The 127,293-nt window shown below is 37.3% G+C and overlaps 7 protein-coding genes, 3 long non-coding RNA genes, 1 other non-coding gene and 1 pseudogene across 23 annotated transcripts; 6 read left to right on the top strand and 6 right to left on the bottom strand.

Moving 5' to 3' along the window:
- Positions 1–23,747: 23,747 nt before the first annotated feature.
- Positions 23,748–28,502, top strand: LOC139193978 (putative disease resistance RPP13-like protein 1). Of its 5 annotated transcripts, none has more exons than XM_070817939.1 (3): positions 23,748–23,984; positions 24,094–27,444; positions 28,134–28,502. In XM_070817939.1, the coding sequence occupies exon 2, from the start codon at positions 24,103–24,105 to the stop codon at positions 27,430–27,432; it is 3,330 nt and encodes a 1,109-aa protein (XP_070674040.1). In that variant the 5' UTR covers positions 23,748–23,984; positions 24,094–24,102; the 3' UTR covers positions 27,433–27,444; positions 28,134–28,502. The 5 variants fall into 5 exon arrangements, with proteins under 5 accessions (XP_070674040.1, XP_070674036.1, XP_070674039.1 ...); XM_070817935.1 differs by having other exon boundaries at positions 28,021–28,502; XM_070817938.1 differs by having other exon boundaries at positions 27,996–28,134.
- A 5,195-nt stretch (positions 28,503–33,697) lies between these two features.
- Positions 33,698–34,503, bottom strand: LOC139193980 (uncharacterized). The gene is made up of 3 exons (XR_011578573.1): positions 34,275–34,503; positions 33,947–34,073; positions 33,698–33,835 (listed from the first exon to the last, which is right to left on the bottom strand). It is a non-coding gene; the product is annotated as an uncharacterized lncRNA (long non-coding RNA).
- A 60-nt stretch (positions 34,504–34,563) lies between these two features.
- Positions 34,564–35,365, bottom strand: LOC139193981 (uncharacterized). The gene is made up of 2 exons (XR_011578574.1): positions 35,223–35,365; positions 34,564–34,624 (listed from the first exon to the last, which is right to left on the bottom strand). It is a non-coding gene; the product is annotated as an uncharacterized lncRNA (long non-coding RNA).
- A 270-nt stretch (positions 35,366–35,635) lies between these two features.
- On the top strand, positions 35,636–36,672 carry LOC103421467 (uncharacterized). The gene is made up of 2 exons (XR_003770494.2): positions 35,636–35,745; positions 36,318–36,672. It is a non-coding gene; the product is annotated as an uncharacterized lncRNA (long non-coding RNA).
- Positions 36,673–36,703: 31 nt separating this feature from the next.
- Positions 36,704–38,309, bottom strand: LOC108175010 (F-box protein At2g26160-like). Its single transcript, XM_017336740.3, has 2 exons — positions 38,161–38,309; positions 36,704–37,906 (listed from the first exon to the last, which is right to left on the bottom strand). The coding sequence occupies exons 1-2, from the start codon at positions 38,168–38,170 to the stop codon at positions 36,822–36,824; spliced, it is 1,095 nt and encodes a 364-aa protein (XP_017192229.3). The 5' UTR covers positions 38,171–38,309; the 3' UTR covers positions 36,704–36,821.
- A 1,296-nt stretch (positions 38,310–39,605) lies between these two features.
- Positions 39,606–46,710, top strand: LOC103418637 (eukaryotic peptide chain release factor GTP-binding subunit-like). 4 transcript variants are annotated; one of them, XM_070817947.1, is made up of 14 exons: positions 39,606–39,707; positions 43,238–43,306; positions 43,411–43,471; positions 43,556–43,669; positions 44,181–44,226; positions 44,426–44,494; positions 44,727–44,804; positions 44,892–45,061; positions 45,134–45,198; positions 45,435–45,582; positions 45,676–45,790; positions 45,876–45,997; positions 46,098–46,258; positions 46,347–46,710. In XM_070817947.1, exons 3-14 carry the CDS (start codon positions 43,425–43,427, stop codon positions 46,526–46,528), a joined length of 1,317 nt encoding a protein of 438 aa, XP_070674048.1. In that variant the 5' UTR covers positions 39,606–39,707; positions 43,238–43,306; positions 43,411–43,424; the 3' UTR covers positions 46,529–46,710. The 4 variants fall into 4 exon arrangements, with proteins under 4 accessions (XP_070674048.1, XP_070674047.1, XP_028952566.2 ...); XM_070817946.1 differs by lacking the exon at positions 39,606–39,707 and adding an exon at positions 42,528–42,663; XM_029096733.2 differs by lacking the exon at positions 39,606–39,707 and having other exon boundaries at positions 43,166–43,306; positions 43,411–43,470; positions 43,559–43,669.
- Positions 46,694–53,838, top strand: LOC103418596 (uncharacterized; annotated as a pseudogene).
- On the top strand, positions 51,916–52,052 carry LOC114823825 (small nucleolar RNA snoR137). The gene has a single exon (XR_003771772.2). It is a non-coding gene; the product is annotated as a small nucleolar RNA snoR137 (small nucleolar RNA).
- A 16-nt stretch (positions 53,839–53,854) lies between the features above and the next one.
- Positions 53,855–56,607, bottom strand: LOC103413137 (F-box protein SKIP23-like). Of its 2 annotated transcripts, XM_008351631.4 has the most exons (3): positions 56,499–56,607; positions 55,343–56,250; positions 53,855–55,115 (listed from the first exon to the last, which is right to left on the bottom strand). In XM_008351631.4, the coding sequence occupies exons 2-3, from the start codon at positions 55,350–55,352 to the stop codon at positions 54,034–54,036; spliced, it is 1,092 nt and encodes a 363-aa protein (XP_008349853.3). In that variant the 5' UTR covers positions 55,353–56,250; positions 56,499–56,607; the 3' UTR covers positions 53,855–54,033. The 2 variants fall into 2 exon arrangements, with proteins under 2 accessions (XP_008349853.3, XP_028952574.2); XM_029096741.2 differs by lacking the exon at positions 56,499–56,607 and having other exon boundaries at positions 55,339–55,443.
- Positions 56,608–59,925: 3,318 nt separating this feature from the next.
- LOC103427021 (nuclear transcription factor Y subunit A-4-like) lies at positions 59,926–65,316 on the top strand. The gene is made up of 7 exons (XM_017330024.3): positions 59,926–60,086; positions 61,640–61,890; positions 62,391–62,506; positions 62,681–62,752; positions 63,496–63,660; positions 64,367–64,791; positions 64,889–65,316. Exons 2-6 carry the CDS (start codon positions 61,653–61,655, stop codon positions 64,775–64,777), a joined length of 1,002 nt encoding a protein of 333 aa, XP_017185513.3. The 5' UTR covers positions 59,926–60,086; positions 61,640–61,652; the 3' UTR covers positions 64,778–64,791; positions 64,889–65,316.
- Positions 65,317–67,565: 2,249 nt separating this feature from the next.
- On the bottom strand, positions 67,566–73,451 carry LOC103427020 (carotenoid 9,10(9',10')-cleavage dioxygenase 1-like). Of its 3 annotated transcripts, none has more exons than XR_003770484.2 (14): positions 73,102–73,451; positions 72,949–73,019; positions 72,847–72,861; positions 72,111–72,222; positions 71,924–72,023; positions 71,385–71,447; positions 70,894–71,004; positions 70,629–70,813; positions 70,229–70,367; positions 68,947–69,052; positions 68,770–68,871; positions 68,421–68,672; positions 68,100–68,313; positions 67,566–67,855 (listed from the first exon to the last, which is right to left on the bottom strand). XR_003770484.2 is itself a non-coding variant. In XM_008365095.4 (14 exons), the coding sequence occupies exons 1-14, from the start codon at positions 73,336–73,338 to the stop codon at positions 67,826–67,828; spliced, it is 1,635 nt and encodes a 544-aa protein (XP_008363317.3). In that variant the 5' UTR covers positions 73,339–73,451; the 3' UTR covers positions 67,566–67,825. The 3 variants fall into 3 exon arrangements, 2 of the variants coding, with proteins under 2 accessions (XP_008363317.3, XP_028952547.2); XM_008365095.4 differs by having other exon boundaries at positions 68,100–68,211; XM_029096714.2 differs by having other exon boundaries at positions 68,100–68,211; positions 72,388–72,861; positions 73,102–73,383.
- Positions 73,452–79,294: 5,843 nt separating this feature from the next.
- LOC103413126 (carotenoid 9,10(9',10')-cleavage dioxygenase 1-like) lies at positions 79,295–85,055 on the bottom strand. 3 transcript variants are annotated; one of them, XM_070817945.1, is made up of 13 exons: positions 84,696–85,041; positions 84,536–84,606; positions 84,434–84,448; positions 83,709–83,834; positions 83,522–83,621; positions 83,031–83,093; positions 82,550–82,660; positions 82,285–82,469; positions 81,881–82,019; positions 80,273–80,378; positions 80,096–80,197; positions 79,747–79,998; positions 79,295–79,541 (listed from the first exon to the last, which is right to left on the bottom strand). In XM_070817945.1, the coding sequence occupies exons 4-13, from the start codon at positions 83,817–83,819 to the stop codon at positions 79,307–79,309; spliced, it is 1,404 nt and encodes a 467-aa protein (XP_070674046.1). In that variant the 5' UTR covers positions 83,820–83,834; positions 84,434–84,448; positions 84,536–84,606; positions 84,696–85,041; the 3' UTR covers positions 79,295–79,306. The 3 variants fall into 3 exon arrangements, with proteins under 3 accessions (XP_070674046.1, XP_070674045.1, XP_070674044.1); XM_070817944.1 differs by having other exon boundaries at positions 83,709–83,820; XM_070817943.1 differs by lacking the exon at positions 84,434–84,448 and having other exon boundaries at positions 83,709–83,822; positions 84,528–84,606; positions 84,696–85,055.
- Between the last annotated feature and the right edge of the window lie 42,238 nt (positions 85,056–127,293).

Below are 127,293 nucleotides of genomic sequence, written 5' to 3'. Positions count from 1 at the left end.
GATAGATCCTAGGTAGCGAAAACGGTCGCTTTTTGTGATCTTCGCTAGATTGCTCCGGTCATTAGTGTGGATAAGTATATAAATGGATAGAGATAGGAAAGCAAACACAAGATGTACGTGGTTCACCCAGATTGGCTACGTCCACGGAATAGAAGAGTTCTCATTAATTGTGAAGGGTTTACACAAGTGAATAGAAGGTTCAAGCTCTCCTTTAGTGAGTACAAGTGAATGATTTAGTACAAATGACATTAGGAAATATTGTGGGAGAATGATCTCGTAATCACGAAACTTCTAAGTATCGGAGTGTGGTGTCGTCTTGACTTGCCTTATCTGTCTCATAGGTAGATGTGGCATCTTCTCTGGAAGTACTCTTCCTCCATCCAGGGGTGGTATCTTTAACTGGTGGAGATGCACAAGGTAATGTATCAATTTCACTTGAAGCTTACTTGTAGTCTCAGGCTTGGTCAAGCGCGATACAAACCATGTAGTAGGAGTCCCCCAAGTCGCCGAGCTAGGGGGTCTGCTGAAAGAGGTGACAGACAAGGTAAGCAATCAGAGCTCCGACTGATTGTTCACCTTCTCCCCATCTTGCAGCAGCATGAAGGATAAAGAGAAGAAAAATGAGAAGAGATGATATGAGATACTTTTGCTTTTGAAGAAGTAACTTTCCACAGGCTTATTCTTGAACTGAGCTGGAGGGTTTTCTGGTTTCCTCCAGAGTATAAGGCCGACTGAAGAATTTGAGGGTCAAAACAAGTCCATCAAATCTAGAGTACGTTCCACCCTGCTGATATGGGATACTTTTGCTTTTGACAGAGTAATGGGTGTATCGGCACGTGTGCTGTTACGCTTGTCTCCACATGCTTCCTTGTATCCTTCGCACTTGCCCTATCTGTTCCTCAAGCAGATGCGGAATCTTCCCTGGAAACATAAGATGTTGAAGATGAGTACTCGAGAGCAATGCCAGGTAAGTAATCAGGTAAGGGGTTCCAGGCAGTCAGTTCCTAGCTGGAAGCTTGATCCAAGTGCTGACTGATTGCTCTCTTTCTCCTTGTCTTGCAGGTAAAAACAAGGCCAAAGGAAAAGACAGGGAAAAAGCATGATATGGGATACTCTTGCTTTTAACCCTGATGATATGAGATATTCTTGCTCTAGTATAGCTTGTTTGCAGAGGTATTATCGGGGGGAAAGAAAGCTGAATATTTCGAAAGGCTTCGTTGGGAGTGCCCTCTCAGATATGATGAAAGGTTGAGCATTTTTGCAGGTCTGCCTGTCCGTTGGGGATGGAGGTCGACATATATAGGAGTCTCCCTAACAACAAGTAGTAATGCTATTCCTTTACCCTGCTTGGTCATAGCACGGTAGTGGGAGCTGCCAGTTTCACATGTTTTAACTCTGTCAGAGCACTTTGAAAAAGTGGTCCGTGGTATCTGGCTCTCGAGATTCGGAGAACGATGCCTTTTCGATTTTTGAGAAAGCAATCATGCTGGGGGTCTGGCTCTCGAGATTCGTAGAGCAGTGTCTCTTCGATTTTTGAGGAAGTAATCATGTTGGGAGTCTGGCTCTCGAGATTCGGAGGGCGGTGCCTCTTCGATTTTGGAGCAAGCAATCCTGTTGGGAGTGTTGTCTCGAATGTGAGTAAAGGTTGGGCATGTTTGCTAGTCTACCTTGCCACGAAGCACAAAGGTTGACACACAGAGACTTTCCAATTATCCAGCAATGGTACTGTTCCTTTACCCTCTCTTCGCTTTTGAGAAAGTAGTCATGTTGGGAGTCTGGCTCTCGAGATTCGGAGGACGGTGCCTCTTCGATTTTGGAGCAAGCAATCTTGTTGGGAGTGTTTTCTCGAAAGTGAGTAAAGGTTGGGCATGTTTGCTAGTCTACCTTGCCACGAAGCACAGAGGTTGACACACAGGGACTTTCCAATTATCCAGCAGTGGTACTGTTCCTTTACCCTTGTGGGTAATAATATGGTAGCTAGACCTTCAAAATTTATGTGTCTAAACTTTGTTAGTGCTGTTTCTTTGCTATTCTTTTACCTTTCTTGGTCAGAGCGATGTAGTGGGAGCTGCAAGCTTCACGTGCTCAACTTTGGCAGAGAACTTTGGCAAAGTTATCTGTGGTACCCATGAGCTATTGTTGCGTGTGGGAAGTGGGTGATTGAACAGTAAGATTCATGTGCTTTCTACTTCACCAGAAGTCTTCGACAGAATGCCCATAATTTCTGCAAAGCTGAGTGTGCGTGTGACAGGTGCTGACAAGGCTAGAAAAGTAGGTGCCTCTTCGATTTCTGAGATCGGCCCTCGTGGTCTCTGAGCAGCCCAGCTTTTGAGAAAGCGAGCGCCTCTTCGATTGATTCGGAGAACGATGCCTCATCGATTTTTGAGAAAGCAATCATGCTGGAGGTCTGGCTCTCGAGGATTCGGGGAGCAGTGTCTCTTCGATTTTTGAGAAAGTAATCACGTTGGGAGTCTGGCTCTCGAGATTCGGAGGGCGGTGCCTCTTCGATTTTGGAGCAAGCAATCTTGTTGGAAGTGTTTTCTCGAATGTGAGTAAAGGTTGGGCATGTTTGCTAGTCTACCTTGCCACGAAGCACAGAGGTTGACACACAGGGACTTTCCAATTATCCAGCAATGGTACTGTTCCTTTACCCTCTCTTCGATTTTTAAGAAAGTAGTCATGTTGGGAGTCTGGCTCTCGAGATTCGGAGGACGGTGCCTCTTCGATTTTGGAGCAAGCAATCTTATTGGGAGTGTTTTCTCGAATGTGAGTAAAGGTTGGGCATGTTTGCTAGTCTACCTTGCCACGAAGCACAGAGGTTGACACACAGGGACTTTCCAATTATCCAGCAATAGTACTGTTCCTTTACCCTTGTGGGTAATAATATGGTAGCTAGACCTTCAAAATTTATGGGTCTAAACTTTGTTAGTGCTGTTTCTTTGCTATTCTTTTACCCTTCTTGGTCAGAGCGATGTAGTGGGAGCTGCAAGCTTCACGTGCTCAACTTTGGCAGAGAACTTTGGCAAAGTTATCTGTGGTACCCATGAGCTATTGTTGCGTGTGGGAAGTGGGTGATTGAACAGTAAGATTCATGTGTTTTCTACTTCCCCAGAAGTCTTCGACAGAATGCCCATAATTTCTGCAAAGCTGAGTGTGCGTGTGACGGGTGCTGACAAGGCTGAAAAAGTAGGTGCCTCTTCGATTTCTGAGATCGGCCCTCGTGGTCTCTGGCGAGCCCAGCTTTTGAGAAAGCGAGCGCCTCTTCGATTTCTGAGATCGGCCTTCGTGGTCTTTGAGAAGCCCAACTTTTGAGAAAGCAAACGCCTCTTCGATTTCTGAGATCAACCCTCGTGATCTCTAAGCAGCCCAGCTTTTGAGAAAGCAAACGCCTCTTCGATTTCTGAGCAGGCGCCTCTTCGATTTCCGAAGCTCCGTCGAGTGCAGATTTTTATAGAGGCTGACATTAAGTTCCAAAGCACACTTGAATCTCCACCAGTAGAAGCTTCATTCTTGCACTTCTAAGATCTTGATTTGTCCGACCTCTTCTCTCTTCAACACCTTTGAAAATGTCTGGCCCCTCCGACCGTCGTTTTGACTTGAACCTTGTTGAAGAGGCAGTCCCGCCTTCTCCAGACAACATATGGCGCCCATCCTTCGTCTCCCCTACTGGTCCTCTTACCGTTGGGGATTCCGTGATGAAGAATGATATGACCGCTGCGGTGGTGGCCAGGAACCTTCTCACTCCCAAAGATAACAGACTACTTTCCAAACGGTCTGATGAGTTAGCTGTTAAGGATTCGTTGGCTCTCAGTGTTCAGTGTGCAGGTTCTGTGTCTAATATGGCCCAACGCCTATTTGCTCGAACCCGCCAAGTTGAATCCTTGGCGGCTGAAGTGATGAGTCTCAAACAGGAGATTAGAGGGCTCAAGCATGAGAATAAACAGTTGCACCGACTCGCACATGACTATGCTACAAACATGAAGAGGAAGCTTGACCAGATGAAGGAAACTGATGGTCAGGTTTTACTTGATCATCAGAGATTTGTGGGTTTGTTCCAAAGGCATTTATTGCCTTCGTCTTCTGGGGCTGTACCGCGTAATGAAGCTCCGAATGATCAACCTCTGATGCCTCCTCCTTCTAGGGTTCTGTCCAGTACTGAGGCTCCAAATGATCCCCCTCCGGTGCCTTCTCTTTCTGGGGCTCTACCGACTGCTGAGACTTCTCCTAAGCAACCTTTGTGAAGGCTCCGTCTTGTGTGTTTATTTTGACTCATGTATATGTACATATTTGTAGCTGATCGGGGATATCAATAAATAAGCTTTCCTTCATTTCAACGTATTGTGTTAAATACACCAAAGCCTTCTTTGCTAAGTTCTTTGAATTTTCTTTTGTTGAAGCTTGTATGTTGAAGCTTTCTGAGTGGAGCATGTAGGTTGGGGTAGTGTTCCCTTAATTTCCCGAGTGAGGAAAACTTCTCGATTGGAGACTTGGAAAATCCAAGTCACTGAGTGGGATCGGCTATATGAATCTTAGAACGCCATTGTGCTCGATCCTGTGTCATGTCCTCCGTTAGATCCAAGTACTCTAAGTCTTTTCTTAGAGTCTCTTCCAAAGTTTTCCTAGGTCTTCCTCTACCCCTTCGGCCCTGAACCTCTGTCCCATAGTCGCATCTTCTAATCGGAGCGTCAGTAGGCCTTCTTTGCACATGTCCAAACCACCGTAACCGATTTTCTCTCATCTTTCCTTCAATTTCGGCTACTCCTACTTTACCCCGGATATCCTCATTCCTAATCTTATCCTTTCTCGTGTGCCCACACATCCAACGAAGCATCCTCATCTCCGCTACACCCATTTTGTGTACGTGTTGATGTTTCACCGCCCAACATTCTGTGCCATACAGCATCGCCGGCCTTATTGCCGTCCTATAAAATTTTCCCTTGAGCTTCAATGGCATACGGCGGTCACACAACACACCGGATGCACTCTTCCACTTCATCCATCCAGCTTGTATTCTATGGTTGAGATCTCCATCTAATTCTCCGTTCTTTTGCAAGATAGATCCTAGGTAACGAAAACGGTCGCTTTTTGGTATTTCTTGATCTCCGATCCTCACCCCTAACTCGTTTTGGCCTCCATTTGCACTGAACTTGCACTCCATATATTCTATCTTTGATCGGCTTAGGCGAAGACCTTTAGATTCCAACACTTCTCTCCAAAGGTTAAGCTTTGCATTTACCCCTTCCTGAGTTTCATCTATCAACACTATATCGTCTGCGAAAAGCATACACCAAGGAATATCATCTTGAATATGTCCTGTTAACTCATCCATTACCAACGCAAAAAGGTAAGGACTTAAGGATGAGCCTTGATGTAATCCTACAGTTATGGGGAAGCTTTCGGTTTGTCCTTCATGAGTTCTTACGGCAGTCTTTGCTCCTTCATACATATCCTTTATAGCTTGGATATATGCTACTCGTACTCCTTTCTTCTCTAAAATCCTCCAAAGAATGTCTCTTGGGACCCTATCATACGCTTTTTCCAAATCTATAAAGACCATGTGTAAATCCTTTTTCCCATCTCTATATCTTTCCATCAATCTTCGTAAGAGATAGATTGCCTCCATGGTTGAGCGCCCTGGCATGAACCCGAATTGGTTGTCCGAAACCCGTGTCTCTTGCCTCAATCTATGCTCAATGACTCTCTCCCAGAGCTTCATTGTATGACTCATTAGCTTAATACCCCTATAGTTCATGCAATTTTGTACGTCGCCCTTGTTCTTGTAGATAGGCACCAAAGTGCTCGTTCGCCACTCATTTGGCATCTTCTTCGTTTTCAAAATCCTATTGAAAAGGTCAGTGAGCCATGTTATACCTGTCTCTCCCAAAAGTTTCCACACTTCGATTGGTATATTGTCTGGGCCTATTGCTTTTTTATGCTTCATCTTCTTCAAAGCTACAACCACTTCTTCCTTCCGGATTCGACGATAAAAAGAGTAGTTTCTACACTCTTCTGAGTTACTCAACTCCCCTAAAGAATCGCTCATTTCATGTCCTTCATTGAAAAGATTATGAAAATAACCTCTCCATCTGTCTTTAACCGCGTTCTCTGTAGCAAGAACATTTCCATCCTCATCCTTGATGCACCTCACTTGGTTTAGATCCCTTGTCTTCTTTTCCCTTGCTCTAGATAGTTTATAGATATCCAACTCTCCTTCTTTGGTATCTAGTCGTTTATACATATCGTCGTAGGCCGCTAACTTAGCTTCTCTGACAGCTTTTTTCGCCTCTTGCTTCGCTTTTCTATACTTTTCACCCTTTTCATCGGTCCTCTCCTTGTATAAGGCTTTACAACATTCCTTCTTAGCATTCACCTTTGTTTGTACCTCCTCATTCCACCACCAAGATTCCTTTTGGTGTGGGGCAAAGCCCTTGGACTCTCCTAATACCTCTTTTGCTACTTTTCGGATACAACTAGCCATAGAATCCCACATTTGGCTAGCTTCCCCCTCTCTATCCCACACACATTGGGTGATTACCTTCTCTTTGAAAATGACTTGTTTTTCTTCTTTTAGATTCCACCATCTAGTCCTTGGGCACTTCCAAGTCTTGTTCTTTTGTCTTACTCTTTTGATATGTACATCCATCACCAACAAGCGATGTTGATTAGCCACGCTCTCTCCTGGTATAACTTTGCAATCCTTACAAGTTATACGATCCCCTTTCCTCATTAGAAGAAAATCTATTTGTGTTTTTGACGACCCACTCTTGTAGGTGATCACATGTTCTTCTCTCTTCTTAAAGAAGGTGTTGGCTAAGAAGAGATCATATAAAGGTCGTACCCAGTGCACAAGGCTCCCGCTTTACGCAGGGTCTGGGAGAGGTGAATGTCGGCTAGCCTTACCCCCATTTATGGAGAGGCTGCTCCCAAAACCATGGCCACCATGAAAACCTCCATAGTTGCCTGTCTCCCTGCCCACGTGTCCATTTAAATCTCCTCCTATAAATAACTTCTCCGTCTGAGCAATTCCTTGCACCAAGTCTCCAAGATCTTCCCAAAATTTCTCCTTCGAACTCGTATCCAACCCTACTTGAGGTGCGTACGCACTAATCACATTGATAAGTTCTTGTCCTATTACAATCTTGATTGCCATGATTCTATCTCCTACCCTCTTGACATCTACAACATCTTGTACCAAGGTCTTGTCCACGATGATGCCAACACCGTTTCTCGTTCTATTTGTGCCCGAATACCAAAGTTTAAACCCTGAGTTTTCTAGATCCTTTGCCTTACTACCAACCCACTTAGTTTCTTGTAGGCACATAATATTTATCCTTCTCCTCACCATAACTTCCACTATTTCCATAGATTTTCCCGTTAAGGTTCCTATATTCCACGTTCCTAAACGCATTTTGCTCTCTTGAACTCTACCCTTCTGTCCTAGCTTCTTCACCCTCCCCCGTCTAATAGGATCAAAGTACTTCTTTTGTGTGTCCCGGGTAAAATTGATAGGAGCATATGCTCCCAAACAACTTTGAGTGGAGTCGTTCGAAAAGAAGTTTCTATGGCCCCCTTGCTCATTTAACACTGCATCCGGGTGCCGATGGAGATGCAGCGACCCTTGCTCACTTATCACTGTGCTCAGGCCACACAGCGCGCCACTTACGGGTGACGCCCTAGCTTTAGCGCGATTTTGTTCTGGATTCATTTTCATAAGGATTCGACGTGATCATGGAGTGCCGGCTGTCGACTACCTGACGCCCTCCCCCTCCTCCTTTATCCGGGCTTGGGACCGGCCATGTAAGACATAGGCGGAGTTCATTGTTCCCTAATCAAGCGGAAAAAATCTTACGTAAAGTTTACCTGTCAAGACTTCAAAAAGAGCATTGTTCCCAGCCAAATTTGTCCGCTTGATCAAGGAACAATGTTCTGTTTGAAGTCTTGGATGTAAAGAAACAATGTTCTGTTTGAAGTCTTGGATGTAAGTGATTGGGGTTGTTGATCTAGTCGTTGGGAAGGTGTCAATTGGGGTGGGGGGGGGGGGCGCTTGATTGATAATTTGTTTTCCTATTGTGACAACGAGTGTTTGTGGTTTGACTAAGGCAAATGCTGGGTTGAAAAGCGCTTGGTCTTGAAGCAGTACTTGAACGATGTGCTAATCCGTGTTATCTTCAATCATAAGACTGATTTTGAACATGCGCAAGAGAAAGATATTTTTGTTTTAGAAAATCATTACTGCTAATACCAATCTTGTGAGCAATCTAGCAAAATGCAGTAGAAATACATAATGGAGGGCATGCATGAATAATAGACAGTAAGTTACAAATGACTTTACATTAACAGACTAAGCAGAATGAAAAGCGTTTATTTGAAAGTTTAAGTTAATGAAACATGCAATAACAAAATTTACAATCGTTTGTTTTCTCTTAATTGATGTTTTAATCCTAAATATACAGAATGATATTGCTGCTACAATTTTTGTTTTCTCTTAATTTATGTTTTTTGTCTATGTGATTACAACTTTTTATATTCATATCTTGTGTTCTTATAGTTTTTTAATATGATTCAGTTTCTTTATGATTATAATTTTTATTTCGATTTCTTATTTTCTCATAGTTTTTTAATTATGTTTCTGTAATTCATTTTCTTTGTGACTTCTGTTTTTATTTAATTATCATGTTTTGAATAGTTTCTAATTTATTTTTATATTAACCCTAGTTTCTACCATCTTTAATGAAGAAGATATCAATGCATGTTTGGCTCGCAACTTTTGGAGTTCTATTAAGGAATTTTTTGTTTCTTATGATAAATCACATAGAACAATAATTTTTCTTATATATTATCGTTCGGTTGAGAGATCTGATTATGGAAAAATTGTTGTTAAGAATTTGTGAGTAAAAATACTTTGTTTTTTTTTATGGTTTGGTATAATTTTTTGACGTGTTTTGGTGTTGTATTAATTTTTTTTTTGTGGGATTCCTCCTCAACATGTAAAGACCTTGAGTTTTATGTTGCCGAGTTGCTTAGAGATCGTGTTTTACACTTTGTTACTTTGAAAAGGGAGAAAGATGTGGATGAATTATGTTATGCTTTTGACTTGATTTTATTGATGGAAAATCTTGATGTTGTTAATGAATTTTGTAGGGTTAAGGGTAATTTGAGGTTTTCAAAACTTGATCTCTCTAGCCATAGGGTGAATAAACATGTAGTCTATGTTGTGAATGACTTATATGCTGCTTATTCACAAGCATCGACTACATGTTTATTCATCCTATGGTTAGAGAGATTAAGTTTTGAAAATCTCAAATTACCCTTAATCATACAAAATTCATCAACAACATCAAGATTTCTATCGATAAAATCAGTCAAAATCAGAATATAATTCATCCATATCCTTCTTCCCTTTCAGAGTAAGGAAATGCAAAACACAATCTACAGTCAATTCAACAACATACAAACTCAAGGTTTGAGGAGGAATACTACACACACAAAAATACAACAACAAAACACATGTAAAAAAATTATATCAAAACATGAAAAAACATATAATAAAAAACAAAATACTTTTACTCGTAAATTCTTAACAACAATTTTCTCATAATCAGATCTCTAAGGCGGACGACGATGATATATAAGAAAAGTTATTGTTCCATGTGATTCATCATATAAGAAGAAAAAAAATTCTTATAAGAACTAAAAAAGCTGCGGGCTAAACTTGATTTTTCTTTATTAGAGATGGTAGAAACTAAGTTAACATAGAAATAAATTAGAAACTTAAAAACATGATAATTAATAAAATAAAAACTGATGAATCACAGAAACATAATTAAAAAACTATGAGAAAACAGAACATCGAAATAAACATTATAATAACAACGAAACTGAATTACAATAAAACATAAATTTAAAACTATAGGAACACAAAATATAAAAATAAAAAAATTGTAATCACAGAGAGATATATAAGAGAAAATTACTCATAGAATCAGTCACAGAGGTGACCTAGCATCTCCACCCATGACAACACCAGAAGGAAGAAGCACTGCGCTAGTCCCGTCTGCAACCTTCTCTCCCACTTTAACATCCAGTATGACGAGAACAATCTACATTTAATAAACAACGAAAATTAATAAATATTCAAATTAGGAAAAGAAACTGAAAAGAAGAATGAACAGATTAAATAAATTAATTCCCATAAAAAATAAGAATCAACAGAAAATGAACAGATTAAATTGTAGATTGATAAGAAAGAAAAATTTTTTAAAAAAAATTATGTGTACCTAGATTTCTAAAGTTAACAGAATTCAAACAATTTGCACACTTGAAAATCTTCTGGGCAACGATTGCGGAGTTGATAGATCTACAAACTTGAGGAAATATAAAATAATCAGACCTGAGAAAGAAATAAAGCACATGAAATTCTCCAGATCTGCGAGTTAGCAAACTTAAATTCTCGGCCGGGCAGCGGGCGTGACGGACGTTCTCTCGGAGGCGCGCTGCGGATTCTCCCTTGAGGGATGTCTATATCGACTTTCTCTCTGACTGCAAATACTCGGATGGCTTTGGTTTTATAGCAAAACGGCAAGTACGACTGTGAAACCTAACCTAACCCTCGTTGTATCCCCAGCGTTGAAAGTAAAAGCAACGAAATTAATCCTACGGCTCTGCGTGTTTTCAGCCCACGCGTTTTCTGTGGCCTCTCTCAGTATGCGACACGTGTCCATCCACTCAACCAAAGTTAACAGCGTCAACTCCCTGTTATCTCCGAATTGGACCTTCATTTGTCATTCCCAACCCTAGCCGCTGCCATCTCCATCCTCAGACCGCCGCAACTCAAAACCATCCCACCAGTACCATATCCCAAATTCCGGCGAATATAAAGCTTGGAAAACCCTCTGCACTAAAAAAAGGACTATTCTACTAAATCCTCTCCCAAATTCCGACGAAACCGCTGGCGAACACGAGTGCGATTTCGAAGCCTTCACCTCCCTTTTATTTTTACTTTCTCCATGGTTTCTTCTTTGAACGCTCGAATGTTTGCAGCTGCAATCGATTTCTACAAGGATTTGCAGCAATACCCTCACCATTTTCAGGTGGGTCAGCGCCGCGATGCCTGATTCAAGAAGTTCAAGTTCGGAACGGCGCTCTCACTGAATCAATTCCATCGATTTTGTTCCAAATTTATCCACATTAAACTTATCCACATTAAACTTATCATCAAACTTGTCATCAAACTTATCCACATTAACCCCAGAGATGTCAATCTTAGTTGAAGTTTCAATCACGTAAGACTGGTTCACACGTCTTAGAGGAAACACGGTTAATTTTGAACGGTCCTGTAATGACAACAACAGTCCGAAACACTTCAATATAGTGACACAAGGCACGGAGGATATATAGGGAAAAAAAGGGAAAGTGCAGATCTCTTCTTTCTAATCCACCAAATTTAGAGATTCGGACCATTGAAATTTGATCCAATAACTACAAACAGGAACCCATTTTAAAAATTATAATAACTTTAACCGTTAAATTAAATTTCAATAACTTAGATTTCCGAACCTGCTGGATTAGGAATAAAAGAACCGGAGACGATCCCTTTCCGGAAAAAAAGAATACTCGGTAGAAACGACGCTTCCCAATCACCAACAAGCACAGCCCAAGTGGCTATCTTAAAGTTACGCTCAAACACTCTAACAAAATTAATCACTTCAATCACACAACGTAAATAATGACCTGTTTCCATGTGCTAAATAGCCACCGCTCCATCAAACTGCAACAACTACAAGTTCATGACCACGTTTTCCTTTGTAATATATTTGTATTTAATATTAGTAATACAGATTAAACCGCAGAACAATTGAAATCAACCAGCAGAACAATTGACACGAGGAATAAGAACTAAGAAATCAACCAAGCCAATTCGGTAATGAAGAACTGAAACAGATGAAACAACGTGTAAAGAGAACAAGAACTTACCAGTGACCAAAAGCAAGCCAGATGAAAGCTGCTTCAGAAACACAACCCTCTTCCCCATGAAGCTCCCGGCAAGAATGATCCACACGGTACCAGGAGTAATGCTAGCCCTACACGATATCAAGAAAGAAAATACCTAAACATTATTAGAGATCCAGAGAAGAAAACACATAAAAGGTTACAACAACTCAAAAACTTATATGAGATTATACAAAACCACATTTCCATTTTGCAGTTTGTGCATGTTAGGTCAGGAAAAAAAAAACAAACAAAGTGATCCAATTATTACTCTCCATGTTGTAACTTCTACTCTATATATCTTCACTTTATCCTCGTGATTGAAATGGAGTGTTGAAAATCATAAATAGAACACCAATACGACAATGTTAGACCGCATACTGTTGAATATTTAAAATATATATATATATAATAATATATTATAATATATTATATATATATGAGGATGTTTGACGGGAACTTGGGTCATTGACCCAACAATTATATCTTTTCGAAAAGTATCGCAGCTTTTTGCTAATAGAGATACCCAATGGTTGCTAAATGTTTTACAACATATGTGACCTTTGGGTAATTGGTGTTTTGTATCAAATATGTTCATTGGACATACTGTTGTAATGTGTTGTATCCCATGGTGAAAAGACATACTCAAATCAAATGATGTGTCTAACGGGTGCAATTCTCTCTATATATATGGATAACATTAGTAGAAGAGAATTCATTAATTTCAGAAATTTGTTATATACACAATTTCTTTGTTCTCTCTTGTCTCTCTTGTCTCTCCATCACATTCATACAATTTCTTTCTAGTTATTTCTAAGGGAATATAATTCGGTTTTGCTAATCGAATATATAATTCGGTTGGTGCATAAATGTCATGAATGCCCAACTTGCTTAGTGAGTTGTGAAATATTGTACTTGTGATTGCTTTAGTGAGCATGTCTGCTAATTGATATTCAGATTTAACGAATGGAACTTCAATAAGTCTTGCCTCAATTTTTTCTTTAATAAAATGTCTATCCACCTCCACATGTTTGGTTCGATCATGTTGAACCAGATTGTGAGCAATGTCAATTGCAGCCTTGTTGTCACAATGTAGACGCATAGCATACTTGGGCCTAAATCCCAAATCTCTAAGTAAATTCTTCACCCAAAGCAGTTCACATACTCCATGTGTCATGCTCTGATATTCTGCTTCAGCACTTGATCTAGCAACAACCTTTTGTTTCTTACTACACCAAGAGACTAGATTTCTTCCAACAATAACAAAGTATCCTGATGTTGTTCGTCTGTTAGTTACATTACCAGCCCAATCAACATCAGTGTAGCCTTTAACGTCTAGATGATCATGTTTTGAAAACATTAATCTTTTCCCAGGAGATAACTTTAAATACCTCAAGATACGATTTACAGCATCCATGTGTGTTTCACTTGGTGCATGCATAAACTGGCTTACCATGATGACTGCATATGCTATATCTGGTCTAGTATGTGCAAGATATATTAGCTTACCAACAATTTGTTGATATCTCTCTTTGTTAGTAGGTATCTGATCAGGAAATTCACCAAGTTTGTGATTCAGCTCAATTGGGGTATCTGCTGGTTTGCATGCTAACATCCCAGTTTCCGTCAAAATATCAAAAACATATTTCCGTTGTGATAGAAATATTCCTTGTTGTGAGTGGGCCACCTCAATGCCCAAGAAATACTTTAAGGCACCGAGATCTTTCATCTCAAATTCATTTGCTAGATACTTTTGCAATGCTGCCTTCTCTTCTGGATCATTTCCTGTAACCACCATGTCATCCATATATACAATAAGAGCAGTGATTTTACCTTTCTTATGCTTTAAGAAAAGAGTATGATTTGAGTTGCTTTGCTTGTATCCGAAAAATTTCATCGATTTGGTAAATCTCCCAAACGAAGCTCTCGGTGATTGCTTTAAACCATACAACAACTTTTTTAGTTTACAAACGTTGTTGGTCTGATTGAGATCCAGCTTGCATCCTGGGGGAAGCTCCATATAAACTTCTTCTTCTAAATCTCCATGCAGGAAAGCATTTTTGACATCGAATTGTTGCAAAGGCCAGTCAAGGTTTGCTGCTAGGGATAAAAGTACACGAATGGTGCTTATCTTAGCTACAGGGGCAAAAGTCTCTCCGTAGTCAATGCTATATGTCTGCGTGTAGCCTTTTGCCACTAATCTTGCTTTGTATCGCTCAATAGTGCCATCTGCATTGAATTTTACTGTGTATATCCACCTGCAACCAACTGATTTCTTCCCCTTGGGTAGGTTAGTTAACTCCCAAGTGGAATTTTTCTGAAGTGCCTCCATTTTTTCATTCATTGCACAAGTCCACCTAAGATCTTTCATAGCATCCTCTATACTACAAGGAATAGATACAGTGGATAATTGATTTACAAATGACTCACATAATGTAGATAGCCTATGGAGGGACACATGGTTAGCAATTGGGTATTTAACCTTGGCTCTAGGATCAAGATCATATAACTGTTTAGGAATCCCTCGAGATTTTCGAGGGGGAAATTGATAATTAGTGGACTCAATTTGACTTGACCCAAGTACGATCTCAATATAATTAGATTGATCAGTTACCTGTTGATTGTGTTCAGGGGCTGATTGATCATGTGGTACTGTCGAAGAAGGCAATCCCAAGCCATCTTGACTTAACGTTGTTGGATGTACTTCTGTGTCTGATGTTGGAGTCGATGATTCTGTTTCTGCATGTATTGTTTGATTACAGTCGTCTGCTGACTTATCAACATTTATCTTAGTTTCCGAAATTTCTGCAACAATTTTAATGTTGCTAATGTCTTGGGTATCCTTTTCAAACATACTATTCTCATCCTAAAGGGGATACTCAATGTCTCCCTTTGAAAAATATGTTTCTCCTTCTTGAAACTGGACATCTGCAGTGATGTATAGAGTTTGGGTAGGAGGATGAAAACATTTGTATCCTTTTTTTGTATCAGAATAACCCAAGAATACACACCGGAGGGCACATGGATCAAACTTCCCCCGTTGATGTGGATAAACCTGTACATAAGCCACAGACCCAAAGACACGTGGTTCTAAGTTTGGGATAGATGGAATGGTGAGAAGATGGTTAAGTGTTTGGAATGGTGTTTGATATTGGAGACACTGCTACAATACAAGCTATCCCCGACGGAGCTAAAACCGACAAGAAATCCAATTTTTGTCGGCAATTTGGCAAAACTCCGACATAAAACAATGTAATGTTGGATCGGAATAGCGACACTAATGCTCGCGTCACAAAAGGGTTTCATTGTCGGTTTGTATGCTTAATCCGCCACTACTCAGCGTCGGTTAAAAGCGACACTGAAGCTGACGTCGATTTAAAGCGACGTATAATTCAACCTAGTGTCAGTTCAAAGCGACGTAAACTAATAAAATCAACTATATAATATCCAACCTAGTGTCAGTTTTATCCGACATCATGATAAAATAAACTATTAGAATATCCTTAAACCGATGTCCGATAACAATTAAATAAATAAAATATTCAAACTAGTGATGCTCTTAACCGACACTACCTTTGTTAATAATAATAAAAAAATTTGAGAATCTGCACTCGTTTCCAATTAATTGTAACTAAAAAAAATTATATAACCAAAATAATAAATTTAAGTATAGGCCAAATCAAACATTAATAAAAATAATTAACAAGAAAAATAGTGCCAAAATATACGAATATTTTTTATCTAACATTCCACAAAATATACAAAAACTCATCCATACAAATAGTGCCAAAATTTACAATCCGTACAAATTCTTTCCGCACTCTTACAAAAGATTTGGTTCCAGTAGTATGGTTCATTGTTTTCATTTGCCTATTAATCTTTTTTTTTTCAGCAACCTCCTGGAAAAAAAAAACATAAATTTTTTAGACAAATTTAAAGTGATAATGAAATAAATCATAACGATTACCTTTGTTTTTTCTCTATTCCAGTAAGCCACCAATGCAACCCACTGTGCAGGATTCACTTCGCAAGGAGGGTGGATGCGCACCTCCGCTGCTCTGTTAGTATAAAACTTTTTTTTTTAACTTATTCCTAAACTCTTTGTGCGCATGCTCCGCAACCTTAAGTGTCATATGGCGGATCATAGGCATTTTTACTATATCTGCATCTTCAAAAAAATATTTCCCTACATCCATAAAAAAAAACGAAGCTAACCAATTATTATTACTATCATTGACTTGTTCTTCTATTTTCAAGTAAAAATAAAAATATCTATACCTTTATTCTATTCCAGAAAACTTCCTTATCTTCTTCCTTAATCTTATGCCAATCACTCACCAACAAGAGATTTCTATGGTCTCTAACCTCCCTTGCTACATATTTTGCAAAAGCACTAGAATTGTCACTAATACATTTTCCGGAAGAATCAAACGAACAAAGTTGTTTCGTCCATTTGGGAATTGAGGATCCGCACCTCCGTTGAGATGTTCCTTATTAATAAAAAAAACAATTAAAAACAAGGAAAGTAATGTAAATTTTCAGTTTAAGCATAATACAAGTTTAAACACAAAACAAAAACTGATTTTAATAATAATTCAAAAAAGTACTGGCTTCGAACTCCTCATCTTCCAAATGATGTTCGTTAGAACGTTGATCTCACTAGAATTATCCATAGCACAAGTTAGTGGAAGGAGCAGGAGTATGGCAGAAATGGGGGAAAGAGTAAGGTTGAAATGGGAGAAGGAGAGGGAGTAAACGAGACAGAAATGGAAGGACGTATGTAATGGGAAAGAAGGGGGTTTGAATATGGATTAAAACTTAGCGTCGAAATATGAACACGTTACGTCGGTCAAAATCGACACTATCTTTGACAAACTGACATATTTGTCAGTAGCGTCGGAATAATTGAACGTTGCGTCAGAATAATTGTCAATAGCGTCGGAATAATTGTCAGTAGCGTCGGAATAATTGAACTTTGCGTCGGTTGAAACCGACACTATCTCTGACACGACCTACATACACGCAACCTGACACACTTTTGACTAAAAGATCGTGGCGTTGAAATAGGGACATCTTTGCGTCGAAATAAGAAAAGGTTGCGTCGGTTAAAACCGACGCAAGGTCCGACACACGTCGGAAAATTCATTTCAAACATTTCAAACACGCAAGGTCTGACACACTAAAATATTTCAAACATTTCAAACATTCATTCCCGTCTAAAACATTTCAAACATTCATTCCCGTCTAAAACATTTCAAACATTCATTCCCGCCTAAAATATTTCAAGTTATCTCATATATTATTTTAATAAATAATATTTAATACATAATAAAAAACAATAATATAATTTTATGATAAAATATCATCACACATGAATTGAAACATAGTCTAATTGATATTTAAAATACATAAAATAATTAATATATGGAAAATTAGTATCCGGTCCCTAATTCTTACTATTCATTGACTAAGACCTTATTAGTTCTCAAATTTTGATTCAAGTCCCTATCATTAATGTGATAATGAATTTACATGTTTATTATATAATTTTTAATATAAAAATTAGTAATTAATTTAGGGTTTAATACTCACACCTCTATTAAACTTCTAATTAATTTTCAATTCAAACATTTCCAAAATAATAAAAAATTAAATTAAATTAAGTTTGTACCTATTAGTTTTTTTTTTATATATATAAAAAGATTCTCAATTTTTTTTAATCTTAAATGTACCCATTCATATAATTTTTCAATTTTTTTAATCTTAAATGTACCCATTCTCAAATATATCAATTTGTTATATGTAAAATGTACCCTTTTTTAATATAAAATCCATTCAAATTTTTTAATCCATGTTTAAACTTATATGGGTACATTCTTTTTCGTTGATTTGATAATGTATCCATGTTTTGGTACAATAACTTTTTTTGTTAATTTTGGTTAATGTACCCATACATATATGTATACACACACACACACACACACACACACACACACAATATAATAGAGAGTATAATTTATATTTTATTATTTTTAATCCCATAAATTATGGGTGTTATTTAAAATCTTATTAATATAAACAATTACAAATTTCAATTTTTAATTTTTAATTTAAAAATATAGTAACTTACATTATTATATTAATGTTAGGGACCTCAATCAAAAACTAAAAACTAACAAGGTTTCAATCAAAGAATATTGATAGCTAGAGACCGCATCCAAAGTGTCCCTTAATATATTTAGTCCCTGTCATTATTTGTTAGCTCGTTGTCGGCATTTGCATGAGTAACGAACTCGGTAGGCATCGGTAACGATTCATGAAAAGAAGTCTCTTCCACACCAACCCTTTTATGGAAAATCACGATTTAACGGTTATTTTAACTCCGATTTTGATGATTTTTTTACAGCTACACTCCTTGACCATATATGAATACAATGAATGAATTCAATCTTCAATTTAAAATATTTACACTAGTGGATACCACAAAATCTTATGTTATATTTAATGAAAGTATAAATAAATTCCAAGTGTTAGTGAATCTATCGTTTTGATGGGATACGCATTCTACAAAACTAATTTCAACGATCCAGCCATCAAACTTGTTTATATATGCTTCGAGATCACATACGCCAAAAATGGCAAAAAATAAACATTCAGAGATCAAGTAACGGGACAAAATTTTTCAACGGTTATCAACGAAAAATCACGATTTAACGGTGATTTTAACTCCGATTTTGATGATTTTTTACAGCTACACTCCTTGATCCTATATGAATACAATGAATGAACTCAATCTTCAATTTAAAATATTTACACTAGTGGATATCACAAAATCTTATGTTATACTTAATGAAAGTATAAATAAACTCTAATTATTAATTTAACATAATATATTCTCATATTACTAAATATTATAAGTTCATGTTATATTTAATATTGTTAATTTAACATAAATGCTTATAAATATTATTCATTTCTATTTTCTCATAACAATTCAAGTGACAAAATTAATTAATTAGACTAAATATTTATTAATTTAACAAAAATAGTAGAAATTTATCTAAGTACTTAAATTAGAATTTTTAAATAAATAACTTGTGTATCATACAATTTAAAAATTAAAGAATTTAGTGATAAAAACCTGAATTATGGAAGAATTCCGTGGATCAATTCTTTATGTACTCAACTAGCTCAAATAAATTCCCTACAAAAATAAATTGTAAATAAAAATTAAACATAAGAGGAGAAAATAAAAATATTACAAGTAAGAAAAACTTACTGTTGTGAAGAAGGAACAAATGAAGTTGGAAGAACAAATAAGAAAGGTGCAAGAGAGAACACACGGGGAGGGTTTGTAAATGGGAAGAACGAATAAGAAAAACGCAAGAGAGGAAGAAGAATACACAAAGGAGAGTTTCTCATCAATATGTCGCTTAAAACCGACATTGGGTTTCAAAATATTTAAAAAAACTAAAATATATGTCCCTAAGAACTGACGTAGGCTTTAAAATATTTTAAAAACAATAATTAGTGTCGGCTAGAAGCGACACCAATATTTTATGTCCCTTAAAAGCGACACTGTATTATTTAAAGCGACACTAGTATTTAAAAATTATTAAAATGTATGTCGGTTTTAAGCGACATTAAATGTTTACGTCGGTTTAAAAGCGACATTAAATGTTTATGACGCTTATAAGTGACAGTAAATCCGACGTCATGTTCAATAAGTGTCGCAATTGTCTAGTCTGACACTATATTATATTAAACCGACACCACCTACTAACATTATAAGGCCCTTTTGTAGTAGTGAGAGTATTGGATGGTGTTCGATTTATGGGATATGTTGCATAACACAGTGCCTCCCCCCAAAACTTATGATGCATGTTGGCACCATATAAAGATGCACAAACGACTTCTAAGCGATGTTGATTCTTCCTCTCTCCTACACCGTTTTGTTGCAGTGTATAGGCACATGTGGTTTGATGAACAATACCATGCTCTTGAAAATAGTTATGCAAAGCATGATTGACATATTCTCCTCCATTATCAGACTTGAGTGTCTGAATTTTCTTGTCAAACTGAGTTGCAACATATTGATGAAAAATATTGAACTTGGTAGGAACTTCACTCTTGTGCTTCATTGGAAACACCCAGGTCATTCTAGTACAGTCATGTATAAATGTCACAAACCATCTAAATCCAGAAGTGGTAAGAATTCTGGCAGGACCCCAAACGTCAGAATGAACGACCATGAATGGCACATAACTTTTATTTAATCTTAATGGATAGGAAACACGATGACTTTTGGCCAAAATACAAATTTCACAATGGAAATCGGATTCTTTGAATTGGGGAAAACGTTTAGGGAATAAAAGTTTAAGATAACCAAATGAGGGATGTCCTAATCGCCTGTGCCATAACCAAATTTTCTTCACTCGGGTTGATTCGTCTCTGCTTACATGATGCACTTGACTCAATCTATTGTTGCATTCTTTCGTTAAGTCTAAATAATATAGTTTGCCCTTTCTAGTACCACAACCAATCACAGCCCTGGTGATTGCAGTAGGTTTAGTTCCTCTTGGGATTTTCAGCTCGCCACTTGTTATACAGTGGGTCTGTGATTGCAGGCTGCTTGGTATCATCGGAAAGATGCCCATGTTTTTCTCGACCAGCAATTTTCATCTCTATGACTTGATGCCATAGAGAATAGTTGTTCTCATCAAGTTTAATTCCTGCAGAGAAATTGGAATTATCATTTTGAATGGTGACCACTTGTGTGGTGGAGTTTGATTCATCTGGTGTGAAGGATTGAATTGGTGGGTCTGATACTTCATCATCACTAGCCATTGTATAGGCTTAAGATCAGTGAAGTTGAAATAAAAATAAAACTGATATGATGATTAAGATATGATATGGCGGAAGCTTTTTTCTGTTTTTGAGGTTCAAGAGTCAGTCATGATCAACTGCTCTGATACCATCTCAGAAATTGTAATATACTTCATTATTATTTGTTTACAAGAGGGAAGTCCTCTCTTATAAAGGGCCAAAACTACACAACTAGTCTTAGCAAGTGGACAAGCCAAATGATGATTACATGAGGAAAACACCGTAGAGGAAAATAAGGAGAAAAAGAAAGTAAAGCAAAGTAATGATGGCTAGCTATAAAGTAAGTGATGATGGCTAGCTATAAAGTAAAGTAATGATGGCTAGCTAGAGGAATAATTACAAGTCTATTGTCTATACCAATAATGTCTAGTAGCTATTGTTGATTTGTTGACATAGGCTTCTTGACATCGTTGACAGAGGCTTCTTAACATCGTCGGCGAGGGGAAACGCCACCGTTAATGGCCTTGATAGCCCAAAGTCATCGCTTGTGGTACATCATGGACCTCGAGTATTTGCCAATCCCTCTAATCAGATCTAGGTTTCTGACCACCACTGTAATGTTCAGCTCCAACACCATCGCTAACATACGGAGGTGAAGGTGAAGGTTCTCTCTCTTCTATTAGTCGCTCGCCGTCTACGAAAGGCTCGGCCACAAAACACACTGGGGAAGAAGGTTGGGGTGGAGAATTTATCAAATTACTTTAGTCTAAAATAGGGATTTCAATTGCCCCCATGCGCGACCTGAGATTGAAAGGAATATTCTGTCGCTGAGATGGAATATTTCATTAAAAACTGACGGAAAGCTGACATCATTACTTGGTGGTGTTAGGGAATCTTCTAGAGAGTTACCAGCATATCCTTCTTCTCCTCCCTTAATTTGGTCATTGGCGTTGCCATCGTCCACCGTACAGCACTAACACCATCCTTTGCCGTTCACAGTTTGCCCCCATCACAGTCGCCGAAAACTGCGTACCCGTTTAACCGTAATCGTATACCTATTTTCTAATTACCGATTTACCGTTTATTACCCATTTACCATGTTTTCTACCCATCTACACGTTTTTAACCCATCCATACGTAAATAGAACTAAAATGTTCATTAGCTGCCATTGTGGACCAAGCTTATATAGAGAAAGCAATGTATGGAAAACACCTGAAAATTGTTCTTCTTCCTCTGTCAAAGCTTCTGGTAGTATTACGTTCCGTTCAAATTCATCAATGCTCAATGTGAAAACCTTTTGGGCATCACCTATCCAAAACCCAAGTAGAGATAGAGGTATGACGGATTAGGACATGCTCGATGGGTCTATTACCTGCGATCATGATTGCTTCGGTTCAACAGGCTTTGAGCTTTAAATGTTGTAAAGTATCAGAGCCTTAATCCATACAAGTTATAACTAGCAAAAATTGATCAAAAAACAAAGATGTTGAAAATTTCCAAATTCCCATTACCACAAAGTTTACAACATTAAACTTTCGAATACTCTAATGCTTTAGTTCGTTCAATCACAAAGTCTCATCAATTTCGTTGTCACCGAAAAAGGCCTACAAAAAAATGTAAACCGAATTACTATCCCAATTAATTTAGGGTTTTAAGGTTTTTTTTTTAAATATTTATTTATTTAGTTTACATATATTAAAATAAATGGTTGAATAGCCACCTATTTATAACTACGGGTAATATCCATAACGGTCCATTTAAATTTCACATGTAGATGGTTATGCACATAACCGTTTATCTGTTTAAATGGTTACCCATAATCATAACTATAAATTTTAAATGAGCAGTTAACTACGATTATCCATATCCATGTGTATTTTGCTTATTCCTAAATGTGAGACTTGGGGGGGAGAGAAAAGTGAAATGAGGGAGAGGTGAGGCCGAGAGAAACGAGAGGGGAGAGTTCCAGAAAATAGGGAGGGCCCCACGTGTCAAACACACCAAGCCTAAAAATATACAAACAACATGTGCCAATATGGGATAGAAACCCGTAGTCTAAGAAAATGGTGAGGGGTTACAAAGCGAATTTAAAGAGAGAATTTAAAAAAAAATTATTAATTTCAATCATGCTCCCAAATATAGAAAGAAAGTAAAGGGCTTCTAGCGACTCTGTACAATTAATGATATAATAAATATATGAAGCTAATAGAATTAAAGTTCATATACCCCCAAAAGTTAATTTCAAAATAACTTCGTTTTCTCTCAGGATTGAAATCATTGATGTTATAACTTACAATATATTCATATTTCAAACAAAATAAAAGTGAAAATTTCTCTATAAATTAAATTGTCCCAACATAATTTGTCTTAATCTCATTTCTTTCTCGCCTATGTGAATATGAAGCTAAGTTTTTTTTTCAAAGTGTAGAAAGAAAATAGTGTAGGTATTGTGAAATGCGATATAAATGTCACACATGTGTTTCGTAAGAAAGCTAATAAAAGTGGACTTCGGTGTGTTTTGTGTAAGAAATGTGGACTTTGGTGTAATACCACACATGGGTTTGTGGAAGAAAGGTAACCAAAGTGGATTTTGATGAGCATTGTATGAAAATGTCATATGGAGGTAAAATATTTTCTTGTATGTAAGAAGTTGTCTGATTAAATTCCTATAAATAGAGGCATGTTTGTAACTTCATTACAACACACCAAATCAAAAGTTAAAAGCAATAATACTACTATGATACTATCCCCCTTCTCTCTTTATCTATGTCCTTTATATAATACATTGCAACCGTTCTGCTTCTAACTCTGGCAAATGTTATCTCTATCACTTTTGCATATTTATAACGTAGGGTGGTTGGTGTTTGTCTTCTTTTAGTCGTCGGATTTTGTTTGTCCTATATGAAGCTCAGCCACCTTAACAGTGTTCCACGCCATTGACTAAATCACTCACACAGAAAAAAAAGTCTCCTAGAATTAAGTATCTCCAAATCTTAATCTTAGTATCAATAACAAGACGGATGTTCAACTCAAGGTTTAAGAACAAGAAATTTTCTTGTATTTTTTCCCAAACTTGTACACGAAGGCCCTATTTTGCGTGTGTTCGTAGTTCCTCCTCGAGACGGTTGTAAGAACAAGATGGTTGTTTGACTCAAGGTTTTTCCTCTAGGTATAATCCCTAATTCTCGAGTATTTATATATGTTGCATGTTCATATATTACGAACACTTAATCGAACTATGGCAATACCATCTCTGAACTCTCAATTCCATTTGCAAGGAAGAAATCATGGCTTTGGAGGTGGTAGGTGGAGCTGTTATGTCCGCTTTCCTTCAGGCGGTATTCGAAAAGATGGCTTCTCCGGAGGTCAGGGAGTTCATCAGAGGAAAGAAACTGACGCAGGGATTACTGAACAAGTTAGAGATCATGTTATTGTCCGTTAATGTTGTTCTTGATGATGCTGAGGAGATGCAGATAAGTAATTCAGCTGTGAAGCACTGGCTTGAGAAGCTTAAAGAGTCAGTCTATGATGCTGATGACCTTTTGGACGAGATCAAAACAGAAGCGTTAAGCCGCAAGCTGGAAGTTGAAGCTGCTGGCAGTAGCACAAGTCAGGTACATGAACGCATCTCTTCCTCGCATGGTGCTTTTGACAAATCGGTACTCCCTAAGATACATGAAGTTGTTGATAGACTAAACATCATCTCACAGCAAAAAGATGTCCTTAATTTGAAAGCACATTCCAGCAACAAAACGTCACACACACTACCTTCAACTTCTTTGGTAGAAGAATCCGGTGTGTATGGACGGAATGAGGACAAGGAAGCTGTCGTTAAATTATTATTGACGGATGATGTGAATGACAATAAAACAAATGTTATTCCTGTTGTTGGCATGGGTGGGATCGGGAAGACCACCCTTGCTCAGCTCATATACAACGACGATAGAGCGAAACAACATTTTGATATTCAAGCATGGGTGTGTGTCTCGGAAGACTTTGATGTGGTTAGTGTAACACAGAAAATTTATAGGTCGTTCACTTCAAGAACTTGTGATATGAATGACCTAAATCAGCTTCAAGTTGAACTCAAGGAAGCTTTGAAAGGAAAGAAGTTCCTTCTTGTCCTTGATGATGTTTGGAACGAAAATTATATTCACTGGGATCTGTTAAGGTGCCCTTTTGAGTCTGGTGGACATGGAAGTAAAATCATTGTGACTACACGCAATGGAGGTGTTGCATCTGTAATGGGTACTCTTCCAATTTACTGTCTAATGCCATTATCCGAGGATGATTGTTGGTTGTTATTCGTAAAACATGTGTTCAAAAATGGAGGAGTGAGTGGACACACAATTCATGAAGTAATTGGAAGACAAATCGTCAGAAAGTGTAAAGGTCTTCCTTTAGCTGCGAAATCACTTGCAGGCCTTTTACGATCTAAGTTAAATGTGGAGGACTGGGAAAAGATATTGAAGAGTGACTTATGGGATAAGTCAAATAAAGAGAGTAACATTCTGCCAGCACTATGGTTGAGCTACCATTATCTTTCTCCACATCTCAAACGTTGTTTTGCATATTCTTCGATATTCCCCAAAGATTATGAATTCAAGAAATCAGAATTGGTACTTTTGTGGATGGCAGAGGATCTCTTACAACCTGAAGTGAATGAAAGGGCAGAAGAAGTTGGAGAGGAATACTTCGATGATCTAATCTCAAGGTCATTTTTTCAACATGTATCAACTGAAGATGGGGAGTCGTTTTTCACCATGCATGACCTAATCAATGATTTAGCAAAGTTTGTATCCGGAGACTTTTGTGTTAGGCTGGAGAAGAATGTCTCGGTGAACATTGTGAGCAAGGCCCGTCACTTGTCATATATGAAAACACATGATCCTGGTTTTGAAAAATTTGACGCCAAACATTTGCGTACCTTCCTACCATTATCATTATCATATGATTCTTTTTCAGTGATGGGCAAGGTACTATATGATTTATTGCCAACCCTACAATGTTTGAGAGCGCTCAGTTTATCAGGATATGATGTCACAGAGTTGCCTAATTCAGTTGGCAACTTAAAACATCTCAGGTACTTGAACTTGTCAAATACCTTAATCGAAATGTTACCTGATACATTGTGTTCTTTGTATAACTTACAGACGTTGTTGCTGTCACATTGTCAAGCTCTTGTTCAGTTGCCAAGCAACTTGAGAAAACTAATCAAATTGCGCCATCTTGATATCAGAGATACAAAGTTAAGAAAGATGCCACCGCAGATGGACAAATTGAAAGATCTGCAAACATTAAGTGATTTTTTCTTGGACAAAGATACTGGACATAACATTGTAGAGTTAAAAGAGCTTCCGAATTTGCATGGAAAACTTTGTATTTCAGGGCTTCATAATGTTGCGCAGGTTGGGGATGTCATGAATGCAAATATCAAGGACAAGAAGCATCTGAATGAACTAGTTTTAAAATGGGGAGCTGATAGTAACAATTCACAGAAGGATAGAGAAATGCTTGGCAACCTCCAACCTCACACAAATGTTAAAAAGCTAACTATCGACTCTTATGGAGGTACAAGTTTTCCGAGTTGGTTAGCAGAACTAGTTTTTCTTAGACTTGTGAATTGTCGATACTGTTTCATGTTGCCACCACTACCCTCCCTCAAGGAACTTTTTATTGAAGGGTTAAATGGTGTGGTGTCGCTGGGCCCTGAGTTTTATGGTGATGATACAAGTGGAACGAAGCCATTTAGTTCTCTACAAATTTTGGAATTCTGCAATATGCAGGAGTGGCATGAGTGGTCATATAACGAAGAAGGTAAAGAAGCTTTTCCTAAACTTTGCCAGCTTCGTCTGTTGGAATGTCCTAAGCTAACCCGGATATTACCTTTGGACTACTTTCCAAAGCTGGAAACACTCGAAATGCGCTCAGCTAACGTGGAATTCCTTACTATTTCACAAGAATCAGAACTCTTATCCATCAGCAAACTGGATATATATTTTTGTCCAAATTTTGTATGTTTTTCCAATGGAGTTCTGCATGCACCACACTTGACCAAGATCAGTATTTGGGGATGCAAAAAACTGAGGTCGCTGCCAGAACAGATGCACACTCTTCTCCCTTCTCTTCGTAACTTGTGGATAGTAGATTGTCCAGAGCTGGAATCATTTCCAGAAGGGGGATTGCCTTCAGAATTAAGTTCACTTTATATCCGTTCGTGCAAGAAACTCATTGCAAATCGTATGCAGTGGGGTCTAGGAAGACTCACCTCTCTTGTAGACTTGGCACTGAGCTTCGAAGAATGTGAAGAAGTAGGTGCATTTCCAGAGGAGGGGCTGCTGCCCCCGCCTTTGACTACTCTCTCCATCATAGATATGTCGAATCTTAAGACCATGGACGGAAGGGGATTGAGGCAACTTATCTGTCTTGAAAGACTGACAATATGGCGGTGTCCTGAGCTCCAGTGCTTGCCGGTTGAAGGGCTACCCGCCTCTCTTTCTCATCTAAGCATCAGGAGTTGCCCTTTGTTAAAACTACGGTGCCAGAGACAGACAGGGGAAGATTGGACCAAGATTGCTCACATCCCCAACATAGAGATTGAATGGGAAGAGATATGACGTCTTCTTATGGTAATTTTCCCATTGTCTCTCAGTTACTTATTTTTTCAATTTTTCATTATTGTCTAATTTCGTTGCGAATTTGAATATGTTGATAGATAGTTTTCTTCTCCTTCTCATACTACAACCAGAATATACACACAGATATATATATATATATATATATATATGTGTGTGTGTATGTATGCATGTATACACGCGCACACACTTGCTATATATATATATATCTGTGTGTGTGTATGTATGTATGTATACACGCGCACACACTTGCTTTTAGATATGTATTGACAATCTGCTATTATTTTTTCTTAAACTCACAGAAAATTTCGCCTCCCTTTCGTTAGTTGAATTTCGCTATTAAACCGCTTGAAAATTTGAGGCATTTGATTACAATGTTCTTATTGTTTAGTTATAACTTGTAACAGTATTTAGAGTTACTTCTTTTACCATACAATTTGCAGACGAGTCTAGTGCTAATTTTCATTCCGATCATTAAATTTGTATGGACACCGAAAGGAAATTTACTCGAGGTGACTCAAAAATTATTGTTGTTTTGGACTGAGACAGTTGAACCTTACTTCTTTCCAGATGCTTGAATTGTTTGCAACTATTTCCATCGTATGGCACTTCAGAAGTACATCACTGTTAGATAAGGTGTGTTTCAACTCTCACCTTTATGGTCTTCTGAAATTATGCATCAGTGACCGTGGGACTGCACGCGGATGTTTTCAGTTTCAAGATTCTCTCTTCAAGTCACTGCCAGAGGAATGTCGAAATTGGAAGGGGGATGTTCTCGCGTTCCAGACGTGGAAATCCGTTGGTCGCATTTCCGGTTGCGATAACGGTCCAATTTTCTGTGTTTACAAGCTCAAATTCAACAGGGCATTGCAACCTTTGCTTCCAACTTCTTTGTCATGGTGAAATATACTGAACATGGGAAAGTACAAGAAACTCTTAATCTTCCAGTAGGTCTCTCCAGTGAAAATTGGACGGCTAAGATCACTGCTTTTCGATATAGACATTTTTAATCAATATTATTTTAAATAAATAATACTAATTATTGATTCATAGTCATTATGACTCTTTAAAGTAGGGAGGATGGTTGAAGTACAACTTTTTTAGATAACTCCTAACATAACATTTTAATATTTTTAGCTAAAACTTTGATATAAACTGAGGGCATGGTTGGAGAGGCTCTTAGTGGCTTTCGATCTCGGCCCAATAATGAATATTTAGTCAATGTGATATTCTCAGCCCTGAAATGGATGTCAGCGATTTTATCTAGTTTGGAATTGGATTGCTAAAGACCATCTCCAAAAGAAATGTCAAATTATAATAGTCAAATTACAATTGATGGTTAATGTGGCAATCTGAAGTCTTATGTCAAATTTTGTACGTCTCCAACCGAATTGTCAAATGTTATTTTATTATTTAAATAGAACTTTAAATGGTTGTAATTGTAATTATTAAAAAAAATGTTGAAACAAAATTCTTATTGGTTGAAATGTTAGTGTAATAAAGGACTCACCATTAAAATGAAGTAAAAACAAATTTGACTCAAAATCACAAAGCCTTCAAATCCAGTCACCAAATAACACTTCGGTTGGAGATATTTTTTTGTGTCAAATATATGCAGTGGCATTCCACCTAGAATTTTGATATTTCCTTTGGAGATGCTCTAAAGGATCAGATTTAGGTGTGGCTCACTTGAGTCGTGGATGAATTAAGACTATTGAAGGATCAAAATGGGTTTTGGTAATATTCGAATTATTCCAAGAATTAAAACATGTGGCTAATCATATAAGGAATTAATTAAGTGCCTAAGGGTACTAGGTTCATAATCCTAGTCCAAGTCTAAGAGGCCGATACTAGATAGAGATAGAGTCTCGTCAGGAGAGGCGTCTGATGAGATAAGTGTTGAGATATCCAGGTGCGTGTCGATAAGCCACAGTCCTAATAGGGTTCTACCACTCGGGACGCTTGGTCATCATGAAATTTATCCTTATAAACAAATGGTTTGCAAAGTATAAAGAATCTTCAACTCAACACAAATAAATGCTATGCGCGAAACTCGAGATATCCAGGTGCGTGTCGATAAGCCACAGTCCTAATAGGGTTCTACCACTCGGGACGCTTGGTCATCACGAAATTTATCCTTATAAACAAATGGTTTGAAATGTATAAAGAATCTTCAACTCAACACAAATAAATGCTATGCGCGAAACTCTCTCACATTACTGAGAAAAATACTAATTACTTCACTAACTTTCGTCAACACATATTCAAATCGGTTAAACATCACTTGGTTGAGAAACCGGCGCCATATTCAGTTTGGTTAAACATCATTTGAGTCGTAGAATCATTCTATCTAGAAGTACCTTCAGTTTGGTTAAACAACACTACTTCTATTCCAGTTGGTTATCTATCCAAGTCTTTATTGGCGAGGAGTCCTTGATTCTCTCGCTGGACAAGGTCACTTCACTAACTTTTCTTGGCAAAGTGATGTTTTACCAGGGTAATTAGTGTTTGGCACATTGAAAGCCGAACTATTATTGAGCATTACAATAAAAGGGATAACCTTATCTTCAGGTTGGCGAAACCTTAGGCCAAAAATATTCCTTCCTTGATAAAAATTGTCGGTATAGAAATCAGAATCGTGTTTCATCACCACATTACCTGATCACGTTTCATTACATTTAAATTTAGGCCATCTCCAACCTAAGGGGCTATGTTTAGCCCTCGTTCAGATTATAATCATGCAAGAAATTATTTTTTAATGAACACTGCCATACCATATTTATATACCATCTCCAACCGAAGGGATTTATTATTTTTAAGTTTGTTCTTTAACTTTATTGGTTAATTGAATTAAACTACCATATTTATAAATGAGTAACTCTCCATATTTCTTATCTGTATGTAATCTTAATAATTGTTCGGAATGCTATGTTTGTTTTGCTTAAAAAAAATTAGAAAAAAATTAACTAATTTTTCGGATAGAGGTTTAAAGAATGTGAAGAATAGAAATAGAATGAGGTAAAGTAGTATAGAATGGTGAAAATGATGTAGAAATGGCTTAGATACCTATAGGAAAAAAATTAGAATTTTTAATTTTATTTTTTTGTTAAGACAAAATTAAAAAAAAAATAAATATATATATATATATTAGCAGGCCCAGCGTTTCGGGCTAGCTGGCTTCAATTGCCCAACCCGATGGCCATGAGCTAGAATTTGGCCCAATGGGTCCCCTTTTTCCTGTGACCTGGACCTTTATTGTTTTTTTGGTAAAAGACCTGGACCTTTGTTGAAGAGGGTTTTTTCTTCATTTTGGGCTATAAAAGAGCCTATAGCCCTATAACTTGATGCATTGAAAATGACATTTATATTATGTTTAAATGAAGAAATTTAAGATTATTAAGAAATTTTAAAATGACGGAAATTGAAATGAAGGGATTTTATTTTTTAGAATTTGTGAATTTTTTATTTGGTTAACCTAAAAGAACAATGAAATTGGATACTGAATTTGTTACTTTAAACTCACAATTATATAAATTAGGAAATGACACTTATTTAAATAGAATTTTTTAAACTTGAGAATTGTAGGTCCCAAATTCCAAGTTTCTTTTTCACGCAAAAATTTTAAATTTCTATATTTATAAATCCAAACAAAAAAAATTAATACATATCAATTTATAAATTCTGATTTTTATTCTGCAAGTATATTCAAAAGTCCCAAAACATTTTCTACTTTCAAACGAGAAAAAGCAGCACGCTTTTCAAACAAGAGAAAAAAAGGCACACTAGTGACTACTGATAGGGTGTCCCTTACCTCCCTCCGTCTCCGCCTTCTATTTAAAGTTCTCGGCGGTCAACCGCCGTAAATCGCATTCGGTCTCCTTCACTCGGATAGGGATCATTCAGTCAATTAGGGTTTCACTGCAGCACAAGAAAGAAGCTCAGAAACTTCCATTTTGAAATCGATGGCGTCGTTTGGAGCTAATTAGTGTTAAGAACTTTTTTATTTGTAAGTGAATTAGAGCTAATTAGTGTTAAGAAGGGACAGAAAGGAAGCATCGCAAATAGTGAGCTCTTTATTTGTTGAATCCTAATGTTCTAAAGCAAATGGATGATGAACAGTCTCCGAGGCTACAGTTGTCCATACAAATACACACGCACATACTAGGAATTTATGTTAACGTTGACGGGGGAGCTCCTCCGTTGATGGTTGGTGCCCCATCCTATCGACTTGTGGAGTAGTGTCACTGCTTTTATTATTTGGGATTCGCCATGAGACCCACATTTTCCCACTTTTTATAAAAACATGTGAGCTGAGTAAGCTACTGGATCGTTGGGGAAGGTAGCTATAGTACTAGTCCTGTAAATTTTCAAGTGTTAGATTCAAGTGTAGTAGGTGAATTGGTTGCTTCTTATGGTGGACTCCTGTAAATTTTCATTGTTTGGGGATGCTCAACTTTCTGATGCATAGATAGAACTAGGAAGTGGTGCCCGCGCGTTGCTGCGGGATAAGAAAGTTTGTAGGTAATAACAACTAAAAAATTATTAAAAATAGATTGAGCATAATTTGTAAATTGTTCAGTTTTGACTAACGTTATATTAATTTATACAAACAAATGCATTGAGATATAAAGAGCAAGTGAAATTGGATACATACCTGGGTTGAGAATTTGGATAACGTCTTAGAAAAGATAAGTTTGTTGCAATTTAGTACAACAAAGATGGATCAGATTTATGTAAATTGGTAAACTCAGTTTTGATCATCTGGAGTAAAAATCATCATTTCCGTCTTCTCTTCAGAGGAATTAACTATTACCAATTTATATAGACATCGTACCACTAAAGATAAACCTTGTCCATATTTTCTAAATTTGTGAAAGAACATATTAGATTAAAATATGAGGAGAGGGTATATCTCTAGTACAAATGTCTACTTTTATACTTTTCGATATCCAATTTAACCTTTCAATATGCAAGCAGGTAATTTGCCATGTATTTAGATCATGTGAAAAGATAATTTGTATATATATATTAGTAATAGCTAATTCCCCTAAAGAGAAAGCTTGACAAAAATTGTAATTAAATGTAAAACGTCAATAAAAAAAATTAAAAAAGTATTAATTAATTTTACATACAGTTATAAAACTATAACGTAAAAGTAGCTCTAGATTATAACTTAAGCAAAGAAATATGTGAAAATAATGATTCCATATACAATTTAAAGCCATAGTATTGACAGCAACCAGACAATTATCAAACAAAACGAAGAAATATAATCTTTCACACAATTTTACAAAAGCAAAAAGCACTTACAAACACACTCAATTGCTAGTAACCTTGACAGCTGAAAGCTACTTCAGTAGCTGAAATTACTGTAGGAACCGAGATGTAGCAGAGATTTTTTCAAATTGAAATTAATCTGCAAATGATTGCAAACACAAAAATAATTCATTTTCAAATAAAGATAAAACAAACTTAAAATATTTCCATGGTACTTTCAAAAACAGGAGAATAAAAACGAAGCTTTTATCAACATGACTCTCAATTTTATACAGATTAGCATAATTCAATTTAAGCACAAAACTGAAAGTCTAATGATGACAGAATACAGTGTAAATGTTACTAAAATAACTTGTCATACAGAATAAGCAAGACTTTTAAACTACAATATTAATCGAGCAAATTTATATATCATTATAAATGTTATCAAAATCAGCTAGAATACAAAGCAGTAAAGATTTATATCCGAGGATAATATTTTAGACATTAAACTATAAAACTACTTAGCCGCTCCTGATAAGAATACAAAAAGTTTCTTTTAACCACCATTTTAAAAAACAGAACAACCAATATATACACAATCACAAAGCTTGATCAAATAAAAAAGATGTAACAACACTGTGTGAACGGATGTCCACGTGAAGCTGCGGATGCCAGCCTGATGTTACGGATGCCTGTGTGATTGAGAATAACTTGCACTAAATTCTATATAAAAAAGGGACAGATTAACATATTTAAGCTAAGTATTAAGATGCAAACATTCTTAAGATAAGAAATCATATAATTAAACAGAAAATTGATAACGTATTCAATAAAAGTACAAAAGGAAAAGAGGTTATAGAAAATTACACTTTAAATATTTCCAATTAGTGATTAATCACTTTGATTATTGGCAATCTACAAACAATGACTGATTAACGTCAAATGAAATTGACATAAAATTCAAAGATTCAAGTATTTAATTAAAAATTATACCTATACTATCCGGACCTTATTGTATATAAATAAAAAAAAATTTAAAAAAAAATTCAAGGTTCCATGATGGATAGTTTTAAAAATCAGAAGCTGAGATGATGATACCTCCAGCATTTCTCAAACTCTCAACATCCTGAAACAATAAAGAAAATCAACAATGCAACAAACATAAATCAGATAAAGAAAATAACATACTGTAAAAAAGATGCAAATTTTTTCCCAAAGTTGAGCAGAAAACACACACCTTAAACTTCTCAATCTATTCTTTAGGAGTGCATTAAGGACCCAACTGCATTTTACTACTTTCTTCTTCAATCTTCCTCTCACTTGTACACTCATCTGCCTTCCAATCCTCACCATTCCTTCACTATCTGTATAAATAAAAATTGAAAAAGATATAACACTCTTAAATCAAACCCCAAAATAATTGGGTAAAAGCATTTTAGATTAAAACCCAAACCTAAACAGCTAAAAGGACCAGCACATAAAATTAATAAATGAATTAATAGAACAGTAAACATATATTAGTCCCAAGAAAAAGATATCTATTGGACGTAATGTATGTTTCCCACCTTAATCATTTTTATATTGTTATTGTTATCTTGTAAGTGCTGTTATCATGTTGGCTAGCACCCAGCGTAGTGCTGTAGTGGCGTACAACTTTTCCTTTCTTTATTGTACCAATAGCTCTCTTGCACCCTCATGTTGAGCTCTTCTATGCATATATACCTCTTGTAAGTAATCTTAATCAGTCAGTTATCATGAATATACAACTTATATTAATTTTCTACAATATCCAACACACAAACATAACAGAAGAAGAAACTTTTACTTAAGCGGCGCAAAAGGATATCCTCTGCATTTCATTCCAAAATCCATCACTCTTATGTCTTTGCCTGCACAGTTTTTGCTCCAACATAGCCTGCCATGATGATAGCACTATCAATAATTAAGACATAAAGAAAGGCTATCCTAGCTAGCCATTATCGTTGGAGTAAACCAATAGCATCGTAAGTAAAGTAGCAGACCAAGTTTTTTTAGAATTGATGTGTTAACATGTTTAAGTAGCAAAAAGATTACAACACATTGGATGTGTTAACACATCCATAAGCTGATGATTCCCTCTCCGGTTTATCACATCATTCTTAATATATTCAACAATGAACTCACATAGACTACGTTTTTTAACTGTCTCTCTCTTTCTGATCATCCACATGTGTTCCTGAGAAATGTTTAGCCATTTAACTAAAACACAAAAAAAAAAAAAAAAAAAAAAAAATCCCTCACCCACATCAAAAAACCGAAACATGCAGAGCAAAACCCAAAAATTAAGGATGACCATCCCTCTTTTTTTTTTTAAGTTTTAGGGAAGGATCGATGCACAGACAAATCGATGTACAGGAAAACCCTAACCTAACAGACCAAAATTTCCCAAGATGAAAAATGCAATTAGATGGAACAAACCAAACACAAATATCAGAAAAAATGCATAAAACATTCCAAATAAAAAACCCACAGACCTTAATCGAAAAGGGCTTCCAAGATTGCACAGAGAAACCCTAAAATTGATAGAGCAGTATATCTTGAAAGAAAAAATGCAATCAGATTAAACAACGATGCTAAAAACACGAAAAAATTAGGAAAGAACTGATAAAAAAACGCAAAGATTTTAAACAGCACCGTGCATTTTTGCTTGCATATGTTACCGGTCTCCTGTTACACGTTTTATGACTTGGTTAGACAAGAAGTATACTAAGGAGTTGGTTGAAGTCTAAGTCAATAAATAATTTTGATAAGATGAACTACCTTGTGGCGTCTAGACTAAAACTTTTTCCCCTGCACTGAACGTCTATCTTAAATGAGGAAATTTTTATTCATCTTTTGTATTCAATCCTCTGGATTAGGAGTCCCAAAGATCGCTTTCCCTGCATCTTTTATCTATATTTATGCCACATAAAAAGTTTTTGCGTCTTAATTTTTTTAGGTATTATATATTTTGCAGGTGATGAAGCTGGGGAAAACAAACAAGCCCTTGTCAAATTGGTAACTTGTCAGAGTTTAGTCCGTGTTTATCATTACTGTTTTAGGCTCTTTCTGTATTTTTTGTCATTTCTTTTTACATAAGTTTAGAAGGTATTTTGCTGGCATCATCAAGTATAATTTGCTAATTAAATTTTGTTATGCCTGCTGTTAATTCCATCGCTGGGAGTCATTAGATGTCGTTTTGTTTGCATCTTGATCAATTTGACATATTACAAAAGACTCTTATTGTCTTCTTTTTGATGTTTGGATTAAACGGTTCTCTTAAATGATAGGCTTGAAGATCATTTATATCATTTTATGGTTTTCAAAAACTAATAATTTTACATGCGGAGATGACAATGTTTATATCAAGATTGCAAATGTATGAACATGTTTCTTTAGATTACGGGTTTTTAGAGAGAATATGTGTCCCTTGGTTCTGCATGTTTCTGGTCAAGGAGAATCGCATTCTTTTAATGGGATCGTTCAACATGGCTACAAGGATGAGACATCTTTCTTCTTTTTATGTCGTTTCATACTAATAATTTTCATTTTACAACGGTTCAAATTTTTAATTTTTAATTTTTTTGCAGGGAGAAAGGCTTCAATCTCCGCTAGTGAAGATAGAGTTGATGACGAAGACGATGATACAGATAATTTTGAAGAGTATCTGGAGGGAATGTTTCCTTGATGCTTGCCAGTCGAGGGCCGTCATATCTGGAGTTCAGTACAAGAGAAGGAGATGCGTTCAGTGTCATTGCAAAGCCTATTGAGCAAAGAAACAGTGTCCTCCTTTGTCAACTCGGTGTATATAATTTGTTTGTGAATGAGAGAGTCTAAATCTTTGGTAGACTTGATAAGGTGGTTGAACAGCATGACATAAGACAAAATGCAACATTCATGGTGCCTCACTGAACACTGTGAAGACGGATTCTGTGTTGACTTGAATTATCAAATGTTACAATCCTAAAGGAAAACCTTCAACAATAAAATTTGGATCCGGAAATTAGAATAATAGTAGAAGAAGAACAAGAGTAAGACCATCAAGTTACAGATAGAAGAAGAATAAAAGAAGAGGAGATGGAAGGAGCATTAATTCACGACCGAAGAGTTGGAAGAAACCAGATTGACTTTTGCTTGGTCATATTCAATAGTGTCAAAGCAGGTGGGGTGTAAGGCTTTGAAATGCTTTGAGTCTTTAAGTTGTACACACCATAGTCTTGGCGATTCCATTCTACACAATGCCAATCTGAGTTGAAGTATATGCAATCCGGTTGACATCCTGGTAACTTTGAGGTCAAAACAGATGCCGAATCGTTAGCCCCCACAAAGAGAGCAACATCACCCAAACTTTTCATCTCGATCCACTTACTTTCTTCAAAGTTCCATTTAAAAATTTCAAATTTTTGTGTCACAAAGCTGGGGTATCGCCGTCTGATCCTTTTTTTTTCCATCTTGAAGCACCTTTTCACCATTAAAACTTCTTTCCCGTTGAGATCCACGAGATATCTCTTGCGAACTATACGTTGTTCAATAATTTTCCCATCTAGGTTAAGTCTACCAGACGTATTGACGCAATAAACTTTATCTCCAACATGAACAAAATCATCAATGAAGTGCCGCGTCCTATGTTCACGATAGGTCCAAGTTTTATCTTTACCAAGTCTAACAGAAGCCAATAGACAACCATCCCCGAATATGACCTCAACAATACATTCATCTGCATTTAAAACCGGATCTGCTGAAATAGTAGCCTTGTGAACATAACGGTCGTATTGTCGAGCCCAGTAGTCGGCGCGTGTAGGACAAGGAGGCATCAGTGAAGGAAGGCGAATAATTGAATTTTCATTCTCTTCACATCCTTGAATCCTTGCGAACGGATTCATTAAGGTCACCGCGAAAGTTTCATCGACGGTTACAAGCCATCCTTTTGAAGACCCACAAAATCGTTTGTTCGGCAACCTTAACTGTAGATCAGAAACCTTATCCTTCTCGACGTTGTATACATTCCATGTATCCGGTTTGCCACCACTGGAAACTAAGAGCATTGGGGCTGGCCGTCGAGGATTATCCTTTGTTACACTCCTCCATGACATACAAACAAGACTGAATCTCAAAAAGTCATCCGATGCAAGTTTCTCTAACACTAAATCCAGAAGGTGGTTAGGCAGATTTTTCCAATCTGAAAAGGCAAAATTAAGGAAAATTTGGATAAGAAAGAAAGATGATGGAAATTAAGCAACTAAAAAACAAAAAAAATTGGTCGAGCGGATGCAGCATCAGTGATCGATGTACAACTCAGTCATCATAACAATGCATAAACATGGAAATTAAACAACTAAACCAGGAGGCTTAAACAAAACAAAAACGCCTCTGATGTACAACCTATTTTCTACTCGTTTGAAGAAGAATAGAGAGAAGAGAAACATAACATACCTGAATCCATAGCTCTCAGAAAAGGCTTTTGGTTCCGCTTTTTTTTTTTTTTGGTGAGAAAGCGTAGGAGAAGATTGAAGGGTTCTAAGGTTTATATGGAGAGAAGAGAACCAATGTGCAGGCAGTTCAGTCCCTTAAAGAATAGGAATAACTCCCCTATTAGAATTAGGAAATATATCTGCCAAATTAAATAGTTTATATTTCCCAACCACAAAAAAATTATTTCCCAACCAACAGAATACTGAATACCTACTGGCTACCGGGGAAGGCGCACATGCGACCCACGTGGTCCGAGTTAAAAAGAGAAATACAAGCAATTACACAAAGTATTTCAAAATTCCACATATAATTCTGCACACAAGTCGAATATTTATAGAGAACAATATACAAGCCTAAGCTTGAAAGTTTGTTTTGATCTTCTCTAAAATTATGGCAATTTAATTCTGATATATGTAAACAAATGTTCCAGAAGGCCAAATCGGGAAATCAATATATATATATATATATATATATATATATTTTATCTTCCTTATGCTTTCTTTTGTATGATTTAAGACTCGTATTCGCTTGTTATGACGATGACTTCATCAACTGTACTTATTCCATCGTTGAAGACTTGATGCGCCATCTACACACTTAAGGACGGAGTGTTAATTAAAGTCCTAATTTGATTAACACTAACTGACCTCAATTGTTGCTTCAAAAATTGAATATCAAAGAGGATGCCTTCAATCACAACTTCAGGTTGCATATTCCCATTGAGCATGTCCGCATGACATTTGGAGTCTGACTCAACCCGAACCACCTCAAAGCCCTTATCAATACAACCCATCACCGCCGCTCGTACCGCTTCCGTCTCCGCCATTAAGCTAGACTCGTAAAGCAAGCCACCTTAGTTACGTGTGCGTCCAGTACCGGCCACTGGCCACGCACACATCAATGTTTTCTCTTATTTTAATTCATTTGCTTTTATTTTAATTTATTTTGTTTTGGATTTTATGTGAAAATATTTAATTGAATATATTATATGCATACTTGGAAATTAGCGAGGAATGTGACTTTCCAACGAGTCGTCTCGATCACGTCGTTAGTATCTACTAACTAGGGTTAAAAAAATGACACACATACTGCAGACTGGCCGTTTCATCAGAAAGCATGTTTTATTTCTCTCCCAAGAACCCCCTCCCCCTCTCTCTTTCCGTTTTCTCTTCTGAAACTCTTTTGTTTTGTGTTCCGATGTGATGGAGGTTGCCTTTGTCTCCGACGGAGAATGCTTCATGGTGGGTGATGCGTGCTCCGATCCGGTGGAGGATGTTCGCTTTGAATTCACATATTCGACGGACGTTGACTGGATTTGCCGGAGGTGGATCATTGTTTCATGATTATATATCAAATCTACAGATAACATCCGTCGGATATGCGAATTTTACAGACGACAAAGTCCCTCCATGGAATCGGATTCGACTGACGACGACGTTCATCAAGTCTCATCACGTGCAACGAATAACCAAGCCCTCAAAGCCCTAACCAAAGCATAGATTCAATTGGTGAGATTTATTTGTTTATTTTCTCATTCTAGTGTGAATTACTAGTTGGTGTGTGATAAGTATTGGATCTTTTTACGACTTAAAAAATATGTAGAATCGTTCCAAATTTTGAACTCAACGGAGATTTTTTCATGCACAATTAAATCAGCACCCTTTTAAATTTTGTTAGTTTGTTCTGAAATGAAAATGAAAACACAAATAAATAAAATGCAAAAGAAGAGGATCAAGCTTCAAGCCATTTGAATGGTGGGGTACCTAATCTGGGGGAATAATAATAATAATAATAATTATTATTATTATTTGTTTTTCTTTAAGCCATTTGAATGATGACTCTTTTTTGTTTGTCAAGACTGTTGGTAGTGATATTGTCATCCTTTTACTCTATGTGGATGATATTATTATTTCTGGGAGTACTACTATAGCTATTCACCAGGTAATTCAGTCTTTAACTACTGAATTTGATATCAAGGACTTGGGAGAGCTTCATTACTTTCTGGGGATTCAAATCACTAGGACTGATCGAGGCTTATTCTTGTCACAGTCAAAGTATATACAGGATGTATCGGAGAAAGTTGTGATGGTGGAGTCTAAGGCTTGTGACACTCCATGCCTTCCCTACAATAGACTGCTTAAGGATGATGGTACTCCTTATAACAATCCAACTGCGTATAGGAGCATAGTTGGAGCATTACAATATCTTACCTTCTGTTCGTGGCTAGAATTTCCGTCGGGGATGTCTCCTAGCCGACGAGCACACAGCTCCCCGAGAGGTTGGCGCTGGTTGATGCTTTTTGTCGGGCTTCTGCTTCACTGGCGGGCTTGTCGGGCAAAGCTTGTCGGGCAAGGCTAGACAGAGTTAACTTTGAAAGGTGCCTTTGTGGAGCCTTAGGTGTAGGCCTTGAGGTTCACAATCAAGATTAACTTTTAAGTGCTCAGTCGTGCCACAATCAAGATTAACTTTTAAGTGCTCAGGCGTGCCACTGCCATCTTTAGCATGGCAGATGTAAAATAGATGTTGAATTTTAGTTGGACATATACCCGAGAGACCATGTTAGTTATGACAGGTGCCTTTGTGGGACCTTAAGTGTAGGCCTTGAGGCTTCCGATCAAAAACTAACCCAGTACTCGAATATACGATGTCTGTTTTATTGTCTGCAGAAGTGTTATAACCATTATACTTCTGATTATCCGAGCCCGCAGAGTAGAATGAACCCAAATAGGTGCCTTTGTAGGGCCTTAGATATAAGCCTTGAGGTTTCCCATCAGAATCCCTTCTATACTCAAACGTTCTACTATAATCATAATATAATAGAAATAAAACTAAGAAATAGATCGATTACTTGCGCCCCAAGTAACTTCAGACTTCTTGTTATCAAAGCTTGTCGTGGATTGGTTAAGTCCACATAAGGTTCTTTTTTATGCCTCGAGGCTAAGGACTTTTAAATGATCAAACTTACATGCCCGAGAGCTTAGAACTTGGATCTAGTTTGAACTGTGAAGACATATTCAAATCGGATTCAAGCACTGAGAGAGTCTTTTAATAGTCATCTTACTAGAAATAACTTGAATATAACTTGAAGTATACAACATATTGCTAGGCTAATGAATGAAAAGACAAAAACAAAGAGGGTCGGGCAAGGTTTAACCTTGTCGGGCAAGGTTTAACCTTGTCGGGCAAGGCTGATCGTCTTGCAACTTCCTATCTTTGTGGTTTATCAAGGGGTTGGAGAGCTTTTAGAAAGGGGGGTAGGGAGATGAGTTTACAGAAAGAAATCGATACTACATCAAGCTTAGGACAAGGTAGCAGAGCTATTACAAAGGGTATTGGTAAGGGTTTATCCCGAAAGGGATGAAGGCTTGAGCTGACTACAGCTTCGTTTGAAGGCAAATATGGCTTTGAGCAGAGTTTGTGCTTGTATTAGTTTGTTTGATTGAGCGTCATTTGCTCTGATTTCTCTTTCTTCTTTTATTGACACTTCGGTTTGGCCTCTTGTAGCAATAATCTTGCCCGAATGTTTTTTGAAGGGTAGTGACTCATCAACTATTTTACTTGCACTGCCATTCTAAAGTACTTTTGGGCTGATTAGCTGGCTGGTCTATACCACTTGGTCTTTGGGTAGGTGAGCAAGTGGTGCAAATGACCTGCACCTAGTCGGGAGAGGCCTTTTCTGCCTTCTGGGCTTTGGCTAGGCTTCGGGCTTCTCTCCTCCTTTTGGGCCAACTCCCTTTTGAGCCTAAAATTTAAGTTTTAACCCAAACACCTTCACTCGCCCCGATATTGCCTTTTCAGTTCATCAAGTTTGCCAATTTATGCTGTCTCCAATGGTGTCTCACGTCACAACAGTTAAACGTATCTTGAGATATCTCAAGGGTACATTATCAGTTGGCATTTTTTATACTCGGCGTGATTTATCATTGAAAACTTTTAGTGATGCAGCCTGGATAGACGACCCTAATGATCGACGTTCAACTACCGGCATGGTTGTATTCTTGGGCAACAACCCTATTTTGTGGTCCTCCAAGAAACATAATACGGTTTCCCGTTCTTCCAGAGATTAAAATTCCTACAAGCTCCTCTGTTTTGTTTATGATTTGGTTGTGGGGCATGTAAGAATATAAGGAAAAAATACAAGGAATTTTAATCGGCCACTTGTCATAATATTGTAACCCTTAGCTAGGTAGAGATTTTATTCTCTATGTATAAAATCTTCTAGTGTAAGAAAAGAAACCATATTAGATTTCTATAATCTTTCTCTCTCTACAACCTCCTCTCTTCTTCTTCTTCTCGATCTCTCTCTCTCTAGTTCTTGAAATCTCTCTCAATTTCTCTACGTTAACACCCCGGGCGAGTATTTCTTTTTTGGTGGCGAAGGTTTATTGGGCTTTACCCGTCATTTCGGCTATCAAAGACCTAGCCAGCGTCGGTGCTAGAACCTCCGGCCAGCCATGGGTGACGGTAAGTTCAGAGTGATGATTTTGTTACATATTACAATTCTTGTATTTTCTTTCTCATTTTTTTAAACGAAAATGCTTCCGTTTACACGAAATTCTACAGATGAATTGATGATTTGTTTTCCATTTGTTTCGATGCATCATGCTTTTGAGAATATGTATTGTTTATGATTTGGTTGCCGATTAAAATTCCTTGTATTTTTTCTTTTTTCCATCAAAATTTTCTCGGTTCTACACAATGGCGACGCTAAGGAGGAGCAAGGTGGCCCTCTGTTTGTCGGAAATCTCTACCGAAAATGAGAAATAAAAGGTCGTACCCAGTGCACAAGGCTCCCGCTTTACGTAGGGTCTGGGAGAGGTGAATGTCGGCTAGCCTTACCCCCATTTATGGAGAGGCTGCTCCCAAGTCTCGAACCCGAGACCTACCGCTCATGGGCGAAGGCACTTGCCATCGCACCAAGTGCGACCTCTTCTACCGAAAATGAGAAATAAACATAAAAAAGTTTACAGATGAATTGAACTAGTACTCTTACATGATTTTTGGTTTCCTCTTCGCGTCTCTACTTTTCCTAATTCAGATGATGGCGTAATTCAGCGCGTACATAAGCATGATCACTCTGTCCTAGTTGGTTTGGATGACCAGAAAGGTGATTTGAGATTCTTTCATTCTGCATTTGTTTTGTTTCTTATTGGGTGTCTCTGTATTGGTTGAAAGAGAAAACATTGTTGCATCACTGGTTTAATTATGCAGAGAAGTGGAAGGAAATGGACGGGAAGCGACATCTGAATGTTGCTTTTTTTGGCCACACTTGTAAGGCTTGTTTTTTTTTATCACAATTTTACTTTCATTTGTTGTGGAGTCCTGATTTTTATTTGATGTCGTTTTTCGTTGCGGGGAGTGGGAAGTCAACAATAGTAGGACACATAGTATCCATGACAAATCAGATAGATGCCGAGACTGTTAAAAAGTATGAAACAGTTGCAAAGGACAACAAACGGCTGGGCAGCTGGTAAGTACACTCTGTTGCTATCTCTGTTCTGTCTAAGCATGCATGGGGAAACAGACATATGGTTCCAATGTAATATTTTAAACGTGTTTGGAATGAGCATTGTCGTACTTTATTGTGGGCACTCTCTAGCAGGTGTAATTTAAAATCGAAACTGGAAGGATGCCTTAACTTGTAGCCATACATTGTAGGTTATTACACAAGCAATGTAGAATGAAATTGTTTTTTGTCCCCTCATCATCCCTCGAAAGACCAGTACTGTTCTTACATGTTTTTCCATACGTGTGCAAATTATTAGTCAGTCGTGTTATGTCTCTTGTGAGGTTTGACAGGTTATCACAATATGCCTTTAGTGGTATCTCGTATTCTTCTGTCTCTGTCCCCTTCTCTTTGTTGTCTTAATTCTTACTGCATTAAATGTAATCAGATGCATTAATGGACCACTGCGTTTGCCGCATCTGTTTTTTATGTTTTTCGTCACTCTCATTATCTATGCCTGTTTCATTTCTACTAGGTTTACTGCCTATGGTATGGACACCAACAAAGACTGGCAGCGCAAGGTATGATTTGAAATAGTTGATTAAAATGTGTTTGCAATGTATGATTTGAAATCGTTGAAATTGTTGGTTTCGTAATGATTTGAAATCGTTGAAATTGTTGGTTTCGTAAAGTGACTGCTAGATGCTTACATTAGCTTGTGTTGGAAGAAGAGAAGCTTATTTTGGCTCTAATTAATTGTTATTTGAAATTTTAATGCAGGGTAAAGTAGGAGTTGGACGAGCTCATCTGGAAACAGAGTCATCGAGATATACAATCTTGGATGTGCCCGTGAGTGAATTTTATTTCCTTAGCAACTTGGCTGTGCTGCCTTTTCCAGTATTTGGATGATTGGTTTACAGCCCCAAAATTACATTTGTATTTAGTTGTCTGTTTGTTCTTTGTTCATAATTTTTGTGTTGTTTGTTTGTTTTATCATATGTATGGTCTTCATAAATATATCTTCGCTTTGCTTTTGCTTGTGGTTGTGGGATTGTTTTGAGTGGCGTGTGTTTGTTGTCAGGGCCATGATTGCTATGATTGCTTAAATATGATCAAGGATATTGAGGAGGATGTTGGTAAAGTCGATATAGGTGTACTGGTGAGTGAAATTTGTGATGATTAATTACTGCATTGATCTTTATCTGTTTGATACGCTACACCTACTTAATATCCTTTCTTTTTATAGGTTGTATGTGCTCTGAAAGATCCATGCGATATATGGGAATATGCGTTTAAGAAAAATGGAGAAAAGTGGACCCGTGACCACATCACCTTTGCTAAAGAACTGCACGTGTCAAAACTTTTTGTTGTTATTAATCAGATGGATCGCCCTTCCGTGAACTGGTCACAACAGAGGTACTCTGTTCTCTCTTGTGTGTGCCCTGCCCATATGTTATTAGTGGTTCTTTATGGTGCTACTTTCCTCAGGTATGATGATACGGTGTCGAGGATGAGAGAGATTATCAAACCTTTACGTTCCTACGGAAATAGGGGTGTGTTTCAAGTTCTATAGTTTTCTTTCTTCTTCTTTTTTCGGGTTACCAATCTAACATAATAGTGTAGGCTTGTGTAATAATCATAGTGAAGATGATTAGATCGTTGGTAGATTCATTTTAGGCAAGTATTAGAAAGACAACCGCAAAAATTGTACAGGTCTATCTTTGACACCGAATCAAATGTTTATCACATTTATTCATTCATATCTGACTTTGTACTTTTAATTGCACAGTACAATATTTACCTTTGTCTGGTATAAATGGCTCAAACATGAACGAACCAGTAGATGATGCTGTTTGTCCATGGTGGCACGGACCCACTCTGTTTGAATCATTCGATTCCACTGAATTTTGGTGGACAAGTTGTGCTGCTCCATTCAGGTACGTTTGTTCTTCTCTTAATCTTGATGTTTGTTCTTGCTGTTTGGATTGTTTGATTCTTTTAATCTTTTTTTTTTTTTGGTTTGTTTGTAGAATGCCTATCTGCGAAAGAGCGTTTGAAACTAATACTACAGCAGCGGCTTATATTGGTTATGTGGAATCTGGGTCCGTTCGAGTTGGTGATACACTGATTCTTATGCCTCAGCAGGTGCTCTTTTTATCTTTCAGAATGGTTTTGCTATTTCCTCTCTTCTTCTTTATGCTTAATTGAGATTTAACTATTTGTTTTACAGGTCCCAGTTTCTGTTGATGCGATTTTCATCAATCCTGATTGGAGGGATAGAAGGGTTGAACGAGCAAGGTACGGTGAATATATAATGCTCAACCTAAGTGGCATTGAGGTGGAGGCAGTCACGTAAGTATATCTTCTTAAAAATGAACTTTGATATTTGTATTGATGCCATCTGGGTTTTTTTTTTTTTTTTTTTTTAACACATAGTTATGTATCTTTGTAGGGATGGAGAGGAAGTGGCCTGCGTCGCATGTGAGCACGAGGAAACTGATTATGAGGGGACTGATGATGACAGCGATACCCAGGTTGAGGTGGCTGATGATAAGATCAATACCGAGAAGGTTGAGGTGGCTGATAATGAGGTCAATACTGAGGAAGTTGAAGGTGATGACAATGTGCTCTACTTTTTGTGGTCTGGTATGTGAACTGAAGTATATTTATTTTCATTTTGGTTTTACATGTTGCATTGCAGATCTGGGGTTGGAGTTGTTGGAATTAGTCTGCATGTTTTGTGAAGCTGGGCCTTTCCCAACATATGATGCCCTGGAGGTCCATCAGAACAGCCATAGTTATGTGGAATGCGATGTTTGTGGGAGGAGATTTCGTAATAGTTTATACTTGGATCTACACATGTATCGTTGTCACGAGTGGTGACTGGTTTTGGTTTTAAGAGTAGTAACCCATGGAGACCTGTGTCGGTGATCTAAACATTCAATGGTTGCGTGGATTTTTTGAAAGTTTCAATTCTTTCTCTGATTGGGAGGATTTTTAAGCCATCACCGTTTGCTATAAATGGTTGGTTGTGAACAGATTATGAATGATGTGGATTTATCGGATGTTTCGTCTCTTTCTCTGCTTTTCCAATTTCTCTTTCCTTCAGCTCTGGTTTTCCTTTTTCGTATAAATTGCTAGGTGTAAACAGATTATCATTGATTCATTATTGTTACGATGATATTGAGAGCCACCAATTGTTTACGTGAATAGCCTTGATGGTGCGATTCTTGGTCTGATCTCCACGACCTCTGGAAAATTTTGGTTACATCATCATGCTTGTGGCGATTTGTATCAGGTTGTGCTAGATTATTTGAAACACTCTGAGGTCTGGATCTCTGGTAATTGAGCTGAATCGAGAGATGTTTCAGGTACCGTGTTTGATTGGTGAACTGACATCTTCAGAACTTAACTTGAATTTGCTTTCTTTGCTTCAGTTTTCCTGAAATTAGGGTATGTCAATTACTTTTGATCTCGCATGCTGATATTTTGTCTCTGTTAAGGCCTAGGGCATAGATGCGTTAAAGCCGACGCTGTTATTCTGTTGTTAAGGAAAGTGAAAAGTCTGACTCTACTTCAGATAAGTGAACGGAATTACAAGTTTCTTGTATTCCAGGTGTGTGTACTTTGAAGGAATTTGCAGTAAAGCTTTTAGTATTCTGGTGTCAGCTTTGTGGAATTGGATTGTAAATCCTTTGTTTGAAATTCTTCTCTCTGTCATATTACTCAGTTTCCCTGTGTGTTGATTCTCCAGTATTTACTGGATCTTTTCAGTTTAAGACTATTGAAAGGTTACAAACTGTTTTGATCATTTATCTCTTCGGTTTCTTCTGCATTTATATCTTAAGAACAGTTTTTAGGGGGAGAGAGAGAGAGGTTAGAACTTAAAGACTTTTTGGTCTTGGTTGTTGGCATAGTTGCTAGTGTATGCCTATAACTAGATGCAATATATGTGCATTTAGTAATGCTTAGAATGTGGGAAGGTAAGCATCATAGAAGCATCCAAGGGGAGAGCATCCGGCTCTCCCATGGGAAATGTTGAACATGGGTTGAGAGAAAATCAAGAGAGCTAGAGTGAAAAGTATTCCAGTGAAAGAACTCTTGGGGTAGAGTGAGGTTGTTGGGAAAATTCTACGAGTGCGTGTGCAAGAGATTTAGGATTGAGTTATGTTGATTTAACTCATGTTTACTTGTACTAGTTATTCTCATAGCGAAGAACAATATCTCTCCGGGGACGTAGGCATGTTTTTGCCGAACCTCGTAAATTTCATAGTGTCTTTATTTCTTGTATTTTATTCTGTTCAACTGAGTGTGATTTAGTGAGGTTGTAATCTGAATCTCGTTTTCGCATTAACAAACGGGCAAGGCACAACAATTGGATGCTTTATAGCCATGTTGGATGCTTGATTATTAATGCCATTTGAGTGTTAATGTTTTGTTGTGTAAGCTTTTTTGTCCACGTGCACGTATAAGTTTTTGCCTTTTAAGCTTTCCTATTCATCAATGTGAACATTTTTTCTCTCTTAATCCTATATTGTGTAGTCTTTTGCTTTTGTCATTTATCTCGTCGAAACATAGTGTTAAGTCCCAAAACATTTTCTATTTTCAAACAAGAGAAAAAGCAGCACACTTTTCAAATATGAGAAAAAAAGGCACACTACAAATAGGGTGTCTCTCCCTCACCCCCCTCCGTCTCCGCCTTCTATTTAAAGTTCTCGGCGGTTGGACTGCCGTAAATCGCATTCCTTCCCCTTCACTCGGATAGGGATCATTCAGTCAATTAGGGTTTCACTGCAGCGCAAGAAAGAAGCTCGGAAACTTTCATTTTGAAATCGATGGCGTCGTTTGGGTCTTTAAAATATGCAATCTTCGACAGAGAAGAGAGAAAACAGTAGCTTTCTCCCCTCTTTTGTGACTTTCTCTGTCCAATTTTTCTTTCAATTTTTAATTTAATCTCTTGTTTTTATGGGAAATTTTCAGGCAGTACCAGGCTCATATTCTCGGCCTCAACGCTTACGACCGCCACAAAAAAGTTCGTCAAAGATTACGGTGCGATTATACAATTCATATATTTATATATATGATCAAATTATAATTTGGGTTTGTACTATGAAGAAATGGCAAAGTTCAGAACTTTTTTAATTGTAAGTGAATTAGAGCTAATTAGTGTTAAGAAGGGACAGAAAAGAAGCATTCGCAAATAGTGAGCTCTTTATTTGTTGAATCCTAATGTCCTAAAGCAAATGGATGATGAACAGTCTCCTCCAATTAGAAGGAAGGGAGGCTACAGTTGTCCATACAAATACTAAGAATTTATGTTAACGTTGACGGGGGACCTCCTCCGTTGATGGTTGGTGCCCCATCCTATCGACTTGTGGAGAGTAGTGTCACTGCTTTTATTATTTGGGATTCGCCATGAGACCCACATTTTCCCACTTTTTATAAAAACATGTGAGCTGAGTAAGCTACTGGATCGTTGGGGAAGGTAGCTATAGGACTAGTCATATGCTTAGTGGTAGACTTTGGAGTTATTATATGCTTTATAGCCATGTTGGATGCTTCACTATTAACGCCATTTGAGTATCAAGGTTTTGTTGTGTAATCTTTTTGTCCATGTGTAGTGTACGTATAAGTTTTTACCTTTTAAGCTTTCCTATTTATCAATGTGAACTGTTTTTTTCTCTCTTGGTGTTGTTTCATAAAAATGATTTTGTTGTAATCTCTTGCTTGTCTTTTGGTACTGTAGTATATGTACAGCTTTGTTTTCTTGTTCAATACTGTGTAGGCCTTTTGCTTTTGTCATTCCTGTTAGTTGTTTCTATATGATTCAGCTTTGGCAACTCCTGATGAATACTTTATGTTGCAGTTAGCTTTTATGGTAGAGAAGCATCTTCACATGTCAAGCTGCCGGTTAAAACTGATCATGACACCCTAAGAGAAGGTCACCGGTATGTAAGTTGTATTCCTTGTTCTTTAATGTGGTAGGTTGCATCAACATTTTTAACATTAATGCTTGTCTGAATAATTTGTATGCGATAGGTTCATAAGATCCGAGGAAGATGATATGGACCGATCTTGGGAGCAAAGACTGGTAAAGCGATACTATGACAAGCTGTTTAAAGAGTATCCTTTGCAAACTGTTGCTATTTTTCTGCAATTGGGTTGAAAATTGAAATTTATTATTATCAGCTTGTTTAGCTATTGATTCTTTGTTTCTTCGGGTATACTTGATAGATATTGGTGAAGTATATCTTCAATTTGAGAGGAGGAATATGGGTGGGAACTGAATTCTTGTGCTTTTGCGTCCTTCTTGTTGTCATGTAAACTGTTGGGAATGGGCAGGTTGGTATAAAAAATAGTTTGTTGCTTCCGCATTATATCTGGAAAGTAGATGGGCTGAAAATGAAATAGATTGCTTCATTGATTATCTCCTTAACCTTGTTCAAGATACTGCATGACATGTCACATTACAAGAGTGGTAAGGCCAGTAGTTAAGCGATACACAAAATTCTGAAGATCATGTTTTTGTTTTTGTTGTAGTTCGAGTATAGGAACTTCTTAAATTCTATTGCCTATCTTTTTATCAATATGTACTCTGCAAAGAGAATCTTGTTTTCTAGTTTTTATGTTTTAGCCCTTATCAGAGGTTTTTCACCTTTCTGACCTCATAGTTTATTTGTCTTTTCTAAGGTCAATATTTCCAATTCACTTTTAGAAAATGCAAAATATAATGTTAGATTTTGCATGTCCAAATGAATTTGTCAGAGGTTATCAATTTTACTTGAATAATAAGGAAATTGAAGTTAGGTTATGATGTTTTAACTCTAAAGAAATGGTTAAAATACAACAGATCCGTTTAAATGCTAGATAATACATTTTAGTTTTGATTACTTGATAGTATACAGTCGTTTATTGTGATTCTAATGAGATCCTTAAAGAGATAGCCTTTGAGTCATTGTTTATCCATGATTTTTTTTTCCTCTGATGTAAATGACAAGTGACGTTATGTTAAAAGTAATGCTTTCTGATTTCCTAAAATTTTTCCTGTAGATTGGTCTAAGGTGGAGGACAGAAAAGGAAGTCACATCTGGTAAAGGTAATGTTATTCTCTTCATTGACTACAAAGGTACCCCTATCATCTAACTTCTCTTAGATGTTAAGTGGATTTCTTTTGTATAGAAAACTAATTATTAAGAACAAACATAATTTGAATATAATTAAGATCACTTGGTGTTTATTGGAAGACAAGATTTAGTAGTGTGTGAATCTTCCAATTTCTAGTATAAGTAGATTGTCACATGTATATAGGAGGTTGTTTCCTTAAAATTTTTCAATTTCAATTATGTAATTCTTTTTCCTTTGTTTTGAAAACGTGATTTTTGAGTTTTTCAAAATTATATCTCTTGCATTTAGTAGTTGACCTGGCACCATATTGTTGCTTCATGGAATAACGATTGCCAATTGGCCTCAATAATGGCCGAGATGCTCTTATTATTTTATTATTCTTGACTCTCATGAAAGGAAAAGAAAAAGAGGCTCATCCACTTCCAAGAGAAAACGTTCCACATGCAAACTTAAAACTTCTAGTTCGACCCTGTTTGACTAAATTCTTATTTTGCAACGTTATATTATGTATCAATTTATTCAAAGTGGAAGATTGACTTGATAATGTTTTCTGACAGGGCAGACCATATGTGGTAACAAACATTGTGATGTAAAAGATGGTTTAGCAAGCTATGAGGCAAGTTTCTGCATTAGTCAGTCATGGCTAACTGATCTAAGTATTTGATGGGGCGTGAAATTAATTGAATCATTTTAAAAGGCAATCGTTTAAGGGTACTGCTATCCACACACCCCTCTTAATTTTCGGCCGTCAGATCGAATGAATTGAAGAAGATCAATGGCAAAAAATTAACAAGGATGTGTGGGAAGTAAAAATGGGTGTGTGAATAGCACTATCCTCTATTAATTGTCCATTTAATGTTAATGTTGGAGGAGTGTGTTGTGGTAAAAGTTTGTATATAAATGTAGCATTCCATGTGATTATAATTTTCAAGTCTGCTTCTTCTTCCAGTTAACAGTTTGCTTATGGTTATTTTCATTAGAATCTGAACTATTTTAGGCATTGTGCTCATTTGTTGGTTTATATATATAGAGGGGTGTCAACAAAAGAGTAGAGTAGCTTCTATTTGAATTGAAACAGCTACACATTTATTTCAAATAGTTGTAGTCTGGTTTCAGGGTTAGATTCAAGTGTAGTAGGTGAATTGGTTGCTCCTTATGGTGGACTCCTGTAAATTTTCATTGGTTGGGGATGTTCAAGTTTCTGATGCATAGATAGAATATCCAGTATCAAACAGCACCGTGCATTTTTGCTTGCATATGTTACCGGTCTCCTGTTACACGTTTTATGACTTGGTTAGACAAGAAGTATACTAAGGAGTTGGTTGAAGTCTAAGTCAATAAATAGTTTTGATAAGATGAACTACCTTGTGGCGTCTAGACTAAAACTTTTTCCCCTGCTCTGAACTTCTATCTTAAATGAGGAATGTTTTTTATTCATCTTTTGTATTCAATCCTCTGGATTAGGAGTCCCAAAGATCGCTTTCCCTGGATCTTTTATCTATATTTATGCCACATAATAAGTTTTTGCATCTTAATTGTTTTAGGTATTATATATTTTGCAGGTGATGAAGCTGGAGAAAACAAACAAGCCCTTGTCAAATTGGTAACTTGTCAGAGGTTAGTCCGTGTTTATCATTACTGTTTTAGGCTCTTTCTGTATTTTTTGTCATTTCTTTTTACATAAGTTTAGAAGGTATTTTGCAGGCATCATCAAGTATAATTTGCTAATTAATTTTTGTTATGCCTGCTGTTAATTCTGTCGCTGGGAGTCATTAGATGTCACTTTGTTTGCATCTTGATCAGTTTGACATATTAAAAATGACTCTTATTGTCTTCTTTTTGATGTTTGGATTAAACGGTTTCTCTTAAATGATAAGCTTGAAGATCATTTATATCATTTTATGGTTTTCAAAAACTAATAATTTTACATGCGGAGATGACAATGTTTATATCAAGATTGCAAATGTATGAACATGTTTCTTTAGATTACGGGTTTTTAGAGAGAATAGGGACACATATTCTCTTGCATGGTTCTGCATGTTTCTGGTCATCTCGATCAGAAACATGTCCCTTGGTTCTGCATGGTTCTGCATGTTTCTGGTCATCTCGATCAAAATCTAGTGAAAATCTAGTGGTTTTTAGAGAGAATATGTGCCTATCATGTCCCTTGGTTCTGCATGTTTCTGGTCAAGGAGAATCACATTCTTTTAATGGGATCGTTCCACATGGCTACAAGGATGAGACATCTTTCTTCTTTTTATGTCGTTTCATACTCATAATTTTCATTTTACACCGGTTCGAATTTTTAATTTTTAATTTTTTTGCAGGGAGAAAGGCTTCAATCTCCGCTAGTGAAGATAGAGTTGATGACAAAGACGATGATACAGATAATTTTGAAGAGTATCTCGAGGGTATGTTTCCTTGATGCTTGCCAGTTGAGGGCCGTCATATCTGGAGTTCAGTACAAGAGAAGGAGATGCGTTCAGTGTCATTGCAAAGCCTATTGAGCAAAGAAACAGCGTCCTCCTTTGTCAACTCGGTGTATATAATTTGTTTGTGAATGAGAGAGTCTAAATCTTTTGTAGACTTGATAAGGTGGTTGAACAGCATGACATAAGACAAAATGCAACATTCATGGTGCCTCACTGAACACTGTGAAGACGGATTCTGTGTTGACTTGAATTATCATGTGGAATTTCCATCACACCAGTAATGGGGTTGAAGTTTACGTCCAACTTAGCTTTCATATAGGATGGACATTGAAATTTGACTCCAATTTTCTCAAGATGTGTCACTAGGGGAAAATCTCTTACTTGGTCAAGAAAATGTCTGATTTCCCTCGTCTTCGTGGTATGAGACGTAATGAAGTAATGTGTGCCCCAAGATAAGCTAGGATAACCCATTTTCGAATCCAACAAGACTCTCTGCTTTGTGAGGGTCTCCCGGGGGGTGGGAACGCCTATTGTATTTCTTTCTTTCAAGAAAATATGATGTTAGAGGAAAATCATTCGTTCTTTCATGTAAACATAGTTTGTCAGAAAAGCCAATGGGGATTTTATTTCAGATTATTTGCGCTATTATGTGAAGCATTCTATATTCGATATTATGCGAAACAAGTGTTAAATAATAGAGCTACAATCCCAAAGGAAAACCTTCAACAATAAAATTAGCATCTGGAAATTACAATAATAGTAGAAGAAGAAAGACCATCAAGTTACAGATAGAAGAAAAATAAAAGAAGAAGAGATGGAAGGAGCATTAATTCATGACCGAAGAGTAGGCAGAAACCAGATTGATTTTTGCTTGGCCATATTCAGTAGTGTCAATGCATGTGGAGCGTAAGGCTTTGAAATGCTATGAGTCTTTAAGTTATACACACCATAGTCTTGGCGATTCCATTCTACGCAATGCCAATCTGAGTTGAAGTATATGCAATCCGGCTGACATCCTGGTAACTTTGAGGTCAAAACAGATGCCGAATCGTTAGCCCCCACAAAGAGAGCAACATCACCCAAACTTGTCATCTCGATCCACTTACTTTCTTCAAAGTTCCATTTAAAAATTTCAAATTTTTGTGTCACAAAGCTGGGGTGTCTGTTCCCTTCTTTTTTTTCCATCCTGAAGCACCTTTTCACCATTAAAACTTCTTTCTCGTTGAGATCCACGAGATATCTCTTGCGAACTATACGTTCTTCAATAATTTTCCCATCTAGGTTAAGTCTATCAGACCTATCGACGCAATAAACTTTACCTCCAACATGAACAACATCATCAATGAAGTGCCACTTCCTATGTTCACGATAGGTCCAAGTTTTATCTTTACCAGGTCTAACAGAAGCCAATAGATAACCATCCCCGAATATGACCTCAACAATACATTCATCTGCATTTAAAACCGGATCTGCTGAAATGGTAGCCTTGTGAACATAACGGTCGTATCGTCGAGCCCAGTACATAGTGCGCGTAGGACAAGGAGGCATCAGTGAAGGAAGGCGAATGATTGAATTTTCATTCTCTTCACATCCTTGAATCCTTGCGAACGGATTCATTAAGGTCACCGCGAAAGTTTCATCGACAGTTACAAGCCATCCTTTTGAAGACCCACAAAATCGTTTGTTCGGCAACCTTAATTGTAAATCATAAACCTTATCCTTCTCGACGTTGTATACATTCCATGCATCCTGTTTGCCACCACTGGAAACTAAGAGCATTGGGGCTGGCCGTCGAGGATTATCCTTTGTTACACTACTCCATGACATACAAACAAGACTGAATCTCAAAAAGTCATCCGATGCAAGTTTCTCTAACACTAAATCCAGAAGGTGGTTAGGCAAATTTTTCCAATCTGAAAAGGCAAAATTAAGGAAAAATTGGATAAGAAAGAGAGATGATGGAAATTAAACAACTAAAAATAAAAAACAAGTTGGTCGAGCGGATGCTCGACCATGCATAAACATGGAAATTAAACAACTAAACCAGGAGGCTTAAACAAAACAAAACAAAAACGCCTCTGATGTACAACCTATTTTCTACTGGTTTGAAGAATAAGAGAGAGAAGAGAAACATACATACCTGAATCCATAGCTCTCAGAAAAGGCTTTTGGTTCTACATTTTTTTTTGGGTGAGAAAACGTAGGAGAAGATTGAAGGATTCTAAGGTTTGTACGGAGAGAACCAATGTGCAGGCAGTTTAGTCCCCTAAAGAATAGGAATAACTCCACAATTAGAATTGGATACTACTTGGGAGTACCCAACTTGCTGACCATATTATGTGACCCAATAGAATTATACCACCTGTTCATTTTATACTCCTCCAGACTATTGCAATCCTCATATACAGAAAGGTTAATTCTATCAGACGTATCGACGCAGTAAACTTTATCTCCAACATGAACAACATCATCAATGAAGTGCCACGTCTTATGTTCACGATATATACGTCCAAGTTTTATCTTTACCAAATCTAATAGAAGCCAGTCGCTAACCATCCCCGAATATGACCTGAACAACACATTCATCTGCATTTAAAACCGGATCTGCTGAAATTGTAGCCTTGTCAACATAACAATCGTGTCATCGAGCTCAATACTTGACACGTTGAGGATGAGGAGGCATCATTGAAGGAAGGCGAATGACTGAACTTTGATATTCTTCACATCCTTGAATCATTGCGAACGGATTCATTAAGGTCACCGTGAAAGTTTCATCAACAGTTACAAGCCATCCTTTTGAAGACCCACAAAATCGTTTGTTCGGTAACCTTAGTTGTAAATCATAAACCTTATCCTTCTCGACGTTGTATACATTCCATGTATCCTGTTTGCCACTACTGGAAACGAAGAGCATTGGGGCTGGCCGTTGAGGATTATCCTTTGTTACACTACTCCATGACTTACAAACAAGACTGAATCTCAAATAGTCATCCGACGCAAGTTTCTCTACAACTAAACCTAGAAGGTGGTTAGGCAAAATTTTCCAATCTGAAAATGCAAAATTAAGGAAAAATTGAGTAAGAAAGAAAGATGATGGAAACAAAACAACCAAAGAAAACAAATTGATCAAGCGAATGAAGCATTAGTGATCGATGTACAACTCACTCATCATAACCACGTATAAACATAAAACAACTAAACCAGGAGGCTGAAACTAAACAAAACAAAACGCCTCTGATGTACAACCAATTTTCTACTGGTTTGGAGAAGAAGAGAGAGAAGAGAGACATACATACCTGAATCCATATAGCTCTCAAAGCATTAAGCAAAGGCTTTTTTTGGTGAGAAAACGTACGTAGGACAAGACTGAAGGTTCTAAGGGTTGCTCCCGTTTTATATAGAAGATAACTCATGTGCCACGCAACTATAGGAATTACCGGCACTTTCCAATTAGAATTAAGAAATATATATATATATATATATATCAGAGGCGGAACCGTGCCACCACTTCTTTTACACAACTTTTGTCACAAGTTTTGTGGGGCTCCTTCCGTAATGTATTTCTACAATTCGAACCGTCTATTTTTTAGAACATCATTCATAGATCGTTCTTACAAAAAATTAGACAATTCAAAATCATTAAGACATTCATTTGTAGTGAAGAAAATGGACGAAAACCCTTAATCTAATGATCATATTATTTTAGATTTTGGTGATTTTTGGTAGACATAATCTTTGATGGAAAACTTAAAATTAGATGGTTTGGATCGTTGAAATACATTACAAAAGGGGCCCACAAAAACTTGTGTCAAAAGTTATGTGAAAAAAGTAGTGTCACGAATCCGGATATATATAGGCCTTTTTTTTTTGTTGAACAAACATATTATCTACACTAAATTGAAGGGTAGGCTAAGCCTTATAATAAACTAACAATTCATCGAGAAGAAGAAACGTATATAGATAATAAAAGTCAACACATGCTAACTCTCCAAAGATGCTTTAGTGAGGCGAAAGGTATTTTCAGCGAGAGAAAAGGAGAAGCACATATACAATAAGGTTTTCCTTTTAGAATAAAAGGACACAAAATATTCAGGAAAGCTTTCTGTTTGTGCGTTGGTTTGTCCAAATCCAATGGTAATTGACGACTGCCATGGAATGGAAGGACAGCCATTACTTCAAGCCCTTGAACACAAATCCAACCTCGCATCCATGCAAATTTTCCAAGAAACCAAGACGTCGTTTGGGGTGTTCTAAATGAGGTATGGCAACAACTTTTGTACTTAAGAAGAATGGTGTATTTTTGCTCAACACCAATGGCGGTGAGCATCATCATTGTTTTAATTATTTATTGATGGGCGAATACAATTTAATCTATTTACAATATAAAATTAGATATTTAAATTCATCCAATAACTATTAATATGGAACAAAAACACGCTTTTAGAATAAGATCTAGCTCTTCTAACATTGCATAAACATTACATTTGGATCCTTGAAGAAGACTTACCTAGATCGGGTGTGCTAACGTGACAATTTCACAAATCGATAATGCCGTTATATTTTTAAGTTATTGACGTAAGATACATACCGTTAGTGCACTTTGTATATTGAGATAATTACTTACATTGAACGAATATCCAACAATAGCGACCATAACAATAAAATAAAAACATGTGTGAGATTTTATTTATTTATTATTCATATACTTTTATTTCATTAGCAATGTACACAATATTGCGTGACAATATACCTATATCAAAATTATTCTCGTCTAGTCATATCTTATGAATCGTTTTGTGCTTTTTTAAGTAGGTGATAAATATGTACACAAACGAGTGATGCGACTTAAAACTATGGGGTGTGTTTATTTGCCTTCCTTAACTCTCACTGGACTGGATTGGATTAAAAACTAGTGAAGTCCCATGTTTGTTATTGGAAGGGACTAGTTTTAATGGGCTTAGCTCTCACTCGCTCCGACTACCGACTTCGCTAAACGGTCTTAGCTAGTCCTCCCCAATCCATGGGACTGCTAAGACCACATCTCTCGCGTCCTTCATCTCCGATCGACAACTCATATCACATCCTCGTCATCTTCGGCTCCTCAATTTGCAGAGATGGCCAACTCGATCATCAGTCACAGCAGCTGCAAAACAAAAACCAAATTGCAACTGCCGAGAGCTCCGACTGCTAAGCCAACTCCTCCCTGCTTCGTCGCTCCTCGCTTCGCCCCTCCCATCCCACAGTCCCATATACAAACTACGCCCTACTTCGCCCCTCCCATCTACCATTTCCAAATCCAGATCCCGCAAAATTCGAAGCAAAATAGGCAAAAAATTCTGCAATATTTCCACTTTCAAAATCCCAAATTCTAAACAAAAAATTAGGAAGAAAAGAGGAAGATGAACAAAGAGAAATACGAAGAAAAGGATGGAGATGAAGAGGGAGATGGAAGAACAAAAATTTGGAAGAAACAGAGGGAGAGGGACGGAGCAAAATAAGGAAGAAAAGGGGGATTAGCGGAAAAGAATTGGGAACAGAACCGACAGTAGTAGTAATAAAATATTACTTACCAGGATACACGTGGGTGCCCATCATATTCCCAAGTCCATTGCGTGGCAGAAGTAGCACATGTGTTTGACTGCTACCCTGGTTCCTTGGGAAAATGCTCAAATAGCTTTGAGTAGTGGGACCCACTGGACACGCTGCTAGGCCGACACGTTGCGCGGCCTTTATTTTCATATTTGTCCTTTTCTTAATTCTGAATCTACTTGTTGAAAGAAAATAAATTTCTTTAAAATTTTAACTTGGAATTGTATACAAAATTCACGCTGGCCAAGCTTCTAGACTTCAAAATTAGTTTGGGGAGCAAATGGTGGACATTGCCCAAATTACCCCCTGCCACTTATTTTCATCACTTTTTTTTTTAAAATTGTATTTGTATAAGTATCGAAAAAAACAAAAAACAAAAATAAAAAAAATTTGCAAGTGGCCCTTTACCAGAATGGTAAAAAAGTGTTAAACTCTTGTATGACAACATGAGTTCGAGTCTCGTCGGAAATTAATCTAACAAAATCTATCGTTTGACAAAAAATATATACATATATATATATATGTGGGGAAAAATTTGAAAATAAAAATCATACTCCAAAAAAAAAAAAAAAAGGTTACCTTTTTTTTCATTCGCGTTTTCTTTTTCGGTTCCCCATGCATCAAATCTTCGAGAATTCAACTAAGCTATACAACGAACTATACATAATTATTTGGTATTGAAATTCTCAAAACGTGAGTCATATTTATATATCCAAATTACATATTAATGAAATTCTTTTTGTCAACAAAAAAAAAGTGAAAATATATTTTTGTCTTCTATCACAACAAAAGGTTAAGAATAGTAATGTAATTTTATAAAACAAAATTTTTCTTTTTTTGTTTAAATCTCACTTACAGGTAATTTTATCATTTCTAATTTAAAGAAAAAGATCTCTCCCTCTCTTCCCACTCTTACGTTCTCTCTCTCTCGTTCTCACTCTTTCAATTTTAAAAACAAAAGTAAAAAATTTAACACACACTTTGTATGTAGGCATATACTAGTAAAAAGAAAAGAAAGAGAAAATTGTAAGGTTAATTTTGTCAAGTCATCTTAACTTCTCTTTAAAATTTAAACTAATGAATATTAATTTAATTTCCAGAATAATATTTTAAAAATGGTTATCATATTTTTAAACTGTCTGCGTCACCTTCCACTGTCTCTCTTAAGGTTGCAAAGAGAAGGTAGAGAGAGAGAGAGAGAGAGAGAGAGAAAATGAGACTTGCATCGACGACTTCCCATCCCTGAAATCAAAGCTTCTTCTTAGGGTTCTTATCCTGCTACTTGGCTCACTACTGTAAGATTTTCCCTCCCAATTTTTTGCTCCAAAGTGTCTGCATGTTTGAAATTGTTGTTTTTCTTAGAAAAGCACCTTCTAATCTCTGTTTGGTCAGCGAGGAAATATTAGAAAATTTCGGACTTTGGTTTTGGATATAGAAAAGTGAGCTCAAATTTCCAGCTTTGCCCCCTAATTTTTGGTTTAATTGTACATTTGATGCAAAAGCTTTTGAAAATTTAGCCTGGTTTAGTGGAGTAGGACAGTGTATTTCACATGTATTTATTTTGATTAGGAACGATGTTGCTACTCTAAGCTAGATTAAGGGGAGGCGAAGATTTGAGCCTGCTATCAACCAGGGCAATCCACCATTTGCGTGTATTTCACATTTAAAATTTGAATTTTTTGTTCATGCTTTTTTATTTTTTGATTTTCTATAATTGCGTATGATTAAAGATATAATTACATGTTAAAGATACCCAAATGATTTGTGCTTATATTTTTGTTTATTTCGTATATAATCGCTTAATTCAGAGGGACTTACAGAATATTGTTGAGGGCATAAATTCCCTCTATTTTTCTTTTTGGCTTGAAAATTAATATTCTTTACGATATCCCTGTCTGTATTCCTCGAGTTCATGGTAGGAACTCTACGGTTACCCAAAAGGAGGGGAGATTGCAATACCCCATCACGCCACCGCTTTAACTTTTTGATAGCAGTGTTTAGGGTATTTAAACCTGGGAGTCTAAATGTCAGCTAGAGTTAGTACTATTAGAAGAGGCCTGGGGTCATCAGAAAAAGTGTAAGAGCATCCCAACCCATTTCCTATCGGTCAGTTGGGGAAAAGAGTTATAGCAACTCATCCCTGCTATTGAGAGAAAAGTCGCTGACCCTCTATGCTATGGGATAATGGATGTGGGATGCGAGAGCTAAGACTCCTTTTGAGTTGTTGTACATGGGTAAGTAAATGGTTACGTCTCAATTCACAAAGGTCCGCCCATTGTTATGCATGCAATTTTCTTCCTGGTGCAAGTGCCAACGCCAAGGAAGGGAGGTTGTGATACCCAGAGGGAAAATCATAATACTTGTGAAGGAGGGAGGATTGTGATTCCCCTGAATCACATTGGGTATGCAGTAGGAAGATCTAGAGCATGCAAGTGAGGCTTGGGAATCCAAAACTGTATTGGCGGTGACATTTTTGGGAGAGGTCTTCGGCTGTTACAGCGTTTGGTTGATGTACTTATGCCTAGCTTTGTCCTCAAGAAATTTGGTAAAAAGCTTATTAACTAAGAATACTATGATTTAAATGGAACGTCAATCTTTACCATTCTGTTCGAATTGTTTCGCTGAATTATTTTATGATCCATGTATGTATTTTTCTATAACTGAATGGCTGTTTGGTTTCTGGCTTGGGATATGATTTCATGAATGTGCTCCTAGTGGATTTACATATCGTAGGGATTTTCTGTCTTTTCCTTTCTGCCATGACAGTTGATCAGTACTTTCTTTTGGTTTCTGTCCTCATCTTCCTTACTTATGTTAAATGTTAAACCTATGCTTAAATTCTTCTCAGGAGAAAGTGGTGAATGATGCCAGCTAAATCTAATGAAGATCTGCATATAGAGCATGGTTCTGAGACTGCGCTGCGACCTATCTACTCCCAACCTTGGTGGCGTGGAGTGGGGAATGGTACAGCATCATCTATGGTGGATCATAGTAGTAGTATGGTCATGAATGGAGCTATGCAGGCACAAACTAATGCTAGGCTGGATGGTCGGGCCAACTTCAATAAAGAATTTCGGACTACAGTAGAATCACAGACTGGTAGTTACTTTTTGAATTATCATATCCCACGAAAATTTCATGTGAACTTAGTTTTCATATGTTCTGGGAGATTATATACACTTGCTGATATAAGAAATTAAATATAAAGTAACCATTCGGAAAAACTTTTCATTTTCTTTTACTATAACTTTGTGTTCTATCTGAGATTGAAGGACAGAATGTATCATCAGTTTGACATACTGATCAAGACCTTTTAATCTGTGAAATAAAGGAAAAGTTCAATGTTTTTACGATCTAAGCTGAATGCCTTAATACAACTGAGTATTTTTTGGAGAAAAAGAAATTAAGTAGGCCGTACTTAAACAACGGTGTTAGATATTACAATCTTTGTCCTACTAACTTATTTTGTTTATGAGCCGGTTTATTTACGAAAAACTATATCTAGTTGAAAAAAAAAATAAGGAACTGCATTACGAAAAAATTATGTCTAGTTAAAAACAAATAGACTTATGTGTTAATGCAAGTTTCTTTTTGTTCAGATGGGAATAGTGGAAGTGAAAACCAACATACCAAAAGCGTTTCGTCCTCAGTGGTTCCTGCAATGGGTCAACACGTGGATCCAAACTCACAAATGGAACTTGTTGGCCACTCAATTGTAAGTACTTTCTCTTTTCTCCTCACATTCTACGCGTACAAACCTTAAAACATATGGAAAGAATTACAGACACACGAAGAACAGGAATTTGCATCCATTACTATGCATCCAATTTCTTCTGGAAAAATGTCTGCTGTTCAATAAGAGGGTTTACAAGTTTATTAAACTATGCAGGTTATGTCATCGTATCCGTATGCAGATCCACAATATGGTGGGATGCTGACTCCTTATGGGCCACAAACTATGGTATGCAATCTGCAGTTGTTGATATTGTTTCAGTACTATATATTGTATTTAAGTTGGCACGGCAGGAAACCTTCAATGAACTGTGCCAGTTAAAATGAAGTTTTTGTAAATATAGGATTTCCATAATGCTCTTGTAAATGTGTTGAGAAAGCAAGAGGAAATGAGATACATTAATCATATCAATAGGTCTTTGAGCCAACGATGCTCTGGATACCATGTTGAGGAAGTTAGGAGAATGAGATAAAAGGGTTCAAATAGTGTCCACGTCTAGCCAAAAATAGAAAACTAAATTATAACCAAGTCAATTAAATTATTAAGTAATTTACCCCTATAAACAAATTGGGAAAGCAAATACTTTTATCTGGAATCCTAATTACATCACACCTTTTATTCTCCAAAGCTTGCATTTATGCACATTCATACTTCGTACCAATGTTTCTCTCATCAATTCCGTTAAAATATACAAGGGACGAAATTGATGAGCTTGAAACACAAGGGACCAAACTGATGAGTTGGTAAAAGATAAAGGACCATTTGTGATAAAAATATGTATTTATGTTTTTTCTGTCGGGTTTGGTACCATATATACATGTTTGGTAATCAATGTTGTAGTCCACATTAGATGCAACTCTTGCACTTTCTAGTCTTGTATAAGCAATAGGATGAATATTATCGTACTGCACTGAATTTAGTGTTGAGAAAAGTTGTCATTTCATATCTGATGGTTTTTAGTGTGATGCTAGTTGCCTCCCCACTTCTATGGTATGCATCCTGGTAGAATGCCTTTGCCTCCTGATATGGAAGAGGAGCCTGTGTATGTAAATGCCAAGCAGTACCATGGTATTTTGAGAAGAAGACAGTCACGTGCTAAAGCTGAGCTTGAAAAGAAACTTATAAAAGCTCGAAAGGTAAATGATTTCAATTCTTTCGTTCTTCAAACTCATGGGGAGTTGGGTACAAGAAACCAGCAAGGATGAAATATGGAGTTGTGAATATTTGTTCTCTATGTCTAATTTCTGAAGAAAATGCATCAATACAACTTTAATTAAATTAAATAAGTAAACTACTCATGCCAAGTAGTATGACGTGTAGGGTGACTTGTGAATATAGGATCAACTAGTAGCAAGTATGAACTTGAAATCTAAAGTCTAAGGTGGATTAACTAGTAGCAAATTTGATAAAGTTATACAATTTTGGAAGTTAGAAATATGGAAATATCATTAGAAACACTGGAACTCTGGAGATGTATTATCAGAAATATTGGTAAATGTCGGTAAGTAGCAGTCATTTCTGACTCGTCTTCACCAGTGTCGTTTTTTTGGGTATGTAAATTGGTGATATCAAAGTAATGTTGGCGATATGCTGAATGAAAATGTCTTTCATTCCATGTTCATATTAGCATATACTTTTTACAACCACATAGGTGGGTCTATCGATTTTTTCACTCCCGGACACATGCTTTAGGCTTAAATTTGGGTGGTAAAGCCTTGATGATACATGGTGGTTCCTTTAGGTTTTATGTTCATACATCAGTAACTACTTGATCTGCTTCTTCTGCTTAGTAATTCGTCCTTTAGGGCCTGTTTGACATATGATTTTATTGTCACTGTACAGCCATATCTTCATGAGTCTCGACACCTGCATGCATTAAGGAGGGCAAGGGGGTGTGGAGGTCGCTTCCTTAATAAAAAGAAACAAGATGATAACGACGAAAATTCCTCACTAGAAAAGGGCATGAATTATGATGGAAACCATTCAGCTGAATCTGCCAAATCTGGTTTTGAGTGCTGTCCAAATACCAGCAATGGGAATTTTGATTCCTCAAATGTCCAGCAAGACAGGTCAGGTCAATGGCCCAGGACACACAGCCACCACACACACTCTAATGGTAATGGCAATGGTCATGACCCATCATCAGCATACCCTTCCACGTTTGGTGACAGCAAGGAAAGTGTGTTCCTGGGTCAACAGAGGGAAAACATGCAGTTGAATGGGTTGTCTCGCGGCGCCATCCCCAGTAAATGAGATCCCTCTACGAGGTTTGGGTCCCCTCTTGACAGGGTTACAGTTCATGTGGCAAACCGTTTTTATCAGTTGTCCATCTTCTTGTATTACATAGATGCTTATATCTTGCAGGAGATGCTCAAGGAGTGCACAGTCTCTCTTGGAGGAAACCTGGCTGCGCAATGTCAGTATCCGGCAACTCATTCTTGGCTTTGGTTACCTTGTAATTATTGGGGGTGGGGCGGAAGGAGATGGTGGTGGAGTTCATGTCGTCTTGAGCCTGCCATCGCTTGCACTCACTCCTGTTGTAGAAACAGTAACAAAAGGCATCAGTTGGGAACTTAAAACCAGAAAATTAGTTGTGAATGCGTAGATTCTAAACACTGCAGGTATTTTGATTTTCGAAAGTGTGTTGTGACTTGGGTTTCGGACGAAATTTAGGGTTGTGGTGACTCCTGAAAAGACTATTTCCCATCACTGGAGGGGAGAATTTGATCTGTGTTTCTAAATGTAGCTATAATTATCTGGTTTTCTTAACAGTCCAACTACTTTTTGAGGCACTACTGGGTTTGATTATTGTTACGTATTTTTACAACACTCCAGTTTAATTGTGCAAAAACCAAACTAGTTTCCACAATTTTGAATGAGGATGTGAATAGGGGGAGCTGGGGTGTTTTGAGTAAATTTAGCTTTAGGATGTGTGTTGTGACTTGTGAGTAAATTAAGCAGAGTTGTAACCAAAAGAGGAAAAGAATAAATTAAGTTTTCATATAAATATTTTTCCATTTTGCAAAATGATGATTTTGCAAACTATTCTGGTCTATGGAAAGATGACAAACTGACTTATCTTATATCATGAACGATGTATTGAGAAACATATAAATTTCTGGTTATGACAAGGTTACATAGTATTAATTTATACGAAAATTGATTGTTTAAGATTGAAAATAAAAAGAGAAATTTAACGAAAAGTTTCCGATACTATTCACTTTAACGAAAAACCAAATTTTTACATTAAAAAATCAATACTGGTATTATTTACTTTACCTTTTATTTTATCCTTATCGTTAAAATTCAAAGTTTTTAAACCTTTTTTTATTAGTTTTCCTAAATAAAAAACCTAATAGTTTTGGAATTCAGATATCAGAACCCAAAAACTTCCTCTGAAAATGTAGAATTAAAAAGAATTTTGGAAACAAGGCATGAGAAAACAAAAGGTTTTCTAGATCTCAATGAAGCCCAGCCCAAAGTGCAATATCTGGATGGAAGGCAGTGGACCACGTGATTACCAGTCCAAACAAAGCTGAAACCCTAGCACACATCTTGCAATCTAAAACCTACCTTCCTCCCGTCCCTCCCCGCCTTCTCTCTCTCGATTGAAGTTGTCTGTCTGTCTGTAAAAGCAGCTAGAGATGTCCCAATGATGAACAATTTAGTAATCTGAGGAGAATGCATGAAATTACAATTAAAAAGATTGGTGCTCCCTTTTCTGCAGAGGTTGAGGAGCCAATTCTTAATTGCTTTCGTGCTCTCCAGGTTGAAACCAGGCTTTCCTGAGGGATTTTCTTTCTTTTTCTTTCACCATATTTTGCTTTTTAGAAACATTGATTCATATATGCTTAATTTGTTTGAGGTTTTTCAATTTTCTAGTTTTTATGCTTTTTTTTTTTTTTTTTGCTTGTTAAGCAAATTAGTTATTCTTTGTTCATCCATTGTGCTTGTAGCTAGAAACCAAGAAGATGATTTATTTAGGATTAGTGAGTTTGATACAAGTAGGAACCAAATTGCTGAGATAAAGTAATGCTTATTTGGATTGGTCAAAGTTATGAATCAAGGAAGTCATAAATAAAAATTAATGTTTTTGCGTCACTTGTGAGGTTTAGCTCATTAGTCGACCTCAAGTCAACAAGGCTTCTCGCTTTGCGAGGGTTGGAAAATGAACGTTTTTTCGTACATAGCCTTACCTTTTTTTGCCTAAAAGGTTATTTTCACAATTTGAATTCGTGACATTTTGGTCATAAAATGAGCAATCTTTTAGACTTGATCGTTGACATTAATTAAAATTAGTGATGTCTCGATCTTTTTGTTTTTAGGTCCACGAAGCGGTTTGGGCCAGATAGCCATAGAATCAAACACCTTACGTTATTTGGCCAAAAAATGTGGTCTGTCTAATCTGGTCATATAGACCTCCAATTTCTTGTAATTGTGATTGATTTGAGCTGAAAACATAAATTGGATGGTGATGTTGTCATTTAGGTTCCTTTGACATGCCACATTAACTAGTGTGAATGTGATCTCTTATGCACTCGAGTTTGAATTTTCATCCTCACAGTTTAGATTAGTTTAAAATAAAATATCGTTTATTCAAAAGAAAGAAATAGATTGAAAGATTTCAACCTTCACATTTTAAGTCAAATTGGGAGGATGGTAATATTGTCATTTGGGTTCCCTCTTTGTTATATCAACATTGTAGACGTTGAAGACTATAGTTCAATAAGCTTGCCAATTTTTCCTCATTTGTGATGACTTGGTACCTACCTTCAATCTTCAAGCTATCACTTTCAAGTATCAAGATGACTTGTTGGACAAGAAAATATTTAGCCGTTGTATACACCAAGAGGGAGATAATTAAGATTTGTAAGATTTAGCCGTCGTATACACCAAGAGGTAGATAATTAAGATTTGTAAGCTAAAATCACAAGAGGAGAGACAAAAATTAATTACCACTTAACTTGTTGCTAACAAATTCGACTGCAATCGATATTGCAATCATAAAAACGAACCCCATGCAAATAAGAAAAACGGAAAATGCATCCAAGTATATAATTAACATTAATCAAGATGGTATAGGTATTGATTCATTTTTGTTCCAAGTAATTAAAACACAACAGACTAATAGAGTAGTTTAAATACAGAGGTGTATACATTTTGTTCGATCATTATATTATCGATTGCAGTGGAATTTGTTAGCAACAAGTATAAATCACAAGAGTAGTTTAAATACAGAGGTGTATACATTATATTACAGTGGCCTGCCTTCCCTTGCGGGTTCTTCCAATGATCGAACAATTAGAGCTTCGCTTGTTCTTGCAATTGCTCCTGTTCAAGAAACCGTAATTTACATCAGAAGCGCGCTACCAAGAAAAGGAATGGTAAGAGTAGGAGAACGAAACATAAACGCAAGCAAGCACCGGGTTAGAACTTAGAAGGCAGTTTTGAGTCAAATTAAATCAAATAAAGCTGATCTGCATGATCCCAATCTTTGTGTGAATATGTGCACTGCATGATGCAGAATGAAGTAAAGATTAAAGTGCATCTTCGGAACAATTGAAGTGGCGCTGACCTCTGTCACGAAGATAGCATGCAAACCGTATGGAACTCTGTGTGGCAATTCCACAACTGCAACGGGCTCTGGTGACATTGTCTTTGCATCAACTACATGAATTGCTGATTTTCTGCATGATCAAAATGCAAGTTTAGATTGCAGTCTGTCCTCAAGAAGATTGAACTTCACACGCACGTCACTGCATGACCGCTGGTAACACCGGTTTACTCAGCTTCAAAAGCATAAGCATGGAGAGGTATAAAGAAACTTATAATATGGTTTATAAGAATATCCAGCGGAAAAAAAAAAAAAGAATAGCCTGAGAAATGAAAATAGTACCCAGTGTTCTCGTCGTGAACAAAGAGTATTAAGTAGCCATCATCTTCTTCAGAAGTAACGCCAGGAGTGCGAGGGACAAAAATAGCCTCAGAACCAAATCTGCCAGGTCCCAGGTCATAGAGGCCTTGGACATTTCCTCCAACCTCAATTTGTGTTTTTCCAACCTCTCGTTCAGCATGCAGATCAAACTTGGCTACTCCTGTAACCTTGAAAATGCTGTCCAGCAAGGTTCCGTACACATAACGCTGCTTCCTGATTTCACACAAGTTAATTGATGAAATAAGTAAACATGAATGTTACACTAGCCTAAAAGAACATTAGGCAGCTCCCAGGGAAAGGATATGCGTACCTTCCGGTGTAGCTCTCATTCACCCTGGGAAAATCTACAGCCGCTTCTGATAGTTTCTTTTGGGATGCTAGACCAGTTTTCAAGTTGAATCTCATTTCGTACCTGAAAATAATTAGAACAGTCAGAAGCACCATCTCTCAAGGAATCAAGTCAGCAACATCTGTCAAAATCTCTTACAGCTCATTTCTGAAGTTTTCAAGCTTTTCTTTGAACATTTCCAAATCAAAATTCTCAAAGCGGCATGTGATTAAAACAACTTCATCCCCCTCCTCCCAAGCATTAGCTACATAAAAGGGGAAAAAAGGGCAAACCATCAGAACGTAGACAAGAAAGAGCTTTAAGCATAGTGTAAACACGAACCATGCATGATCATAGGTACTATTGTTGAACCAATCGACAGTAACTATAAGTTACACATTTTGAACAAAAATCCGGTCATTAGTAAAGTTCCGGGACTGAACAGGACAAACTAACAGAGCCATTTCATTTCTGTTTTCATTACATGCACATGAATAGACAGAAAACCACTTTGCAGACTGTTGAACTATAAATTATGATTTGCAGAAATCTAAACTACTTCCAGACTTCAATGAATAACGTGGAGTTACAATTGTGCCATATCAACTAATATTCTTCCAAGTCAGTCAAGGATATACCAGAATTTTGGCATATTGGTTAATCCAAAAAGGTCCCAATTTACATTAAGGAAAAGTTACCAAAAAGAATAACAGATGTAATGGTTGATCAGTTATTCGTCAGTAGATGGGAGTCAGAAAAGAACAATTCCCTCCTAGTCAGCATATGATGCAGACAAACCTGAACTTAATCAAAGGGGGCTAAAATAACTTCCGTAAGCCTTGATAAGTTCAGGTGGTCTGGAATTTTAGCTAGAGGAATTCAAGGATAATATGGAACTGGAAGTTAGATCAGTACTACTCTATGAAACCGAGAAGAAAAACTGAATTAACATAAAGATCAATGGAACAGAAAGAAAAATAATAAAAATTCTAGATAGCTGGTAGGATTTTTGCGGCCTGAATCAGACAGGTGGTATGCATAGGAAGGGAGCTGATAGGCAGAAACCTACATAGAACATATTGGTTTGAACCCAACTACAAGTAGCAAGGAAAAAAAACTGCCAAAACAGCAAGGATACAGGGCTCAATTGATACACCGTAAAACAAATTTAAGATTTCAGAAAAAAAAAGGGTGAAAGTCACAACATTTTTTTAGTAGAAAGTGATCACGCTCCTCAGATGATAACCCTTCTTAGTAATGCCTCAAAAGAATGATAAAGTAAAGGAATTGCAGCACTTCTTTAACAGTGTATGCTGTGCTTCACCAATTAAATTTTAATAGCATGCAGGTATTTTAAATATATATTGAACTTACTAAAAAAACAATACTTGTTTCAAAGACATTGTTTTGTTGCACTACGATAGGAAGCAAATATGCGCACCATTATGGAAAATGAAGCAATTTGGAAGCTCGAACCATCTGATTAGCAACTCATCCTTTGCATACCGTGGAAGTAAACCAAAGCGAGCTTTTTTTGTTTGATCAAATGTGAATATCAACTTTTGTTCCTTAACCATTTCCTGGAAAAAAAAGAAAAATAATAACATGTTAAATCTCATTTTAATGTGATTGTTTAATGTTCAGAATAATTACTGTTAAGTTATTCATTGATCCAAAACTTAAGTGGAATAGAAGTGGGTAGTGCCACTCAATGTCCATGAATCATTTGGATCAACACTCGAACACAATACCATATTGAGTAATGTTGATCGAAAAAGCTTAAGCTTTTAGCAACAAGCCCAAGAATGCATAGAAAAAACTAGATGAAAATAATTTCAGACCTTTGGTTTGAAGATCAGGGGGAGATCCATGAAAATTGCATAGTTTTCAGTAATTGCAAAATCATGCATCATGACAGGGTCTGGTATTGTTATCGGTATAGGGTCATGCATGAAACCATCCTTCGAAATAACTCTGTAAGTGACATATGGCGGCGTCCATGAATAGCCAAATGTAAACATCTCACCTGCATTATGTACTTCATAAGTTGACAGGAAAATCTCCTTATAAGTCCGAAGAAATACATTATTATGAAAATGTACTTACCAGTGAATGGGTCAACCTTTGGATGAGCAGTGAAGGAATGTGTCAGTCTCTTATCATAATCCAGCAAGCCAACCGTTTGCAGATCTCCATCTTCCAAAACTTTGAGGACATCTGCATAATGCAAAACGAACAGTTTCCTTTACAAACTAGAAATAAACAAGAGTACCAATATGTTTGAGTCCCGCAGAGATATACGAGGCAACACAAATTGTTTCTATTTCATTGCTAATGCAACATAAGCAACTTCAGTTCCACTGAAACAGAAAGAAAAAAAAAGTACCAATATGTCTTAGTCCTGGAAATATATAGGAGGCGACACAAAGGTTTCCATTTCAAGGCTTTTTCTTTTTCTCAACCACAAAAACCAGACATCTATATTGCATCAAAAGAAGTTGTGCAATCCAAGAACAAGTAATCTCTTCATCCCAAAGGATCCTCGAATTGATTGAAATTGAAAAGTAGATGCAAGAAAATGGGTGAGTTCTGCTTACAAGGTTTATCCGCCTCGTGAAGAGCTAGAAGCTTCCCATGGTGATATGTGAGAGCTGTGTTACCTGGAAATGTAGAAAACAGTTATTTATGTTCACTGCTTTCTTAGGCAAGTAAAAGGACACGATTTCTTCATTAGCCAGGATTTCAAGGATAAAATTTAAGAGGCATGAAAATTTCATAAATGGTAACATGTAAATTTTAACTACGCAAATTTCAACTATGTAAATTTTACTTCAATCAAGGTGTCGTCGTACCCAGTGCACAAGGCTCCCGCTTTACGCAGGGTCTGAGAGAGGTGAATGTCGGCTAGCCTTACCCCCAACTTTCACAACCGGACGTGTCCATGCATACTAAATTGTGGTGTATGGATTTAAAATCCTATACAAATATCAGTAACCAAAGGCATTAAAGCCAAGAAATTGTCGCAGTTTTGACATTAACTTTAAAACAGGATAATGCATGGAAAACTGCTTTCAAAATTGTACAGAAAATAAAAATTGTTGCGGTTAAAAAAACATTTCGCACAAGAACACCTTACCAGTCCCAAAACCATAAGACATATCTAATATTTTCAGTTTTTCTCTTAGCATTTGCAAGCTCTTCATGAATAAGCCGAGAAACCCCTTAAGGTCTCCAATCTGGAAATGACACATTGAGGAACGTAAGAAAGGAATCTCCCAACTAACGTGTATGGCACAAGCGTAAACCAAATTGCAATGATATACCTTCATAAATTTAGAACCTCCAAAATATTCTTCTTGCTTAAGACGTGACGTCCTTACGTAGCGGGAGACATAAGTTGCTTTTCCATCTTTGATGCGCATACCATGAACCATACTGCAAAATGTTAACAATAACATGTATACCTTTACTTGCTTTGTCCAATTTATAATTTGATACACACAATTAAACCAAGGAATTATCATAACTTATAACAATCTAAAAGAGCAATAACTGTAAATCTTAACGCTGAGCCGTAAAATGAATCACTGAATGCAGTACCAGAAATGAAGGTGGATAAACAATCAACGCGTACATGCTGGAAAACAGATGCATATTTCACCAAATGCACCGAGAAACAGTTCTCCGAAAAGTGTACCTCGAGAAAGCAAGCAAGCAAATAGAAAGTGGAGAACACGACGAAGATAAGAGTAATTAGGGAGTAATGAAGCACAACTAGCCACATTTTACAATAGCAAGAAAAAACAGTCGTACTGAATCCTTAACAGAAGATACTCTTCCAATATTCCCCAACACTGATTCAGTGACTTTACCAATTCGGCCAACGACACGAATACTGAATAGAAACAATTTAAGCTATTTATGGCTTATCTCAATTTTAGCATGGAAATTGAATTCAATAACATAATTACACTACAAACAAATTGTTCAGAAAACTTGAAATCAAAACATAAATATTGATGTGAAAAATGGAAAAAAAAAAACAGGGGAATCACTCACCCATCTCCATCAAACCTGCAAGGATAGCAATAAGGAACATCAGCACAAAACACAGATGACTAATCTCTGAAACATTATTTCCAACAACTAACAGAGACATACCAGTGATATCCAGCAACTGGTGCAAACTTTGGGTTGGGCCCCACCCTGACAAACTCTCCATTTAAGCACTCCTGCATTTCATACATGGCATGTCATTGGCAGGACAATTGGCAATTGAGAGAGAGAGAGAGAGATAAAGAGAGAGAGAGGTACAGGAAGATGGCCGATGACAGGGAGGTTGGTGGTGGGAGGAGTTTCATCAGCCACCGGAGCAAAGTTGCCAGCGAGGTCGTGGTGAGGCTGAGAAGAGTCGTACATCCACTTCACGATCAGCTTCTCGATCAAGTCCACCACTTTTGAAGAAAAACCCTTGTTGGGTTTTGGGTTAGGGACCACTATGGCGCTGCTCTTGAGCTGCTGGTTCTCGTCGTTAACTTCGACCTCCGCCATTGTTGTCTGGTTTCTGATCCTTGGTCGAAGTCAGCGAGTCTGCGTGGTGGAAATGGAGGGAAGGGGGGTGTTTATCGCGTGTTGTTGGTAATGGCAGTGCCACGTTTAACGTTTTGTCGTGGAACGTAGGAAACAACATATTGAAGTAAATATGTTTTTATTTAAATATTTAAATATATTTATGTTTTGTTTTATTATCATTATTCTATGCATAACAGCCAATTGATTTTAATTTTTCAATGAGATAAGGAGTTACAGCTTTTTAAGTTTGAAACATGCCATTGACTTTTCAATTAAGGAGTTATCTCCTTTTAAGTTTGAAAGGCGCCATTACTTCTCTGAGTAGAGAAGAAAATTCTGACATGATACATAATCAAACCATTTTATTTGACTTACGTTTTGATTTTGTCTTGCTTTCAATTCTCTCAAATCTTCAACGTCTCTTTATTCTAAATGTATATATAGGTGTCCCTGGAATCATTGGAAATATACGAAAAAAATATATATCTTAAAGAGAACGACTTAATCCGCGACTCATCCTAAAAATTATTCACCACTCAAGGCTTTTACATTTTTCGGATAACTCGTTCCTTACTATTTCAGTTTTCAACATAACAGAGTGCAGAGGTTGAGATAACTTAATAAAGATACTGCTTTCTCAAACTGTAAAGTGCTGCCGTTACTGTACATATAGTTGCTCCTATTGCCAACTCGTCAACTCTCTATTATATTATTGGTTTCCTGTGGTACAAGATGCTCTTTAAATTTATGAGTTCCAGTATTCATCTGTGGTGTGCCCAAAATCCTTCTGCTCACCGAGAAAATGACTTGTACAATACGAATAGACTGTTATAACGATGTTTCCTGCTAATAAAACTAAAACATGTGTTTTTATCCCAATTTTTTAAAGAATAATCCCCAAATTTAGTAGTCCATCCATTTCATTCTATTCCAATATAATCTTAGGTACCAACCATGCATGGATGTTAAAGAGCAGACCCATGGGAAGGGGAAAACAAGTCTTCCACTTTGACTTCACGTTATCAAACCAATAATTAATCCACCCAAATTAGGGTGTTTTGCTATTGGGGTCTTCTGTCCCACGTTCGATAATTTCTTTTTCTCCTCTCCTCCTAGCCACTATTTAGAGGGTTTGGGAAAGGGAGAAGAGACACCAAGAGCAACAATTCACTTAGCTCAAGAGGAGAAGAGAACCCTTGGACCTACTCCAACCCTTGGAGTAAAAACTCAAATTTTAGATTCTAAACTTACCCCAACTTGCTCCAACCCTTGAGGCTAATATGAGTTAAAACTCAAAACTCATTTATGGGCCAAATTTAGCTCAAGATTAATTCTTCCATAGGTTAGTGAGGCTGACCCACCATATATGTATATTTTTTTTAATTATATATTTATAAATTCATTTAATCCAACGGTTAAGATCTAATTTGATGAAATCCAATGATAAAAAAAATTATCTAACGGTCCAAATTTAAATTCAACGGCTACGTTTTACGTAACTCCTCTATGCTTTACATACCCCAGAGAGTATGTTCGGGTTCAGAAACCCAAGCGCCGACCTCAAAAACAAATTCTGAATTTCGTTGGTCGTCCCTAATTGTGATCTTACCCGAGCACAAGGTACAACCGATGTGACATTGATATATTTGATATCCAAAAAAAACGTCTGTAAAGTAAATAATGATAGAATAATTATTATATATGTTACTGTATGTATAGTGGTAAACCTAATACAATACAAAAGAGATATGATAGACATCAAGCCACAAAAGAAAGACCAACTAAATAATTCTTCTTTCTTGCTATTGGAAATTTGGAATGAAAACTAGAGAAGTATCCATTCACTTTGATCTAGCCACTATTACTTTTTTTTTGTCAGAAGGTAGAGAACATTCATAAAACAAAGTCCAAATGGACAGAATACAACGGAGCCCTAGAAAGGATTGGCATACAGATTGCAACGTAGGTAGCCACTATTACTTCTATTAAACACAACAATGAGACAATTGGATCTTTGGGGGTCAATTGGTTTCTATGACTGACACGAACTAGGATGCGACTCTTTGATTCCTACTCGGGGCAAAAGAGGTGCAATCGCTAAAATAGATATCAATCTCATTTTATAATGAATGGTGTCGGTGGAAAAAATTCGAATCATGATAAAGTGATGACCCTATTTTTGCATTTCAACTAGTTTATCGTACTCGTATTTCCCTAAATTTGATAAGGAGAAATTCGATCACAGTGCTTTTCTTGATTTTATCATAGAAATCATGTTTCCCTAAAGTTGATCAACATGAATTCGATCATGATGTTTTCTTGATGTAAAACCCTTTTCACGATTAGAGGCGTATATTTGGGTCTTTGATACCTATCGTCTCCTAGTTTTGCAATTCTGTGATTAGCAAAAGATCCCTTCATATGCCTAGTTCATCTAACATATATTTAATGCATTAAATAAAATTCAATGCTTCCAACTCTTCTGTTTCACATATTTCATGTTTCATTTTCCATCATGCATCATCCTCACTAGTTCAAAGAGAATTCTCTCTCGAATTATGAGTGTCTTGTGTTGAAATTATACGAACAAAATGTTTCTTTACATAAAAGTAGATTGTTGGCATTGAAATTGAATTCTTCCGTTTCAAACAAATAGACATTTGGAATATCTAGATTTTGTCCACCCACGAAGAACATGGTCTTCACCACAGTCGCGAAATGAAGGTTCTTCACATGAATCTTCATCACAATATCATCCAATTTCGTCCCTTATCTACTGTCTCACTCATCAATGTAATCCTTACCATTAAATTCCGTTAAAATAGATAAGGGACGAAATTGATGAGCTTGAAACACAAAGGACCAAACTGATGAGTTGGTAAAAGATAAAGGACCATTTGTGATAAAAATATGTATTTATGTTTTTTCTGTCGGGTTTGGTACCATATATACATGTTTGGTAATCAATGTTGTAGTCCACAATAGATGCAACTCCTGGAGGGGAGAATTTTATCTGTGTTTCTAAATGTAGCTATAATTATATTTTATGTTTTGATTACTATCTGGTTTTCTTAACAGTCCAACTACTTTTTGAGGCACTACTGGGTTTGATTATTGTTTAATTTTTTTAATTTTTTTATTTTATAATACTCCAATTTAATTGTGCAAAAACCAAACTAGTGTCCACAATTTTGAATGAGGATGTTAATAGGGGAAGCTGGGGTGTTTTGAGTAAATTTAGCTTTAGGGTGTGTGTTGTGACTTGTGAGTAAATTAAGTAGAGTTGTAACCAAAAGAGGAAAAGAATAAATTAAGTTTTCATATAAATATTTTTCCATTTTGCAAAATGATGATTTTGCAAACTATTCTGTTCTATGGAAATATGACAAACTGACTTAACTTATATTATGAACGACGTATTAAGAAACATATAAATTTTTGGTTATGACAAGGTTACATGGTATTAATTTATACAAAAATTGAATGTTTAAGATTGAAAATAAAGAATGTTTAAGATTGAAAATTAAAAACCTAATAGCTTTGGAAATCAGATATCAGAACCCAAAAATTTCCTATGAAAATGTAGAATTAAAAAGAATTTTGGAAACAAGGCATGAGAAAACAAATGGCTTTATAGATCTCAATGAAGCCCAGCCCAAACAAAGCTGAAACCCTAGCACACATCTTGCAATCACCTCCCTTCCTCCCTCTCCCTTCCCCGCCTTGTCTCTCTCGATTGAAGTTGTTGTCGTATTTTGCTCATCGCACACAGAGATGTCCCAATGATGAACAATTTAGTAATCTGAGGAGCATGCATGAAATTACAATTAAAAAGATTGGTGCTCCCTTTTCTGCAGAGGTTGAGGAGCCAATTCTGAATTGCTTTCGTGCTCTCCAGGTTGAAATCAGGCTTTCCTGAGGGATTTTCTCTCTTTTTCTTTCACCATATTTTGGTTTTTAGAAACATTGATTCATATATGCTTAATTTGTTTGAGGTTTTTCAATTTTCTAGTTTTCATATTTTCTTGTTTTTATGCTTTTTTTTTGTTTGCTTGTTAAGCAAATTGGTTATTCTTTGTTCATCCATTGTGCTTGTAGCTAGAAACCAAGAAGATGATTTGTTTAGGATTTAGCGAGTTTGATACAGGTAGGAACCAAATTGCTGAGAGAAAGTAATGCATATTTGGATTGGTGAAAGTTATGAATCAAGGAAGTCATAAATAAAGGGGAAAAGGACTGTACATGTCAAATTTACTTTTTTCTTGGAAAATTCTAGAAATATAAATAAATAAAAAATCTATTATTAATAAATTTATCTATTGTTTGACCAAAAAAAAATATATATATATATATAAAACCACATGAACAAAATTAGTGTTTATGATAAACATGGGTTAATTTTTAGTCAAATTATTAGTATAAAAAATAAACTATGCGAAGTTAATCATGAGTAGTAGAAAAGTTCACGAGGCTAAGGGCTCATTTGGATGTGCTTTTAAAATGATTGAAAACGCTTTTAGATAAAATGTTTTTGAGTTCCAAAAGGACTTTAAGTGTTTTCTACAAGAAGCACCAGTTATGTGTTTCTTCCAGAAAACACTTAAAGTGTTTTTCAAGGATTTACTAGCATTTTTACTAAGGATTGTTTTCAAAAATATTTTTCACCAAAAGCGTTTTCAGTCATTTTAAAATCATATCCTAATGAGCTCTAAGTGTGTTTGAAAATTTATCAACCCAAAGTTTTTTTTTTTTTATGTCAACTTTTAGCGTGAATCGATTCTTGTCAAGTGTTTAGATAAATTCTGGTCTTAAGTAACCAATTATTCATGATATAGTCATAAATTAGTTGGATTATTATTTTTCATTTAGTTTTGGGGTGAAGGTAGTTTACTTGCATAGTGTAAAACGCTAAGGATTTGATAACTCAAGTTATGTGTCACAAAAAATGGTAACCTTCTAAAAAAAATATTAGTACAATCTTAGTAAAAACTAATGTTTTTGCGTCACTTGTGAGGCTTAGCTCACTTTTCCTATTCTATAATGTATATTATATTGTTTAAAAGGTGAAGCCAACAAGGCTTTCCGCTTTACGAGGGTCGAAAAAGGAACGTTTTTTCGTATGCAACCTTACCTTTGTTTGGCAAAGAGGCTGTTTTAACAACTCGAATCCGTGATCTTTTGGTCATAAATGAGCAATCTTTTAGACTTAATCGTTGACATTAATCAAAATTAGTGATGTCTCGATCTTTTTGTTTTTAGGTCTACGAAGCGGTTCGGGCCAGATAGGCATAAGTTCAAACACCTTGTGTTCCTAAACTTGGCCAAGAATGTGTAATGTCTAATTTGGTCATATAGACCTCCAATTTCTTGTAATTGTGATTGATCTGAGCTGAAACACAAATTGGATGGTAATGTTGTCATTTAGGTCCCTTTTGACAAGCCACATTAACTAGTGTGAATGTGATCTCTTATGCACTCGAGTTTGAATCTCCATCCTCACAGTTTAAATTAGTTTAAAATAAAATATCCACTTAAACTTGTTGCTAACAAATTTGACTGACTGCAATCGATATTGCAATCATAAAAACGAACCCCATGCAAATAAGAACAAAGGAAAATGCATCTACGTATATAATTAACATTAATCAAGATGGTATAGGTATTGATTCATTTTGTTCCAAGTAATTAAAACACAATAGACTAATAGAGTAGTTTAAATACAGAGGTGTATACATTATATTATTGGTGGAGACGCGGAGTAGACCGTCTACACGACAACAGGTTCAATTTACAGTGGCCTGCCTTCCCTTGCAGGTTCTTCCAATGATCGAACAATTAAAGCTTCGCTTGTTCTTGCAATTGCTCCTGTTCAAGAAACCGTAATTTGCCTCAGAAGGAGAACAAAACATAAACGCAAGCAAGCACTGGGTTAGAAGGCAGTTTCGAGTCAAATTAAATCAAATAAAACTGATCTGCATGATCCCAATCTTTGTGTGAATATATGCACTGCATGATGCAGAATGAGGTAAAGATTAAAGTGCATCTTCGGAACAATTGAAGTGGTGCTGACCTCTGTCACGAAGAATGCATGGAAACCGTATGGAACTCTATGTGGCAATTCCACAACTGCAACGGGCTCTGGTGACATTGTCTTTGCATCAACTACATGAATTGCTGATTTTCTGAATCATTAAAATGCAGGTTTAGATTGCAGTGTGTCCTCAAGAAGATTGAACTTCATATGCACGTAACTGCATAACCGCTGGTAACACCGATTTATTCAGCTTCAAAAGCATGAGCACCGAGAGCTATAACGAAACTTATAATTTGGTTTATAAGAGATATCCAGCGGAAAAGGACGAATAGTCTGAGAAAAGAAAATAGTACCCAGTGTTCTCGTCATGAACAAAGAGTATTAAGTAGCCATCATCTTCTTCAGAAGTAACGCCAGGAGTGCGAGGGACAAAAATAGCCTCAGAACCAAATCTGCCTGGTCTGAGGTCATAGAGGCCTTGGACATTTCCTCCAACCTCAATTTGGGTTTTTCCAAACTCTGGTTCAGCATGCAGATCAAACTTGGCTACTCCTGTAACCTTGGCAATGCTGTCCAGCAAGGTTCCGTACACATAACGCTGCTTCCTGATTTCACACAAGTTAATTGATGAAATAAGTAAACATGAATGTTACACTAGCCTAAAAGAACATTAGGCAGCTCCCAGGGAAAGGATATGCGTACCTTCCGGTGTAGCTCTCATTCACCCTGGGAAAATCTACAGCCGCTTCTGATAGTTTCTTTTGGGATGCTAGACCAGTTTTCAAGTTGAATCTCATTTCGTACCTGAAAATAATTAGAACAGTCAGAAGCACCATCTCTCAAGGAATCAAGTCAGCAACATCTGTCAAAATCTCTTACAGCTCATTTGTGAAGTTTTCAAGCTTTTCTTTGAACATTTCCAAATCAAGATTCTCAAGGCGGCATGTGATTAAAACAACTTCATCCCCCTCCTCCCAAGCATTAGCTACATAAAAGGGAAAAAAAAGGGCAAACCATCACAATGTAGACAAGAAAGAGCTTTAAGCATAGCGTAAACACGAACCATGCATGATCATAGGTACTATTGTTGAACCAATCGACAGTAACTATAAGTTAAACATTTTGAACAAAAATCCAGTCATTAGTAAAGTTCCGGGACTGGACAGGACAAACTAACAGAGCCATTTCATTTCTGTTTTCAGTACATGCACATGAATAGACAGAAATCAACTTTGCAGACTGTTGAACTATAAATTATGATTTGCAGAAATCTAAACTACAGACTTCAATGAATAACGTGGAGTTACAATTGTGCCATATCAACTAATATTCTTCCAAGTCAGTCAAGGATATACCAGAATTTTGGCATATTGGTTAATCCAAAAAGGTCCCAATTTATATTAAGGAAAAGTTACCAAAAAGAATAACAGATGTAATGGTTGATCAGTAATTCGTCGGTAGATGGGAGTCAGTGAAGAACAATTCCCTCCTAGTCAGCATATGATGCAGAGAAACCTGTACTAAATCGAAAGGGGCTAAAATAACTTCCGTAAGCCTTGATAAGTTCAGAAGGTCTGAAATTTTAGCTAGAGAAATTCAAGGATAATATGGAACTGGAAGTTAGATCAGTACTACTCTATGAAACCGAGAAGAAAAACTGAATTAACATAAAGATCAATGGAACAGAAAGAAAAATAATAAAAATTCTAGAAGATCCTAAGTTCGAATTTTCCTACCCTAACGTGACTTTTGTTGAAAAATTATATATATATAATACACCAATGACTAATCCAATATATCAAAAAAAGAATTTTTTGATCTCCAACCAAAGTCCCCAGTTGACTCTAAATAATTCGGCCAAGCACCTCAAATCATTGTTTTATATGGCACGTACATATATCCACTAAAAAATTATTATTTTGATAGGTTATATATATATATAAGTAAGATTCTCCATGTATTTTCTGTCATTTTATGTTTTTGCACAATTTTTATGATGTTGGCACGAGAATTGACATTAAACAGTAAGATGACAGAGAATCTATAGAGAGAGTCTCACTTTTGAGAGAGTCCTCTTAGCAAGTATCAGACAGGTGGTATGCACAGGAAGGGAGCTGATAGGCAGAAACCTACATAGAACATATTGGTTTGAACCCAACTACAAGTAGCAAGGAAAAAAAACCGCCAAAACAGCAAGGATACAAGGCTCAGTTGATACACCATAAAACAAATTTAAGATTTCAGAAGAAAAAAAAGGGTGAAAGTTGCAACATTTTTTAGCAGAAAGTGATGATAACCTTTCTTAGTAATGCCTCAAAAGAATGATCAAGGAACTGCAAGAGTTTTTTAACAGTGTCTGCTGTGCTTCACCAATTAAATTTTAATAGCATGCAGGTATTTTAAATATATATTGAACTCACTGAAAAAGCAATACTTGTTTCAAAGACATTGTTTTGTTGCACTACGATAGGAAGCAAATATGCGCACCATTATGGAAAATGAAGCAATTTGGAAGCTCGAACCATCTGATTAGCAACTCATCCTTTGCATACCGTGGAAGTAAACCAAAGCGAGCTTTTTTTGTATGATCAAATGTGAATATCAACTTTTTTTCCTTCACCATTTCCTGAAAAAAAGAAAAGAAAAATAATAACATGTTAAATTTCATTTTAATGTGATTGTTTAATGCTCAGAATAATTACTGTTAAGTTATTCATTGATCCAAAACTTAAGTGGAATAGAAGTGGGTAATGCCACTCAATGTCCATGAACCATTTGGATCAACACTCGGAACACAATACCATATTGAGTAATGTTGATCGAAAAAGCTTAAGCTTTTAGCAACAAGCCCAAGAATGCATAGAAAAAACTAGTTGAAAATAATTTCAGACCTTTGGTTTGAAGATCAGGGGGAGATCCATGAAAATTGCGTAGTTCTCAGTAATTGCAAAATCATGCATCATGACGGGGTCTGGTATTGTTATCGTTATAGGGTCATGCATGAAACCATCCTTAGAAATAACTCTATAAGTGACATACGGCGGAGTTGGTGAATAGCCAAATGTAAACATCTCACCTGCATTATGTACTTCATAAGTTGACAGGAAAATCTCCTTTTAAGGCCGAAGAAATACCTTATTATGAAAATGTACTTACCAGTGAATGGGTCAACCTTTGGATGAGCAGTGAAGGAATGTGTCAGTCTCTTGTCATAATCCAGCAAGCCAACCGTTTGCAGATCTCCATCTTCCATAACTTTGAGGACATCTGCATAATGCAAAACGAACAATTTCATTTACAAACTAGAAATAAACAAGAGTACCAATATATTTGGGTCCCACAGAGATATACAAGGCAACACAAATTGTTTCTATTCCATTGCTAATGCAACATAAGCAACTTCAGTTCCACTGAAACAGAAAGAAAAATATGTCTTAGTCCCGGAAATATTTAGGAGGCGATACAAAGGTTTCCATTTCAAGGCTTTTTCTTTTTTCTCAACCACAAAAACCAGACATCTATATTGCATCAAAAGAAGTTGTGCAATCCAAGAACAAGTAATCTCTTCATCCCAAAGGATCCTTGAATTGATTGAAATTGAAAAGTAGATGCAAGAAAATGGGTAAGTTCCGCTTACAAGGTTTATCCGCCTCGTGAAGAGCTAGAAGCTTCCCATGGTGATATATGAGAGCTGTGTTACCTGGAAATGTAGAAAACAGTTAGTTATGTTCACTGCTTTCTTAGGCAAGTAAAAGGACACGATTTCTTCATTCGCCAGGATTTCAAGGATAAAATTTAAGAAGCATGAAAATTTCATAAATGATAACATGTAAATTTTAACTACGTAAATTTCAACTATGCAAATTTTACTTCAATCAAGTTGTAAGGAAGAAAAATATGAAATACTTAAAACTTTCACAACCGGACGTGTCCATGCATACTAAATTCTGGTGTATGGATTTAAAATCCTATACAAATATCAGTAACCAAAAGCATTAAAGCCAAGAAGTTATCGCAGTTCTGACATTAACTTTAAAACAGGATAATGCATGGAAAACTGCTTTCAAAATTGTACAGAAAATAAAAATTGTTGCAGTTAAAAAAACATTTCGCACAAGAACACCTTACCAGTCCCAAAACCATAAGACATGTCTAATATTTTCAGTTTTTCTCTTAGCATTTGCAAGTTCATCATGAATAAGCCGAGAAACCCCTTAAGGTCTCCAATCTGGAAATGACACATTGAGGAACGTAAGAAAGGAATCTCCCAACTACCGTGTATGGCACAAGGGTAAACCAAATTGCAATGATATACCTTCATAAATTTAGAAGCTCCAAAATATTCTTCTTGCTTAAGATGTGATGTCCTTACGTAGCGGGAGACATAAGTTGCTTTTCCATCTTTGATGTGCATACCATGAACCATACTGCAAAATGTTAACTTTAACATGTATACCTTTACTTGCTTTGTCCAATTTATAATTAAACCAAGGAATTATCATAACTTTTAACAATCTAAAAGAGCAATAGCTGTAAATCTTAACGCTGAGCCGCAAAATGAATCACTGAATGCAGTACCAGAAATGAAGGTGGATAAACAATCAACGCGTACATGCTGGAAAACAGATGCATATTTCACCAAATGCACCGAGAAACAGTTCTCCGAAAAGACTACCTCGAGAAAGCAAGCAAGCAAATAGAAAGTGGAGAACACGACGAAGATAAGAGTAATTAGGGAGTAGTGAAGCACAACTAGCCACATTGTACAATAGCAAGAAGAAACAGTCGTACTGAATCCTTAACAGAAGATACTCTTCCAATATTCCCCAACACTGATTCAGTGACTTTACCAATTCGGCCAACGACACGAATACTGAACAGAAGCAATTTAAGCTATTTATGGCTTATCTCAATTTTAGCATGGAAATTGAGTTCAATAACATAATTACCCTACAAACAAATTGTTCAGAAAACTTGAATTCAAAATATAAATATTGATGTGAAAAATGGAAAGAAAAAAAAAACAGGGGAATCACTCACCCATCTCCATCAAACCTGCGAGGATAGCAATAAAGAACATCAGCACAAAATACAGATGACTAATCTCTGAAACATTATTTCCAACAACTAACAGAGACATACCAGTGCTATCCAGCAACTGGTGCAAACTTTGGGTTGGGCCCCACCCTGACAAACTCTCCATTTAAGCACTCCTGCAGTTCATACATGGCATGACAATTGGCAATTGAGAGAGAGAGAGAGAGAGAGAGAGAGAGAGAGAGAGAGAGAGGGAGAGAGGTACAGGAAGATGGCCGATGACAGGGAGGTTGGTGGTGGGAGGAGTTTCATCAGCCACCGGAGCAAAGTTGCCGGCGAGGTAGTGGTGAGGCTGAGAAGAGTCGTACATCCACTTCACAATCAGCTTCTCGATCAAGTCCACCACTTTTGAAGAAAAACCCTTGTTTGGTTTTGGGTTAGGGACCACTATGGTGCTGCTCTTGAGCTGCTGCTTCTCGTCGTTAACTTCTACCTCCGCCATTGTTGTCTGGTTTCTTATCCTAGGTCGAAGTCAGTGAGTCAGTGAGTCTGTGTGGTGGAAATGGAGGGAAGGGGGGTGTTTATCGCGTGCTGCTGGTTATGGCAGTGCCAGGTTTAACGTTTTGTCGTGGAATGTAGGAAAGGAGAGATTTTTCAGTATGAAAAATACATGGATGATACGTGTCACAAATGATGAGATATATTTGCTGAAAAGTTAATAACTTAAAAAATAAAATTTTCTATCACTTCTTTTAATACACGTGATGTATCACTTGTGTTCCTGTTACAACTAAAAATTTCTCGCAGGAAAGAACAGAGTGCAGAGGCTGAGATAACTTAATAAAGATGCTGCTTTCTCAAACTGTAAAGATGCTGCCGTTACACTACATATAGTTGCTCCTATTGCCAACTCATCAACTCTCTATTATATTATTCGTTTCCTGTGGTACAAGATGCACTTTAAATTTAGGAAATTTTAACGAAAAGCACCTGGTACTGTTTACTTTAACGAAAAACCATATTTTTACACTAAAAAGTCAATCCTGGTACTATTCACTTTACCCTTTATTTTGTCCTTATCATTAAAACTCAAAGTTTTCAAGCCATTTTCATTAGTTTTCTTTAAATTTATGAGTTCCAGTGTTCATCTCTGGTGTGCCCAAAATCCTTCTGCTCACCGAGAAAATTACTTGTACAATACGAATAGACTGTTACGATGGTGTTTCGTACTAATAAATCTAAAACATGTCCCAATTTTTTAATGAATAATCCCCAAATTTAGTAGTCCATCCATTTCATTCTATTCCAATATAATCTTAGGTACCAACCATGCATGGATGTTAAAGAGCAGACCCATGGGAAGGGGAAAACAAGTCTTCCACTTTGACTTCACGTTATCAAACCAATAATTAATCCACCCAAATTAGGGTGTTTTGCTATTGGAGTCTTGTCCCACGTTCGATCGTTTCTTTTTCTCCTCTCCTCCTAGCCACTATTTAGAGGGTTTGGGGAGGAAGAAGAGACACCAAGAGAAACAATTCTCTTAACTCTTGAAGTAAAACTTAAATTTTAGGTTCTAAACTTATCTCAATTTACTCCAACTCTTGGGGCAAATATAAGATAAAATTCAAAACTCATTTATGGGCCAAATTTAGCTCAGGATTCTTCCCTACGTTAGTGGGGTTGACCCATCATATATGTATTTTTTTATAGTTTTATATTTATAAATTCATTTAATTCAACGGTTAAGAACTAATTTGATAAAATCTAACGGTAAAAAATATATCTAACGGTCCAAATTTAAATCCAACCTCTAAAGTAATTAAATTTTTTTATGTATTTCATATTCTTTCATAGTGTTTCACGAGTTTCATGGTGTCGGTTAGTAACTTTTCAAGATTTGAGTAAAAGGGAATCTGGGAAACCTGACTGGTGATGACTAGTACGGACGTAGCTTCCCAGGCGTGATCTCTTCTAAAGTAGCCACAAGTTGTATTATTGTTTCCTCATCATCGTCATTATCATTGTCATAAATAGATAATAGCCTTCATGCACGCGCGTGCAGAAGACATTTTTTGAATAACGTTGTGCTACACGCGACTTGCACGTTTTAAATGTGTTTATATGTGTAAATTAACAAAGGGAAAGTAAAATATTTGAAGTAAATGAATAATCTTAGATCATGCTAGAACAAACCCCTCATAAACCAATTAAAATAGTGGGATCCACATAATAAAATTGGTCTCTATAAAATTTACATTAAGAATAGAGAAAATTATATTTAATAAACAACTAATTGAATCACATTATTGCTAGCCCATTGTGAGGCTAATCCCACCCCATCCCCCCTAGTGTAGATAATATCATTTGTTAAAAAAAGAAAACAATCATTTGACAACTAATTTATTCACATTATTATCCGTGTGTGAAATATCTTTTCTATAACCGACATTACACGTCTCTTAAGATGTTTTGAACATGTTTAAAAATAGAAAAAATAATATTTAATAAACAATTGATTGAATCATATTATTACTAGCTCATTATGAGGTTAAGCCCACCATCCCCCTCCCCCTTAGGATAGATAATATCGTTTGTTAAAAAAAATAATCATTTGACAACTAATTTAATCACATTATTATCTACGTGTGAAAGACTTTTTTTATAACCGGTATTACACGCATTTTAAGATGTTTTGAACGTGTTTTAAAATAGAGAAATTGAGTCACATTATTGCTAGCCTATTGTGAGGTACTAATTTAAAAAAAAAACAGCACAAAAAAAAAAACTAATCAAAATGACAAAGGCATTTTTTGAATCACGGCGTGTTACTCATGATTTACACGTTTTAAATGTATTTATATGCGTATATTGATAAAAGGAAAGTCAAATATTTGAAGTAAATGAATAATCTTAGATCATGCTAGAAGAAATCCCTCATAAATCAATTAAAGCAACTGAATTCACATAATAAAATCGATCTCTATAGAATTTACATTAAGAATAGAGAAAATAATATTTAATAAACAATTGATTGAATTACATTATTGCTAACCCATTGTGAGGCTAAGCTGTCACATCTCAGCCTGGGCCCCCACCACATCCCGGGCTCGACTCCATCCTAGCACGATATTGTTTGCTTTGGGCCCCGACCACGCCCTTACGGTTTTGTTTATGGGAACTTACACGAAAACTTCGCAGTGGATCACCCATCTTGGGAATGCTCATATACATATAAGGCTTACAAGATCCACTCCCCTAGGAGATGTGGGATGCCACAATCCACCCCTTTTAGAGGCCCGACATCCTTGTCGGCACACTCACACCTAACGGCAAAGTGGCTCTAATACCAAATTGTCACATCCCGGTCCGGGCCCCCACCACATCCTGGGTTTGACTCCACCGTAGCACGATATTGTCCACTTTGGACCCCGACCACGCCCTCACGGTTTTGTTTCTAGGAACTCACATGAGAACTACTTCCTAATGGGTCACCCATCATGGAAATGCTCTCACCCGAACTCGCTTAACTTTGGAGTTCCTACGGAACTTGAAGCCAGAAAGCTCCCAAAAGGCCTCGTGTTAGGAAGAGATGAGAATTTACATATAAGGCTTACAGGATCCACTTCCATGGCCGATGTGGGACGTCACATAAGCCCACACCCTCCCTCTTAGTGTAGATAATAACGTTTGTTAAAAAAAATAATCATTTGACAACTAATTTAATCACATTATTATCCGCGTACAAAAAACCTTTTTTATAACCGGCATTACACGCCTCTTAAGATGTTTTGAACTTGTTTAAAAATAGAGAAAATAATATTTAATAAACAACTGATTGAATCACATTATTGTTAACCCATTGTGAGGCTAAGCCTACCCATTCCTCCTTAGTATAGATAATATCGTTTGTTAAAAAAAACACAATTATTTGATAACTAATTTAATCACATTATTATTCGCGTGCAAAAGACTTTTTTTATAACCGACATTACACGACTCTTAAGATGTTTTGAACGTGTTTAAAATAGAGAAAATGACACACCCCAACCTAAATCAGGGCATGATGGCCGTTACGTGAGAGTGACATAACCATGTGTACAATGCGGAAGCAAAATTGATATAGAGAAATACGAGAAAATAAAATCCAAACTACTAGCAATACTAACTAAGATAAAGTGCAAGTGCGAGATTAAGTGTGATATACACCATCAGAGCATAAATAGCCTAAGTGCAGTCAGGCAGGACAAGTACTAATTATACAACACCCAAAGGTGATCCTACATTTGTGATACTCTATCAGAACCACCGACGAAATCCTCGTGATCCACCAAAGCACTTCTACCTAAAACCTGGAGGGGCGTAAAATAGAAAGTGTGAGTGGGTAAAAACAAAGTTTTTCAAAATCATTTCATTTCTCAAAAGTTCTAACCCCTCGTCGTAAAACCTGTATAATTTCCCAGAAAAATAATATATGCTATAACAGAAATCATGCTCAAGATGAAAATCCATAGATATATACCATGACAAAGTATCTCAATGAAATGCTATAAATAATCCAATTAAAATATAACAAAGCCAGATACCATATCAGCCGGCTCCACCTACATGACCTGCACGGCTGAGTCTATAGCTTATAACCAATCTCAATCATATCAAATCAAATCCTGCACACGAGTCGGAACCACCTAAAGTGGTATGTACTACAAGACTAGGTGTAAAATAAATATGCTTTAGTGCTACAATCACGTGAAGACTGTACGAAAGATCGCAGGTCACCTATGAGTCAGAACCACTTATAATGGTTTGTACGACAAGCCTGTGCACCTAACTTGGATCAAAGGTGAGCATATGGTGTGGGAGGTGAACATCACGTGAAGAACTATGCCCTAACTCTAGGCGGGAGCACTAACACCGGGGTGCATGTTTATGAGCTCTCAATACATCACACATAATCACATCATCTCGCATAACTGAAGCAATATCATATCTTTAATTTATCAACTTACATGGCACTTACCTGTGCGTCCGCAGCACCAATCATAAGTATATGCAATCACTAATGCATAAATAAAATAGGTAGATACTTTGCACGACATTTTAAAATCGTATAATCATTCAAATTCATTTTTTGGGAGAAATATCAAGTATATAGGTATATACGGAAAACCAAAAAGCTACTCACTGGTATGTCAAATGGTCGTAGTCCCCGAGTCTCGACTGATGACACTCGTCCTCAGGATAGGTCTCACCTATATACGAAACAACTATATAAACGTTATTTAAAGCATATACACAAACTTAGGAAATAACTTCTCATACATTGCTCAAATAGGGTATTTGAATATACCAACATGACCTACTCAACCTCAGGAACATCCTCATATTTTTTAAAAAAAAATTTCGAGCACCCACGCGCCCTCACGCATCAGCCAAGGCATGGCCAGACGCGCGGGTCACGCTCAGGCACGTGCCTGGCACACCAAACGGATTCCCTAACGCCGTTAGGGAATATTTCGTTAAAAAGTAGCATATGCCGTTAAAGTTACCTGACGGTATCAGAAGACGGAATATTCTTCTCATTCTTCCTTGGTTCGCCGAAGTCCGGCGCCGATCACCGCTGCTATCACCGGAAACTGGAAAATCTTATAACTTCAATATCTTTTTCATTTCTCAACCAAAATTCACGAAATTTGAACCAAATTGAAGCTTACAACGAGTAGAACAAAACCCTACCAATTTTAAGCCTTGAAATCCACGAGATTTCACCGGAGAAACCTCGATATTCCGGCTAAACTTGAAACTTGCCAAACTCAACTTCCCAACATCCAAAACACTTCGTTTTTCCTCTCCGAGCTTTGCGAAGATGGCTTAAAATCTCCTAAAATCTTCACATTTACGATTGCATGAACAGTAACCCAAAACTGGGTTCTCAGGAAAATGAGGTCTTCACGTCCAACCAAGGGTATAGGTGAGCTCCTGAGCTCACAAGGATCACAAAGACTATCTTCACAGCCTTGATCTGTTACTGGAAGGGAGGGTTTGAAGTTTGTCCATATGCTTGTACGGAAAATGGAAAAAAACCGAGAAAGAAGAGGGATAGAGGGTCAACGGGTTGATTGGGTGTGAGTGTGTGGTCCTAGTTTGGGCTACCAACCAAAACAAACAAAGTTTAAGTTCTAATTGGGTCTAAAAACTTAGGAACTTAACATATTGGTCCACGTCTAAAAGCATGTCACACACAACACACCTCAACGTCCAAGGGTAAAATAGACATTTCACACTGATGATAAAATAATTCGGGACGGGCTATCAAAGAAAATAATACTTAATAAACAATTGATTGAATCACATTATTACTAGCCCATTGTGAGGCTAAGCCCATCCCCTCTCCCTTAGTGTAGATAATATCGTTTGTTAAAAAAATAATTATTTGACAACTAATTTAATCACATTATTATCCGCGTGCGAAATATTTTTTATAACAGGCATTACACGTCTTTTAAGATGTTTTGAACATGTTTAAAAATAGCGAAAATAATTTGAATAAACAACTGATTGAATCACATTATTGCTAGCCCACCCACCTCCTCCTTAGTGTAGATAATACCGTTTGTTAAAAAAATAAAAAATAAATAAAAAACAATCATTTGATAACTAATTTAATCACATTATTGCTAACCCATTGTGAGGCTAAGCCCATCCCCTCCCCCTTAGTTAGATAATATCATTTGTTAAAAAAAATTATTTGACAACTAATTTAATCACATTATTATCCGCGTGCGAAAAACCTAACAAAAAAAAATCACTTGACAACTAATTTAATGTAATTTAATCACATTATTATCTGCGTGCGTAAAACTTTTTTTATAACCGGCATTACATGCCTCTTAAGATGTTTTGAACGTGTTTAAAAATAGAGAAAATAATATTTAATAAATAACTGATTGAATCACATTATTGCTAGCCCATTGTGAGGCTAAGTCCACCCACCTCCTCTTTAGTGTAGATAATATTGTTTGTTAAAAAAAAAAAATCATTTGGCAACTAATTTAATCACATTATTATCAGCATGCGAAAGACTTTTTTTTATAACCAGCATTACACGCCTCTTAAGATGTTTTGAACGTATTTAAAATAGAGAAAATAATGCTTAATAAACAACTAATTGAATCACATTATTGCTAGCTTATTGTGAGGCTAAGCTCATTGCCACCCCCTTTAGTATAGATAATATCGTTTGTTAAAAAAAAACAATCATTTGACAACTAATTTAATCACATTATTTTCCGCGTACGAATGACTTTTTTTATAACCGGCATTACACATCTCTAAAGATGTTTTGAATGTGTTTAAAAATAGAGAAATTGAATCACATTATTGCTAGCATATTGTGAGGTGCTAATTAAAAAAAACCACAAAAAAATTAATGATTAAAAAAATAATGTTTAAATGACCAAAATGCCCCTACCTTATTTGATGCATTATTTTGGGATACCTTTGAAATTTTGTCTTAGGGACATTTTTGTCCAAATTTTTTTGTTGAAGCTTGGTGACACCAAAAATCACTATTCACTTGTCCATTGGTTTTTTATATACTAGCCTATTAAGAGGTATTAATTAAAAAAACCACAAAAAATTAATTATTAAAAAAATACTATTAAAATGACGAATGACCCGTCCCGAAAAAGGGCGTGCTGGCCGTCACGTGAGTGTGACGTAACCATTTACACAGTTCGGAAGCTTTAAAAAAAATACAATTACTATGATGGAACACCTGAGGGTGAGTCCTACATTTGTGACTTCTGTCAGAACACCGCTGGATTCCTTGTAGCCACCAAAGCTCTGCTAATTAGAACCTGGAGGGGCGCAAAACAAAATTAAGTGGGTCAGTACAACAAAGTTGCCTGTGCGGCGACGCGTGGCCAATGGGCCGCCAATGTCATTCTTAGCATGTGTTTAAGGTTCTAGGTTCAGTTTTGATAATTGATGGACTTAAATTGAGTAATTGAACCTAAGTTCGTTTCGATTCGTGGTTATTGTGAAAATGTGAATTGACGATCCAACCGTCGGATCGTCACCAAACTTTGATACGTATAATACGTAATATTTGAGGATTATAGGAACTTACGAATCGGGAATCCGATTTACGGATCTGTTGAACTTCTTGGGTATGTTGGTCCTTTCAGTTTGTTCCCTAGAGTAACACCATAAGGCCGTAGAAAGCTGTGTCTTGTGTTTTGAAATTGTTAGAATTGTGGACGGATGGTATTCAAGGTCCTGAGTTAGTGAAGGAGACTACCCAGAATATTCAAGTAATTAAGTCTAACCTGAAAGTGAGCCAGGATCGGCTGAAGAGCTTAGCAGACCACTAGAGGTGGTTCCGACATGCCAGTCGTACAGACCATTAGAGGGGTTCCGACTGGTAGGTGACCTTAGATTATGTGCACAGATGATTAATGAGAGAAGCACTAGAGCGTATTATTTCACCATCTTAGTCGTATAGACTACTATAGGTAGTTCCGACTTATGTGCAGCGTAGTGCCGTACAGGTCACAGTTGGTGACTCCGGCATGGCCGTACAGGTCACAATTGGTGACTTTGGCTGGATGGGATATTGAGCTGTAGAATCAGCCGTACAGGACCACTGTAGGGTCTCCGGTTGATTTATTATTTCACCTGATTTATATTGATGCATTCATATTATATTTTGGCATATGGCTTGGCATGGCATATTCTTTCTGAAAAGCGTTGAAGGATTGTAATTTGAGCTTTTGATGATATATATATATATATATATATGTTTATATACTATTATGTTATTTTCTGGGAAAGTATACAGGTTTTACAGCGAGGGGTTAGAAATGTTTTAAATGAAATGTTTTCGAAAAACTTTGTTGTACTGACCCACTCAATTTTGTTTTGCGCCCCTCCAGGTTCTAGTTAGCAGAGCTTTGGTGGCTACGAGGAATCCAGCGGTGTTTTGACAGAAGTCACAAATGTAGGACTCACCCTTGGGTGTTCCAGCATAGTAATTGTATTTTTTTTAAAGCTTCCGAACTGTGTAAATGGTTACGTCACACTCACGTGACGGCCAGCACGCCCTCCTTCGGGACGGGGTGTGTCACGAAAATGTCTTTGCCTTATTTGATGCATTATTTTGGAATGCCTATGAAGTTTTTTGTCTTAGAGGCATTTTTTTCCAAATCTTTTTGTTGAAGCTCGGTGACATCAAAATCACTATTCCCTTTTCCATTGGCTTTATATATAAAATGAATTCAGTCAATTCATTACACAATAGGATAACAGGAGGTGAGTGTAAGGCAATCCAACAAAAAACAGTAAACAAGAAGCACAACAACTATGTTTTAAGTACCTCCTCTATGCTTTACATCCCTCCTCTGGGGTATGCTCGGGTTCAGAAACCCAAGCGCCGACCTCAAAAACAAATTCTGAATTTCGTTGGTCGTCCTTAATCGTGATCTTACCCGAGCACAAGGTACAACCAATGTGACATTGATATATTTGATAACCAAAAAAAGGTCTGTAAAGTAAATAATGATAGAATAATTATTATGTTACTGTATGTATAATGGTAAACCTAATACAATACAAAAGAGATATGATAGACATCAAGCCACAAAAGAAAGACCAACTAAATAATTCTTCTTTCTTGCTATTGGAAATTTGGAATGAAAACTAGAGAAGTATCCATTCACTCACTCTCTCTGTAGCAATGTATCTATCGCATTTGCTCTAGCCACTATTACATTTTTTTTTTGTCAAAAGGTAGAGAACATTCATAAAACAAAGTCTAAATAGACAGAATACAACGTACGTAACCCTAGAAAGGATTGGCATACAGATTACAACGTAGGTAGCCACTATTACTTCTATTAAACACAACAATGAGACAATTGGATCTTTGGGGTCAATCAGTTTCTATGACCGACATGAACTCGGATGCGACTCTTTGATTACTACTCGGGGCAAAAGAGGTGCAATCAAAAATTCGAATCATGATGAAGTGATGAACCCTATTTTTGCATTTCAACTAGTTTATCGTACTCATGTCACGTAAGATCCATTTTCTTGGTGTATCTTGGTAACACTCGTCACTACGAACTTGTAGACACAAGCGGAATCGAATTTGGAGTTACGATGAGAATTTTACGAAACTACGAAGTCGAGGGGCAAAATAGTCAATTCACTATTCTAAATACTAGGATTGGATGTTTTAATTATTTTAATATTAATCTGTCACGTGGGGCCCACACCCCACTTCTCATTCTTCCCATGCCATCCCCTCCCCCAATTTCTGGGACTTTTTCAAAATCTCTCCCCCATCTCTCTGTCATTCTCTCTCTCCGAGCTCTCCTCCCTCAGCCTTCCTTCATATCCCTACTCCCTCTACAACCACCAAGGTCACCGCCAACTTGCCGGGACTACCATGATCTTCAACAATAAACACGTAGGACATCTAGGTCCTCTCGCGATGGTGACTGCTACCATTGTTTCTTGTCTCTTCGACGAGTTTTCTGGTGAACCTCGCACTCCTGACCTCGGTAAGGACTCGCATCACTCCGTTTCATTATGGTTTCCTATTTCTAGCTTGATTTCAACTCACACGCGAGTTTTGGGTAAGTTTTTACATAGAATCAACTCGAGATGTTTGTTGATGCACAAAACCGGATGGTCTTAGAACAACGTAAATCCGATCGTGAATCTGCAAGTAATGTAAATAAGACAAAATGTATCGTGGTTCACCCGAAGGTTTGGGCTACGTCCACACTGATTGTATTGTATTTCTCTGAGAAGTGAAGGAGAGAGCCTCTATAATATAAGAGGGGATGTGAGAAGGTGAGAAGGCTTAGGAATTGCCTCCCCTAATTGTGAGGGTGAGGGGTCCTTTTATAGAATAAGGACTCCTCACTTATTACATATTTGCCCCTTCCTTTATCACATAATTACATTTAAGTTCCCTGAGTATTTGTACGAGATCTAAATACGAGGCCTTAAATATGGTATAAACAGTAGTCCCCCAAGTCTTCAGTCAATAGAGTCTTTTGGCTGGAGACTTGAAATTCAGTCCATGTGTGGGCCGAAGTAACTAGATGCTGTCTTGAACTGATGCTCGATATGAGGCAGTGCTCAATTTGAAATGATGCTCAACTAAAAGTAGCACACGCTGCGATGCTGCTCGGCTCGTGGCTTATGTTGCCTTGGTTGGCTCGGCTTGCGGCGTTTTGAAGGTGAGGGAGTCCCTTTTATAGAATAAGGGCTCGCTCCTCAATACATGAATGATGGGCTAGAGTTGATGCTCTCTAATGATAGTGAAGGAGTCCCTTTTATAGAATAAGGGCTCGTTCATCAATACAAAAATTATGGCTAGAGTTGATGCTCGCGGCAAGGCGGTTGCTCAGTAGGCGGCGATACTCTCTAATGGTGGTGAGGGAGTCCCTTTTATAGAATAAGGGCTCGCTCCTCAATACATAAATAATGGGCTAAGTCCCCTAAGTATTTTTCATGAGGCCCAGTTGAGGCCCAATATATGGTACATAATGTAGTCCCCCAAGTCTTCGGTCAATAGAGTTTGTTGGCTAGAGACTTCAAATTGAATCCATGTATGGGCCGAAATGGCGGTTGTTCGGAGACGGTATTTGTATACCGTACACTAAAGCTTTGTAAGTGAAGCTTTGAAGCTGGAGCTCTGTAAATGAAGCTTTTGAAGCTAGAGCTTTTGTAAATGAAGCTTTTGAAGCTGTAGCTCTGTAAATGAAGCTTTCGAAGCTAGAGTTTTTGTAAATGAAGCTTTTGAAACTGATTGACATGAGGGACGCTCATGAATGTTTGATTGACATGAGTGATGCTCATGGATGTTGACATAAGTGATGCTCATAAATGTTGACATGAGTGATGCTCATGAATGTTTGTGTATGATTGATATGAGTGATGCTCATGAATGTTTATGTATGATTGACATGAGTAATGCTCATGTATAATATGAAGTACTGGGCATACTTTTGATCACCTAGTTGGTGGCATGAATGAGAGTACGGGTTGTACATTTCATCACCTGGTTGGTGGCATGAATGGCTAGTTGCCAAATGATATTAGAGTACAGGTTGTACATTTCATCACCCGGTTGGTGGTAATAGCGGCAGGTTGCCGAATAATTTTGGAGTACTGGGCGTACTTTTGGTCACCTAGTTGGTGCTATTTTGGGCTTATAGGCCTTCGCTCTCCACACAACATTCCAGCCCTTTTATTTTGGGCCAGCCCATTTATTTTTGGCTTTTTTTTTGTTGGTATTATTACCCTCTGATTGGGTTTATACAAATGTCTCCGAAAAATAAGAAAATTACATCATACAAAAAACAAAGGTTTCAGCACAAAAGCTTCGACAGTTGCAGATCGTTGGTGCGTTGTTTTTGCTTTTGTTTTCTGCTTTGCCTTTTCTTTCTTTTTTTTGTTTTGCTTTTGTTTCTTTTTCACTACTCTCTCTGTCTCTTCACCTGACAGACAAAATGAATCGTAATCATTGAAATTTTTTTGCTTTTCTTCTTTTCTCTTTTCCTTTTCCTTTTCCTTTTCACTTTTGCTTTGCACCTCTGTCTTTGCTTTTCTCCAGATTTTGTGCGTTTTGAGTGATGTCACATCTCTCTTTGTCTGATCACTCAGAAAATATGAACAGATAGGAGAAAAATGGATGCATGACTTGAAAGTGTATGCAGTGGAGGTGGTGGACCCAGAAATAGCAACAGCACACAACACTTTGAATATGGCCTCTTCAACATATTTAATCTCAGTGTCGGTGAGTTTGGTGCCCTTACCGCCAGTATCAATCTTGAGCGACAGCAATGTTGTTAGCATGTCCACGTGCTTCCCTCTGAATTCTTGAGGCCTTGAGCTTCTCTTTCCTCATCATTTGATCAAGCTTCGAGGCAGTGGCGAGGGTTGGGATCCGTACAAATTTTTTTAACAAGTAGGAAATAGATCGTCGGATCTGGTTGATCTAACGGTTGCGAAGGGCTTTCTTTAGAAGGCCATTTCTCTCATTTTTTCTTGCCTGCGTCTCCATGGGACCACCTGCTTCAAGCTTTCGCAAATGCTTGCCCACATACGGAACCTTGTATTGGAATCATTCAGGAAACTGGCTCTCCTCCCAATGGAGGAGACTGACCAGACCAGGGTGTAGAGACCAGTAGCTGCCTCTGACATTGTCGCCGCTGAAGCCGTGTTGGTTACACTGGTGGTCTATGGCCTCCACATTGCCGGTGAAGACGAGCAAGAACAGCCGCAGAGAAACGTGCTTGATGACGGAGGGCACTGCCGCCACTGATCCCCGGAGGTACTCGAAGTTCGAGAGCCACAGCGATGTGGAGCGAGCCTTCTGGAGAGAAGCTTGAATCGGCTGAATTAGGATGACAGCCTAGTTTTGATTCCCAAACAAGTTAAGAACAGAGCTTGGTTTTTTCTTATCCATCTTTAGAAAAAGCTGAAAAGTAAGGATTGAGGTTTCAATAATCTTGATGAGATCAGGAGCATGCACCGACGAATCTGCTTCTTCTTACTCATTTCTTTTTTGTATTGGACCTTGTATATTAGGCACCCGGAGGTACTCGCGCCGCCTTAGTCCTTCAGGGCTGAGCCCAAGGTTGCGGGACCCGATTCCAGATATGGGCTTGATTGGACCCTGGAGGTTCGAGAAAAGAGTGGCGATGGAGTTGTCGGTGGTTCTGCAGCAATACTGCCTGATTTCTGGCCAAAAAGCATGTATATAGATATATGTGTAGGAAGCAAGGCGGACGACAACGGATCTGGGGGAGAGAAACTAATCCGGGCCTTTTTAATGGCCCGCATAAGCTGCATGCACCAAGAGACTAGCCCAGCCCATTCAAAGTAACTGTCGGCGAGCTCGGGCTCAACAAGGTGCCCCGTGAATAAAGCCTGGTTCTTGGTCACGATCATCTATACCCAGCGAACAAGTTTGTTTTTCTGAGAAACCAAACTTGAGAGAGAGGGAAAGAGAGATATTTGGTTTTTTTTGGATTTTTTGTGATTTTGCAGATTCACGGCGGATGTGAGAAATTGAGAGAGAACTGACATAACTTTTTGTGTCGTTTCCCACAGACGACGCCAAATGTTGATGCACAAAACCGGATGGTCTTGGAACAACGTAAATCCGATCGTGAATCTGCAAGTAATGTAAATAAGACAAAATGTATTGTGGTTCACCCGAAGGTTTGGGCTACGTCCACACTGATTGTATTGTATTTCTCTGAGAAGTGAGGGAGAGAGCCTCTATAATATGAGAGGGGATGTGAGAAGGTGAGAAGGCGTAGGAATCGCCTCCCCTAATTGTGAGGGTGAGGGGTCCTTTTATAGAATAAGGACTCCTCATTTATTACATATTTGCCCCTTCCTTTATCACATAATTACATTTAAGTCCCCTGAGTATTTGTACGAGATCTAAATACGAGGCCCTAAATATGGTATAAACAACGTTAATTTCCAGATTTTCCGGCGAGGTCCAACGGCTTTCGAGCCATTTTTAAGCTAACTCTATCCACAGTTGAGAAAACCAAAGGTATATTTTGACTCCTTGTTCTTTAGGCATCAATTTGGTATATTGAATGACTAGGTTTGGTTAAGTTTTGGGGATGATCGGAGCTTGGGAAGCTCCGGCTTTCTTCTTCGTGGAATCTGTCTGACCCACGACCTGAAATCGGGTCAAACCCGACCCGCAACCCAAAATCGGCCCAACCCACCGCTAGGCCCAATTCCATAACCTGGCCCAAACACAGTCCAATAACCTAGCCCATTAACCCAGTAACCTAGGCCCAACCCAACATCTCAAAACCCAAATCTGACCCGACCAGGACTCAAGCCCAATTCCATGTCCGTGTGGAAGGCTATCAGGGCCGGCGTGTTGAGCACATGCACCTCCGCCGCCGTCCATAGTAGCATTGACGACTTTTCCACAATGTTTTAAAAAATAGCCTAGGCGGTTTTTTTTTAATTAAAAAAATTCCTATCTACATTACTATATTTCCTTATTTCCCTCCTATTTTGCATTTTATGTGGTTTTAAATTGTGAACTTATTGTACATGTGTCATCCTACAATACTTCTCACAATGGTTATATGACATATTGATGCGTAAAATAAGTTAACACACAAAATTAAACCCTCTTTTTATCAAATGTAGTAAAGTATGTAAGTAGGGATCGTTCTAGGCCGGGGATTAGGAGGGATTGCTAAACACTTGAAAACTGACTTAAAAACATAAAAACAAAATTTAAAACACTAAACTAGACTCAAAGAATGCAAAACTATACTTTAAAATACTTAAACAAACATAAAACTCAAAACAGCAACCTAATGACTCAAAACTGCCTAAAAACCACTTTCTGGGCAGTTTTGAGAACCTAACAAGAACTTGGACGAAGTTGGATGAAAACTTGAATCAAAACACTTAGAAACACAAATCAAAACACTTTCTAACTAATCTAAGACTTCAAAATAAAGGGGGATTTGTTTTGGACGAAAATTGAAAACAAAACAGAAACTTTAAAACAAAACAGATTGTAAAACGTTTTTGGATGAAAAGGATGGATAAAAGGCTAGTTAGGAGGTTCTTCTCCACACATGACACACTTGCAAACAAAATGATTTTCAGTTGTTCTTTCAATAAATTATGAAACTCAACACCCCAAGTTAATTAGATACGCTTAAATTAACCTTCAAGTTCTCCTTAAGTTAATGAATTGGATGGAAAAGCGCATACAACAATTCAAAGCATTCCTCAAAGGTTCCTTATGTGATGAGCACAATAAAGATACAATCAAGAATCATGAAGCACAATGAGAACTATAAGTGTTGACGAGGCATTCGTTACTATGATGAGCATGAAACTAGTGCCAAGAATTCATTCAACGCGATCGTTTTCAAGCGACCTTCACTACTTGTAATTATAAGATTGTAACTATTAGGTGAAACTCCCTCATAATCTAGCATCATATTCATGCATGAAAACTAAGCGTGCACTCTCAATCAACATACACAAATAAGTTATCAATCAAGTAGATGAACGAATTGAATCCGCAACTTATGAAATAACAACTGAATGTAATCAAATCATATTGCAAGCATGTACATGGTTTCGAAACACCCCCCAACTAAGGGGGTTTAGTTCCTCATTCTTGCAATACAAAGATACATAAAATTAGACATTAAAATCAAAGGTAAGAAAACACCTAAAATGCTCCAACTTGGAAAGCAAGTGCATCAATGGATCTCCCTTCCTCCTTGTTGCGGCATGAAGTTTGTGGACAGATTTTTGGGTGGATTTATGGTGTAGAATGGATGGGGAATGATATGGAGGGGTTTAGGGTGAGTGTGGAAGAGTGTTTGATGGTTGGAAGGTGGTGGAGAACTAGGCAAAGAGGGTGGAAGAAGGTGGAGTGGCGATTATGTTTTCTAGGCACTAGAATGGTGTTTTTGGGGTGTTTTGCTTCCTAGGGTGTGTATGGACGAATTTCTGTGATAAAATGATGAATATGGGGGATTGTTCTTTGGCCAAGGGGTGTAAACATGTATTTATAGGCCCCCAAAAACCTTAGAAAATCAGGTTAGGTTAAGGATGAAATGCATGGTAATTTGTGTGTGTGGTGTGCAATGGTCTAAGGGTGAAAATGAAGTGATGATGCAAAGTGTGAAGGGTAAAATGGAGTGGTCTTGAAGCTAGGGAGCATGAATGATTGTGTACATTGCATAGAGATGGAAAGGGAGGTGAAAATGTGTCAATAAATGGGTCAAAGGTGCAGCAACATGTGGTACACAAGGCATGGGATTCCAAATGTGAATGATGAAGCATCAATTGGTGCATGTAATGGATGTAAATGTTGTCTAAAATCTAATGAGTGAAGGGAACAAGAGGTATCAAGCAATTGAGTGTAATAATTAAATGAATTGAAGCATGAAATTAGAAATTATGTAGGGGACAAGAGTGATCAAGCATGGCATGGAATCCAAAGGGAATTCTATGTGGTTTGCATGGCAAGGAATGCAAGTTGGGGTGACAGATTTTTGGGCTGTTTTCTTCATCTTTTGGACCATAATTCTTCATATTCTTGGCCTCTTTAGTTCTCAAATTCGTCCATCCACTTGGCCCATGCATTTGCTATCCATTCCAAGCCCGAAACATGCTCCAAAGGCCTCCAAAATGCATCTTCTTGCATACTTTGTACTTAGAGTCTGAAAACACACGAAAATGACTTTAAACATTAAAATAACTAAGGAAACACGACATAAATGCACAAGAACAAGCCAACTAAGTCGCATAAATATGCTCCTATCAAATTCCCCCACACTTAGCTTTTGCTAGTCCTCGAGCAAAACAAAGAGATAAAACGAAACAAAACAAATAAAACACAACCTAAACCTTCCAACATTTGCCTCAGGGATTTCCAATGCACATGACATGTTAAAAATCATTATCCCCACAGATTTGAGTCATCTTTACACTTAAGCACATACTTAATCATAGTCACCACTTACTAGTTCACAATTAATCAATTAAAACAATGTTTTTGATGTAGTAACATGCCTTAGAGAAATCACTCAATTCCTTACAAGATATGCACTCAATTTTCACTCAGATTTTCTAACTACACACCCTATACTAGTTATATGTGAGAAGATTGATGTAGATATGAAAACGAACGCTCACATATATGTATCACAAAGAAAGCAATTTCTGGAGTTAATAAGCATGTTTAGATATGATCTCATGAATGGAATGCTACTACTTAGATGCGAGAACCAGTGACACCATATGCTCATACCAAATTCAAACTCCACATATTGAAACGCATGACACTCAAGATGAAGTTAAGGGTTGTAACGGGGCTTGGGGTGATGGCTAACAAATGAAGGATAAGGATAACAATCGTTCTTAAAGCAATAGCAAGTAAAATAATGAAATTGAAACTTAGAATTCACTTAGATTGTAGAAATCAGCTTTTAGACACGAAGGGAAAATTCAAGCAATAATTAGGGCCGAATTCTATGTTTTGGACCCTTTCTTCAACAAGCAGCACTTTAAAACTCTTTTTTTTTTTTTTTTTTTTTTCAACTCTTCTTTTCTTTTCAACAAGCATAATAACTCACACTTCCCCCACACTTGTTTTCTGCCATACATTAATCAAAAGAAATTCAATTTGAATCATGTTTTACTATGCTTCAAGAACAAGGGTATGGATGGTCCTAAACTAGGCTAGGTAAGGATAATGTGGTTTAACAAAGAATGTAGGCTATCAAGGCTCAATGAGGTTAACTTAAACATATAACGATATGGGATACATGGCAGTTTGGCTTTGGTGGTGGTAACTACACAACTTCATCTTGAATATGTGTTATGCAAATCAATATCATGCTTTGAATGAAATGGGCATGAGTTCTAGCATTTGGAACTAAATGATGAAACGCCTTCTAAGTAGTAGCCAAGCAAAGAATAATGAGATCATGCAACGACTTTAGAAAACAAGAATGCACAGATTTTAACTCTCCAAATAAACGTTTAAGCTCAAGTCTCACAAGGTTATAGCGTTAGTTTGAGTTCTTTCCTTCAAGCATGTTACAAAAACTAATTTTTTCTTTTATGATTACATGTGATTTCATAAGTTATAACCACAACCACGCATAAATAAAGAGTAAATCAAACTTTCATCCATGTTTATAACTCTCTTTAACAGTCATGTAATTACAAACCGAATCCTCATCATTGTGTTGGAAGGTACCCTAAGACACAGATAAGCGCACAAAAACAACTCTTTTTTTTTTTGAATTTTCAAAAACAACTTTTCAAATTTTTATGAATTTTCGGATTTTTTATGTCAAAACACACTGAAACACTCCAAAACAGCTTAAAAAAATACTTAAAACAACAAGGAACAACACAAGAAGTAATGGGTGATAAATTTCTACGAATTTCATGCAAAACAATGGTTACCCCCCCCACACTTAAATCAAACATTGTCCTCAATGTTTCAAGCATATACTCACACCAAAAACAAGCAAATAATAAACGACAAATAAACATGACAAATATGGCAAAGTAAAAACCAGACAGAGTAGAGTTTAAGAACGCAAATCTGGTTTTGGAGATAGTTGATCTTGTTGACTTTCCACAGCTTTGATCTTGAACTGGATTGGAATTGTACGGCGAAGCTTTTTTCTTTGGCGATGTTCCAATTCCTTATTTGTTCTCCAAGCAGATGTGGCAGCTTCTCTAGTTCTTCATTTCAGACTCCTTCCGTGGCCCCACCGACTGCTGAGACTCCGCCGACTACTGCAATCTCTCCCAAGCAGCCTTTGTGAAGGCTCCCTCTTGTATTATGCTATGTTTCTTTATTTCCCAGTTTGCTGTTCATTTCCACGAAGTTTAATGTTAAAATCCTTTGCATATTTGTTAATGTTTCAAAATAGAAAGTCACAACCAAAAATAATTAAACAAGTAAGAAAATTGACAATCAAGCAGAATAAATGGGTTGCCTCCCTTAAAGCGCTTGCTTTAACGTCTTCCAGCCGGACGATGAACACCTTCACTTCTCCTTGGAACCCACGGCATGCAGTGGGATCTCCTCCACAACATGCTCCACAAAGTTCTCGTAGTATGGCTTCAAGCGATGTCCATTCACTTTGAATTCTTGCCCGGTTCTCAAGCTCTTAATTTGGACTGCACCATGCACAAAAAGATTAGTAACAACAAACGGGCCAACCCATTTGGAACGTAACTTACCAGGGAATAGACGAAGGCGGGAGTTGAACAACAACACTTTCTGCCCAATTTCGAAAGTCTTGCCTCGAAGCATCTTATCATGGAATGCCGTGGTCTTCTCTTTGTAAATTCTAGCATTCTCATAAGCTTCATGCCTTATCTCATCAAGTTCACTCAATTGAAGCTTTCGATGAATTCCAGCTTGGTCCACATTCAAATTGAAGGTCTTGATGGCCCAATGAGCTCTATGTTCTAATTCCACGGGAAGATGGCAAGGCTTGCCATACACAAGTCGAAAAGGAGACATACCAATGGGGGTCTTGTAAGCCGTTCGATACGCCCATAGTGCATCATCCAGCCGTAAGCTCCAATCTTTTCTATTTGGCCCAACGGTCTTCTCCAAAATCTGTTTGATCTCACGATTAGATACCTCGGCTTGGCCATTGGTTTGGGGGTGGTAAGGTGTGGAAACCTTATGCGTCACATGATACTTCTTGAGTAATGCCCCAATGGTACGGTTGCAAAAATGAGACCCTCCATCACTGATTAGCACCCTAGGCATCCCAAATCTAGAAAAGATATTAGTTTTCACAAAATCTGCCACAACTTTAGAATCGTTAGTTCGAGTGGCTTTCGCTTCCACCCACTTTGAAACATAATCAACGGCAAGTAATATGTAGGTGAAACCAAAAGATGAAGGAAAAGGACCCATAAAATCGATACCCCAAACATCAAAGATTTCAACAACAAAGATGGGTACCTGCGGCATTTGATCTTTTTGGCTAATATTACCTGTCCTTTGGCAGCGATCACATGTTAAACAGAAGGTTCTAGCATCTTTAAACAAAGTAGGCCAATAAAAACCACATTCAAGAACCTTAAAAGCTGTCCTTTGGGTGCCAAAGTGACCCCCACATGCATATGTGTGACAAAAACTTAAAATTGAGTGAAAATCTGATTCATGCACACATCTTCTTATAACCTGATCTGAACAATATTTCCACAAGTATGGGTCATCCCAAACATAAAATCTAGCATCCTTTTTAAGTTTATCACGTTGGAATTTGTTTAGGGTGCTAGGAACTTGTTTAGTCACCAAATAATTCACCAAATCCGCGTACCAAGGCTCACTTACCTGGATAGACATTAGTTGCTCATCGGGGAAGGTTTCAGAAATTGGCGATGCTTCCTTATGCACCATTCGACTTAGGTGGTCAGCCACCACATTCTCCACGCCCTTCTTATCCCGAATCTCAATGTCAAACTCTTGTAGAAGCAACATCCATCGAATTAGTCTAGGCTTGGCCTCTTTTTTTGTGAGTAAATACTTGAGAGCTGCATGATCAGTAAAAATAATAACTTTAGTACCAAGTAAGTATGATCGGAACTTATCTAATGCAAATACCACAGCAAGTAATTCTTTTTCAGTGGTGGAGTAATTTAATTGAGCATCATTTAATGTCCTAGAGGCATAATAAATAACATGAGGTTGTTTGTTCTTTCGTTGCCCCAAAACAGCACCAATCGCATAATCCGAAGCATCGCACATCAACTCGAATGGAAGGCTCCAATCTGGAGGTGTGATAATGGGAGCCGAAGTAAGAGCTTCTTTTAATTGCTTGAATGCCGTGGAGCATGCATCATCAAACTCGAAAGCCACCTCTTTTTGAAGCAATCGGCATAGTGGTTGTGAAATCTTGGAGAAATCCTTTATGAAACGCCTATAAAAACCTGCGTGACCAAGAAACGAACGAACCTCTCTAACCGAAGTTGGAGAGGGTAAGTGACGAACAAGGTCTACCTTAGATTTATCCACTTCAATGCCTTCTTCAGAAATAATATGTCCTAGAACAATACCTTGCTTAACCATGAAGTGACATTTTTCCCAATTAAGCACAAGATTCGTTTCAACACAACGTTTCAAAATTAAGGTCAGATTACTCAAGCAATGATCGAATGAATTACCAAACACGCTGAAATCATCCATGAATATCTCAATAATTTTCTCCACATAATCAGAAAAGATACTCACCATGCATCGTTGAAATGTCGCAGGGGCATTGCACAAACCAAATGGCATGCGCCTGTATGCAAAGGTGCCAAAGGGGCACGTGAACGTTGTCTTTTCTTGGTCCTCCGGAGCTATCACAATTTGGTTATATCCGGAATATCCATCAAGAAAGCAATAAAATTTATAACCGGCTAACCTTTCTAACATTTGGTCCAGGAATGGCAACGGAAAGTGATCCTTCCTTGTCATGGCATTTAACTTCCTGTAATCAATACAAACACGCCAACCAGTCACCACACGAGTGGGTACAAGCTCTTGTTCTTCATTCTTCACCACCGTGATCCCGGACTTCTTTGGAACAACCTGCACGGGAGACACCCAACGACTATCAGAAATAGGGTATATAACACCACAGTCAAGCAATTTTATAACCTCCTTCTTTACTACTTCCAACATGGGTGGATTAAGGCGACGTTGAGCCTCCCGAGATGGCTTAGCTCCCTCCTCCAAAAGGATGCGATGCATGCACGTGGTGGGACTAATGCCTTTGATATCCGCCAAGGTCCATCCAATGGCAGATTTGTGCTCCTTTAACACCCTTATCAACTTGTCTTCTTCTTGGGCCGTGAGTGAGCTAGATATGATGACGGGTAGTGTTTGATCTTCTCCCAAGAAAACATACTTCAAGTGACTAGGTAATGGCTTCAACTCAAGTGTAGGTGGCTGCACAATGGATGGAAGTAACTTGTTAGCCAAAACCGAATCTAAAATTGAGAGTGAAGACTTACCAGAATGTGATGGCAATGACTCGAGGGCCGCGACCATTTCAAACACTTCACCACAAGGAGGCACGGCAATATGGTCAGATTCCATGCTGTGGGTTGCTTGGATTCCCCCACACTTGTTTCTTGCTCCTATGCCGTGCACTAAGGCTATTTCAAGTGCATCGTCGTTCATTCGATCCAAATGTACCTGTGCCAAAGAATCAACAATGTCAATAGCGAAACAAGAATGGTCCTCCATTGGATATTTAATGGTTTCAGAAAGATTAAAACGAATAATGTCTCCATCAAACTCCATGGTTAATGTTCCCATAAACACATCTATTTTTGTTCTCGCTGTTTTCATGAATGGTCGGCCTAGCAAGATTGGCAATGATGGAGCATGGCTTGAATCCTCCATTTCTAAGACATAAAAATCTGCAGGAAAGATAAGATGATTGACCTGCACTAAAACATCCTCAAGGACTCCCTTGGGATAAGCGTTAGAACGATCGGCCAATTGAATTATCACGCCATCCTGTTTTAACTCACCAAGGTTCATTGATGCATAAATGGAATATGGCATAACATTAATAGAAGCACCTAAATCTAACATGCATTTTTCAAATCTAGTGTTTCCAATTACACATGGGATAGTAAAGCTCCCTGGATCCTTACACTTTGGAGGTAACTTCCGTTGCAAAACCGCGGATACATTTTCACTTACCTTCACAACTTCTTTGTTTGAAATTCTTTTCCTAGTTGTGCATAATTCTTTTAAAAACTTTGCGTACCTGGGCACTTGCTTAATAGCATCAAGTAAAGGAATGTTCACTTGGACTTTTCGAAAGGTATCCAAAATGTCCTTTTCGCTTTCTTCTTTCTTCGATTGTGCAAATCTGTGAGGGAAAGGAACATTGGGCAGATTAGTGTTCGAAATCACAACATTTGGAACATTCTTACCTGAGGTGGACGGATGAGATGTCTTAGATGGCTGCGGCATGGGTGATGGTACCCTTGCCGTGGGGTAGGTGTTCTCATCTTCCTTGAGTTGTATCTTCTCATCTTCCTTGTTTCTCACCTCTTTTCCACTTCGTAATGTGATAGCCTTTGCAGATTCGAAGCCACCCTTTGGATTGACCACTGTAGTGCTTGGTAACTTACCATTTTCACGGAATTGCCCCAAAAATTCGGCCATTTGGCCCATTTGCTTCTTCAGCTCATTAACCTCCTTTGCTTGGTTCTGCATTCCCTGCGCCATGGTGGTTAGTAACTGATATGTTTTATCATCATTCATAGACGTACCTGGGTTAGTTTGGGAAGATTGTGCCTGAGGAGGTGGTTGTGGTTCCATTGGCCTTGGAAAGAAACCCGGGGGTTGTCGGAGTCCACTTTGTTGGCCATATTGTGGTGCATCTCTCCATCTGAAATTGGGGTGGTCACGCCATCCCGGGTTGTATGTATTGGAGAAAGGATCATTCCTTGGTTGGTTTTGATTCCCATAACCTACAGCATTGGCCGATTCCCATCCTCCATTCTCAATTAATTGAGGGCATTGATCAGATTGGTGTCCTTGAATGGAGCATACACCACAGATTGTAGTTCCTTGCGTTTTGGGGCCTTCAACCAACTGCGATAACATAGACGTAAGGTTAGCCATTTGGGACTGTAACTCAGAAATAGAACTTACCTCATTGACATGATGTGGCCGTGGGGTGTCTCTTTGCCCAACACCTTCATATTGTTGTGCATTGAGTGCTCGATTCGCAATGAGGGTTTTGGCATCCCTAGGTGTCTTATCCACTAGAGCTCCTCCCGCGGAAGCATCCAACATTTGCCGTTCAAGTGGTAAAAGACCTTCGTAAAAGTATTGAAGAAGTAGCTCCTCCTTCATCTGATGCTGTGGACAAGAAGCAACAAGTGATTTAAATCGTTCATAATAAGATGGGAAAGATTCACCTTGGCTTTGCTGAATTCCACTTATTTTTTTACGAAGAAGAATGATGCGAGAAGTTGGGAAAAACTTCTCCAGAAACGCCCTCTTCATACTCTCCCAAGATGTAACTGTACCGGGAGCCAACTCGTATAACCAATCCTTGGCTTTGTCCATTAAAGAGAATGGAAAAGCCTTCATCTTTAAAATACTTCCGTCAACGGTAACCGGAGTCATACTTGAGCACACCACTTCAAATTCCTTCAAATGTTTGTTCGGATCCTCCATGGAAAGCCCATGGAACTTTGGAATGTGGTGGAGCAAACTTGACTTTAACTCGAACTCTTCGGTTTTACCTTGAGCAGCCATGGGATATTGGATACACAATGGTGCGGCATTATCCAAACCTGAGGCGGCAAGCTCCTTGAGCGTACGGTTGTCCATGGCTATACCTTGCTCTTCTCCACCCACTTGTGCCGTGGCCTTCTCTTCAACCTCAACTTCTTGCTCTTCTAATTCAGGCTCGGGACTAGGAGGATTAGACTCTTGTAATTTCTTTTTCCTTCTCAAAGTCCTCTCAAAATCACCGTCAAAGTCGGAGATATGCTCACGAACAGGTTGTGAGCTACGGGTCATAAACTAGTACCTAAAAACAAAGAAAACAAAACAAATCAGCAACTTAAACAGAAACTTAAACAAAATACAATAATTCGAAAGAAAACAATCTAAAAGGATTAGCAAAGTTGCTAATCCCCGGCAACGGCGCCAAAATTTGATGCGTAAAATAAGTTAACACACAAAATTAAACCCTCTTTTTATCAAATGTAGTAAAGTATGTAAGTAGGGATCGTTCTAGGCCGGGGATTAGGAGGGATTGCTAAACACTTGAAAACTGACTTAAAAACATAAAAACAAAATTTAAAACACTAAACTAGACTCAAAGAATGCAAAACTATACTTTAAAATACTTAAACAAACATAAAACTCAAAACAGCAACCTAATGACTCAAAACTGCCTAAAAACCACTTTCTGGGCAGTTTTGAGAACCTAACAAGAACTTGGACGAAGTTGGATGAAAACTTGAATCAAAACACTTAGAAACACAAATCAAAACACTTTCTAACTAATCTAAGACTTCAAAATAAAGGGGGATTTGTTTTGGACGAAAATTGAAAACAAAACAGAAACTTTAAAACAAAACAGATTGTAAAACGTTTTTGGATGAAAAGGATGGATAAAAGGCTAGTTAGGAGGTTCTTCTCCACACATGACACACTTGCAAACAAAATGATTTTCAGTTGTTCTTTCAATAAATTATGAAACTCAACACCCCAAGTTAATTAGATACGCTTAAATTAACCTTCAAGTTCTCCTTAAGTTAATGAATTGGATGGAAAAGCGCATACAACAATTCAAAGCATTCCTCAAAGGTTCCTTATGTGATGAGCACAATAAAGATACAATCAAGAATCATGAAGCACAATGAGAACTATAAGTGTTGACGAGGCATTCGTTACTATGATGAGCATGAAACTAGTGCCAAGAATTCATTCAACGCGATCGTTTTCAAGCGACCTTCACTACTTGTAATTATAAGATTGTAACTATTAGGTGAAACTCCCTCATAATCTAGCATCATATTCATGCATGAAAACTAAGCGTGCACTCTCAATCAACATACACAAATAAGTTATCAATCAAGTAGATGAACGAATTGAATCCGCAACTTATGAAATAACAACTGAATGTAATCAAATCATATTGCAAGCATGTACATGGTTTCGAAACACCCCCCAACTAAGGGGGTTTAGTTCCTCATTCTTGCAATACAAAGATACATAAAATTAGACATTAAAATCAAAGGTAAGAAAACACCTAAAATGCTCCAACTTGGAAAGCAAGTGCATCAATGGATCTCCCTTCCTCCTTGTTGCGGCATGAAGTTTGTGGACAGATTTTTGGGTGGATTTATGGTGTAGAATGGATGGGGAATGATATGGAGGGGTTTAGGGTGAGTGTGGAAGAGTGTTTGATGGTTGGAAGGTGGTGGAGAACTAGGCAAAGAGGGTGGAAGAAGGTGGAGTGGCGATTATGTTTTCTAGGCACTAGAATGGTGTTTTTGGGGTGTTTTGCTTCCTAGGGTGTGTATGGACGAATTTCTGTGATAAAATGATGAATATGGGGGATTGTTCTTTGGCCAAGGGGTGTAAACATGTATTTATAGGCCCCCAAAAACCTTAGAAAATCAGGTTAGGTTAAGGATGAAATGCATGGTAATTTGTGTGTGTGGTGTGCAATGGTCTAAGGGTGAAAATGAAGTGATGATGCAAAGTGTGAAGGGTAAAATGGAGTGGTCTTGAAGCTAGGGAGCATGAATGATTGTGTACATTGCATAGAGATGGAAAGGGAGGTGAAAATGTGTCAATAAATGGGTCAAAGGTGCAGCAACATGTGGTACACAAGGCATGGGATTCCAAATGTGAATGATGAAGCATCAATTGGTGCATGTAATGGATGTAAATGTTGTCTAAAATCTAATGAGTGAAGGGAACAAGAGGTATCAAGCAATTGAGTGTAATAATTAAATGAATTGAAGCATGAAATTAGAAATTATGTAGGGGACAAGAGTGATCAAGCATGGCATGGAATCCAAAGGGAATTCTATGTGGTTTGCATGGCAAGGAATGCAAGTTGGGGTGACAGATTTTTGGGCTGTTTTCTTCATCTTTTGGACCATAATTCTTCATATTCTTGGCCTCTTTAGTTCTCAAATTCGTCCATCCACTTGGCCCATGCATTTGCTATCCATTCCAAGCCCGAAACATGCTCCAAAGGCCTCCAAAATGCATCTTCTTGCATACTTTGTACTTAGAGTCTGAAAACACACGAAAATGACTTTAAACATTAAAATAACTAAGGAAACACGACATAAATGCACAAGAACAAGCCAACTAAGTCGCATAAATATGCTCCTATCAAATTCCCCCACACTTAGCTTTTGCTAGTCCTCGAGCAAAACAAAGAGATAAAACGAAACAAAACAAATAAAACACAACCTAAACCTTCCAACATTTGCCTCAGGGATTTCCAATGCACATGACATGTTAAAAATCATTATCCCCACAGATTTGAGTCATCTTTACACTTAAGCACATACTTAATCATAGTCACCACTTACTAGTTCACAATTAATCAATTAAAACAATGTTTTTGATGTAGTAACATGCCTTAGAGAAATCACTCAATTCCTTACAAGATATGCACTCAATTTTCACTCAGATTTTCTAACTACACACCCTATACTAGTTATATGTGAGAAGATTGATGTAGATATGAAAACGAACGCTCACATATATGTATCACAAAGAAAGCAATTTCTGGAGTTAATAAGCATGTTTAGATATGATCTCATGAATGGAATGCTACTACTTAGATGCGAGAACCAGTGACACCATATGCTCATACCAAATTCAAACTCCACATATTGAAACGCATGACACTCAAGATGAAGTTAAGGGTTGTAACGGGGCTTGGGGTGATGGCTAACAAATGAAGGATAAGGATAACAATCGTTCTTAAAGCAATAGCAAGTAAAATAATGAAATTGAAACTTAGAATTCACTTAGATTGTAGAAATCAGCTTTTAGACACGAAGGGAAAATTCAAGCAATAATTAGGGCCGAATTCTATGTTTTGGACCCTTTCTTCAACAAGCAGCACTTTAAAACTCTTTTTTTTTTTTTTTTTTTTTTTCAACTCTTCTTTTCTTTTCAACAAGCATAATAACTCACACTTCCCCCACACTTGTTTTCTGCCATACATTAATCAAAAGAAATTCAATTTGAATCATGTTTTACTATGCTTCAAGAACAAGGGTATGGATGGTCCTAAACTAGGCTAGGTAAGGATAATGTGGTTTAACAAAGAATGTAGGCTATCAAGGCTCAATGAGGTTAACTTAAACATATAACGATATGGGATACATGGCAGTTTGGCTTTGGTGGTGGTAACTACACAACTTCATCTTGAATATGTGTTATGCAAATCAATATCATGCTTTGAATGAAATGGGCATGAGTTCTAGCATTTGGAACTAAATGATGAAACGCCTTCTAAGTAGTAGCCAAGCAAAGAATAATGAGATCATGCAACGACTTTAGAAAACAAGAATGCACAGATTTTAACTCTCCAAATAAACGTTTAAGCTCAAGTCTCACAAGGTTATAGCGTTAGTTTGAGTTCTTTCCTTCAAGCATGTTACAAAAACTAATTTTTTCTTTTATGATTACATGTGATTTCATAAGTTATAACCACAACCACGCATAAATAAAGAGTAAATCAAACTTTCATCCATGTTTATAACTCTCTTTAACAGTCATGTAATTACAAACCGAATCCTCATCATTGTGTTGGAAGGTACCCTAAGACACAGATAAGCGCACAAAAACAACTCTTTTTTTTTTTGAATTTTCAAAAACAACTTTTCAAATTTTTATGAATTTTCGGATTTTTTATGTCAAAACACACTGAAACACTCCAAAACAGCTTAAAAAAATACTTAAAACAACAAGGAACAACACAAGAAGTAATGGGTGATAAATTTCTACGAATTTCATGCAAAACAATGGTTACCCCCCCCACACTTAAATCAAACATTGTCCTCAATGTTTCAAGCATATACTCACACCAAAAACAAGCAAATAATAAACGACAAATAAACATGACAAATATGGCAAAGTAAAAACCAGACAGAGTAGAGTTTAAGAACGCAAATCTGGTTTTGGAGATAGTTGATCTTGTTGACTTTCCACAGCTTTGATCTTGAACTGGATTGGAATTGTACGGCGAAGCTTTTTTCTTTGGCGATGTTCCAATTCCTTATTTGTTCTCCAAGCAGATGTGGCAGCTTCTCTAGTTCTTCATTTCAGACTCCTTCCGTGGCCCCACCGACTGCTGAGACTCCGCCGACTACTGCAATCTCTCCCAAGCAGCCTTTGTGAAGGCTCCCTCTTGTATTATGCTATGTTTCTTTATTTCCCAGTTTGCTGTTCATTTCCACGAAGTTTAATGTTAAAATCCTTTGCATATTTGTTAATGTTTCAAAATAGAAAGTCACAACCAAAAATAATTAAACAAGTAAGAAAATTGACAATCAAGCAGAATAAATGGGTTGCCTCCCTTAAAGCGCTTGCTTTAACGTCTTCCAGCCGGACGATGAACACCTTCACTTCTCCTTGGAACCCACGGCATGCAGTGGGATCTCCTCCACAACATGCTCCACAAAGTTCTCGTAGTATGGCTTCAAGCGATGTCCATTCACTTTGAATTCTTGCCCGGTTCTCAAGCTCTTAATTTGGACTGCACCATGCACAAAAAGATTAGTAACAACAAACGGGCCAACCCATTTGGAACGTAACTTACCAGGGAATAGACGAAGGCGGGAGTTGAACAACAACACTTTCTGCCCAATTTCGAAAGTCTTGCCTCGAAGCATCTTATCATGGAATGCCGTGGTCTTCTCTTTGTAAATTCTAGCATTCTCATAAGCTTCATGCCTTATCTCATCAAGTTCACTCAATTGAAGCTTTCGATGAATTCCAGCTTGGTCCACATTCAAATTGAAGGTCTTGATGGCCCAATGAGCTCTATGTTCTAATTCCACGGGAAGATGGCAAGGCTTGCCATACACAAGTCGAAAAGGAGACATACCAATGGGGGTCTTGTAAGCCGTTCGATACGCCCATAGTGCATCATCCAGCCGTAAGCTCCAATCTTTTCTATTTGGCCCAACGGTCTTCTCCAAAATCTGTTTGATCTCACGATTAGATACCTCGGCTTGGCCATTGGTTTGGGGGTGGTAAGGTGTGGAAACCTTATGCGTCACATGATACTTCTTGAGTAATGCCCCAATGGTACGGTTGCAAAAATGAGACCCTCCATCACTGATTAGCACCCTAGGCATCCCAAATCTAGAAAAGATATTAGTTTTCACAAAATCTGCCACAACTTTAGAATCGTTAGTTCGAGTGGCTTTCGCTTCCACCCACTTTGAAACATAATCAACGGCAAGTAATATGTAGGTGAAACCAAAAGATGAAGGAAAAGGACCCATAAAATCGATACCCCAAACATCAAAGATTTCAACAACAAAGATGGGTACCTGCGGCATTTGATCTTTTTGGCTAATATTACCTGTCCTTTGGCAGCGATCACATGTTAAACAGAAGGTTCTAGCATCTTTAAACAAAGTAGGCCAATAAAAACCACATTCAAGAACCTTAAAAGCTGTCCTTTGGGTGCCAAAGTGACCCCCACATGCATATGTGTGACAAAAACTTAAAATTGAGTGAAAATCTGATTCATGCACACATCTTCTTATAACCTGATCTGAACAATATTTCCACAAGTATGGGTCATCCCAAACATAAAATCTAGCATCCTTTTTAAGTTTATCACGTTGGAATTTGTTTAGGGTGCTAGGAACTTGTTTAGTCACCAAATAATTCACCAAATCCGCGTACCAAGGCTCACTTACCTGGATAGACATTAGTTGCTCATCGGGGAAGGTTTCAGAAATTGGCGATGCTTCCTTATGCACCATTCGACTTAGGTGGTCAGCCACCACATTCTCCACGCCCTTCTTATCCCGAATCTCAATGTCAAACTCTTGTAGAAGCAACATCCATCGAATTAGTCTAGGCTTGGCCTCTTTTTTTGTGAGTAAATACTTGAGAGCTGCATGATCAGTAAAAATAATAACTTTAGTACCAAGTAAGTATGATCGGAACTTATCTAATGCAAATACCACAGCAAGTAATTCTTTTTCAGTGGTGGAGTAATTTAATTGAGCATCATTTAATGTCCTAGAGGCATAATAAATAACATGAGGTTGTTTGTTCTTTCGTTGCCCCAAAACAGCACCAATCGCATAATCCGAAGCATCGCACATCAACTCGAATGGAAGGCTCCAATCTGGAGGTGTGATAATGGGAGCCGAAGTAAGAGCTTCTTTTAATTGCTTGAATGCCGTGGAGCATGCATCATCAAACTCGAAAGCCACCTCTTTTTGAAGCAATCGGCATAGTGGTTGTGAAATCTTGGAGAAATCCTTTATGAAACGCCTATAAAAACCTGCGTGACCAAGAAACGAACGAACCTCTCTAACCGAAGTTGGAGAGGGTAAGTGACGAACAAGGTCTACCTTAGATTTATCCACTTCAATGCCTTCTTCAGAAATAATATGTCCTAGAACAATACCTTGCTTAACCATGAAGTGACATTTTTCCCAATTAAGCACAAGATTCGTTTCAACACAACGTTTCAAAATTAAGGTCAGATTACTCAAGCAATGATCGAATGAATTACCAAACACGCTGAAATCATCCATGAATATCTCAATAATTTTCTCCACATAATCAGAAAAGATACTCACCATGCATCGTTGAAATGTCGCAGGGGCATTGCACAAACCAAATGGCATGCGCCTGTATGCAAAGGTGCCAAAGGGGCACGTGAACGTTGTCTTTTCTTGGTCCTCCGGAGCTATCACAATTTGGTTATATCCGGAATATCCATCAAGAAAGCAATAAAATTTATAACCGGCTAACCTTTCTAACATTTGGTCCAGGAATGGCAACGGAAAGTGATCCTTCCTTGTCATGGCATTTAACTTCCTGTAATCAATACAAACACGCCAACCAGTCACCACACGAGTGGGTACAAGCTCTTGTTCTTCATTCTTCACCACCGTGATCCCGGACTTCTTTGGAACAACCTGCACGGGAGACACCCAACGACTATCAGAAATAGGGTATATAACACCACAGTCAAGCAATTTTATAACCTCCTTCTTTACTACTTCCAACATGGGTGGATTAAGGCGACGTTGAGCCTCCCGAGATGGCTTAGCTCCCTCCTCCAAAAGGATGCGATGCATGCACGTGGTGGGACTAATGCCTTTGATATCCGCCAAGGTCCATCCAATGGCAGATTTGTGCTCCTTTAACACCCTTATCAACTTGTCTTCTTCTTGGGCCGTGAGTGAGCTAGATATGATGACGGGTAGTGTTTGATCTTCTCCCAAGAAAACATACTTCAAGTGACTAGGTAATGGCTTCAACTCAAGTGTAGGTGGCTGCACAATGGATGGAAGTAACTTGTTAGCCAAAACCGAATCTAAAATTGAGAGTGAAGACTTACCAGAATGTGATGGCAATGACTCGAGGGCCGCGACCATTTCAAACACTTCACCACAAGGAGGCACGGCAATATGGTCAGATTCCATGCTGTGGGTTGCTTGGATTCCCCCACACTTGTTTCTTGCTCCTATGCCGTGCACTAAGGCTATTTCAAGTGCATCGTCGTTCATTCGATCCAAATGTACCTGTGCCAAAGAATCAACAATGTCAATAGCGAAACAAGAATGGTCCTCCATTGGATATTTAATGGTTTCAGAAAGATTAAAACGAATAATGTCTCCATCAAACTCCATGGTTAATGTTCCCATAAACACATCTATTTTTGTTCTCGCTGTTTTCATGAATGGTCGGCCTAGCAAGATTGGCAATGATGGAGCATGGCTTGAATCCTCCATTTCTAAGACATAAAAATCTGCAGGAAAGATAAGATGATTGACCTGCACTAAAACATCCTCAAGGACTCCCTTGGGATAAGCGTTAGAACGATCGGCCAATTGAATTATCACGCCATCCTGTTTTAACTCACCAAGGTTCATTGATGCATAAATGGAATATGGCATAACATTAATAGAAGCACCTAAATCTAACATGCATTTTTCAAATCTAGTGTTTCCAATTACACATGGGATAGTAAAGCTCCCTGGATCCTTACACTTTGGAGGTAACTTCCGTTGCAAAACCGCGGATACATTTTCACTTACCTTCACAACTTCTTTGTTTGAAATTCTTTTCCTAGTTGTGCATAATTCTTTTAAAAACTTTGCGTACCTGGGCACTTGCTTAATAGCATCAAGTAAAGGAATGTTCACTTGGACTTTTCGAAAGGTATCCAAAATGTCCTTTTCGCTTTCTTCTTTCTTCGATTGTGCAAATCTGTGAGGGAAAGGAACATTGGGCAGATTAGTGTTCGAAATCACAACATTTGGAACATTCTTACCTGAGGTGGACGGATGAGATGTCTTAGATGGCTGCGGCATGGGTGATGGTACCCTTGCCGTGGGGTAGGTGTTCTCATCTTCCTTGAGTTGTATCTTCTCATCTTCCTTGTTTCTCACCTCTTTTCCACTTCGTAATGTGATAGCCTTTGCAGATTCGAAGCCACCCTTTGGATTGACCACTGTAGTGCTTGGTAACTTACCATTTTCACGGAATTGCCCCAAAAATTCGGCCATTTGGCCCATTTGCTTCTTCAGCTCATTAACCTCCTTTGCTTGGTTCTGCATTCCCTGCGCCATGGTGGTTAGTAACTGATATGTTTTATCATCATTCATAGACGTACCTGGGTTAGTTTGGGAAGATTGTGCCTGAGGAGGTGGTTGTGGTTCCATTGGCCTTGGAAAGAAACCCGGGGGTTGTCGGAGTCCACTTTGTTGGCCATATTGTGGTGCATCTCTCCATCTGAAATTGGGGTGGTCACGCCATCCCGGGTTGTATGTATTGGAGAAAGGATCATTCCTTGGTTGGTTTTGATTCCCATAACCTACAGCATTGGCCGATTCCCATCCTCCATTCTCAATTAATTGAGGGCATTGATCAGATTGGTGTCCTTGAATGGAGCATACACCACAGATTGTAGTTCCTTGCGTTTTGGGGCCTTCAACCAACTGCGATAACATAGACGTAAGGTTAGCCATTTGGGACTGTAACTCAGAAATAGAACTTACCTCATTGACATGATGTGGCCGTGGGGTGTCTCTTTGCCCAACACCTTCATATTGTTGTGCATTGAGTGCTCGATTCGCAATGAGGGTTTTGGCATCCCTAGGTGTCTTATCCACTAGAGCTCCTCCCGCGGAAGCATCCAACATTTGCCGTTCAAGTGGTAAAAGACCTTCGTAAAAGTATTGAAGAAGTAGCTCCTCCTTCATCTGATGCTGTGGACAAGAAGCAACAAGTGATTTAAATCGTTCATAATAAGATGGGAAAGATTCACCTTGGCTTTGCTGAATTCCACTTATTTTTTTACGAAGAAGAATGATGCGAGAAGTTGGGAAAAACTTCTCCAGAAACGCCCTCTTCATACTCTCCCAAGATGTAACTGTACCGGGAGCCAACTCGTATAACCAATCCTTGGCTTTGTCCATTAAAGAGAATGGAAAAGCCTTCATCTTTAAAATACTTCCGTCAACGGTAACCGGAGTCATACTTGAGCACACCACTTCAAATTCCTTCAAATGTTTGTTCGGATCCTCCATGGAAAGCCCATGGAACTTTGGAATGTGGTGGAGCAAACTTGACTTTAACTCGAACTCTTCGGTTTTACCTTGAGCAGCCATGGGATATTGGATACACAATGGTGCGGCATTATCCAAACCTGAGGCGGCAAGCTCCTTGAGCGTACGGTTGTCCATGGCTATACCTTGCTCTTCTCCACCCACTTGTGCCGTGGCCTTCTCTTCAACCTCAACTTCTTGCTCTTCTAATTCAGGCTCGGGACTAGGAGGATTAGACTCTTGTAATTTCTTTTTCCTTCTCAAAGTCCTCTCAAAATCACCGTCAAAGTCGGAGATATGCTCACGAACAGGTTGTGAGCTACGGGTCATAAACTAGTACCTAAAAACAAAGAAAACAAAACAAATCAGCAACTTAAACAGAAACTTAAACAAAATACAATAATTCGAAAGAAAACAATCTAAAAGGATTAGCAAAGTTGCTAATCCCCGGCAACGGCGCCAAAATTTGATGCGTAAAATAAGTTAACACACAAAATTAAACCCTCTTTTTATCAAATGTAGTAAAGTATGTAAGTAGGGATCGTTCTAGGCCGGGGATTAGGAGGGATTGCTAAACACTTGAAAACTGACTTAAAAACATAAAAACAAAATTTAAAACACTAAACTAGACTCAAAGAATGCAAAACTATACTTTAAAATACTTAAACAAACATAAAACTCAAAACAGCAACCTAATGACTCAAAACTGCCTAAAAACCACTTTCTGGGCAGTTTTGAGAACCTAACAAGAACTTGGACGAAGTTGGATGAAAACTTGAATCAAAACACTTAGAAACACAAATCAAAACACTTTCTAACTAATCTAAGACTTCAAAATAAAGGGGGATTTGTTTTGGACGAAAATTGAAAACAAAACAGAAACTTTAAAACAAAACAGATTGTAAAACGTTTTTGGATGAAAAGGATGGATAAAAGGCTAGTTAGGAGGTTCTTCTCCACACATGACACACTTGCAAACAAAATGATTTTCAGTTGTTCTTTCAATAAATTATGAAACTCAACACCCCAAGTTAATTAGATACGCTTAAATTAACCTTCAAGTTCTCCTTAAGTTAATGAATTGGATGGAAAAGCGCATACAACAATTCAAAGCATTCCTCAAAGGTTCCTTATGTGATGAGCACAATAAAGATACAATCAAGAATCATGAAGCACAATGAGAACTATAAGTGTTGACGAGGCATTCGTTACTATGATGAGCATGAAACTAGTGCCAAGAATTCATTCAACGCGATCGTTTTCAAGCGACCTTCACTACTTGTAATTATAAGATTGTAACTATTAGGTGAAACTCCCTCATAATCTAGCATCATATTCATGCATGAAAACTAAGCGTGCACTCTCAATCAACATACACAAATAAGTTATCAATCAAGTAGATGAACGAATTGAATCCGCAACTTATGAAATAACAACTGAATGTAATCAAATCATATTGCAAGCATGTACATGGTTTCGAAACACCCCCCAACTAAGGGGGTTTAGTTCCTCATTCTTGCAATACAAAGATACATAAAATTAGACATTAAAATCAAAGGTAAGAAAACACCTAAAATGCTCCAACTTGGAAAGCAAGTGCATCAATGGATCTCCCTTCCTCCTTGTTGCGGCATGAAGTTTGTGGACAGATTTTTGGGTGGATTTATGGTGTAGAATGGATGGGGAATGATATGGAGGGGTTTAGGGTGAGTGTGGAAGAGTGTTTGATGGTTGGAAGGTGGTGGAGAACTAGGCAAAGAGGGTGGAAGAAGGTGGAGTGGCGATTATGTTTTCTAGGCACTAGAATGGTGTTTTTGGGGTGTTTTGCTTCCTAGGGTGTGTATGGACGAATTTCTGTGATAAAATGATGAATATGGGGGATTGTTCTTTGGCCAAGGGGTGTAAACATGTATTTATAGGCCCCCAAAAACCTTAGAAAATCAGGTTAGGTTAAGGATGAAATGCATGGTAATTTGTGTGTGTGGTGTGCAATGGTCTAAGGGTGAAAATGAAGTGATGATGCAAAGTGTGAAGGGTAAAATGGAGTGGTCTTGAAGCTAGGGAGCATGAATGATTGTGTACATTGCATAGAGATGGAAAGGGAGGTGAAAATGTGTCAATAAATGGGTCAAAGGTGCAGCAACATGTGGTACACAAGGCATGGGATTCCAAATGTGAATGATGAAGCATCAATTGGTGCATGTAATGGATGTAAATGTTGTCTAAAATCTAATGAGTGAAGGGAACAAGAGGTATCAAGCAATTGAGTGTAATAATTAAATGAATTGAAGCATGAAATTAGAAATTATGTAGGGGACAAGAGTGATCAAGCATGGCATGGAATCCAAAGGGAATTCTATGTGGTTTGCATGGCAAGGAATGCAAGTTGGGGTGACAGATTTTTGGGCTGTTTTCTTCATCTTTTGGACCATAATTCTTCATATTCTTGGCCTCTTTAGTTCTCAAATTCGTCCATCCACTTGGCCCATGCATTTGCTATCCATTCCAAGCCCGAAACATGCTCCAAAGGCCTCCAAAATGCATCTTCTTGCATACTTTGTACTTAGAGTCTGAAAACACACGAAAATGACTTTAAACATTAAAATAACTAAGGAAACACGACATAAATGCACAAGAACAAGCCAACTAAGTCGCATAAATATGCTCCTATCACATATATGTTTAATGTGTTTTTAAATTTTGGATTTGTTGGATACTCTTTTTGCACTTTATCATTCTTTTATTATCTTATCCATGGATTTTATACAAGTATAATTTTGTGTAAGTGTCAATATGCACTTATTTACAAGATATACAAGAAATTTACCTAAATCCGTCTAGGCGCCCGTCTAAACCCCGCATAGACATGCAGAAGAGAGAAATAAAATTATGATAAGGGTGTTATGATCATCACAAGCAAATGAAGTTGTGACATAGAGAACTTTGTGGCCTTTTATGTCATAGAGATAAGATGGATAAGAGACAAAGCCTTGGTGGAATGGCAAGTAACGCCATATATATTTCACCAATTTTTTTCACTCCAAAACCAAACCAACCTCCCCATCCCTATACTTGTTCCCAAACACACCACTTCAATTATTAGGTGATGCCAAATACAAGTACTCTCTACTTGTTCTTCAGCCCAAAAACCGAAATACACGCAAACCCCACTTCTCTTACCAGACCACAACCCATCTTACTTTCTCTCTCTTCCCGTTTTCCTACTGAAATACCTAATTGATCTAATTGCTTCCTAACTTCCCTGACTTTACTTTTTACCTCTCCTCTCTCTTTGACGTCATGATTATGCTTTGTTGCTTATGCCCATAATCATTTTCATTGGGACTTGGACATTTAGGTCCTCTCCGGATCTTTGTATTTGGAGTTGGCGGACCCAAGAATCTGGACCACTCACAACCCCCATTAGCCTATTCTACTGGCCATCTCACACACGGGTTCAAATCTCTCTCCCTCCCTTGAACGACCCGAATCTCTGAGTTCACTAGCTCTCGAGATCTAGAGAGGATCTCGATTCAACTTGGACAATAGCGGTGATGATGGTGGAAATTAGAGTTAGAGAAATTATCAAGGGGTGAATGATATTTGGCATTAGCAAATGCTAGGGAGACCAAATTTGTAAACCAAATAATGTGTCACCAATAAGAAATAACCACGTTAATTAACACTTAAGTAATAATCCAATAATCAACAACCGTGTCATATGATTTACAAAATTAATTAAAAAATTGGTCTCCCTAGCATTAACCCCCATATTTAATCTAGAATGCTCTTTCTCATGGATTGACATTTTCCAATGAAATTACTATTTTGTTGTACTTTTATGCGTAAGCGGAAGCGAATTCTAACAAAGTATCAAATATCAATGTCATAGACGAAAGCTAAAACAATCAACTCAAAAGAACATGAGAGTTAATGTGGTTCAGTGTAAAGTCAATGTCCATGGGCAAAGCATAACGAGGAATTTCATTGAATAAATGGAGATTACAAAAGAGTGTTTTAACTCTCACAACTCAAATCCCACAAATTACAAACCTTAAAACAAACAAGTAAAGAACCCAAAACAAACGGAAAATATTCTCCAAAAGTGTTCTCTAACTCACAAATTAATTCTCACCAAATTGCCAAATGAATGAGCCACGAGTTTCCCACACATTCATGATCCCAAACAGTGACCTCTACCTCAAAACCCAATACTAATGGTGACGGCACACAAAATAAACTTAACCCCAAGGTCCTATGTATAGGGCACAAGACTTAAGTTACAATGAGGATTCTAATCCTAATTGGAAATAAATCCAAATCCTAATTGGAAATAAATCCAAATCCTAATAATCAAATAGGTAATTAACTAAATCTATCCACCAAGCAAGGAATCCAACTACGAAGTCAAATCCGATCCCAAATAGGACACCAAACGACATGTAGCACAAACTTAATTTTTGCATTATCCTAATTTCGAGTCACAGAACCCAACATATTTCACATTAAAAAAATTTTTAAAAAAAAATCCTTGGGTGGTGCTATCCAAACATCATTTTTTACCTTTTACACATATGTTAATTTATGTCATTTGATCTTCTTCAATTCATTCGATCTAACAGCCGGAAATTGAGAAGAGTATGTAGGAGGTAAAAAAGAGGCATGTGTATAACAGTACCCTTTTTCTTTTGGTGACACTATTCTGCAGTTTTAAAAGCCTTGTTGGATGGCAACTAACGCCATATTTCCACGATGATCGTGTATTACTGGTACAACGTATCAACACAAATTAAAGACTATTTATACATATTCAAATTATTCAAGTTTTGAAAAATTGGTTAGAATTTGGAGTCAAATCCAGTTTCAGTTGGAAAATGGGATTACTATTACTAATATTAATATAGGTTTTGGGGAAGAAAAGAAGAATAAGAAGGATTGAGTGCGTTTCTAAGGTTTATGACTGAAGTTCAAGAAGGCTGAATTGGTTCCAAAGCGAGATATGACTGAATGAGATGAGTTCATTTGAAATTTGGACCCTCTCCGAACTTTAATGTCCGGATGAACGAGGATGATTTCGTTTGGAATTTGGATCTTCTTTGGGCTTTAATATCCAAAGTCTAAGGATTATGAAATCCAAACCGTCCAAGAGAAAGAAAAAAAAGAAATGCGGCCTTTGATTTGTGTAACCAGGTCAGCAGAATGAGTTAATGAGGCCGTCAGACTCAATTTGAGTGGTCCAAATTTTCTACTATTTGGGTTCTAGACAGTGAGATCTAGAGAGGATCCATGTCCCTTCATTTGGTCCAAAGTGAGATTAATTAATTAATTAATTAATGACTTTTATAATTTGATTAAACTGCAGGACCAAGAGGAAACAGAAGAGGAAGAAAGAAAGAGAGGATGGAAGGAAGATCAAGGATTGAAGAAAATGAGGGAGAAAATTAGGGAGAAAATTAGGGATTTCGGTGGTGTCAAAGTTAATGAATCAAAGTATGTACAGACAAGGATTTTATTAGTGTCAAAATCTGACAAATTTCAGCTCAAATCTTTACCGCACATCATGTAAGTGAAAAAAAAGTTTTTCATACCTTATGATCAAAAGTCACAATGACAAAGTTTTAAGGTTTATTTTAGATCGGTTTTGTAACTACTTCTTATCTTTTTTATTTTATTTTAGTTTTTGCTATTAATAACAGGGAGAAAAATGAAGGATAAAGTTGAATGAAGGTTGATAAGAGGAACGTGGAAGTATAATAAAAAAAGAAAAGAAAACTAAAGATGAAAAACAAAAGAGAAATCAATAACAAAAACAAAGGTAAACAACCTAATAAAGAGAGATTTTTCGGTGTACGAAGAACACAGAGAAGTTGTGGTTTTTTCCCACTCAAATTATAATATTTGTATTTGCTTGTCCATGTATATTATAACATTTGTGTTTGGTTTCAAGCCTCTTATCTTACTTTCCCATACTATAGCCAATTTATAGTTATCTAATTCTCCTTCGTTGCTATCTAATCACTTATACATGCAGTCAAAAGTCAATAGATTTGCTTCTTTTACGGCTTTCTTTGCCTCCTTCTTTGCTATCTTATACTTCTCACAATTTTCATTGGTTCTATCATTTTATAAGGCTTTACAACATTGTTTCTTAGCCTTAACCTTTTCATGTACCTCTTCATTCCACCACCAAGATTCCTTTTGATGTGGAGCAAAACCTTTCAATTCTCCTAGTACTCCTTTTGTAATTTTCAGATAAAATATCCACAAGATTGTCGATATTTCTGTTGAAATATCTGAAAAAAATTAAGGAATCTCACATTTGGCTAGCATTCCCATCTATATCCCAAACGCACTGAGAATTTGGATGGAAACTTGAAAAAAATTACTAACCAATTATATTATTACACTTATGTATCAGACCGTGTTCTCGGCAGACTAACAAATCTCTCCTAAAACTCTAAGCCTTAGTTAGTGCGTAGCCTCCTCTCCTCCGTTTGCCTCCACCATAATAGTGATGAAGGATATATCGGCACAACTCTAGGCTTAGTGCGTAGCCTCCTTCCCTCCATTTGCCTCCAGTGATGAAGGATATTTCGGCACAACATATGGTAAAATTGTTTGACAACTTTTCCAGAGGACTTGACAAAGCTCTTAATTTAGATGAATTTCATAATTTTTTGTTAATGCCGCGGGAGTTCCAAGTCAATATCATAATTTAGTTGAATGTCCGCGGGAGTTCCAACTAAAAGTGGATAAATACCTGCTATTAGCATCATCATTCAACAATGCTAACTGCCAGATTATACCTAACACAGCTACTAACTAAAAGGAAGATTACCATAACTTCCGCTTGCTCATATAGAAAAAGTGTTCCAAATATTGGGCCACTTTGATTTTTTAATCCATATTTCTTTCAATAATCATGACTCTTATGAATCTGACTTAAGTTTGACTTGTAATCAGTTATGTGTATCATTACCTCTTGTTTGAATTTATGAAAATTACGCCTTTTTCTACAAGTTCACATTCATCAAACACGGTATTTGCGAAAAATCGACATACTGATACATGATGTTTAAAATTTACTCTTATGTTTATGATTTACTTTTAGAATATATCTCAAACGTTTTAATAATGGGTTTGGTTAATTTCTTATTTGGGTTTTTTTTTTCTTTTTTTTTTTTTGTCAAACAATAGATTTGTTAGATTAGAGAGTTGACGGGTTTCGAACCCACGTCATAGTTGCAAGGGCAACACTCATCTCCACCACTGTGGTAAATGACCACTTTCTTATTTCCTAAATCTTTAATTGATGTATATTTTTTGGCTTTTTATATTAGCACCCCACAAAATATTGAATACACCCCACATTAAAATTTAATATTAAATGATTTATTTACCCTACTATGCAACGGTAATTTTGACCTTCTTAGCTTTAAAAAAAAATATTTCTAAATACACCCCAAATCAATTTTAACGTATTATTTATCTTCTTCAACTATCAAAATCCCTCCGACCCTCCATTGTTGAACAAAACCTTAACTAATGAAACTAAAAACATGTTGATTGAGAAAAATTATTTTTGACGAATAAAACATGAAATCGATGTTTCAGAAGCTTCACATGAGGTAAGACTTTATATTCTTTATTGTTTTAGTGATTTTGATGACTTCGTTATTCAAGCTTCTATGTTCGTATTCATCTTTTAGGGATCACAGGGATTACATGAAGAATTAAACACCTAAAATTATCACCAAATATTAAAAACAGACGACATGGGTTTTAATGGTAGAATTGAAAATAAGCCACATATGCTTAAATCTCAGGCGGCATCTTTTGTCAAAATTCCAGTCGGCATTTTTTGTCCAAATTAAAAGCTGTATAAGATTTGAGAAATGTGGAGTGTATAGAAAATATGGGGTGCATGTAGAAAATGTAAGATGTATATTGAGAATGTGAGGTGT

The sequence above is a fragment of the Malus domestica genome, chromosome 02, assembly GCF_042453785.1.
Source record: "Malus domestica chromosome 02, GDT2T_hap1".
NCBI classification, from domain to species: domain Eukaryota; kingdom Viridiplantae; phylum Streptophyta; class Magnoliopsida; order Rosales; family Rosaceae; genus Malus; species Malus domestica.
This window is presented reverse-complemented; position numbering and strand designations above follow the sequence as displayed.

Bases quoted from the DNA above. Each gene is read 5' to 3' on its own strand.
- LOC139193978 (XM_070817939.1), top strand. From the start codon at position 24,103: ATGGCTTTGGAGGTGGTAGGTGGAGCTGTTATGTCCGCTTTCCTTCAG.
- LOC103418637 (XM_070817946.1), top strand. The intron at 44,227-44,425 runs GTATGATTTGAA...ATTTTAATGCAG, and splicing joins ACAAAGACTGGCAGCGCAAG to GGTAAAGTAGGAGTTGGACG. The intron at 45,583-45,675 runs GTACGTTTGTTC...GTTTGTTTGTAG, and splicing joins AGTTGTGCTGCTCCATTCAG to AATGCCTATCTGCGAAAGAG.
- LOC103427021 (XM_017330024.3), top strand. From the start codon at position 61,653: ATGATGCCAGCTAAATCTAATGAAGATCTGCATATAGAGCATGGTTCT. The intron at 61,891-62,390 runs GTAGTTACTTTT...CTTTTTGTTCAG, and splicing joins TACAGTAGAATCACAGACTG to ATGGGAATAGTGGAAGTGAA. The intron at 62,507-62,680 runs GTAAGTACTTTC...TAAACTATGCAG, and splicing joins AACTTGTTGGCCACTCAATT to GTTATGTCATCGTATCCGTA.
- LOC103427020 (XM_008365095.4), bottom strand. From the start codon at position 73,338: ATGGCGGAGGTCGAAGTTAACGACGAGAACCAGCAGCTCAAGAGCAGC. The intron at 69,053-70,228 runs GTGCGCATATTT...CCTTTTATGTAG, and splicing joins TTGCTTCATTTTCCATAATG to CTAATGCTTGGGAGGAGGGG. The intron at 68,212-68,420 runs GTACTATTTTCA...TTGATCATGCAG, and splicing joins GTTCACGACGAGAACACTGG to AAAATCAGCAATTCATGTAG.
- LOC103413126 (XM_070817943.1), bottom strand. From the start codon at position 84,596: ATGGAGAGTTTGTCAGGGTGGGGCCCAACCCAAAGTTTGCACCAGTTG. The intron at 83,094-83,521 runs GTAAGGTGTTCT...CTACATTTCCAG, and splicing joins GTCTTATGGTTTTGGGACTG to GTAACACAGCTCTCATATAT. The intron at 79,542-79,746 runs GTACTATTTTCT...TTAATGATTCAG, and splicing joins GTTCATGACGAGAACACTGG to AAAATCAGCAATTCATGTAG.